Here is a 114,050-nt window from a genome sequence, read left to right on the forward strand (position 1 = left end):
CATTGGATAATTTGAAGTATTAATTTGACACCTAGTGTCTTATCGGCTTTGCTGAAGTATATTGGTACCCAGTACCTCATCGAATTTATCCAAAGTAATAATGTGACACCCAGTGTCTCATCGACTCAAAGTCGAAGTAATCCCTGAACTCTTCCAATCTTATAACATGTCATCTATATCCGACTCAGCCTGATACAATTAATAGGGTTTCAATTTTACAATTCAATAACAATCAATATCAAATATCAATATCAAAATGTCATATACTCACCTCAATCACTTACTATAAATATTAAATCAAAATACAACAATTAATACCTAGATTCAGATTATATAAATACAAACTATAATTCCCGAGCTACTCTTCATTAACTTTATCTTTTCCTTTCTTAATAGAGATCTCTGACACAACGTTAGCTTCGAAAATTAAACAATTAAAAATCATCATTTCAACACAATTTCACATTGAATATTTCAATTTTTATTCAATTTTTGTCTAAATTCCAATTTAGTCCTTAAAATGATACTAACTTTATTTCTTCAAAATTAGTTCCATATTTTCATTCAATTTCCACTTTAAACTAAATTCAATTCTCTAAATTCACTTAAATCCCTAAAATTTTGAAATTTCTCAATTTAGTCCCTATAACTCAAAACTTATACTTTATTTTACAATTCAATCCCTTTTTCATTTCTAACTTAAAATTCTATCAATTTAACCCCAAATACTTAAATTATCCAACATGAACATCATCTAAAAATTCAATATATTTTTTAAATTTCAACATAAATTAAGTAGTATTTAACTCTAGGATTCTAAAAACATAAAATTACAAGAAAATAGACTAAATTGACTTATCAATTAACCTTTGAACCTTAAAACCCTAATTTTCTCATTCTTTTCTTTCTCTTTTTCTTTTCTCCATTTTTCTCCTCTGTTTCGTTTTCTATTCTGTTTGTTCTTTCTTCTTCTTTTGTTTCTTTCATTTCATTTATTTTATATTTTAATATAGTAATATTAATATATTTACTTAAATAATAAGTAAGTTTATTATTATTTACACACATGGATTTATATTTTACCATACACTTGTTATATAAGGATTAATTACTTATTTAATCCTTCACTTTTTCTTTAATTAATAATTAAACTTTCATACTTTATTTAATTTAATCCTTATACCTAATTACCCTAATTCAAGCTAATTCACCTAGCTAAAACCTAATTAACCACACAATTAATTTCGTAAATATTTTTAAAAAATATTTACGAGTCCGTTTTACAAAAACGGAGACTCGAAAATACACTTTCCGATACCTGTGATTATTGGGTCATTACATACCCCTTAATGGGCCTACAGAATGCGAAGAATTAATTGCCGGGCTCGTTTTGGTAGATACCTTGAGAAATAAAAAATAATAATAAAATTATAGCCAATGATCTCTCATCTTAATGGTAAGATTAAGGACGTGAAAACTTTAATAAATTAGGTTTGAGCCCCTCTAAATATAAATAATGTATTGGTTCTCAATCCATATTAGTTCTGATTTATGTCGCACCATACTTGGCAATGGCGAAGCTAAAGGGGGCTGGTAGGGGGCCCCCTAAAATGGAAAAAATTTCATTTAGACTTATTTATAATTAATAAAATTTTAAATTAGTAATGGTAAAATTTCACTTTCCTCAAAAAGATAAAAATTTGATTTAATCTTTTAAAAATTATAAGGATATATTGTTCAAAAAATTATAAAGGCATAGGCTATGAAAATTATGAATTTGTATTTTACTATCGTAAAAATATACAGTTTAATTCGATCTCCAAATTTTTTTCTAGATATATTTGAGTATGGTTTAAATTGAACGTGTTCTAAATATATTTTTATAATTGTAATGTGATTACACTTGTAATTTCAAATAACATATAGTTATATCAAACTATAATATAATTTATAATTAAATTTGATAATTAATATATTTTATAATTAAGTAGATTTTTGTTTTAATTATAAATTATAAAATAAAAAGATCAAAGATAACAGAAATAAATAAAAATAATGGCTAATTAATAAGAGATAAAGTTCTCATATTATTTAAAATTCATTCCATAAATAAACTTTAGATGGTAAAATTTAAAAGTGAATATTTTTCAAAATTTAAGGGTAGATGGATTTTTTATAGGTTTTTTTGATAGAATGAATCAACAAAAATAAAGATGGAGGTCCCAGAATGAGAGAAAACGGTATTTTCTTGTTTTTGAGAAAAATAAAATGGAAGCTGAATAAGGAACCCCCTCAGTTTAGGGTCTAGGGTTTCCTTTGATTATATCGGGTCATTTTTATTTTATTATAATTTTATAATAAATTGTCCCCCTATCTTGTCGAAGAACAGTTATAAAGTGACTCTTCAGAAACAAGCTTGAAACTTTATTGAACAAATTTTGTTGTTCGATAGTGTGGAATAGAAGTTAAGAATTGTAATGCAGAATACTATAAATTGTATTTCCCATAAGATTTTCTTTTTTTTTTTGTAAATTAGTGGACTTAGAGAAAATTATTTGATATTAGTTTCAATCTTAAACTAGCGAGTTGTTCGGAGGCTGAGATCTTAAATCAATAAGCTGTGTGAAGCTGTGATCTTAAATAAACTAACTCAAATAATTGAAGGTTGTGACTTTAAATCATCTAATCTCTATAATATGAGCCGAGAATGTAAGTCATCGAGCTATTTTGGAGGTTGTGATATTAAACAGACAAGCCTTAAGATTACAGTTAAGAGCTTGAGCTCCCGCTAATTGTTTTAGAGGCTGCAGTGTTGACTCTGCGAACCTGAGATTACAGCTGGGAGCTTGAGCTCACGCTAATTTTTTTGGAGGCTGCGGTATTGAACCTGCGAGCCTTTATACGATAGTTGAGAGCTTTTAACTCTCGCTAACTGTTTGGAGGACAATTGAGAGTTTTTAACTCTCGTTAACTGTTCGGAGGACAATTGGGAGCTTTTAACTCACCGCACCATTGTTGATACAATGAATCAACAGAAGTAAAGATGGAGGTCTCAAAATGAGAGAAAACGATATTCTCTTATTTTTGAGAAAAATAAAATGGAAGCTAAAGAATGAGGGGCATTCACTTTGAGGTCTAGGGTTTCCTTTTATTATATTAGGTTGGACCTTAGATTGATCTTTTTTATTTTATTATAATTATATAACAGGTTTAAATACTTTTCCTAGAAAGTATGACATTATTTTATTTATTTTTAATTAATGTCATATTTTTATTTGAATTTCTAATATATTTGATAAATTATATCATATATATATATTTACACAACTTAAAAAAATGCCTCCAAACTCCTTTTTTTTTTTTTTTACTTTATTATTAAAACAAATAATATATATAGGATGGAAAAAGTGTAGAAAATGAAAGGAAAATTGTCCAGTAGAGTCACTTTGCCAGTAGTGGTGGGCGTGCTATTTGAATGATCCAATAATGCCGCAGCAATTTTGGCCACGCACCACTCACAACTGATGCTACCGTACCAAGCTCTCCTTGCTTGGCCTTTTTTGGTTCAAATTCTAACATACGAGAGGTTGTGGCATTTTCAGTAAGAGTAGGTCACTTGAGCTGGCACATTTCTTGTTATGGGGTGGATATTTTTGTTAAGGAGATAATTGATAACCCAAATAAAATAGAATAAAATCATATAAAATCAAATCAATGAATCAAAATAAGGTGGGCTCTCAATTTTCAATCACTAATCACCTATAATGTAATGTTACATTGGCATAATCACGTACTTCTAATATACTTTTTAATTAAAAATAATAATGGCCTTTAAAATTGTGTCTTATTATGGTAGTACCATGTACCTGGACCATCACCATGCTAGTTAGGATGATGAACCACCGTACTTCCTGTCAGTTTTGCCACAAGCATGGTAACACACGTTTTTGTTTTGGATGTAACTTAACCAACCAAATTTGATGACACCATGCCAAAAAGCAATAGAATTAATAAAGGTTAATTCATGTAAGTTTAAAGGTTAATTATCAATATTTACATTATTTATTTTAAGTAAATGAAGATATTTTGCATAAAAATAAATATATAATAATATCGTGCCTTGGTGGGCCTTATTTGCATTCTACTCCTCTGAGAGGGAGAGGAGCCTCGAGCCGCAAAAAAAGATATAAAAAATGGTGATTGGTGTAGGGCCACTCGCCCGTGCATTTTCATTAGATTGGGGCCGAGACAAGTTTTTGTGCTTTCGTCTCTACTTGTGTATTTTATAGAGTTTGATATTTAAGTTTGGTAAAATTTTGTGACAGATTAAACAATATTTAAATAAGTAGTCGATTCGTACCATTATAATAAGAGGTGATATATAGCAATAATTTTGGCTTTAATAACTATAATATTAACTATTCCTTTTCCGTCTATATATTATCAAATTATCGTTTAAAATACTTGAAAATACTATGATATAAGATATTGAAAATTAATAATAATAATAATAAAACGGTTCACATTGTTACGGAGGTATAAAGATGTTGAAATGACAGTGGTTCACATGATAAGAGTCCAGAGAGTAACTAACCTTGATGATAGGATTATAATTTAGATAACTATTGTGATAAAAAAAATAGGTATCAAGTTGAGAAAAAGAGTTTAATTTAAATACCAATTTATGGATTATATTTTAATAAATAAGAATTAATTTTATAGTAATATTATAATATAAATGGTAAATTGTCAAAATAGTTATTTTTGTTTATCTTAGGTTATATTTTAGTCGCTTATGTTTGAAATGTTATGTTTTAGTAACTTACGTTGACATGTTGTAATATTTTAGTCACTGAGCGTTAATTGCTATTACCGGTGTAACAATACGTTGACTTGGCACGTTAAATCATCATTTCAAATAAAAATTTTAGGTTAAATTATACAATTGATCTCTATTTTTTTTTCTTTTGAGTAATTTATTTTTTTACATTAAAAGAGATGGAGAAAGGAGAAAAATAGAGGGAGAAGCAGAAAAGAATGGAAAATAAAGAAAAAAAGGGAAAAGTTAAAAAAACATAAAAGAAAAAAAATTGCTCAAAACGAAAAAATATGGAGACTAATTGTATAATTTAACGTGACACCTCAACTTGCCATTACACCATTAACGGCAATAATGAATCAGTGGCTAAAACGTTACAACACATTAACATAAAAAACTAAAAAGTTACATTTCAAACATAAATTATTAAAATAATATATCCAGATGAGTATGATACAAAAACTGATGATCAATAAAAGACCATCAAAGCAAAGTCATCTCTGGAGCAGTCGAGTTTTTTGCCATTTCCATGGCACGTAAGAGACACTATCTTCTTTTCTTTTGTTCCAGTAAAATAGTCTAACCCACCACGAGATTGGATGAAACTTAATACGGACGAATCCTCTGTAAGAAACTAGGGGAAGACGGGTGTGGATGCTATTATCCGAGACCATGATGAAAATTGGGTAGTAGAATCGTTCGCCATATATCCCTTGCGCCACAAGTGCCGAAGTCGAGTTGTGGGCTACTAGAGATGGACTCCATTTGACGGTTGTAATTAGCTTTATTTCCAATGTTCAGAACTCTAATACCTGCTTTAATTGATGATTTGTAGAATACTTCTAACTACTAATCAGAGTTCATCGATTAGGCATGGCCTCAGAGAAAGAAATAGCAGCAGTGATGCCTTAGGAAGTCATTTCGTACCTTTGACCACTTTGACGGGTGCTTTTATCAAAGGTTTTGTTCTTGTTTGAATGGAAGCTCCTACTAGTACTATTCCGCCAAAAAAGAAACCGATGATGCGAAGGTAGCCACCTCATAATGGAAAGGGATTGGTTTGGTCACATTTTCCTACCACTTGTCATCGTTTTGTCATTCTCGTGAGAAAAGGCACTGCATTAATACACCCATAGTTTAAAGCTACCAGCTTGATCAGCCAAAGTAATTTATCAAGGTAACTTAAAGAACTCAAGTCAAAAATATTTTATTTTTTCGAGGCCCCGAATGTGTCGCGCTCTCCCACAGCGGCCAAAATGGTTTCCTCATCAGCTTCCACATGCACATTCACATGCACATGAAATGCAATTCCTCGCTTATTCGGCCATTAAGGAGAGTTTCTTTCGAAATTTGCTATTCCTGGGAGAAATAGATAAGATCAGAGCCATTGAGCCAACATACTGATGTCATGACAGATCCTTAATTTTACGTTTTCATTTTGGCACTTTCCACTCTTCATTAATCCCATAAGAGAGTAACTTTTAATCAACATTGCTTCTTTGATAGCCTTTCTATATATTACCTTTACTCTCACCACCTTTTCAAAACCCTCTACCTTATCTAATTCCATCAAGCTTCAGATTCTTTCTCCATTATACCTTGAGAGAAAAAGGAAATGGAAGGCAAAGAAGAGGATGTTAGGCTGGGAGCAAACAAGTTCTCAGAAAGGCAACCTATAGGGACAACAGCACAGACAGACAAGGACTACAATGAGCCACCACCAGCTCCACTTTTCGAACATGGTGAGCTCTACTCATGGTCTTTTTGGAGAGCTGGGATTGCTGAGTTTGTGGCAACTTTCTTGTTCCTTTACATCACCGTCTTGACCGTCATGGGTGTTAATAGGGCACCTTCTAAGTGTGCCAGTGTTGGTATCCAAGGCATTGCTTGGGCCTTCGGTGGCATGATCTTTGCCCTTGTTTACTGCACCGCTGGTATCTCAGGTTAGTTTTTACATCATCTATCTCTCATCTCTAGGCTTGGATGTATGAATATTTGACTAAAAATAATAAACATTGAACTTGTTTGACCCAAAAGGCAAACATGGAGAAACATAATGGGAATGCATGGACTGAATACTTGATTTTTGGACCAAAAAAAAAAAGAGGTCAAAATATCGTTTGTTGGGTTTTACTATTTTGACATAGATTTGTACTATATTTATTTCAATTGAAATTTCCTTAAACCTTGTTGTGTGCTGAGAAAAATAATGAAAAGACTAGAAAATGTTTGGGTTATTGCTTCACTCTCGGTTTTTGCTCTGTTTCATCTCCTTTATATGTTCAGTTGGGTCATAAAATGGAGGTTAGGTTTCATTAGGTCCCCAAAAAATTGGAAAATATTAAGTTTCAGAAGTCTATTTCTCTCCCTTGTCTAGTGCCTAGGACAGTCATAGAACTGCTAATGACTTCTATAAAAAAGACTGTTGGAAATTTCAGGTAATTTTATTAACTTTTTTTTTTGTTTTTTTGCTTTTCATGTTCATGCATTGAGTAGGTGGACACATAAACCCAGCTGTGACATTTGGTCTGTTATTGGCAAGGAAGCTTTCTCTGACCAGAGCCATCTTTTATATGGTAATGCAATGCCTGGGCGCAATATGTGGTGCTGGGGTGGTGAAAGGATTCCAGCCATCAAGATATGAGGTGTAGGGTGGTGGAGCCAATGTTGTGAACCATGGATACACCAAAGGGGACGGCCTTGGAGCTGAGATTGTTGGTACATTTGTTCTCGTTTACACTGTTTTCTCAGCAACCGACGCCAAGAGAAATGCCAGAGACTCTCATGTCCCTGTAAGTACTATTTCTCCTTCAAAACGATGTGTGTACTTCCTTTGCGTTTAAGTATTTAGGTAATGCATATGCATCGAAACTCTCACCATAAACCATGTGTACGTACTTCCTTTGACTCATTCATATCCGATATATCAGTGTTCCTTCAGCTTGGACAAGCCATTGAATTTGGAGAACTATTTGGTACCAAGAAGGCCGCTTGTTGTTGACATCTTTTGATCTACTTTTTCATGTTTTCTATATGACATTGCAGATATTGGCCCCATTGCCAGTTGGGTTTGCAGTGTTCTTGGTTCATTTGGCAACCATCCCCGTCACAGGAACAGGCATTAACCCTGCCAGGAGCCTTGGAGCAGCCATCATCTACAATAGGGACCATGCTTGGAATGACCATGTAGGTTTAAAAACTATTATAACTATATATATATTGTTGTTGTTTCTTTGTTCATATGCTTGACATAATGGCTTGCATTTTTCACCCTTTTTGACAGTGGATCTTTTGGGTTGGACCATTCATTGGGGCTGCACTTGCTGCGCTTTATCACCAAATAGTCATTCGAGCCATCCCGTTCAAGAGTAGAGCATGAAATCTGGGTTTTGTTCTTTATCTACTACTTTGTGTGTAAAGTGATCTTATTTCCGTACAAAAAATTTCCGCTGCAAGAGCGTAATAGGTTACTTGCTAAGAACTTAAAAGAATATTATAATAAAATATTTGTATCTTCATTACATTTTATTATACTAATTTATGTTGCATGATTTTGCACTCAAGTGATGCCCTTTTTCCTTGATAAACTTATATATGACACGATTTTTTAAAAAAATGGCATAAATTTTGAATCAAAATTATTTTAAATATTGCCAATATCATTAAGCCATCATGAACCCCCTGCAGCTCTGCCCGAAAAGCTGTACAAATCCTAATTTGTATTAATATCAGATGAAGCTCTTTCGGATACTGCTTCCTTCGCTCCATTGGTGTTCAACTTAATCCAATTAGAAGCAGGAGCAGCCCGGCCAACACTCTTCGTCCTTCTTCTGACTTGTCCGTCTTTCGGAAGGGTATTGTGGCCTACGTTCCTCGCTCAGCTCGTGCTTTGGGCAATAACGTTTAACTGTATCATAGGTGTCATTTCGAAACATCATTTTGGTCAATATCATTCATAAATGAGGAAAATGTTAATCAATGCTACTCATTTTGGTCAATATGATATTCATAAAAGACAATAACTAATTAATGCATTCTTTGTTTTTCTTACACTCTATGTAAATACATTTACCTTTATTCACGTGGTTATTGATTGTATTGGTCGATATGTAGCGTTTTAGTCCTAAATTGGTATCAAGTTGTCTGTTCTAATCAAGATTTTGGTGAATTTCAACAAATTCGATGTATTCCGACCCGTTTCAGTCAATACATCAATATATGCTGATTGGTACAAATTTATAATATTTTAAGTCACTTTTAAATTTTTACTTGATCATTTTAATTTTTTATAATTACATTTAAAATTAGAAGTTACTAAATTAAATATTAACTTATATTTACATATAAATATTTTATATGAGTGTAAATGAGATATTTTTTTATGTATCTTTAATATATTTTTTATCAAAATAATATATAAATTATTAAGAAACTAAAATTATATTAGAAATATATTTGTGAGAAATATTTAAGTATATCTATAATTTACTGAGAAACTAAAATTAAATAATAAATATATGTGTGAAAAATTTTTAAAAATACGGATAAACTTAAAATGATATATCAAAACATACAAATATTAGTACATACCAATATTAAAATAAAAATAACATATCTATTGATATAATACTATCTACATGGATTACAACTCATGCCTCTAAGAAAAAACATCAACTTAATTGGAAACTTAATGCATTATTGTTTTTCTTCATTGTAGAAACATACCTTTAATGGAAATTAAATACTTGTAGATCATGCCTATAGTCAGTTAGGTGACCAGAAATCATAATAAAACTCATGATTTACATATGGTTTAAATTCGAGTTTTACTATAAACATTTATATATATTTATATATATTAATTTCTACTTTAAACTTTATTTTAAATTTATTTTAATCTAAATCCTAATATATTATTAATTTAATTTGTAATAATTTTATTCAAAATATAATTTTAAAATTATATTAATAGTAATTATAGTTCCCATATATTATTTGTCTGTTTGTTTTTTTTGGTTACAATGTAGGAAGTTAAACTTCAAAGCTTAATCAGAAAGCCATATTTATGTTGCTTAACACTTAACTCGCAACATAGCATTCTGCACTATTGAAGGCGGGTGAGTAAAAACATAAAATCCAACTGCACAAACCCCTAATCCATTTAATCATAACATCAACAACTTTATTCGTCGTTTTTGGCATATGACAGTATTTTTATTTGTCAATTTCTCTTTATCCAATTACAAATCTCCAGCTCCAAATTTAGTAACCCTACCTTATTAGTGCCAAATATTAAATCCATCGCTATTTTACTACCACTCTTGATCAACAGTCTACATAAATATATTACTTATAATTATAACATATATGCAACAGGAATAGCAAGGTAGGAGATGTTACTTGTTTGCTATAAATAATTAAAATAAAAAGTTAAAAATAAAAATAAAAATTATTAATTAAGTTTTAATTTGATTGGTATCGACATTATTATTAGAGCAATAAGGCGAGAATTTGAATATGTTGAAATTGATTAATTCTCTTATTTAATGGTGAAAAAGAATCATGAATAATTCTAAATATTATATAAAAATAAAATAAAATTATAATTTATAGAGAAATTAAAACAAAATATTAATATTTTCTAAACATAAAATAATAATAAATTTTCGAACACAAAACCCGGATCCAATTTGGCCAGCAAAAAGAAAGAAAAAAGGCAAGTATTGGTGAGGTTAGCGTTGGTCGTTGCATCTACCTACCCAATACGGCCGTCATAACTCTGCATCAGGTGACTCACAATTTCCCAAATTAAATGTTTTTCAAATTAAGTTGAAGCCTATTTGGCCTTACCGCCTTAATCTCCCTTTCAACCTTTTTTTTTTTTTTTTTTTTGGTTTCTTTGTTCTTTTGTGTGTGTGGATAAAATTCACATATAACTGAATTTCGACAATACCCCAATATTTAAATGCCATGGAATTCTACATGTTAGATGTTGCTATTGTTGGCTTCAAAATTTTTTAGATCACTTTAATCAGTCATGAGAATTATTATTAAATATATTCTTTTTTTTTCATGTTCATTTTAAGATTTATAATTAAAATTTATAATTATTTATTTCAACGATATCGTATCTAAAATTTAAACTACATTTTTTTTAAAATGTAATATAAAATATTACCATTATACCTTTAGTATAAACATTATCATTCTTTTTTCTCAAATTCCATTTAATTCTTAAACTAAAAATGCAGCTCTTAATAAAATATGGGTCCGCATGTGTTGACTTTGATAATGAATGACAATACATCTAATGTAAAAACATTAATTAGTATGAATAATATTATTCAAGAATATGTAGAAAGATAACATTTCATATATGAGTTTTTTTTTAAAGTACAAATAATATTTTTGGGTTATATATGAACTTAAAATAAAATAAATTTGAATTAAACTTATGAATGATGAGACACAAATTTAAAATATTTTTAAAAGATTGTGATAAAATTAAATTAAATTTACAAAAAATTGCAAACATTCGAATTATGCTTCTCTTTTAAAGCAAGAAGGTTTTCCAAATTCTTCTAAATCCCATTGCACACGTAATCTATTTTTTTTTTCAAGGAATGAGATTTGCCATAATGTTATTACTTGCCTTAAGAATATTTTAAGGCCACCTATTAAATTAGAAAACCCATTGAAAACGCTTCAAAATCTTCCAACCACTCCAACCAAACCTTTACCACACCAACTTCAATTTCAATTCAATTATTTATTTATTTTTTTAAAAATATTTTGTATTTATTATGTTAATTTTAATTTAATTAGGAAATAATTGTAGATATATACAGCACTTTAATCAATGCCATAAACGACACTTATTTATATTAGCTTTACATTAATTAGGAAACAAATGTACGTATATACATATCAGCCCCTTAATTTAAATAGATGTTAACAACATTCTTACGTCATGCACTGACAATATTATATATGTAAATAAAATTTGAAAAGGAATTAAAGCATGGGTTGACCAAGTCATGTAAATTTTGCTATTTTAGCTTCAAGGCTTCCTCTACGTATATATAAGGATTTTTTAATTTATTTTAATTAATTACTGAGGCTTAATTTAATATTATTTCTTAATAATGTTTTTACTATTTATTTTAAGAATTTTGTTGAAGTAAATATTAAGCATTATTAATAGTGTATTCTTAGAGTTATAAACAACACTAAACAAAATCAATTTTTTTTGGATCAAAAGCGTTTTTGAACCCAAAAGCAAAAACAGTTTTTTTTAACTTTTGCTTTTGACAAAAACACTTTTAGGAACAGAAAACAATTTTAACCTTTATAAAGCATATTATATGCTATTTATATGGGATATGTAATTATTTTTCTATTGAAATTTATTTTAAATATATAATATTATTTATTTAAAATTTTATTGGTTATATTTTAATTTTTAAAATATATTTTATATATTCAATTAAATTTTATAGATAATTAATATTAATTGCTTAAAATATTTAAAATTTATATTTCATATATTAAAATATTAACAACAAATTATTATAAATTAATTTTATATTCTTATTAAAATATAATAATATTAACTAATTTGAACATTATTTAAATATATATTTATTACTTTATAACACATGTCTAAAATAAAATTTTATTTCTCAAAAGCACTACTCAAATTTACTTTTCCACAACACTTTTTAAAATCAATTCTCAAAAATAATGTTAAACTAGTCCTCACTCAAGTAATTGTTATATATTTGTAACCTAAGAAAAGAATTTGCTTAATATTTTATGGTTGTATCATGCATGTTGTGTATAACTACCAACATTTTAAGTCAATATAATAAAATATATTAACTTATTTCTTAATAAATTTTAATAGAATCATTAAATAATTTATTGGCTTAAATGCAAAAAAATGTGTAACAATCCTAGTTGCTTGTGGGCAATTCTATTGCTCACACAAGTTGACATTAAATAGAAGTTACTTATCCGGGTTAAACCTATAATACATTTAACTCGAAAACCTGCAACGGATGTTAGGTATCGTAATAACATGTAAATCCCTGATCAAATGCGTGTATAACCCTAATGACATGTCATATGAATCCTAAATTTTTACTAAGTTCACTTAGGTACTAATTTTGTATAAATGTCAATATCAAATCCTATAAACCTTGTATTATTTCCATACAACCAATATTTACAAGGATTTACAATTCAATCCAATACAATATATTTGTGCCAAATTCCTAATTCTACTTAATTCTAGCAAGTATATATATACATTAATTCAAGTATAATTCATACATAATTAAAATAGAATAGTAAATTCCATATGAACTTACCTGGTCAAAACACCAAACAAGTTGAATCCTCAGGGACTAATCGATAATTTTAGTTTTTCCTTGATTATCTCCGTTTTGATCCAATTATTGATCTATACAATTGTTCCATTCAATTCATTAAATACTAAACATTTATACATTGTGCCATGACATGAATGAATTTATACAATCTTATTTTTTGATACCCCTAAAGTTTAGTGTTTTATTCAATTTAGTCACTGAAATAACCATAATTTTCAAAATTTCACAACAAATTTTCATTTTATTCACTTTAGACCTTATGTACAAAACTAACAATTAAACTTTACAATTTAGTCATTTTTTCATAATCCAAGCTTAAAATTTGCGAGATTATCTTTCAAATAAGAGTTCGCATGTATCTTTCAAATAAAAGTTCGCATGAACTATCTTTCAAGTAAGAGTCCGCATGGACTATCTTTCAGATAAGAGTCCCCAAGAACTAATTGATGAGTATGAATCCTCAAGTTTAAGTTCGCCACTGTATTATCTCGTGAATCTAAGTCCACCAAAAATGAGTTCGCATACAATACTCCGCGCACGTGGGCCCACATGTGTGAGCTTGTATAAGCGTGTCCATTAATTAGAGACTTGTAGGTAGGAATCCACAACTATGAATTCGTATATATGGATCTGCATGTATGAAATAAATATATATACGCAAGTGGAATCATCCTATAAGATATATTAATGCACGTACGATGAAAATAAAGAACTGTGTCAATGTATAAAATGTGTCAATTTGAAAGTTGTGTTAGGGAATGGTGTCAATAGTACACCATGATGACACAAAGTCTACTCTCGTACAAGTGACTTCAAACAAAAGACCAGACCATTGAAGTCATATGATAATATCAAGATCAAGTATGTTATTTTAATAACTTATGAGGTCCATTCAGACTTACCTAGCTTATTGTGATGCTTCTCGTGTACAATGGACTATACGAGAAGCTGGAGAGGGACTAAGCCAGAATTTTTTTAGCTAACATGAGCTTTTTTTTCTAAGTTGTAGCATACATATAACGGGGATATTGGTAGGCTAAGCCTTAGGATCATGGATTAGTCTAATTGGAATTTAAGAACAGTGTATTAATTTAGCACAGGTCGAAGGTTATAAAGAAAATAAAAAAATATATTTTAGTAACCATCGTTGAATTATGTACTAATGCTTTCATCACGAAATTAATGGGAATTGTAGCATTTTTTGTTTGACTAGTTGACTTGTCGAACATTTGGGATGTTATACCACAACATCATTCTAAACTTTTGAAATCTTTGCAATTTGATCCTCATTTGATCCGAGGTCAACCTCAGAGCTTACACAAGCTCGAATATGACTTAGTAAATGTTTTAAATTTTGATGAATGTTTGAATTAATGGAATTAAATTGTTTTTTAGTTAGAATGGATCGATTAAAGTCTGTAACTGTTTCATATCTCAACTATAGCATTTTGTAGCTCTGACCCGATAATAGAGTCGGGCGAAGTGTGTTATAGGGTAGTTAAATCAAGTTTCTGTGACCTCAAATCTATAAAAATTACAAGAGAAATGACCTAATTACCTTGAATAATTTTTGGTCAAAATTTGAGAAAGCGTGGAAGGTTTTCTCTTTTGTTCATCTATGAAAGACAATCATTTGGAGAAGACTATAGTGGAATTTTCCACTATCTCAACTTTATATACCTTGATTAATTAAGGTTAATCTAACTTAATTACTTTAATTTGGTTTTAATTTAGAGTCTAATTGCTATTTTGGAATTTAGTTTAATTTCCATTTAGGTCTTCATGCGTTTTGTCAATTAAAAACTCTATAGCAATTGGGCTTTGCAATTTAATCTCTGTACCTAAATTAAATAATTAATAGACAAAATTGATGGGCCAAACTTTAATATTCTTTTATACCAACTCTGTAAATATTTAATATTTACGGTTCCGATTTATAGAAATGGGATTCTGAAACCGCCTTTTTCAGTACCATTGAAAATCGGGCTATTACATGGCAATGGTGGCAATGAGAAACCACTTAATGGGAAGTGGAAACCCAACAACAGATCGAAGAGGCTAGTGAAATGCTTCCTTTGTGATGGCCCTTATGTGGTAAAGGACTGTCTAAAAAAGTTTGCGCTTTTTGCCATCGAATAGGACGATGAGACTTGGTTTGATTGTGCATTCTATCGAAGCCAAGTGGGTCAGATAAAATGAGACGAAGTCATTGAAATGCCTTATATTGTGGTCAGCATAGGATGCGAGACTATCCAAAGTGATCCAAGATGTCTGCAATCAAGAAAGAGAATGAAGCGGAGCCTGTTGAGAGTGAGACTTTAAAGCTTGGGTCAATGATACTCAATTCTACAAAGGCGAGCAGGGACTGCAAGTAGAAATGTTTTTTTTTTAGTTAAAATTGATTTTCAACCTTTTTAAAAGAGTCAAATTTGACCATAAACATTTCAAAAAAAGTCAAATAGATGTTTTTTAATGAAAAATATTGACTAAAAAGTCAATTTTAATTTTTTAATAGAAATATTGTTTTGCAATCAATATGAACACTTTATATTTTTTTTTTGAATTTTGAATTTTTGTAAAATTTTAAATTATTCGTTGACATGGAATATAAGATATATTGTGATGTCGAATAAAAAACATGTTATGTGGGTTACTATACCAACGTTATTAAAAATAATTTAATTGTAATTTTGTTAATAAAAGTGATTTTTTAAAATGAATAATCAAATTTAATAAAAATTAAATTAACAAAAAATGTAAAAGTTAAAAAGCAAAATTCTGCATTATGACAATAATTTATAAATGTAATCATAAAAGACGAAGTGCAATGAATTCTATCACTAGCCGACATGTCAATATGTCTTTTTCACATATTAATTTTCACCATGTGGCTTTAAATACTAAATTTTATTTATTTACTTTTGCTGAAGATTTTGGACGTCATTTAATTTCATAATATGAAAACTTCCTCACCTAAAACCTCAAAGTCAATTTTGTTTGCCAAACACGCAAAGAAAGGAATAATCATTTTAGTATTTTAGGTTTTGTTCCCGAATTATAATTTGATTGAGTTTGATTATATGTATGTATTATCATCAAACATAGAATCCAGTCCAATATTTAAGGATGGATTTTAAATATTATTAAATTGAATAACATGACAATATATAATAATATTCTTTCTTCACATTGCAATCTATTAGTCTATATGGCGAAGAAAATCTAGGAATAAATTTATAAATTTCTTAACCATAAATATCAAAATTATATATAAATTTTGATTTAATGTGCCATGTCATGTATAAATTTTAATTTTGTATGATTTTATATATGAAATTTTGATTTAATTCAATTTTCATAAATCACTAACAACATTATTGAATTAACACTGTTTTAGATTGATATGTTACATACACAAACAATTATATTAATTCAATGTGAAATTAAATATATGCATTCATTTATTTAAACACGTATAATTGAATCAAAATCAAAATTATATATATATATATATATATATATATATGAATCATAATTCAAATTTCATGTATAAAATTACATAGTAGACAAAAATTCATATACAAATTTAATATTTATCTCAGTTTTTTATAACTAAAACATCTTAGTTTAATTATTAATATTTAAGAGGTGTTAAAAATATTTTAATTTAATTAATAGGCTAAAAACTTGAATTGAATTATTACTTTTGGGAGGGTCACAATTAAAACTTATCCATTTATTAAGGGAGCGAATGTCCTCCTCTAAGCTATATATTAAGAGTTCATATTTGATACACTGGTAGTATGTAAGTTCATACACTATTAGTGGACTATACTATGTATGATTGATCTTGAAAAACTTAAAACTGACTTGAACCAATGTGTCGGTCATTTATGGAATACAAGTTTAAAATTTGCAATTATCTAAAATCGAATTGAATTCTATTTTTATTTTATAAAAATTAATTTTAATATTTGTGATATAAAATAAATATTTCATATTTAAATATTTTGTATTTAAAATAGGAAAAATAAATTTAAATTTATTTAAAAATTGTTATTTTCTAGAAATATTTAAGAAAAATGCTTTGAAATTTTTCAAATAATATTCAAATGCTATAAAATAAATCTTATTTTATCAGAATAAGCTTAAAATTTAAAACAAAAATTTAATATGAAAAAAAAACCGAATTTATTCGAACCAAATTAAAATGGACGATTAAAAAATTTAAAATATCCAATTAAACCGAACCAATATCACCCTCATTATTAAGTGACTATGATACCTTTGGATGCACCAAATAGACATACTAAAAAAATCAAATTGAAAAGAATTTCAATCCCTGGACTTAATTCAACTTTATATCTAATGAAAATTGGGCGTAACAACTAGATATCAAAGCCTAGGAAAAAAAAATTGACGTTATATTCTTCTAAAGGGAAAAGATAGGCGAAATTCTTGGTCTGTAGGCCACCAATCTTTGATCTAAAAATAACTAATTATATATCTTGGGTGGTGGCGACTGGCAACCCACCTTTCGACTTAATTTGAACCATAGTTACGTTATCAACCAACATTGCATGGAACAAAAAGTACAACTCTACTTACCTTTTCATACATATGTTGATAATGTTTTAATAATTTTATTTAATCAATAGAAAATTTAAATTTTAATGGAAAATTTTCCAGTATTGTTTTTGAATGGTAGAGGTTTCTTAAAAACAATTACTGATTTGGAAATTGACTAATGTGCATTTGATCTTGCATAAATTTTTTTAAAGAAAATAAAACCTTGGGTGTTTCGGAAGTAAATATATTAATTAGGGCGCGCAGAAAGCGGTTGAGCAGTGAGCAACCATAATCTCAAAATTCAAATTAAACTATTAATCATTTATGGAGTTTCTTTTCAAATACTAACAAGAAAAGGGTGTATCAGTCACTTCAGTATAAATCTGCGTGTTCCGTCATTCTGACCCGCCATAACCTTAGGCCTATTCTCGTAATTTAAAGTTCAACCGCCACATTTAAAACACAACGTTCCCTTCCCTTCTCTCCTCCCCCCCCCCCCCCACCCTTAAAAGAGCAGAAGGGAAAACAGCACAGCTACAAAGAGAAAAACAAAAAATGGCTCCACCGAAAGCAGGGAAAACCTTTCCATCGATAACGGAATGCGATGGATTGAAGTATGAATCGATCGCCGCCGATCTGGATGGCACGCTTTTAATCTCACGAAGCTCTTTCCCCTACTTCATGCTTATTGCCGTCGAAGCGGGAAGCCTCCTTCGAGGTCTTATCCTTCTTCTTTCTCTGCCTCTGGTCATCATATCTTATCTCTTCATTTCCGAAGCTATTGGTATTCAAATCCTCATTTTCATCTCCTTCGCTGGACTCAAGATCCGCGACATCGAGCTGGTATCTCGCGCTGTTCTTCCCAGGTATCACCAGCAAAAGAGATCCGAACCTTTTCCTTTTTTAAAATATTGTCCGACTTCATTCTTGCTAAGCTTTTAGAAGCGTTTTAAGCTTATCTTGCTGAGTTATTTTATTTTTCATAGATTCTATGCTGCAAATGTAAGGAAGGAAAGTTTCGAGGTATTTGACAGATGCAAGAGGAAAGTAGTGGTAACGGCGAATCCGACGTTCATGGTGGAGCCGTTTGTGAAGGATTTTCTCGGCGGAGATAAAGTTTTAGGCACAGAGATTGAAGTGAACCCTAAAACAAAGAAGGCGACGGGATTTGTGAAGAATCCCGGGGTTTTAGTAGGGAAGTTTAAGAGATTAGCCATTTTGAAGGAGTTTGGTGATGAATCGCCTGATCTTGGAATCGGAGACCGTGAATCTGATCATGATTTCATGTCAATTTGCAAGGTTAGTTTTCTTACTAGAAGTAGCCTTACTTTTCTCGTCTTTCTACGACCTACGATCATCTATTCTATGTTGATCGATATTCTTCATTTATATTAAGCTTTGATTCATAGGTTTTCTCTTTGTTTCTTTCACTTTTTTTCTCGAGAGAGGAATTAATAATCGAGGGACATTCTGAATTATGAAATTAAAGCGACGTAAGTTCAGAAAAATCTTTAAACGGTAATATATACAGGGTAGAGTTAAAACGTGATAATCTTGCAAAACATATTTATTTATATCATTAAAGTCATGGTCGGTGTAAACTTGATTAACTTGAATTGTTTTGTTGCTGTAATTAATTTGTAATATTTCCATCACTCTAATTAGCCTAAACAACATAGATTTTGTCTATTTACATATGTATCTATCAATAATTTATCTAATTATTATATAAGAACATTTATGTTATTATTTAAAATTTTGATATAGTTACAATTTAATTATAAAATTACTAAATTTTTTATAAAATAATAAATATTATTTTAAATATATTTTTTATCTTTTATATAAAATTTTAAAATATAATATTTCAACTTAAAATTTTATTATTTCAATCAAAATTATATTTAATTTTTCTAAATTTGTTGAATAGATTTTAACCCACATAGTAATTAAGCCAAAATCTAGTTAACATAAATTTGTTTGAAACATTTTTTTTCAAAATTTAAATTAACATTCATAAATTTATGGAGTATACAAATAATGAAGTCTAATTTTATTAAAAGTTTAACTCAGACTGTCATTATAATTATTTTTTATCCAAAAAGTTAAGATTCATAATTAATTTTTATCCAAACAGATAAGGTTAGGTTAAAGTATTAATTTTTGGATTGGACCCACAATTTTAACATCGCTCAACAGCCCACCAACACAAAGAGGTGCAGGTCTACCTCATAAATGTGTACTTTTTTGGGTGGCATAGTTTCATTTATTGATCCTATCTCGTAACTCGTTTAATCTAAAATTTGTTATTTATTGATAAATTAGTCTCTAAGAAGGTCTAGTCCTACTTTTAGTGTCTGTATTATTTTGGACATTTTAAATTTATTTATTTTTCCTTTTAATCTCATGTTTTTCTTTAATAATTGAAGTCCACGTATAAAAAGAATTGTTAAATTAAATAAAATAATATTTAAAATTAATAACATAATTAATATTACACATGTGGAATATCAAATAAAATAAAGTAAATAAAATATTAAATTTAGGATTTTAACATTTCTTGTAGTTGTCAGTGGCGAATCTAGAAGGGCTATCATAGGTCTTGGCCTTCTAAAATGTAAAATTATTATTTAAGTCTTTAAATTTTTTAAAATTTTAAATTAGTAAAAGTAAAATTATATTTTGGCCCTTAAAATTATAAAAATTTAATTTAATCTGTTAAAATTATAAATATATAGACTATAAAAATTTAAAATTTTATTTGGTCCCTTAAAAGATTATTATGGCTTTACTGGTTGTTATAAGATCTTTTTAACATTACTTTAGAGAATATACTGAAAGTCAATACTTTTAGGATAAATTATAAAAATAGTTATTTTTGTTTGTCTCAGATTACATTTAATTACTTATTTATAAAATGTTACATTTTAGTCACTTGCGTTATCGTTTTGTTACAAAGTGGTCATTCTACTGTTAAATACTGTTACCTCCCTAACGATAGTCTTACATGGCAATTCAATTTGCTTGGATGTTCAGTTGCTGTTAGGGAGGTAACCGAATTTAGTGATAGAGTGACCACTTCGTAATAAAATGAAAGTAAGTGACTAAAACGTAATATTTCAAACATCAGTAATTAAAATATAATATGATGCAAACAAACGTGACTATTTTTATAGTTTATCAATACTTTTATTTTTTATAGGGCTTTTATGTAATTTTACATAATTATGAAAAGGTATAATAATTTTTGGCCTTCCAATTTTATAAAAAGTAATTTTAATTTTCTGTTTAATTTTAACTTTTTAACTTGTATTTTTGTTAAATCACGCCAAAATAGATAGAAAAATTAAGATTTTTAACTTTCTGAAATGGCATCATGCGGATTGCTGTATGGATGACACGTCAAGATTTAATTAATTTTTAAAATTTTAAAATATTAAAAATAATATTATTTTAATAATTTTAATGATTTTTAATTTTTTAAAAATAATTTTGTAAATTTTTAAAAATAATTAAATGCTAATGTGTCATCTACGTGACATGACAATCTACGTATACGTCACATCAGTAAAGTTAAAAATGTTAATTTTTGATTATTTTGAGTAATTTGATAAAAGATGCAAATTTAAATGCTAAAAAATGAAAAATTAAAAGAACTAAAATGATACTTTTTATAAAATTAGAGGTCTAAATAAATCATTATACCTTATAAAAATACCACGTAATCTAATTTAATAGTATCCTCTGGATGTTATGAATTGAACTTTGAAATTCAACATGAAAGCAACTGATAAGCAAGTGATAAAATTATTATAAATTTGAAATAGTCACTTAAATACGGACGTATATAGAAAAACAAATTGTAGGATATTGCAATTCATTTCTACATGTTATCTACCGTCGATGGATTTATAGTATTCTTTTTGTACTATAAACTAAATACGTGTATGAAAATTTGGGATGTGAACAGGAGGGGTACATGGTGCACCCTAGCAAATCAGCATCACCAGTACCGCTTGATCGCCTAAAGAGCCGCATTATCTTCCACGATGGTCGCTTTGTCCAACGTCCGGATCCACTCAATGCCTGGCTAACCTACCTTTGGCTGCCATTTGGCTTCATCCTCTCCATTATTCGTGTCTACTTCAATCTACCTTTACCCGAGCGTATCGTACGCTACACTTACGAGATGCTCGGCATTCACCTCGTGATCCGCGGAAAGCGACCTCCCCCACCATCTGCGGGGACCCCAGGCAACCTCTACGTCTGCAATCACCGCACAGCTCTTGACCCGATTGTGATCGCCATCGCACTTGGACGCAAAGTCTCGTGTGTCACATACAGCGTAAGCCGTCTCTCGAGGTTCCTATCTCCAATCCCAGCCATTGCTTTAACTCGTGATCGTGCGGCCGATGCTGCCCGAATTTCAGAACTGTTGCAAAAAGGTGATCTAGTAGTTTGTCCGGAGGGGACCACGTGTCGTGAGCAATTCTTGTTGAGGTTCAGTGCTTTGTTCGCAGAAATGAGCGATAGGATCGTCCCCGTTGCCGTCAATTGCAAGCAGAGCATGTTCTACGGGACGACCGTGAGAGGGGTCAAATTCTGGGACCCTTATTTCTTCTTCATGAATCCAAGGCCAACATACGAGGTCACGTTCCTTGATCGATTGCCGGAAGAGATGACAGTGAAGGCCGGAGGGAAATCGGCGATCGAGGTAGCGAATCACGTGCAGAAGGTGTTGGGTGATGTCCTGGGGTTTGAATGCACTGGATTGACTAGGAAAGATAAATACATGTTGCTTGGAGGAAACGATGGTAAGGTAGAATCGATGTACAATGGCAAGAAATAAGTTGGGTTTGTCGCATTTCAGGAGAGTTTCTCAAAACATATGGATTTAGAAAGTGACATTAGGAGGCTTAATTAGTTTGGTATTTTTCTAAAGTGGATGTGTGGGGAGCACTAATTTGCTTTGAGCATATTATGAAATGAGAGGTCTTTGAGGGATTCGTCATTTATGTCATATTTGTTAAAATGTATAATTGCTTCGACTTTTGCGTATTACTTTCATGCAAACTTTGCTATTGTTTGATGGGTTATATTTACCATTTCCATAATGAAATGATGTTGTATTAGTATGACTAAAATTTAATTTGCAGGCAGGGCAGGTGTTTCGAATAAGCTAATTTTGCATGTTAGAAAAGTTGAGTCAGTCTTTTCTATGAGTTGTTTCTGCGCTTATTGCCCTGTCCCTTGTCTTATGCGAAAGTGCACCTTTTTTCACTTTTTTTTTTTTAAATTCCCTTTATTTTTTTTCAAGGATGGTTCTTTTGATTTCCTTCTTTATTTTTCCTTTCTCAACGAGATCTATGCTTTAGTGTGTGTTTTCTTTCAAGAACTCAAATTAAGTGGATTTTCGTTTGTTGATTTAAAATGTAACTAGTTACTAATTAGATTATTAATTTTAATTCGATTAATTTAATTAATTTAATTAAATAAATTATTGAAAATAAATAAAATTAATTGAACCTACAATTCATAATTCAATTAATTTAATCTCTTATTCTAAATCAATATCTTAATCCGATTTGATTTTGAAAAAATGTTGATGATAAGTGTGATGCCTAGACCACTTTAATTGTATAGATAGTAAAGAAAGCGGCTTTCTTGATTGTTTAAAGTTATACGTATTTTCAACTTTTTTATTTATTGTTTTTATGCTATAATCAAAATTATTATACTTGAAGTTTCAACTTGTTATTAGGTAAATTCACACACTGCCATGAGCGTTGAATCTGTCATTGATATCACCTTAAGCATAGATTATTATTTAACGATGAAATACTTGTATAATCAGTTTCCTTTTACGCGTAAATATCAGGTTTTTATGTTGCTTGGTACTATTGGTTTGTTTTCCCTTTCGATTTTGCGCTTTTTGGGTGCCTTTGTTTGATCCATGGAGTCTGATCAATCTAGCTTTTTGAGTAGTTGTAAGTTGATTGATTGTGCTAGGCCATGTGGCCCTTTTGCATGTAAGTCAGCTATTTTTTGGACTTGAGTGACGAATGTATCTATGTTTATACTTTTGCATTATATTTTTCTTCGTAATTAAAATATTAATCAAAATAATGTATTTTTTTCCGAACAAATTTAGGTAACTACTCGGTTCAACGTCTGAGAATACCTCTATATATGTATCATCTAGTAAATAAAAATTATAATAAGGTCAGTCAATTTTAATCAAAACATTATTTTATTTTTAAGATCAGTCAATTAATTGAATCGGTTTAATGAAAAATGGAAATTTTGTTAAATATGATATGATGCAAAAAAAGAAGAGAACAATTCATTCCACAAATGGATTTTCTAAAATAAAAAAGTAGTTAATTAAAATTTGCTAGCACTTCAATATTAGTTCAGGTCCTTTTCCGGCGTGCCTTTGTCCCAACTTATAATCTTTTAGCGACAAGGACGGTGGCGGCGCTTCTCGTTAACCGCGGTTGTGATTTCCCCCTTCTCATTTCCAAAAACATTCATTTTAAAACAATTTATTTACCGTCTATGCCACACAAATCTCACCGTAATATCGAAGTGCATGGAGGGGTATTTTCAGGATCCTATTGCTTCTTCATCTTTCAGTGGATTAATATCTCACGTGTCACACTTTCGACCCTCCTTTGCTTCGTTATATTAAACCACCGAGATTTTTCCCGCTTTGAAAGAAAATTATTAATAATAAATAAAAATAAAGCATTCACAACAAAATTTCTATCGAAGAAAAAAGAATCTTTTGTTTATCCGTTCAAGCGTCCAAGGACGTTTGGACAAAGAGCTAAAAACACTGTATCGGTTATAGATTTTTTGAGCTTTCGTTTACAGCTGAATGGTATAATTAGCTTTTAAGCCTCACACTCTTTCGCTGTAAAACTTGTGCTTCTGCAATGGCTATGAGCGGTTTGGTTTCCAACCGAAATTTCGGTCATTTTATCGGTTCAGGTATTGTTTTACTACCTTAATTGGAGATGATTCCAATTGTTGTTTGAGCTTAATGTTCACTGCATTTTTTATTTTTCTCGAGGATTGAATACTTGCATGTTCTTTTTCCCTGGTTTATCGCCTCGTGGTTTAATTTCTTTTCTTAGAAGTTATCAATTTTGTATCGATACGTCTTTGGATTTGAATTTCATTTTGAGGTGGATAACAGTAGCTTGGAGCCTTAGCTACCGTGGAATCTGATTAAATTTGATTGCATGAAGTATGTATCTTGATTTTTCTATTCCGAAGTTCAAATGTGAAGTCGATAATTGATAAATGATGTTGCTTTGATTTCTTTTTCCCGCTGAATTTAGTGGTTTACTTGGTAAACAGTTTGAATTTTGATTGATTGATGATGAAGCTACAGTTTCTGTCTTCTCATCTTTTCGGTTTCCATTCTTTTTCTGCAAATAATTAGAAGATTGTTTTGCCAAACTGGATAATACTTACAATGGGGGTTTCAATTGGTTTACAGTTTCGATGGATATGAGGTTGCTGTGGACTGTGAGTAACAGTTATTGACTGGTCATAAACTTTGGGGAATCCGCCTTGTCTGCGTAGTCCCATGATTCCCCTTTATCTATATTAAAAGTGTATTAAATGCAATGGTTCTACTTTGAATTTTAAATACTGTATTTAATGGATATTCCTTATTAGCTTCATTCTCCATTTAATGTCAATTACTATGCTGAATTGGCACACAAATCAAGTGTCTTTTACATCTGGAATATCTCTGTAATTTGGTAGCTCTGGCTGAGTGTTGTAAACTATGACAATGGCAGGTATACTGTGTCGAGGGGAGCAAGCCATCTTGCTTCACAGGGGAGAAAGATCATCTGTAGCTGTTGTGCATGGGAACATTGTGAAACCTATATCAGTTTCTCCGAATGGAAGGCAATTTATTTTGTTGTCACTGCACCATAGTGATAAGTCTCACAGAGTTTATCCTCAACACAGAAGCAAAGGAAGTTTTGCATGCTGTTCTTTCTCAAGTTCCTCGCCTGGAGGTTGGCTTGAGGCAGGTGACAAGGACAAAATAGTAGAAAACAGGACTTCTGCTTTCTATAAATCTGAGGAGTATGACATAACTGAAGCAAAGTTGGACTCTTTGCCGTCTCCTGATGAAACCAATGAAGCTATTCTAGTTGAACGAGATATCCCTTGGTGGCAGAGTTTTCCAAAGCGCTGGGTTATTGTACTCCTCTGTTTTGCAGCATTTCTGTTATGCAACATGGACCGTGTTAGTAACTCTCTTATAAACTATACCACCACTATACATCTCTATATGCTTGCTGACTGAGCTGTGTGTTATATATTCGTTTTGCAGGTCAACATGAGCATTGCTATACTCCCTATGTCAAAAGAGTTTAACTGGAATAGTGCAACAGTTGGTTTGATTCAGTCCTCTTTTTTCTGGGGCTATCTGCTCACTCAGGTGTGGTTCAACTACTTTAAAATATGCAGAATTATTTAGTTTCTATTTAGGAACTGCATTATATTGGCATGCTTTAACCTCTATGTGGTTTTCATTCAGTGTTCGTTGATGCCAGATATTCTTCTAATCTTTTTAATATGGTCTTTTCTTTTGACACATAGATTCTTGGAGGCATATGGGCAGACAAAATAGGTGGAAAGCTAGTCCTGGGTTTTGGTGTTGTCTGGTGGTCAGTAGCTACAATTTTGACGCCAATCGCTGCGAAAATTGGACTTCCATTTTTACTTATTATGCGTGCTTTTATGGGAATTGGCGAGGTTGGCCCTGCTTTGCTTGTTGGTTTCTAATATTTATCCTGTGCTGACTTGTGGTTGATCACCAATTACCTCCAAAATTCACATGCTGAGTGAAGCAGCCTTTTTGTTTCTGTTCTAATTGGCTAAGAAGTTAGAAATTTTTTACTAATGTTAATCAACTTGTAAGTTCGAAGTAGGTGAAAGAATGATAGGAAAAGAAAAATAGTTCATCAGGTTTAATGGATTAGAGACTTTTACTAATATAACTCCGTAACATTATTCACTTAGTCAATAGTTCCTAACTTCCCAGAACAAAAACGCAAGAATTCTCATCTGTTTGATCTATTTTATTTGCAGGGTGTGGCTATGCCAGCAATGAACAACCTACTTTCTAAGTGGATTCCAGTGTCAGAAAGAAGTAGATCACTTGCACTTGTATACAGTGGCATGTATCTTGGTTCTGTTACTGGGCTGGCTTTCTCCCCCATCTTAATCCACAAATTCGGGTGGCCATCTGTTTTCTACTCATTTGGCTCCCTTGGAAGCATCTGGTTTGCTTTATGGCTCAGAAAAGTAAGGCCCTAATTCCTTTAGCCTTATTCAAAATATATTTAAAGAATCAACATAAAAATATCTCCTCTGGAACTAATCATTTGTAAGTGATTAGGCTGCATGATGCTTGAAATGAGCTTAAAACAAACCGTACCTGTTCATACCTTATTCCTATGAGACATGTTAGAAGTCCAGCCATTTCTGCTCCCATTATTACAGAAAGTTTTTGACTGCCAAGCTTACTTTTTTACTATAAATCAGACACTCTAAACAACTAGTTTGGGATATTCTGTGCATAAAAAGGGGAAGTGATTGAATTAATGTACAGTCATTTAGATGTCACTCCTTAATACTCACTTTGAACTTCTTTGTACAACTTGTGGTTGTTGGTTCTCAGGCATATAGCTCCCCAGAGGAAGACCCGGAACTTAGAAAAGAAGAAAAGAAACTAATCATGGGAGGCAGCCTATCAAAGGAACCTGTTAAGGTCATTCCATGGCGGTTAATCTTATCAAAAGCTCCTGTTTGGGCTCTTATAATCTCTCACTTCTGCCATAATTGGGGAACTTTTATTCTCTTGACATGGATGCCTACTTACTACAATCAGGTATTTGAAACATGTTCAATGAACAATGTCAACCTTACAATTGGCATCGAGTAAAGTCTACAAAACATGCTTTTCATTTGCTAAATTTTCACTTGCAATTGCAATCTTTTATCTGAATATCAGATATTAGCCGTGGCATATGTTTCTGAAGAGACTTGGCATCTCTCATCAGCACTTATTGCCTTGCTGGGTATGAGGCATGAAGTGTGTATGGCTCACAGTTCAGGTGCAGGCTGTATTGCTGTTCCAGCCCATGCCTTTCCATGAATACATCCTTACCTGCCAAAATTCATGTTTGGTGTGCTGTGGATTAGATTTGCTGATCATTAATTTTTAATTTTTTGCTACTTTTTCCTAGCTATCTTACCTTTAGCCTTTTACAAATCTAATCTAGCAGCCAGAAAATGATAGCTAACTTTGTGGTTGTTCTTATAGGTTTTAAAGTTCAATCTCACTGAATCTGGACTCCTCTGTGTTTTGCCTTGGTTGACTATGGCTGCCTTTGCAAATATAGGAGGGTGGATTGCAGACACACTCGTTAGCAGAGGTCTTTCCATAACAGCAGTGAGGAAGGCAAGGATTAGTTCTTCTTTGATTCTTGAAGTTTGATTATTTCAAAGGATTATTAAATGCTTGAATGTACCAATTTGTAGTATTTGATTGATAACTTTGGTTATAACCCTTCTGCGTCTTAGTTAAATTCAATCTCCTTGTCAACTTGTACCATCTTAGAAATTCTTATAAACTTCAAAAGTTAACTTGATTTATCGAGGGAACAAAATCACACCTAGAAGTCAGCGGTTATACAGTAGAAGTCTCACATGGCATTTAGACCTGACCTAAGGAAATTTAGTAGTTCAGTCAGAAAGTTGATGAAGTGATTGTCAGACTACTTGATACATGCCCCTTAATGTAATCATGTTATAACTAGTTAATTTTGCAGATCATGCAATCGATAGGCTTTCTGGGGCCAGCCTTCTTCCTTACACAGCTAAGCTATGTCAGAACTCCTGCTATGGCAGTGCTGTGCATGGCATGTAGTCAGGTATCTTTTTTTTTTTTTTTTCAGTTTAACCTCATATTTGAATTTGGGCATTACCATCTTCATTTTTATTCCACCACAGCTATGAGATACTTATCCAGATAAACTTTCTTTTTATATAAAAAACAGTGTGTGCAGGAAACTCCTGTATTAGACTGGCCATACAAGCCGGCTTAGGTGTTTGGGTTCTATTGAGGTTCTTAATTTATCAAATCTGGCAGAGATAGTGATCCATAATTTTATTTTCTCGACAGGGATCAGATGCATTTTCTCAGTCTGGTCTTTATTCCAATCACCAAGACATTGGCCCACGCTATGCTGTGAGTTTCTTATAATAGAATATAATTTATAACTAAAAGGAGATGTCATTTATTATAATGATATCCCAGTACTTTTCTGCTCATACTGTACTTTTGTAAAAATGTGAAAGATGGAAGCAATCTTCCCAAACACTTAGGGCGATACATGATAAAATCAGTTCGACATGTCTGCAAGTGCTAGAACCAATAATAGCATATCGATATGATAATCCTCAAATAAACATAACTAGTAAGGCTTTTTTCTATTTTGGAAGAGTAATTCTCTGTGGTTTTTATTTAAACAATTCCCTTAATCATCAGTGTTCAAAAATGGCAATTTTTTTCTCCTTTTCTGGAAGTAACTTGTTTAGGTCGATCACAGGGAGTTCTATTAGGACTGTCTAACACTGCTGGAGTGCTGGCTGGCGTTTTTGGTACAGCTGCTACTGGCTACATACTCCAACGAGGTTCGAATTAGCCTCATGTTGATTTTATTCTCCTATATGTCACATCAAGTTTATTTTATTCACATCTACAAACATATCCTCCGCAGGCTCATGGGATGATGTGTTTAAGGTGTCGGTTGCATTGTACATCATAGGCACATTAGTCTGGAACTTATTTTCAACCGGAGAGAAGATACTCGACTAGGAACATGCTATACCTGGAACAACTGCATCCTACATAACCAAGCAAGACACAACTTTCGGAAGCGATAGAAAAAGGAATGCGAAGGTGAGTGAAAAATCCATGATCAAACAGCCTTTTATACCATCTTATAAGCCTCTTGTGCAGTTCAAAAAAACACTTAGTTGGCCGGAGAAATGCTTATTTAAAGGCTAAATTCCTTTGTTTTTTTCTCAGTTCATTTTTGTTTCGAGTGTATTGACTTTATTGCTAATATTTTGTTCCGACCCATGAAACCATATCTTTGCCCATAAAATGTTGAGTCACAAATAATGTGTACAATTCGCATGCCCGAGTTAAACTAAATATTTCACCCTGTGCTGTATACTTCCCTAACATGGTGGGCCATACATTACATGTCTAATTGTAGGAGAGATAAGGGGTCCTTAATGCTGTAATTTGAAGTTGGGTGCATACATTTATAGTTGTATGCCTTCATTTGGAACGGGTAGTATTCGTAGGGGACTTTTTGGGCCAGATTTCAAGGGAAAATGTGGGTCTATTCTGGCCTACAAAGAGCTAATACTTCCACCCCATTTCATATCAGAGTCCGAAAGTGTAAAAGACTTAAAAATCAAAATAAAAGTGATAAAATTAAATGGGATATTTTTGTTATTTTATTTAATAATGAAACTAAGCTTATCATTTAAAAACCCTTTTGGAAGGAAGACAAATTGAGCGAATGGAGATGTTCATATTATCCTAACTTGAGACAACAGAAAGAACAAAATAATCAGATCCCAATATGTATTCAAAGTAAATTAACTTAATTCATTGAATGATTGAATTCATGTCACGTCCAATTCCATTACAAGCAAACAAGAAGATTTATGAAACAATTTTATAAAATAAATTCAAAAGATTCCCTACAAGAAAAGCAAAGAAGTATACATATATATATATATATTAAATTGTAAATTAAAAATACCTCTCCTTCCTTTCTATCTTATAAAAGGATCTTCCATGATTTATGTACCCAACTTCCTTGCTTGTTCAATATCCGTGAAGAATGCAACTCTGAGTGGCCCCCGCTCCATCTGATCATCAGTCTCATCACCATGCCTTAAATATTTGCACTAAAATTCACAATTTACCTTGCGTTTTCTCTTCACTCATAATCTTTTCAACAATTGCCCCCAAATCTCTTCCATGCACGTTAACTTTAAGCCCATATTTCATAAACAACGTCAGTGACATTTTCTGCTCCACCTTATGGCCAGCCACCAACGTCAGCTTATGTCTCAGCAGTGCCGCAGCCGCCACTGACTTCATTTGTAGATAAGCCAAACCTTTCCCTAAACATATTCTTGGCCCTGCATTGAACGCCACGAATTTATAAGAGTCATGCTTTATAAATTCCTTTCCGTCCGCTGACAACCACCTTTGAGGACGAAACTCGAGGCAATCGTCACCCCATGTTGACCTCATTCTCCCTACTGAATATATTGAATACGTCACCGACGACCCCGCCGGAACAAAAGTCCCATCCGGCAGCACGTCATCGGCCACCACGTGCTTTGAATCCTCCGGCACCGAAGGGAATAGCCTTAGGGTTTCTGATAATGCTGCCTTCAAATATATCAGTCGGTCAAGTTCTTCGAACCCTAAGGGCTCGTCAAGCCACGTTGACGTGTCAATGCCACGTGTCTCGATTAAGACGGTGCAGATTTCCCTTAGGATGTTGTCTTCAACTGTTGGATGTTGAGAGATGAGCCAAAAGAACCAGCTGAGAGCAACCGCTGATGTGTCACGTCCAGCTAGGATGAAATTGAGTGCCACGTGTTGGAGAAACTCGTCCGAGTAGGATTCCTTTTTCTTCATGAATCTCGACAGCAAATCGTCGTGTGGGTTCCCATCTTTTTGCTGACTCAGTAATTCTTGCTTACGTGTATTGATGACGTTGGATAGATATTCATCCATGTGGTCTAAGCTTCGGCTCAGACTCACTTCTAAGCCAAGCCGGAGCCATCTCTTTAGCTTCCACAAAACCTCTGGCAAAATAAACCTTTGAAGAGAGGCCTCGGTGGCTCGGTCGAAAGCTGAAGCGAAGCCGTTTTCGGGTAAACCTTGGGCGCATGTTTGTGGATCTTTACCAAAAGCTAAGCCGCAAATGTTATCAAAGGTGAGCCTAAGCAATACGTCTTGTAGATCAACCGGCTGGCCTTGGCTTTGAGCTTTCTCAAGAATGGGGCAGAAGCGTAGATTGATGGCTCGACTAACCCAACGAGCCATGGCTTGGCGGAGAGTCCTGGTGGTGAATTCCAGCGCGGCGGTCCTCCTTTGGAAGAGCCACGTGTCACCGTCGGAGTTGAAGATGCCTTGACCGAGAAGATCATGGAACACGGCTTGCCACGTGGGACCTTTGGGATAATTGTCGAAACGAGACTTGAGGATGTGCTCCAAATTCCTGGGATCGCACGTGACCGTCACGAGACCTTGTTTTCGAGCCAAGAAGGGGATGGCACAAATGCAGGTCTGGTACGTACCGCCGCAAGCGCGGAGGTTGTCGGAGATCCAGTCATGCATGCGGTCACAGTTCTCGATTAAGCCCGGAAGGCTGCCCAATAGAGGCCAGACACGTGGACCTCGTAACGACCGTGAGATGAACGTGAACCACAGCAGGTAAGCTGTGATAGCCGCCAAAAGGAGCAATGCAGTCGATATATCCATATACCTCTTAACTACAACAAAACAACTCGCTCCTACCTCAAATTTTCTCTAGAAAAAAAATGGTTCTAAGAAAAGTTGAAAACAATAACTTACCTAAAATATGGGTTTTTTTCAAAAAGAAATGTGGAAACACGAAGCACTGAAAGAGATAGTTTTACGTAAAAGAAATGAAGGTTCTGCTTTGTTTTTTTTATTTTTTACGTACATGAAAGCTGCTTCATCAAGAAAAAAAAAAGGAGGATTAAAGATCTGAAAAACAGAGAAAAAAATGAAGAAGAAGAAGAAGAAGAAGAAGGTGATTGTGCAAAAATGGAGTATAGAAAGAGGATTTATAGGTGAAATTATAAAGAAAGGCAATTATTAAGGACAGACTGTTCCTTTGAATTGCACCATCAAATCTCTTGTTTTCCCTTTCTTTTTAATTTCTTTCTCTTTAGTGTCTAACTATCAGATGCACCACCATAAATGCGCTGAGAGGTCGTTGAAACCTCTTAAAGCCTTTTTTTTCCTTAAAAAAAGAAAAAGAAAAAAGAAAAGAGTCCTAACCATTACTTGGTGTAGCAAAGCCCAAAATTAACTCTCATCTTATTCTTTGTTTTTCCTATTTCTCTTTCCTCTACGAATTTTCACCTAATTTTTGCAGGGAAAGAAAGAGGGTCTTTAATTCAAGCATTGAATGAAGAGAATTAAATGAGTTTAGTTGAGAAAGTAAAAAAGAAGAAGACTACAATGTCAATGAAGCAATAAAAAGATGAAACAAGTGACGCAAAGATAAACAGTGTGTATTTTCTTGGTCCCTTTTAGGGTTTAATAGAAAAGGATGGAATGGGAGATGTAAATTATGAAAATGGGGTTTAGTCATGTGAGCTTTGGTTAGTGTTGGATGAGCAACCCACCAGCCACCACCACCTTCAATTCATAGCTCCTTGCCTGCTGCTGCTGCACCTGTATCTCTATACTTTTACTATATGCCCCCTCCCCCACCTCACCCTCTCTTTTTTTTTTTTTTTCCTGCTATGTATATGATCCTGCAAAATAAAATTCTTGAAATTCGATTCCATGGATCATAAAAAGTTTGACCTTTGCTTTCTTTAAATGCTTTTTCTATGTTAAAAAAAGGTGTGCCCAACCCATTTGCCTCTCTCATCTCACAGCACAATATATCCTGCTAAAATGAGAAACAAAAAAGAAAAAAAGTCAAATGCATAAATGAGAACGCATTTCTGAGACTCAGAGAGCACAGGTGGTTCAGCAGCACCATTATGTATATAATAACTTTGATTTCTAATTGTTATGTTTGATTTTTTTTAATTTAAAAATTATGACAGAAGGATCTTTCACATAAACTAGCTAGTAGAAGGTTTAATTTTGCATTAAGTATTTGCTATACTTATACTAAATTACGTAATTGAAATAGGTCGGTCGTGGACAATAATCAATGCCAAAATTGAGGTTGACTTCCACTCTATTTAAACATGTAGGTTGTTCTTATTTAATTACATTTTTAAAGTTTAATTAATTAATTAATTACTTTGATTAGAGTTATTGATAGAAGTTGTAAATTATGTAAGATGTGGTGCATATATACAATTTTGGTCTTCCCGGTTGAGATTAACTCTCAAGTATTTCGATTTACTTAGGAAAATGAAAAATTATGTTATCAATATTTAAGGTGAATTTGAATTTAAATAAATATTTCATAATATAATTGACATTTTAAGATCATGATTCATATATAAATGTATATTCAAAATTTAATATTTACAAGTTACAACAACCACTTCAAATTTAAAAGGAACACTAGAATATATTTTTATCAAAATATATTGATTCATATAGGGATGTGGTTGTAAGTAGCTTAGGAAGGAAGAAATTAGAAACTTGTTTGTTTTTTCTTGTGGAAGTCAATCATAGTTGGCTCATTTTGCAACACTGATATAAAACAAAACAAATAACATAACGTGTAAGAACGGAACCGGTCGAACGTAGGTCTAATCTAGGTGGTGCATGCATTAGATCACGCTCTCAACTTTAACTTTCATTTTCAACCACTTACCAATTTAATAAACCCACATATATATGTGTGAGTAAGTATCTTTTTTTCTATTATTTTCAACTATTCGGCAAGTTGATCAATTGATGAAGAGGATGGGGTCAACCGTGAAGTAAATATGGAATACCATGCATGTGATTCATTCACTTTTCTGTGGGCATATATTTAAGGAAATGGTGAGTAGATCAGGAAAAAAAATGGTTTCATCATTTATTTGAATATTGAATATATCTACATAAAAGATTTTAGGTCATCATCCCACAAGTATTCTAACAAATGTCAGAGATTCAGAACTGGTTGGAATTTACTTTTTATTGTTATTTTTGGTTAGACCATTTTGAGCTGTTAAGATAAACGATTAAAAAGAAGATGAGGATGAGGCTGCTTACGAGCACCTCACCATGAATATTTAAGAACAATGCATGCTAACTTTTATACATTTAGGTGGACGGCAATCCATATATAGTTGGGGTTAGTTACTAGGCAAATATTGGTCAATTTTCTCTTTCTAAATTCTGCTACCTTAGATCTTTATCTAAGTTTACTCCTACTTATTTGATTAATTGTACTATAATAATTACTATAGTTGATATGTTATTTCCATTTTATTTTATTTGTGATTGGGTTTAGTTCTTGCCTAGAGTCATTTACTTTAGTTCCTTGAATGCTTTCTTTGTTTTGAGTAAGTTAATTCCCCTAAAAGACATCAGCACATGCTCGAAAAGTAAATTATGAATGCGTCCAGATGGAACCTATTGATGCATAACCGATAGATAGCAAAAATGGGTGTCGGCAGTTCATTTCCATGTGAGATTCATTGATTATTCACAACCAGATTGGAAATCCAAAATCAAAGGTTTTCATAAATGCTTGGGGGCTTAAGAACCTTATGACAACCATAACCACAAGTCGAGCAATGTTGAAAACAAGAATCTGCATCTTAAATTTCTAAATGAATGTTCATTAAGATATTTGTAGAAACCTAACAAGATACAGTTATCGACTAAGACACTAAACAGTATTCCCCTGCAAGAGCCTTTACAAGTTCAGACTACCATGGATAATGGACTATGATTGTCGGTTCTTTCATATATTCTGTGTCCATTACGTTAGGTTAACAAGCTTATGATTAACATACAACAGATCCCAACGCCATAATAAACAAGAATTATCATCTTCCAATTTCCTGATGATCCTCTGTAATCAGTTGACAAGGAAAAATTTGATGATGAAGCATCAATCATCTTCTGTATAAGTATTTTGATAAAGGGAACTTAAGGCTCCTTGCGACCTGTATACAGTTGGGAATACAATATGGTTTATATATACACAGACAGTATAATCACATACGTAAAGGGAGTGAACAACCAAACAATGATAAAGAAAATTCACGAAAATTACAAGATAGATGTTGAAGACATTACCTTACAATGATAAAGAAAATTCACGAAAATTACAAGATAGATGTTGAAGACATTACCTTCAAAGCTAAATCTTCACTTACTGCAGTACGATATCGAGTTGACCCCTCCAATGGACAGCTTCCTCCTTTAATAATAAAATTAGCATTGCATAGGCTGGACAGTTGCAATAGTACATCAGACATGAGTCCTCTACTACCTCCCTCAACTGTTAGCTCATGACTTTCTTCTTCATCAAGGGAATCTTCTGCTAAAGATGTTATACACTGAAATATGGCTAATAACCTCTCCAATGGAAATGTTCCAGGCCCTTTCATAAGCAATTCCTGCTCTGCCATTTCCTTTTGATCCATTGATTTTTCAGATGCCCTATACAAAAAGCATTCTGTCAAGATTTACTTTATATTTATAAGTAAAAAAAGATGCATACAAAAAGCTTAATGAGATTATTAGTTCTTAGACAACATGGAGCATCTAAGAAAGATATTTAGAAATCAAAGCAATTTTGAATCATCAGGTTATAAAAGATCACTTATATGTACTAACAATTAAGAGCCGGACCAGCACCAATAAAAGGAAATTTCTATACAAAATTAGATGCAGCTCATATAACATAATGCCATTTCATTTAATTAGCTGTGCAAACATGACTAAATCAGTTAATACTATACCATATATTCAAGAGAAAGATTATAGCAGGCTCTTGGACTGTACTTGAAGTTTTTCCAGTAAGCACAACTGCAGTTTCCACATAAGAGGCATATAAAACAGAAAAGCATGTCCAATGGAAGAGTTAAAGAAACTCATTCCAGAAGAATGAAGGAGCTCTAATTGACAGCTATATGCCATTACCATATTCCCAATATAGTCAATTGTAGCTCCATGGCCTAGAAGTATATTCGTAAAACAAAAGTTATTGTTGTGCTTACTTCCTCTTTCGTTTGCGACTATCAGAAACCCCAGTTGAATCAAATAATGATGCATCAAGAGTAGCAGGGTTTCTTGAAGCAAGGAACGCTGAAATAAGAAGATACTTTGCAGAAGTAGACATGTGAAAATCTATCTTATCAAAGTCTTCTCGAATTCCCAGCATCCTTGAACTGTTAGTTTTCTTTGTCTCCTCGTTGGTTTCAGCTTTGAGAAGTGGCTGAGATCGAACCTGGAATGTTTCATTCAAAGCAGAGGCAATGTGTGGCCGAATATGACTAAACAACCTTCTCTTCATTTCTTCATTGGGTGCAACTTCCTTGTCACTTAAGGGTTCAGAATACTTTTTAAATAATGAAGAAAATGCTGCAGCCAATTCATCTACTTGTCTGGTAACTCTACAGAAAGGCCTTAGCACGACACTGTGTGACATAAAAGAAGAAAGAGATTCATTAGTTGACACACACAAAAGAAGCGTTCGTTGGCTTCTGGTCTTGGTACTTAGTACTTACTCAAGAAAGGAGGCATACAATCTGCTGTTGGTTTGATTTGCCATAAAAATATGACGAAGATCACCTTCTGTGTAGTCAGGAAAATAAAGAGGGATTGGCTCCACATAACCAATATTTAAGTAATATGTATCGGGTGAGGTATTGCTAATAAAGATCAAACCGACCTCGGGCATCTTTAAAATATCATTAAGGTTGAATAAAAAGGGTAATATAGTAGAACTTTTATCCCAATCTCGAATGCGCTCCAAATTATCAAAAACCAAGTAAACCATTGTTCCATCAGGCCGTCCACTCATCTTAGAACTCACTTTCCCTGAATTCCCCTTGAGATTAGTAAGCACGTTCTCCAATGCTTCACGAAGATAATTAACAAAATCAGATGGCCTCTCACAACGTTTTACGCTAGAATAACTATGACCTGAGTCCTTCCTATGAAACAACAACTGGTTCAAGATGGACTCAAACAAGATCCTTGGACTGTAACATGTAATGCAACTGGAATAGATGAAAGGGCGATTTAGATGCCTGAAAACCTGGAGAGTAACACTGGTTTTCCCTGTAGAAGGGCCACCATAGACCAAAATAGGAAACATGGGGGAATTCAAGGGACCCAAAAGGCGTAAAAGCTCTAGAATTTGAGAACGTCGACCGGGGAAAGAAGACAAGAGATCCTCCAACCTAAGGGGTTGCTGTCTGAATCCAAGGTCATTGATTGTCGGTTTGTAGGATTCAGGGAGGTTTGTTGATTCAATGGCAGTGTTGGAAGCAGAGTAAGATCTAGTTGCTCTTCGTGTAACCTGTGGGCTTTCCTCCGTAGCCATTGATTTGCATTTAAAGAAACAATTCACTGATAACATTAAAAAAAAAAAAACCATTTTAAGAAATCAGACTGAAAACAGTACTTGCTACGTAAGAATGATAAATAAAAAAAGCAGTAGCAGAGAAATCGCAGTTCAACACTAAAAGGAAATCAAATAAACGCTTCATTCTGTACCGATAAAGAAGTGGAAATCGGGACAATTTTAAGAAGATAGAGAAAACAAATATCCAGCCAAACAAAAGAAAGTATTACTTAGTTTTTTCTCTAATCAGTCATCAATGTATTCCTTTTTGTTTTTTAATTCTACTTGTTGTCGACAACCAAACAAATGGAGAGATACAGAAGCAGAAAAAAGAAATAGAAACAGAGAAATACCTGATTAAGAGAATCAAATTTGCCAAATGGAAGAGAAGCGACCAAACTCAATAATCCGTGGGGAATTTAGAACCCTAAAATGAGTGAGTTTGGGATTTTGGTGCTGGGAAGAATAAAAGATATTGTGAAAAATAACTTTTCCCGCCACAACTGCCACTGAGGGTTAAAGAGAAGTTGCTTAAATTTGGTGAGGACAAGGTCAGACAGGCCAGCCCATGTCAGGCCCATTTAGTGATGTAATGGCTCAAATTACACCTGCCCAAAAGATAGAACTGGATCTTGGCATCTTGCTACAAGTATTTTGAAAATTTACCCCAAACCCAATTTAAATGTTCATATTATTACTTAAAAGTTAATAAATTAATTAATACTAGAAATACTATTACATGTGTATGTTTGTGAAAATCATAAATTTAAAACATAAATATTTGTTTAAAATCACATAAATAAGTAATAAAACGTATTGTTTGAAACTAATTAATAATAACATATTAAATATGTATATTATTAAAATGAAAAAATTAGATTAATTTTTTTATTGTGGTATTGTTGTCAATCTTGAGTCAATACCGAGTTAACTTATAGCACCAACTCAGTCAAATATATTATTAATGTAATATATACAACTGATGAAAGTGATGAAGTATGCATAACAAAATTAAAATGTATAAAATATAAATAAAAAGCTTTAGTTGAATTATGAATTAAAGGTTTTAGTAATACAATTAGCGTGGGTTCAAATCCTACCATATGCATATTTTTATTTTTTTAAGTGAAAAGACTAAAATACCCTCAAATAATATTACTTATTTTAATTACAAAAGGCATCTTCTTAATTTCCTAATTAAGTTGATGAACCGTTAAGAGTGACATCAACTTAATAAGACACTTAAATAATAATATAGATTTATCATATAATCTAACAATTTTAGATAATGTCATATTGGATTACTAAATAATATGTTGTACTAGTTTAGTCATGGCTAAGCAAAAAAGACAAAAAAAATCGGCTTAAATCGAGGTATTTGGATGATTTATGAAATGTAAATTTAAAAAAATACGATTACCCCCGATACAATTGGATCCTTTTTTATTTAATATATAATTAATTTTAATTTTATGTTATAAAAATAACTATTTTATATTTAAAATAGATAAAATAGTTTAAAAGTTCTTGAAATTTTATTATTTTTATAAATATTTATGAAAAACTTAATTTTTATTAAATAATATTAAAAACCATAAAACAAAGCTCATTTTATCAAAATAAGTCTTAAAAATCGAAATAAGAATTTAATATGTAAAAATTGAAAACCGAACCGACCTGAACCGAATTACGATGAATGGTTCAAAAATTTTAAAGAACCTGACCAAACTGAACCAATATCATCCCTACAGTTTAGAGAAATCCAAATTTGATTTTTTTTATTCAAATCCGAACAATACAAACTAGAATCCATATTTAAAATTTCATATACTATTTTTAAAAGGCAGAATTGCAAAAAAAGCCCTCAACCTTTGTGGGCTTTTGGATATATACCCCTGACCTCTTTTTTTTTCCTAAAATCAGCCCCTAACGTAACGAATTTTTCAGACATCAAGCCAATTGAAACGGTAACCGTCAGTTGTCCGTTAGTCAACAGCCGTCAAAAAAGTTGGTCTACGTAGCGTTCCTGTTGACTGATGACGTGGCAAAAAATTAAACAAATTTAATAATCATAAAACAAAAAAAACCCTAAATCCCCAAACCCCCAAATTCGAAACTGTCTTCCCAATTTTTAAAATCTCTAAATTGAGAAATTCCCTAAATCCCTAACCTCTAAAATATTCTTAAATTCCTAACAATCTTCAAATCCCTAAATCTTGAAATACCTAAATCGTTAGCATTCTGAAATCTTCTTGAAATCCCTAAAATTTTTACGAATCAAATATTTGAATCCCTAAAACTATTAGGAATGAAAAAGCTTCAACAATCGTGAGAGTTTCCGCAACCTAAAATCGAAAGGTAGGTGCTTTCTTGTTTTGTTTGTTGGGAAAATAAATTCCATTTTTGGTCTGATTTGTTGGTTATTTGTGATTTACTATTGCAATTTTAGTGCGACAATATAGGGTTTGTTTTGTCGATTTTTTTGCGATAGTGGTCTCGATGTTATTGATAAAACTGCTGTAAAAATTGTAGATGGTTAATTGTGATTTATTATTGCAATTTCAGTGCCAAAACTATTAGGAACGAAATTGTGAAATCCTTTGGAACGAAATTGTGAAATCCTTTAGAACCAAATCGTGAAATCCTTAACATTAGTGTGTAATGTGATACATACGTGAATAAATGTTATAACTATATCTATGATCATGATACATCGGGTCAGGGTGTGAAAGTATGTGAAAGTATTTGAGTTACTTATGTTATATGAATTTAGATTAAGTATGATAAGAATGCTGAACGTGCATTATGTGTTTGTGTGTATTCGGCCAGATGGCAATATACCTAGAATATGGCCTCTTGAGAAATTGAATAATCGAAGTATAATTGCGTTTATTTGTTTGCATTGCTTAAAACTTACTAAGCTTATGAAAGCTTACTCCGTTGTTACATTCCTCTATTTTGTAGATTGTTGGCTCCAGTTATTTGCTCGGGTTGGAGTTCGCCGGAGATATTATCACATTGTCGAGCTCACGCTATTAGTGTAAGTAAATCCTAGTATTTCGAGTCTATGGCATGTATAGGGTTTTAATGTTGAGTATGTGATACTATAAGTTAGCCAAAGGTGGTGGCTTGTATTGATAAAGTGTTTTGGCCATGTGAATTGGCCTATGTTGGCTAGTGATGTTTTGGGCCTCGTAAGCCCATATATGGGACAAATTGCATGTGAAAAGAAAAGATTTAAATTGATTGAAATTTTTTGGCACTGTTTTTGTGTGATTGACTGAGTTTAAGTCAGGTAACACCTCGAACCTATTCCGGCGAGTGATACAGGAGAGGGGTGTTACATAAAATAACTCATATCAATAGTAAAAAGAAGAAACTTACTGCAAAAAATGGAAGATTTCTTTTAGATTTATCTAAGGTAGTTGACCTTTTAATGGAAGATTTCCCCTTTTTGTTTAGTTGGCTGTGCATCTTGTTGCAAAAAATTGACCATAATCATTGGTCAGACAAAATAAAATAAAAAATTTAAAATAAAAACTTTACTTAATATTTATAACTAGAAAACAACACTGTACCTGTTTCGAAGTTGTACAAGACCGCTTGTTATGGCCATGTTGGCCACATTGAGTACATGTCACGAGTAAACCTTTCCTAATCAAGTGACCAAACTTCAATTTTTTGGGTTCATCTTTGGCCATCCTCCTATTCTTTTTGGGCCTCCCAAGCATCTTCCTTTCAATAGGAGGTAGCATTGGCTGAATATCAGTTTTTTCCTAATCATGTGGCCCATTTATGGGCTGTATTGGAAAAAAGTAAGCTTTCTTATAGGTATCAATGTGATAATATTCATGCAGATATTCATCTGATTGAAGCCCTAAGTGATACATGGCAGCACATGCATGGGAACATGGAATCCCACTAATTTGCCAACTTCTACAACTACATATCCTTTGACTTAGATCCCCTGTATACTGATAACTTCCTTTCCTCAACTCACATCCATTTTCACCATTCCATATCAGTTGCCACTCTACACAGTCCTTCTTGTTGGCATCAAACTTAGCTTTCAGCAATGGACCATAATTTTGCTTCCATCCATTACATAACTTCCTTTTTTTTTTTTACTATTCTAGTCATCATCTTGGTCCTAATATCCTCAAGCATCTTGATAATGTTTTTGAACCTAGCTTCGACAATGCTTGAATTGAATGCTTCACACAAATTGTTGTCAACTATATCTGATTTACAAGTAGTCCCCCAAAATGCCCTAGTCCACATCTTTGGAAACTTTTTCATCAAATTATCGTAAGCATCCTTATCTTTCTTCTCCAGTGCTGAACATAGATCCTCCCACTCTCTCATGGTCGTGCACTTCACAATCTGCCAAAAATCACACTCATAAAATTTCCCTAATTTCCTCTCTGACCAATTTGCAAACACGTGCCTCGCATAATTCCTATGCTCCACCCTTGGCAGTATGTTAGAAATTGCAATCTCAAGGCCCTAATTCAAATTGATGAACGTGATAGATTGTTAGAAAATTTTAGTTAAATATAAATAACATATTAAAAAAATAATACCAAGCTTAAAATTGCATATTTACTAACCTTTTGTTGGTTATTGATAATTGTGTACCCATACCCATCTTCCAAACCCAAATTAGTTGATTGAAGACTGAGATTCTAGCCCCATGAATTAGTGCACTCCACTTCAACCATAGCCCACGCAATAGGAAACATTTGGTTGTTTGCGTCTCTTCCAACAGTTGTGAGAAATTCACTCTTAGCCTACACCCCGCTTTCTAGTCTCTTTTTAGTGCATCAAAGCACACATAATACCCCTTAAAATGTGGAAGGTAGTCTGCTATCACTAGAGCTAATCATGGGTCAGGCGGCCCGGCCCGAAGGCCCGCCCGAAAAATGGGAGGGTTTGGGTAAAAATATAGGCTCGAAAAATGGGCTTGAGCAAAAAAATGAGGCATGTTTAAAAAACGGGCGGGGCCTCGGGTAAGAGTTTTTTGGCCCGGGCCCGGCCCGAATTATATATTAATATTTTTATTTTTATTTTAAAAATATTTTAAATTTTAATATAACTATTTTTATTATATTGTTAATTTGTGTATTGTTTTAAGAATTGTTTTAGTATTATTTTATTTGTTTTAATATTTGTTTTATGTTTTTAAATATATTTGATTTATTATATTTTTAAATTTTTTATTTAATAAAATAAGAAAAAAAATTAATATGGGTTTGAAATGGTTCAGACTTAGTAATTTTATTTCGGGCCGGGCTTGGACAAAATTTTAGGCCTATATTTCGGGCCGAGCCGGGCCTAAAATTTTATCTTGGCCCGGCCCATGATCACCTCTAGCTGTCACCCTTTGAACAATCATTTTTATTGTGCTTCCTGGCATCTTTGACCTTAACTCATGAGCATAGTCCCATAGCAAGCCAAATTCCTCCTTATGATTTCCAGCCATTTTCTCATTCACTATTTTCTTTACTCTATAACAACAGTCAATGGTCACATTTACATGCATCTCAAAAGCACATCTTCTTTGAATTTCCCTTAGCTTGAACTTAGGATGATCTTTGATATTTACTTCAAAATGTTGGGCAATCATATCAATAGTCACTATTTTGATCTTAAAACTAACCGAACAATGGTGCTATCCTGAAACGTCTTTATTTACAAGCATTTCGTAACAGGACTGTAGCTAGCCCTAATTCTCCATGGACAGTTAGGGGAAGCAATGCACCTCATAACAAACCTTTTCGGTTCATTTTTAATAAACTTTAATTGTCTTCTACATTCTTTAGAGTACTTTCGAATTGCACTCTTAAACTGTTTGCCATCATTAAACAACATTCCCAGGCTAAATTTTAACTTATCATTGTATAAGGGAAACTTGCTCCTCCTTCTCTCACCATCTTCATGTTCTTCATCTTCATCGGACTCAACCAAGCTTCCGTGTTCATCTGAGTCCTATACCTCAGTCTGATTTCCATCCTCCTCTTCTCCATTATGTGCAGCAGCAACATTATCCAGTCCATCAGATGCTGCAAAATCACCAGCATATTCATCAACAACACTATCCACTCCATCTGATATTGCAAAATCACCAACACATTCATCAGCAACATTATCCACTCCATCTGATGTTGCAAAATCACCAGCATATTCATTAGCAGCAACTTCACTATCACTATCCTCTCCAACAGTAGACCCTAAACTAATATGTCCACCACTTTCTATACCAATATTCTACCTCAATACCAGTAGCAGACACACGGTCTCCATCAACTTGTACCTCTTTTACATCACCCTCCCCACCAGATTCTACCTTTTCTAGATCACCTTCACCATCAGATTCTACCCCTTCATCATCACCCTCCCCATGAACTTCTAACCCTTCAACATCACACTCCCCAGTAGTCAATAGAAAAATTTCATCTACAATTATAGGGTTATCAACCTCATGTTCAACATATAACTCAATCTCCTTAAACTTGACCCAAAATTCCAACATAGCTATGGTGGAAGTATCATTGTAAATTACCCTTAGACTATTTTGTAACCCTACTGTACCAGGCTCATGAAAATAATTAACATGACAGTGCTAAACCCTAACCCAATTTTGACTATTTTACATAATTCAAAATAAGATATTGTGTCTGAGTCCTCTTTAAGCCTAATCACTTTCCCACCTACATATCTAAGCCTAATCACTTTCCCACCTACATATCTAACATATGGGTCCTTTACAAAGTGCCCACCAACATGCAAAAGAATATAATATTCATTATCTGATGACATCTACAAAAAACAGTAACATATTGTAAGCAAAAAAACATTAAAAAAAATAAAGTAGTAACAGAAGTATACAATTTTAACATCTTTTCTGAGCAAAAACAATTTGTTTTGAATGAACAAACATTTTTCTAAGCAAAAAACAAAAAAAAAAACAATAAAACAAAGCTCACTACCTATATCGGGACCACTTCTTTGACTACTATACAAAACAGTAACACATGTCTACAATTTTAACATCTTTTTGATTGGGTAACAGAAATCAACATCATCGAGACCACTGTCGCATAAAAAATAGACAAAACAAACCAATAGTTTTGGCATTGAAATTGCAACAATAAATCACAATTAACCATCTACAATTTTTACAACAATTTTATCAACAACATTGGGACCACTATCGTATAAAAAATCGACAAAACAAACCCTACATTGTCGCACTAAAATTGCAATAGTAAATCACAAATAACCAACAAATCAAACAAAAATTGGAATTTATTTTCCCAATAAACCAAATAAGAAAGCACCTACCTTTCGATTTGGGTTGCGGACACTTTCATGATTGTTGAAGCTTTTTCGTTCCTAATAATTTTAGGGATTCAAAGATTTGATTCGTAAAAATTTTAGGGATTTCAAGAAGATTTCAGTAAGCTAATGATTTAGGTATTTCAAGATTTAGGGATTTGAAGATTGTTAGGGATTCAATGAAGATTTTAGAGGTTAAGGATTTAGGGAATTTCACGATTTGAGGATTTTAGAAATTAGAAAGACAATTTTGAATTTGGGGGTTTGAGGATTTAGGGTTTTTTTTTGTTTTATGGTTATTAAATTTGTTTAATTTTTTGCCATGTCATTAGTCAACAGGAACGCTACGTAGACCAAATTTTTTGACCGGCTGTTGACTAACGGACAGCTGACGGTTACCGTTTCAATTGGGTTGATGTCTGAAAAATCCGTTACGTTGGGAGCCTATTTCAGAAAAAATGGTATAGGGGTATATATCCAAAAGTCCCCAAAGTTGAGGGTTTTTTTTTTACAATTACGCCTTTTTAAAATCTTTTATTAAGTTGGAGTTACAGGTCAACCACGTACCAAGTTAATTGAAAAATGATTAATAAAATCATGCTTTTATAAGTTAAATTATATTATTATAAGTGTACCTTTTTTCATATTTTAATATAAAATCAATTAAAAATAGTATTTACGTCTTGAATTTTAAAAATTCAAATTTATTATTTTGACTAAAATTTCATTTGATATTTATATAAAATTTTAAGAAATATTTTTTACCTAAATTAAGTTATTACACCGATTAAACCTAGTTAATTTATTTTGGGGCGTGCATTGAGCTGACCTAACCTAATTCGACCAAACCCAAGTACAGGAAACTTCTCTTTGTACAGGACATGTATTGAGTGCAATAGTAAATGTTCAACCATTAAAAACATTATTATTAGAAAGAGTAATCTTAAAAGAAATTAGTGTCTGAATTGAAGCATACCTTGATTTAAGAGAAAAGAATTCAGGTTTTGAATTTGACAATATAATTAAATGGGAAATACAATACAACTGAACAACATTATTAATGAAGGTATGCAATTATTGGCACTATAAATAGTACCACAATACTAATCATGGATGAAAAATCGAATATTATCTTCTTTTGCTTATTTATTAGAAACACATCAGAAAATGAAAATCTATAGAAGTGTAGCTTTTTTACTAGCATTTTTTTTTTTGGGTCTAATTTTTACTAGCTTTCATGGCAGGTAAAATGAGGGGGGTCCTCAAGCGGGGGCGTATTGCCAACTTTCTAATATGAGATTAGCAGATAATAATTCCAGTGGTAACTAACGTGAGAAGCGAGACCTAACATAGCTTTTCTAATCGCAGACAATGGTAACAATATAAACATAAATTGCATACTCTTTCAACATGCAGCAGCTATGTAGCTTATCATGAGAGATTAAGACAAATAAGTTAATCAAACATCAAACCAACACATTAACACCCAAACAATCTCCATCTCACTTCTCTCTTACTATGCTTTTTTTTATCATCATCATCACAAGTTTTAGCTGTCGCTAGGGAAGGTGCCCCTCACAAAAGAACCTCGACGGTGGCCACCAACGATGACTTCTTTAAGACGATATATGGAATCGAGCACCCTACCAGTCTTCTGTCAAAAACCCAAAAGATGAAAAAGCAAGGTCAATAATATCCCAAAGGCACGGTCAAGTCAATCACAGATGAGAGAAAGAGAAGAGGGAAGAAGCAAAGAGAAAGAAAATTAAGAAGCACACTCAATATGCACAAATACTATAACAGTTTAGCTCTAAGACAGCCGCCTACAACAAACAGCTATTCCAACATCCAAGAATTCAATTTTAGAATAAACAGTTAACAAGTCTCATAAACTTCGATATTGTAGAATAAACAGTTGGCAAGCATATCTTTTCTAAACCAATTAATATTAACATACAGCAAAGAACAGATAAAATAGTAGGATCTTATTTTCTTTCTTTTCTTTTGTTACTCACTATCTCGTCTACCCAAGCAATAGGCTTTCCTTCTACAAAAGGTTACACAACCAAGGGTGAAGCTAGAAATTTTTTTAGGAGGGTCGGAATTGAATTATAAAATTTTTAAGATTCAAATGTAATTTTACAGCGTATTAATTTATAATTTCATTAATTTTGAAGGGACTAAATAGAATTTTTTTCAAATTTAAGGGGGGCCAAAGTGCAATTTTACCACAAACTAATTTGCAATTTATTATTTTTAGAGGGACTAAAATAAAATTTTTCATTTTTAGGGGGAGCCAATGCCCCTGCCATCCCCCTTAGCTTTGCCTCTGTACACAACCATCTATTTGGAGGCTCTTCACAAAGTAAATACTTGACAGCTATGTAATTCAGGCTCAAGTGTGAGTGTTGGCTGCAGGTACATACCCGAAACAGGTATATTTAATATTTTCTAAGTTTGTCCATGTATTTCATGGGTCTTAAAAAGGTCATATCCTCGTAACCAAGTTCGGGTATTTATTTGACACAAATACAAAGGAAAGTAAAAATATACATCAATTAGCAATCAATAAATCTACCTCATTGTTGATGCTGAGCTGCCACTTAAGCTGCAATGCCTGCCACCTCTCTTGTTGCCAACGCTGCCCAAGAATCACAAGGCCCATCACAGCTGCAGCAATGAAAACGGACCAAAATGCATTTGTCTCTTTTGCATGAACATACAATGAAACTGCTCTTCTCTTCCACCAAGCTTCGCATGGGAGGTCAGAGGCATCACATTTATCATCTTGAGGCTTTGGGGATTGAGGGATATCTGAAGGAAAACCTAAGCCTTGCTCAGAAGCTTCAATAAGTTCAGAAACAGTGGCATCCTCACCAAAGGTGGTTGTTCCACCAAGTGCTTCCTCGCTATGGAAAGAACCAAATGTCGCAGCACTATACAAACTCTGGTCCTTGTCAATCAAATCCAGTCCTTGCAGTGTTGTTCCTTCATCAAACTCTGTACCATGTTTTTTATCAAAAAATTGCATACCTGAAAATTCTTCATGCACATTCAACCCTCTCAAAGACCAATCTTCTTCTTCTTCCTTTGTCCTAGATCTACCACCTTCTTCTACAATACCTAATTCATGGACCACGTCCTTGCCTACACGTTCACTACTATTCTCGGGTTCCAACGGCAAATTCTCATGCTCGCTAGGGGGGAAGACAAAGTGACCAGACATGAATAAAGCATGAGAAGTTTCTGCTTCCCCTACTTCATATGAATCACCCTTGTTATCATCCTTTGTTTCAACTTCTTTTGGACCAGGAGCGGCAGCATATGCAGATGCAGTTAGGGACACAACTTCCCATTCATTCCCACGTGGGATATTTTCCTCTTTTTCACCATTATCATCCATTCTCAAGATTTAATGCTTCCTAGAGTTCATAGGCATCATATTAGTTACTTTAACAAACAATGAAAACAAAAATAAAGGATTCCATAAACTTGTTTTCCTTATTGACAAAGAGAGCGGGAGCTTAGAGGAAGATAATGGTAAAAGCAGTCAACCATGAAATAGCAACCGAATAAAACTATAAAACCACAAATTAACAAAATTAAAAGAACTCAAAGCAATTTCATGTTTATCAACATGAACATACCAAGTTTGACAGAGAAATATTATGAAAATAACATTTTAAGTGATCTATTTTCCTCAATCAAAGAGAATACAAAGTACTTGCCAAATTTATCTTTCCCTCACACAAGAAAATTTAGTGAAACCACCATGGCAGGCCAATTTTTTTAATAAATTATTAATAATAATCGCATCCGTGAAATTTTCCAACAAGCAGGTCAATCGATTCAGGAAAACATCAATACCATGTTATATATACTTATTAAATAAACCTTAACAGTTCCAGGATTTTTTTTCCATATGCCTGTTAAAAGAAAACCATTAAATAAGTTCCACCAAATCCATATCAAGTTCCAACCAACAATTCAAATCAATATAACCAAAATCGACTTACTTAATGAATCATGTAGATATCCAACTATACATGAGAAATTAATCAAAGGAAAAAGAGATCAGAAAACCGTATCAACCGTAGCATAGCCATGAGATGATTACAAGAAATGATTAAACAGAAAAAGTATAAAAAATTTAAAATAAAAAACAACAAGAAGAGAAGACTAGTCACCGTCAATAGATAATAGAAAGATAATCAGATCAATAATTAACAGTTCTGATTTTGTCAAATTTAAAAGGATAAAAGAGAAAAAAAAGAAGAAGAAGAAGGAAGACGAAAACTTAAAAGACTTGAGAGCAAAACTTACAGGGAGAGATCTAAAAGGTAGGAGCACCAGATCAATCGGAGACAGAAACGATGAATTAACTGTTTCGAGAAGTGAATATGGGAATCTGGGTGAACTTTTATAGATCTCGAGAGTCTTTGTAAAGGGAAATTAAAAGGATTATGAAACCGGAGGAAAAGGTAACTGCTATAAAGTGGACAGGATAGGGTTACCGGCAGTAGTAGGTAAAATAACGTCGCCTAAGATAAATCTTCTCGTTATCCGTACAGAAGGGAAATGGTAGGAAGAAGTGATGTAGTTTGCGTGCAGAGTTGAACTTCGTTCATTGCGTGCGCATAGTCGCATACACGATACAAAGCCACAGCCCCCAGTCCCTAGATAGAAAATGGCATCTACATAACTTTTTCATAAAAATTTATCTCTAATTTTATCAAAAAAAGTTATTTAATTTATATCTTTATCAAATCAATAGAAAAATTAAGTTTATTAATTTTGCTAATATAATATATATATATATGAATGGTTATATAAATGACACGATAGCATTTAATTACTTTTTAAAATTTAAAAATATTATTAAAAATAATTGTTATCAAATTTATAAATTTATAAATAATTTTAATTTTTAAAATAGTTTGTATATATATTTTCTTGAATTTTGAAAATTCACATGTATACAACGTTAATAAAGTTAAAAATATTAATTTTTCATTTATTTTGAAATAATTTGATAAAAATACAAGTTTAAAAACTAAAAATACAAAATTAATTGAAGAACTAAAATAATTTTTTATAAAATTAGAAGACCATATAAATTATTATGCGTTCTAAAAAACTATTTACTTGTATTTACTTTTTTATGAATTCAATATTTTAATTATTATTATTTGTATATAAGTTATAAATTAATGTGGATATTGATTTCTGAAAATTTATTATCACAATTTATTTTATTTTTATAGATGAATTATTTTGATTCAAATAATAAATATTCAAATCTATTTTATTTTTACAAATAATGAATTTACATTTAGAAATCAGACTATCTTATTTACTTTACTTTTTAAAATTTTATTTTAAAATAATGTACTTACTACATGTTGATATTAGTGAAGGCATATCAAGCGATTAATTTGATTAATTAAAATTCATATAATAATTCTAGTATTTAATACATATATTCAATTTTCAAAATAAATTTTAAGCTTAAGCTTTAGGAAATGTGATTTTAAGTACATACCCTGAATGGGCAACAAACTGGCGCATTGTTTGACTATGGAAGGTTTAAGAAGGGAGAGGATTACTTATCTATTAGGAAGAGTGCCGAATTTTGTAGCATAAGCAGTTGAAAATGACCGTTGGGGTTGAACGCAGTTGAGAAACCCTAAGCGACGGTGGAATGGCGAGTTGATATAGACAATCGCTGAGGAGTTGATGGGGGGTCGTAAAGAAATCGGAGAGCTTTGGTGAGGTGGATCTGAGGCTTGGTATTCGGTTTTCTCGTCGGGGATCGGTTCATGTCCCAAAGCAAAGTTTTAGTTCTTAGCAAAGAAGAGGACTTTGGGAAAAGTGGCTCAGGTGCTTTCAATGTAGGTCTTTTCAATATCGAGGGATCAAGATACTATGCCTGGGATAATGTTAGGTATTTGTTTTAGACAACAAGTTTAGTCTGTTTTTAAGGGTCGATCTTTTTAGTTTCCATTTGTTATGAGTTTTAAACAGTGGTTTATTTTCGTATTATATAAATTTCAGTATGTATTTTTTCTCTCTTTTATGTGATTTTGGCTTATAGTTAAAATTTTTTTTAACAAAAAATACTTAATAAAAAAAACTTTTTTTATGGAGTTGATATCATAATAAATTTGTTTACTTTTAGCAACAAAACTCTACCTAACATGTATTTTAATTGTAGGAATTATCATCACATCAAAGAAATATGTCTTAAAGATAGTGGTGATGAATTGATGCGTCGACGATGAAGAAAGTCAACGGTAAAATTGACAAATGTAAAAATAATCAATATTCACGATTCTTGAGGATTACCAAGTGAAAAATCCTCAATTAACTTGAGTGCTAAAAATTTTAACGGCGTATTAATTATTGCAATTTATAATTGAACCAACAATGATTCATTATAATTTGACTATCTATTAATATGAATTATTTTTTATATTAAAATATAACTTAATTAAAATTTTTATATTTAATTATAAATCTTGTTTTTCAAGAAAAAAATGAAAACAAAAATCAATTAAATGAGAGGGAATCATTATTTTCGTCATTTTCCTTTTCCCCATTACTTTCCGAATACCCTCAGTGGTCTAGTTTTCCTTTTCCATCTTTGCTGAATCTGTTTTTGCTTCTTTTTCAACCTCCAACATGCAAATATTGCAAGGCTAACGAATTAGCCCTTACACGGACATGTCTAACTTGCTGGGCAAAGACAAGAAGTATCAACCAATTCTCTCCCACTTACAAACCAAATGACAACTCCCAAGTATAAAAGCTATGCATCATCTCCTTCTCTTATTGCTATTTTTGCTAAATTTCCTTACAGTTCCCGTTATTACTCAATGTTTCTCATTGACGAAAAAGCAGAGAGCATCCAAGAATCCAAAATTTCTGATGTCTCAAAAACTCACCTTTTCATTGCAGGATTAAATCCAATTACGTTGTTTCCTGCACAGTGCCCAACTCTGCAAAACGCATTAAAACATCAACTCATTCGAGCCGTTTTCAGTTTACATAGATATAATTTAATAGATTAGGGTTTTCAAAAAAATTACCTGGCTGCCAAAGTTGAGATGGTCGAGGGTGAGGATTCAATGGTAGAAGATTCTATTGTTGAGATCAGATGCAGTACTGCCTTTCTTTTATCTAATATCTCTATGGTAGAATATTTTGCAAGTGTTACTGCTGTACCTACTCTTTTAGCCATTCTTAATGCTTCATCTCATTTCGAGTTTTTTACTCCAATATTATAAAAAAAAAAATTATACACGAAAATGAGTTGTCAGCTAGATTAATTACGAAAATTGTATACTTTTTAAGATCGTGCCTATCTGACAGGCACAACTCATTATTTTATTAATAATTTTTTTGTTTTAAAAAATTATTATTATATTATTTTTAATATTTATATCAATATATAGATAAAAATACGGGTTTTACACGGATAAAAATACTCGAAACGGTTCGAGCCTGTCAGACAGGCACAACACCCTGCACATTTCATTTTACAAAAAATTGGTCTTATATCACTTTTGGTCCCTCTACTAGGCCTAAAATTAAATTTCTATTTTTATACTTGAATTTCTACAATAATATTTGGTCCTATTTTTTATAATTTTTTCAAATAATTAATATTGTAATTTGTTAAAGTTTTTGACGTGTTTTTTAAAATGATATGTTAAGTTAGAATAAGTTTTAAATAATAAAATTTCTAACAAAATTGTATTAAAATTTTTGTTAATTACTTTGATAAAATTTTTATTAGTTTAACAAAACAATGATATGTTAAGTTGGAATAAGTTTTAAATAATAAAATTTCTAACAAAATTGTATTAAAATATTTGTTAATTACTCGATAAAATTTTTGACGTGTTTTTTAAACAAAATATTAGTTTAACAAAACAATGATATGTTAAGTTGGAATACATTTTTGTTTGAAATTTTATTATTTAAAACTTATTACGTTTAACATATCATTGTTCGTTAAACTAAACACGTCAAAAATTTTATCGAGTAATTAACAATATAAATTATTTAGAAAAAAATTATAAAAAATAGGACCAAATATTATTGTAGAAATTCAAGTATAAAAATAGAATTTTAATTTTAGGCCTAGTAGAGGGACCAAAAGTGATATAAGACTAATTTTTTGTAAAATGCAAAGAAAGAAAAGAGAAATGTGCAGGGTGTTGTGCCTTCCTGTCAGGCACGACTAGTCTTGCCTACCTGACAGGCTTGATCCATTTCGGGTATTTTTTATCCGTGTAAAATTCGTATTTTTATCCATATATTAATATAAATATTAAAAATAATATAATAATAAATTTTTAAAATAAAAAAAATTAATAATAAAATAACGGGTTGTGCCTGTCAGGTAAGCATGACCCCAAAAAGTATACCATTTTCATAATTAATTTGACTGACAATCTATTTTCGTGTATAAATTTTTTTTTTATAATACTGGGTTAAAAAAACCCTCTCATTTCAATAGCTGCTATAATGGCATGGTTGATTGTTGGTTGTTGCTTAGTGGTTTTTGGACTAGAAGGTGCTAGTCACCGTCTTATCAGCTCATTCAATTGGCTTGGAATTTTATGGAAGGTTTATTTCCATCATAATGTGTCCCATTGTCGTTATACGGAATCCTGTATATATACAAATTCCATCCCAAATTAAGCAGCCTTTATTTCATATCAGATCGTCTCTATTAATGTGAATCTTCCTTTTGCTGCTATTGTTAAGAGAGTGAAAACTTGTATAATTTTTGCAGACTTCGTATATTGATTATTGATCGTCTCTATTAATGGGTGACTTGCTTTGTAGGAACATTGGCATTTGTTCGGTGCTGCACTCGGAACTATGAGTGGTAATGGATGGCTTAGACATCGCGTGGCAGCAAGGATTAACCAATTGATAGTGAAAAGTGATAGCTTGGAAACTGTTAATATGATTCAAAAGCTTAACAGCGACAACTGCTAGTTAGACGATGGACTGTCAGACTCCAGCATATTCCTCGCACAGCAGCAGCTGATATTATGACGATGTCTCTAAAAGATGCTTTTGTAGGCCTGCAATTTCTTGAGGAGTCCACAGATATGATTCAATCGGCTATTCTTCATGTTGCAGAACTAAATTTTTAGTTTTATAGGTCAATTGACTAGTCCGTACTAAGTTCTCTTCTTTTATAAAAAAAATAAAAATAAGATATTTATAAAATTATTTCAGTAATTTTGTTTTTTCTTTTAAATGTAAAGTACTCCTCCATAAACAATTGCAAAGTTATTTTTGGTAATTCGTAATATTTTATGGGCTCGTAGATATGGAGATAGGCCCAATAATCTGTCCAAGAGGTCTACATAATAGGCAAATTTAACTGAAGCGACATAAAAAAGCACCTGCCTGCTCTGGCTTCATTTGAATGTTTAATTTCAGTGAAATGAGTTTAGTGTTTTTTTCTCATGTTATACTATCGTTATAGTATCTAATTTTTACCGTCAATATTATTTTTACACTAATTACAAGTAAACACACCCTCTATTCAAAGAGACCCTTAAAATCAATGAGATTGTTGGTAGAGAGAGGAGAGTAATCTTCTTTTGTAGATTGATTCGGTTTATTTTTGTAGTTTAATCCATCACTTCTAAATTTAATCGATTGATATAAATCTTACTTAAACTAACCGAATCGATTTCATGTTAATCAAAATAACTTATTTAATTTCAAAGAATTTAATCTCTATACTTTTATTTCATGGAATTTAACTTTTTATTTTTCAGATTTTACAATTCAAGTCTAATTAAAAACACTGTTAATTTTCTTTTATTAAATTCAAGTTAATTACAAAATTATTTTTTAATTACATGACTATCAGTGAGTATTTTTAATTTAAAAATATTATAAAAATTAATAAAAATTAAAATATAAAAACTAAAATTTTAATTTTTAAAATTACACTAACTTATTACATATTTTAACCTAAAATCAACCATTTGCAGTTTTGCACCGACTTTTGTTGAAAGGTGGGTTTTGTTTGTTTTACTTTAACTTCACTCCACTATTGTTCATGGTCCACAATTGTGGTCCCCCCAAATTACAAGACGCCAAAGTGGAAAAATCTAACGACTAATTGCCATATAAATCAGCTTAGAGTTGGAACCAAATCTAAAACATCAAAAAGAAAGAACGCGCTTCACACTAGATTCCTTCTTGTTTTAAGTATGTTTTATCAATTAATAACTAACAAATTAAAATTCATATAAATATATAACAATGAATAACACACAAATCATCTTGTTTTGAAGTTTTGACTAACAAAAGTCGTCTTTAAGTCCAAAGTAGAATAAACATGGAAATAGATAGGATAACAAATAATTTCAACAAAAATGTGTATTTGCTGTAGTTGCTTCCCCGTATTACTAAAATTTAGGCTTAGTTTAAGAATGTTTTTAAAAGTATGTTTAGGATAAAAACATTCCTAAATAAATTATTTTAGAAAGAAAAACATTTTTAAGTTAAATATTAATTCAAAAACATTTTTTTAGAAGTTAAAAATTTTAACTTTTTCTCAATAAAATATTTTTGAGAAGCATTCTTAAATTAAGTCTTAATTAATACGAATTTTATTTTAAATGTATGTACGTTTTAGCATTTAAAAATACTTTAAAATCAATTGAATTTACCTTGAAATTAATATACTTTACTAAATAATTTGTCATAACATCTATTTCTATAATTCTTCTTCTTATTTCAGATATGTATTAACGTCAACGTTAAGCCTCTTTTCAAGGGACCCATAGGGATTGGGGAAACATAGCATCAACCGTAACTTAGAAGACTACAACCTTGTTCTATCCAAACCTTGCTTGAACTCCATAAATTATCTATTTTGTTATAAATAGGGGCCTTCATATATAAAAATACAGCAATCGTTTTCTTTCTTGGGTGTATTAAGGAGCCTCCAAAAGGAAAAATTACATATTGGGTTAATGGTACCCCTGGTCTTCTTCGTAAAGCGACTAAACAAGCTGGGCCGGTCTTTTTCATCCTCACCCTTCCGTCGAAGCCGAATGGATGTGAAAACTAATTGATTACACGTCTCTTTACTTGGCAAAGGAAATTTCATCCCAATAATTTGAAATGAAATTATGTGAACCATTGCTAATATTGAAATTTAATTTTTAAAATTAAATATAATTCTAACCTTATTTCATTCTAACCTTATTTGATCACAGATATATGACTAACTGAGCCTTGCTAAAATTTTAATACTCGATAAATATGAAAGGAATTTTCGTGATGGATGAAACTAATGATCTTATGGGTTTTATCATGAAAATATAGGGTTATATTATACACATAGTACATAAATAGGGATAAATATTAAAATTATATATGAATTTTGATTCAAATTGATTTTGTGCAATTTTATACATGAAATATTGATTTGACCTCATTTTTACAAATCATCAACAACATCCTTAAATTAACATCATTTTACGTTAATTTATTACATACACAGATAATAACATTAATCTGATATGAAAATCAACGGTGAAGTTAAAAAATTACCTTTGAGGGGATAGAGATCAACCATGAATTTTGGGAGCAAAATGCAATTTTATAATTATACTAATTTATAATTTTATAAATTTTAAAGGAATTAAAAGGCATTTTTACCATTTTAAGAGGACAAAGGACAGCACCACAAAGTCTGGAATGACTACAATGTGTAGAACTCTTACCAATTAGAAATTTACATAAGTTATATCAAGCTAATTCTTTATTACAAAAATATTAAATTATCATATGGATTCAAGTGCAAAGTCAAGTATTTTTTTAGGGATTGAAATTAAATTATATATTTTATAAAAGTTAAAATGTAATTTCATTATTGTATTGGCATATACCTTTATAATTTACAAAAAAACTAAACGAAATTTTCTATTTTTAAAAATAAAACTATAATTTTATCATTTATTTACTTAAACTTTTATAAATATTCAAAACTAAAAGCACGATTTTTTGTTTTAGGCCTTGCCTGTTCCTCTCTCCTTCGCGCTCGTGTTGAATCCAAACAATAACAAGTTAATAACATCATCAAACACATTATTACTCTTAATAATAATAAAATTAAAGATTTGATATGGATGGGATGCAGCGGGAGCAAAGGGGACTGACTATGGAAAATTTCTCTTTTAACACCGTTATAATATGTAAAATTTTAAATTAATGACGATAATTTTATACTTTTAACTTCTTAAAATGATAAAATTTAATTTAATATTTTAAAATTATAAAATTATATTTTATTATTTTTAAAATATAAACTTAATTTCAAAACCCTAAAAAGTTTTTTAACTTCGCCCGTAATGAAATGCTGATATTGTACAATTTAAAAAAAAAAGAATATTCCACTAGCTTATGTCAAAATGGAGGAAAGAAAATTGTTGCTCAATCTATGAATAGGACCAAAAGTTTAAAGTTTAAATATATTATATTCCAGTATTTTATAACGTTATTAATCATTAATTTTGTTATCGTATATTTACTTTTAGTTGTTAAATAAAAGTTTTTAATGATATTTTAATAAAAATATATTAAATCAGAAAGATTGAGATTTATATATTTTATTGATGCATATAATCATGGCAACAAGAATTAATATATACTCATCAGAGAAACAAGGTAAGAGTAAAAAATTTATATTAGGAGACTCAAAATTAAAATATAATTTATATCGATTATATACATTTTGGGATAAAAGAAAATTTTATTATTATAATTAACAATATTAGCAAATATAAAATTATAAACCTCAATGGATATAATTATAATCAAATAAAAGAGAATCTCTCAATTTCTCACTATTCACCCTTAATTAAAGATGTTCATCTTATAATTCACGTCATAAATTTGAATAGAAAAGTTATATGCTTATGGATTATGGTGTGTGTGAATACGGATTTTTTATTATTTAAATAATACAAAAAATAAAAGTAATAACTGAAATGACATGCTCATGAGATTATTTACTAAAATTGTATGTTTGCTATAGTATTTTATTTATGTCATTTGACATATTGGCAACACCGGACTGAAATGTGATAACTTAAAATATTTTGGTTTGGCCCAGTCCAGCCCAGCCCATGAACACCTCTACCTGCTAGTGTAGCGGCATCAAACCTTAAATAGAGTTAATTGCCTTATAAACCCTCATTGTTTATTATTTTCTTTTTTAATCTCCTTCAACTTACTATATTGTGCTAGACCACTCATCATATAATATTAGCCTTCTATCTATGTTTTCATCGGTTCTTAAGCATTGAAAATAATCAAATTATTTCCTGCAATGTAGTTGCCAGGTTCAACAATATACAATCTAACACTATATTATATGATGAGTAGTCAAACACAATGTAGTGAGTTGAAGGGGAATCAAAAGAAAACATTAAACAATGAGGGTTTACAAGGGAATTAGCCATATTTAAGGGGCACCATTTAACACTTTTTTCAACCACCACTGAAAATAGAAAATTTGCATATTATGTCCCTTAATATTTTACGTCATCACATTTTAGTCCGATGTCGCTAATATGTCAAGCGGCAACGGCAAAACACTATAACAAGCATACCATTTTGGTAAATAATCTCATGGGCATGCCATTTCAGTTATTAATTTTATTTTTTGTATTATTTAGATAAAAAAAAGGCTTACTTTTATCAATAGTACGTGAGTTGTAAAAAAAATCAACTTGCGTTGGATCCGCCTCTTATGGACTAACCGGCAGAATTTCTAAATTTGGTAAATGTCTTTGTGGGTTGTCTGTTAGTCCAATGTAAAAGTGCTCATGGGTCGAGTTAGGATCGGGTCTAAGCATGATATTAACATATTTTATGATTGTTAACCCTGATTCGAAATTTGGGTCTTAAATTTTATCCAGATCTATTCATATTTGCAAAAAACTAACCCAATGCCATTTTAAGCTCGCCTATATTATTTTTATTTTTTAAAATATTTATATTATATTATTTTAATATTTAATAATTGTATACATATTTTATTTATTAAATTATTTTATTTACTCATCTTAACAATATTTTAATGTTTACATTAAAGTTGTATTATATATTTAGTATGAGTTTATTTTTTTAACGTGTTCTAAATTATATAATATATAAAAATAATATAATATAAAATATTATAAATTTAAAACGGGCCGGGCTGAGCTTAGGCATTGAATGTTCAAGATTGAATCCAAGCCATATTTTAAATTAACTTAATTTTTTTATCTAAACCTATTTTTTAGACATAATATTTTTATCTAAACCTTCTTAAATTTTAAACGGGTCTTTGAACCTGGATAAATAACCTAACCGACAAATAGGTGTAGTCGAATTTCAGGATTGGTATTCGTAGCTCCATCCATAATTTTATCAGCCTTCCAGCACAACAAAATCAAAGCTTTGAATATACGGTATGTAAAGAACTTTTGACCCGTGGTCTTCCCAAAAGAGATAAAAAACCTTTTTTAATAGTCTGCCGGCTGCTGCTCGATCGAAGAGTCGCAGCCTCATCAGCTGAAGGCCTAAATACCAATAGCCACCCACTAATTGACGTCACATGATCCATACATCATACATCCATTTACCAGAATCCACAATTTCTGATTGCTTTTCTGTCCCTTTCGGTATCATATTGAATCATGCAAACTCATATATCCCTTCATGTACAACGTGCATGCAGCCTCATTTTCCTTCTGTGCCACTCCCGGCCCATTGGTTTCTTATATACTCTCATCAATCCCCACTTTCTTATTTAAAAAAAAAATCATTTCTTTTTTCGGATAGAGTCCCGTCATATTAATTATCATTAATTAGCGAAAGTAACTATTTGTAAATCTATACTACATGTAAAGCTCAATTAGTTAAAGAAATCGTTTTTGAATCTATATTATATATAAAATTCTTGACTAAATTAGTGTTATGAGTCACCGCACATCAACTCAATTAAAAAAATTAAAAATATCATTTATTTACAATATAATTTTTAATAATTTATATAAAATCATCAAAATAATTTACTAAAACATACAATATTCCGAAAGGATATTGTTGTCTTAATTTTAAATATATTTATTTTATGAAAAAGCTTCTTTTTAATATAATCTAGTTTATGTATTAAGTGTCAAATGACTTGTGTTTAAGTTAAGGTTAAAGTTGATATTAAATTTCAAGTTTAAATTTATTAAAGATCAGTAAAACAAGTTCGAGTCCTTGAGTCGTTATTGTTGAGAGCATTTTATCTGAATATCACTCTTAGCCCGAATATGATAGATTTTAATTTGCAAAATTGATAAAGACATCAACTATACCAATTTTTTTTGGCTTTTTAATATAGTAAAATTAGAAATTATTTAATACACGGCGAAAAAAAATTTTAAACTCAAAAGTCGGATCTAATACATACATTTATATTTATATTTATATTTATATATATATATGTGGAACATTAATGTTAAAAAATAAAAATTCGAAGGAATACGTAAACTCAGTTTGGAACTATTACTTATGGAGTATGTACTGGAAATTGATGAAAGAAAAAGGATTATTGGAAGTTGATTTCATTTAGGCAATTCAAGTTTGCTTGTCTAAGCTAAAAAGTCCATGTGATTTTTAGTTAAGAAAAAAAATATTCTTTCATGTGTTTGGTACTAAAATCAATGCATCTCAAATTCCATAAAAAAAAAAAAGATAAAGAAAAATGAAAATCAATGCATCTAGACATAGTTCTGGTCTGCTAATATCTTATTCAATTAATAAAATTATATGCAGTACTGTAATAATTTGGCATTTGGCAATTGGCAATTGGCAGTGCCCTTCAGAAATAGTTAATTATTTTATTAAAAAAATTGCACATAATTAGGCATCAATTTAATCATAGTCAGTCGGCATCTCTATCTTTTTGATTTTTGAATATACGACGAGCGAATTAGGATAATTTAAAATTTACATAATATATTAAGGAATAGGTAATTATATATCCACCAATGCATAAAATTTCATAATTCAGATCAATAAAAATTCATGGGGTTCACTCATTATACACTGTTTGGAAGCCTCTATAAGAACGGGTCCCTGTCTTTGCTTTAGACCATTCACAATTTAATAAAAAGATATTGCAATTTTGCAACTCGCGCACTCTGCGTCTCGCAATTCACTTCTGTGTTTAGTGTAGCCAGGATTTTCAAAAAACCTCCATTAATGGCTGCACTAAGGAGCTTCCTTAGGAAAAGATGTTTAACATGCAACGAGCTGATGATGACAAGGAGGCTGATCTCCACCGAACCCATAATTGATTCCTCTTCTTTTGTTCAAAGACTCAGAGATCTTCCCAAGGATCTCCCTGGTACTAAAATTAAGAGGGAGGTTTCGCAGGTAGTCTCTCTACCTCTCATTAACTTTTGTTTGCAATTAATTAATTGGTTATTTAATTTTCTTTTCACTCTTTGCCTTTCCAAGGTTGTTTTATCGTTAAAAGATTAGTATTATCCCAGCATCTCATAATCTGAGTAGGTTGTTAGATGCTTAATTATTTTTTAATTTCTTTTTATTAAATCTTCTTCTCTTTTGGGTTTTCCCTTTTGGTCTGTTCTTGACGAATATCTTTTTCCTTTTAAAGTTTAAACAGATCGTTTAGCAAGTTTCACGTGTACAACATGGTTTACTTCACTGAATTGCCTTTTAGCTGAAGATAATCCCTTGTATCTGTTGCATTTGCTTTACATTTCTAAATATCTATTTATTTGGTTGTAAAATTAGCTGCTCTGCTATAAACTTCTGTCTTATTGCCATTAAACATGTAAAATAAAAAATAAAGAAGCAAAGTATTTTTTTTTCATTTCAACACCAAAAATAATGTAAAAGGTAAAAGGATTATCTTGTTGGGGGGGGGGAGATGGAAGTTTAAGGATTGGTAAGCTACGATTGCCATTTAACTGTCAAAAGTAATTAATTTTTATGTATAGTAAAATGAACATGGAGTAAACTTTGGTTAAAAAAAAACATTTAACAGCGAAAACTCTGCATAATCTGCTAGGTAATTAGGCTTTGCAATGAAGAAGATAAAACTAAAAGAAAATGATAAGATGTTCAGTGATGATTATCTTAAGATTCTGCAAAAATATACTCTCTAATCAGTATGTGGAGGGTCATGACCAGAGCATGCTCAATTGATAAAGAGAGTAATTTTGCAATGTTGTCTCCCTTTTAATCTTTTAAAATTTTGAATTTCTTGTCTTTTTATCTAAGAATTGGTTCTTCATGTTTCAGCTAATTGGAAGAACACCCCTTGTCTTTCTTAATAAAGTAACCGAAGGCTGCGGAGCGTATATCGCTGTGAAACAGGAGATGATGCAACCCACTTCTAGCATTAAAGACAGGTATTAGTTTCTTCCAAGCCCTTCATTTGTGGCATTCATAATTATTGTGGTTAAGTACTAGTTTGAAGTTTTAGAGATGTAGGACATGTGATTTAAGGCCAAATCGAAACTAATTCAAAACTTCTATGTCAACAGACCAGCATTTGCCATGATCAATGATGCAGAAAAGAAAAACTTAATCTCTCCTGGAAAGGTTCGTTGACTTGTTGATGCAAACTGTGAAATTCTATACGATTTGAACTTTGGAGTTGAGTGGCTTTAATTTCTACCCCCTAACACATTTTTTGACTTTATGTCAGACAACTCTCATAGAGCCGACATCCGGTAACATGGGGATAAGTATGGCATTCATGGCAGCCATGAAAGGTTATAAAATGGTTCTAACCATGCCTTCTTACACAAGCATAGAGAGAAGGGTCACCATGAGAGCATTTGGAGCTGATTTAATTCTCACGGATCCCACGAAAGGGATGGGTGGAACAGTGAAAAAGGCTTATGACCTCTTGGAGTCCACACCGAATGCTTTCATGTTGCAACAATTTTCAAATCCTGCCAACACTCAGGTCCACTCTTAAATCATCTTTCTCTTCTGCTTTATTACAATTTTAAGAATTATGCTTGGGTTAGCTTTTCTAAACCTTGATGGTTTGAACAATGAATTTTGCTGATAATTTATTACTATATTACATATAAGTTTGTCTGGTTCTTTGGACCGACACTGCAACCTTTGTCAACTCTGTCATTTTAACTCTTGCGTTCCAAATATAGATAAATTACTTAATCGAGTTATTTCGAACTGGAAAAATAGGTGCATTTTGAAACAACAGGCCCTGAGATATGGGAGGATACTCTTGGTAAAGTTGACATCTTCGTAATGGGAATAGGGAGTGGTGGTACTGTTTCTGGTGTTGGACAGTACCTCAAATCCCAAAATCCTAATGTTCAGGTAATTAACTGCTATGTCTTTCCTACCTTACTCTTTGTAATAACCATAACCTTTGTTCATTGTGTTTCATTTCATTGCTGATGATTTCTTTTTTAATGTTAGATATACGGAGTGGAGCCTGCTGAAAGTAATGTATTAAATGGTGGCAAACCAGGTAAACTTGCTGTTAATATTATTTCTACTATTCTTGAAATTTCTAATTCTTTTATCTTTTATCAACTCTGTAAACTGATGAAGTAAACAATTACCCCGGAAACGGTATATAGTAAAGATAATGACTTCATTTAACATAAGTCTTTGTCATAGAAGTTGCATTCTTTTCTTATATTATTAATCAAAACAGGTCCTCATCATATTACTGGTAACGGAGTTGGGTTCAAGCCAGACATATTGGACATGGATGTAATGGAGAAAGTTCTCGAGGTAAACAAAAACCCATGTTTCTTTTCCTAGGAGGAATACATTTTAGGAAATGGGGAGGGAGGGGTGGCAGAATAAGGATCTAGCATCTTTTGTTGAATATCTAGTTCTTCGAGGCTTATGTTGGGATATATCTTATGGCAGGTTAGCAGTGAAGATGCAGTAAAGATGGCAAGGGAATTGGCATTGAAAGAGGGGCTTATGGTAATAACCTAAAATCATGTCTTGATTCGCTTTTGTAGAGGCTTCTGTTTATACATCATGATATCACAATCTTGTTCATGATTTCACTTGAGATGAACAGGGTTGGTTTGTCTTTACTACTGTCAGTATCGGTAATCTACTACATGATTCACTGTAACTCTTTTTTCTTTTTTTCATTTAGTACTGTTTGCTAGCTTAAAGGAAAAGGAAAGAATTTTCTTAGAAGCACTGTAAATCGATCTTAACGAGTGATAAACCGGAATTATTTCTTTCAAACTAATATTGAATTTTGTGGAACGCAGGTTGGAATATCATCGGGGGCCAACACTGTTGCAGCACTCAGACTTGCAAGAATGCCTGAGAACAAAGGCAAATTGATTGTGGTAAGCACTTTCTTACAATCTCATATGAAGAGAATACATAATTACCAAAATTATCTGTTATATAGTATTGTTCTTTGTACAATATTCATGTGATCTTTACTACAACGTAAGCGTGCTTTGAATAGCAATTATTCTATTGTCTAGGCAATTCTAAGTCGATAATCAAAGGCTTTAGCTTTGAGAGTATATGATGAAATTTTGATACAAGTTCTCACCTAGTTTTCTTTTTTTTGTTCCGAAAAAAAAAATCAGACTGTTCATCCAAGTTTTGGAGAGCGTTACTTGTCATCGGTCCTGTTCCAAGAACTAAGGAATGAAGCTGAAAACATGCAGCCAGTTGCAGTCGACTAAATGCCTTTTCAGGGGACATGTTAGGAAGCTCCCTCGGGAAACAAAAGCCCTGTCTGTTAATACCAAATGTTTCCACCGAAACATTGGTATCCATTGTTATTATGAATCCGCTGTGCACCCATTTGTTTTAGTTTCAATGTTTAACGGTCTGAAATGAAATCAGTAATAATTGGAATTTGCATTGAAGCAGACTCTTTTATCCATGACTAAATTCTAAATATTCATTTTAAACAAATCCATAAGCAAACTAAAGACATTGGACCCAATCATAAATTACAAACTTCTCCAGGAAACAACGCTGTTGGTACGAAGACATGATATCGTCTGAATATAACTTTTTAAGGATATTATCAGTTGTGTCTTATTATCACTTTAAACCCCTTTTGACCTTCACATAATCTTCTAAAAACCAGATCCAAAGTTTCTGTATGAATCGTCAATGACTAATATCAGTAAACCAATCCATTATTGTAGTCGATCAAAATCGCCAAAAACTAATTCAAATCCTTCGTTGTTAAGGAAATGTGTCATATGGTAGTAGCAATAAACCTTACAACGGTGAGGAACTTGAAGAACATCCAAGATAATGGATGGGTTATGGAGACTGAAATATACCTTCACATCACAGCCACTTAGAACTTTTCCTGGATAAAAGATGTTCATAAATTTGGCTGTTTCAAAGTCCCCCACTTTGTTTAGACTTTAGACCCAAGAAAAAGGGCCTCCGAATGGACTTGCTTTCTTTTTAAGAATGAAGCCATGTTTTGACTGCTACAAGTGTCTCAACGAACAGTGCAAAAAAAAAAAGTCTTATTATTTGGATTGGATTGATGATCACTATTTTAGAAAGAGTTTAGAATTGTTTTTTTCTTTAAATACAAATGGTGACTAAAACATTAAGTTTTTAAATATGATAATTTGCATTGCAATCCACATGTATTTCTTGTTAATTTTTTTAAATTTTATAAATTTATATATTTTTTTTGAATTTTGATTCTTTTAATTTTTGATTTTTTTAAATTTTAAATTATTTGTTGACATTACATATAAAACAAATAATGTCATCTTAAGTGTGAAGTACACTTGGATTGCCACTTGCCATGCTAGTTAGCACGACCAGGGGTGAAGTCAGAAAACTTTTTGGGAGACCGAAATCAAATTGTATATTTTTACGATAGTAAAAATGCAATTTCATCATTTTAATAGCCTATATCTTTATAGTTTTTAAAGGATTAAATTAAATTTTTATCATTTTGAGGAGCCAAAGTATAATTTTATCATTTCTAATTTAAAATTTTATAAATTATAAAAGATCTAAATAAATTTTTTTTATTTTAGGGGGCCAAGGCCCTTGCCTGCACTCCTGGCTTTGCTACTAGGCACAACAAGATCATTAAATAATAATATTTTAATCAAAATTTTTGTTAAAAAATGATTTGACCATTTTCTAAATGCTAATAGTCAAATTTAGCTCAAAAATTAAACTTTAATGACAAATTTTGCCACTAATATTTACATGTTTTGTCAAAATAACCCTAATTATATTTTTGAGTCTTTTTTTGGCCGTTAACCTTAGGTTTTTTTTCAAACTGCTTTTCAAACAGATTTAATTAAAGTACCATTATAAAAATTAATGTGGATGATGTGGAATATTTTAATGACATGTAATTTATTACTTAGGTAACCCGATAAGATAATTACATGTGAAAATAATAAAATAAATAAATCATACATGAAATTAAAAATAACTCTTAATTTAAAGAAAATAAACCTAATTATCTAAAAAGGTTTTAAAATGAATGCATACATTTGTTTACAAAGAGGTTTCAAAAAGATAATTAATAAATCAAACCGAAAATACTAAATATGTGCATTAATTTAAACTTTTTGTAGATAATTACGCTTATTTTTTAAATTAAGAGTTTTTTAACTTTATAAATTATTTATTTATTTTATTATTTTCACATGTAATTATTTTATTGGGTTATCTAAGTAATAAATCACAACTCATTAAATGTATGAAATTCTACGTCATCCGTTAACTTTTAAGCTGTCTCAAATCATTAAAAGAACAATTTGGAAAAAATAATAAAGGTTGATGATAAAAAAATACTAAAAATTAAATTAAGATCATTTTAACAAAATATGTAAATATTATTGGCCAAATTTATTATTAAGCCAAAATTAAAAATCAATTTAACAAAAATATAAACGGATTGAATTTGACCTTAACATTTTAGAAAATCATCACCAATCCAAATTGGTTCGCTTCGTATTTTTTTTGTATTTCACTAATTTATGTGTAAAATATTTATTTTTATATTTAAAAATATAGAAATCAAAACATAATTGTAAAATTCAATTCATATAATAACGATTGTTTTTTACGAACAGAATTGCTTTTCAGTTTTCTTGATATTATTCATTGATCTCTTCCTTTTATAACGAATTAATAAATTTAAAGTGACTCGAGAACATAAGCCGACCTTAGCTCAGTTGGTAGAGCGGAGGACTGTAGTTGTGAAAGCTGTTATCCTTAGGTCGCTGGTTCGAATCCGGCAGGTCGGATTATTTTCCTTCTTTTACTTGTCAGTTCCTATCCGAGATCAATTTAATTCTCTCCATTATCAATTTTATCAAATAAATGAAGTCCGAATTTTACTAGGTAAAGTTAGTTTTAATTTTTCTACTAAAAATTGTTTTAAATATTCATGTATTATGTGGCTGAAAAATTCAATCCTGTAATTTTCTTTCAACCACACAATAGTATATATATTTGGAGATAACTGGATTTTTTAATGGGCTGAATTGGATAATAAATTAATTAATTAGGTACAAATTATAATGATTAAATAAATTTAAAACAATTTTTAATAGAAAATTAGAATAAACTTTACATAATACTCATAGTGGACAAGTTAAAATCCTGAAAATAATATAACACATGATATATATTATTAACAAAGCAATCCATCAAACACAAAAATAGCGTCGCATAACCTCAGTATTCAGACAAACCATAGCAACTACTTATTTACTTCAATGGATCAATATATGAATTCGGCTACGCAGTTCGTGGTGCAAACTTCACTTCTAAGCCAAAATGTGAAAGTTATTCATTAAGGAGTCTTTGAAAAGACTTAAAAAACCTGAAATGGTAAACAGGGCGCACCTCATCAGTATAACGAGCCGCATCAGACTGTGTTTTTCAGAAATACATCTGACGAAGCATTTTTGTCAAGTGATGCGCGAGTTTCGGGTGCTAAATTTGACAAAAAGTAGTAAAAATGATTTAAAGGTGATAATTGAAGGGAAGAAATACCTCGCAGCTCAGTTCTGCATTTAGTGTAGCAGAGTTTCTTCAAAACTTCCATTAATGGCTGCTCTAATGAGCTTCCTTACGAAAAGATGTTTAACATACAACGAGCTGATGATGACAAGGAGGCTGGTGTCCACCGAACCCATCATTGATTCTCCTTCTTTTGCTCAAAGACTTGGAGATCTTCCTACAGATCTTCTTGATACTAAAATTAAGAGCGAAGTTTACCAGGTAGTCTCATTCAGAATTGTTTGCAATTAATTATTTTTGTTTTTTCCCCCTTCCTTTTGGTTTTTGACCTTTTCAAGGTTGTTTTTACCTTAAAGATTAGCGTATTCCCAATATCCCATGATCTGAGAAGGTTGTTGGATGCTTAATTATTTTTAATTTCTTTTTATGCAATCTTCTTCTCTTTTGGGTTTTCCCATTTGTTTTGTTCTAAACAATTCTTAAAAATGGATTTTTTTTTTCTTTTTAAACAGATCGTTTAGCAAGTTTGTCGTGTAGAACATAGTTACTTCACTGAATTGCCTTTTAAAGTTTAAACAATTCCTATATCTGTTGGTTTTGCTTTGCATTCCAAATATTTATTTACTTGAAGTAGTGAATTAGTAGCTCTGCTAACAAAATTCTGTCTTATTTCCTTTAAAAATGTAAAAAATCCAAGTACCATCATCTTTTTTTTTTTTTCATTTCAAAGTGAAACATAATGTAAAAAGTGCAAGGATTATCTTGGTGAAGACATTCAATGAAGTGAGCATGCATGGGGTAAATTGGAAGTTCAAGGATGGCTAAGCAGTGATTAACAGTCAAAAGTCTGTATAATCTGCTAATTAATTAGGCTTTGCAAAAAAGAAATAAAACTAAAAGAAAATGATAAGATGTTCAGTGACGATTATCTTAAGATTCTGCCAAAAATCGGTATGTGGATGGTCAACACCAGAGCATGCTTAATTCATAAGAGGAATAGTCGTCTCCCTGTTTATCTCTTAAAAATTTGAAATTCTTGTTTAAATGAAGTTCATTCTTTATATGAGAATTGGTTCTTACATGTTTCAGTTAATTGGAAGAACACCTCTTGTTTTTCTTAATAAAGTAACTGAAGGCTGTGGTGCATACATAGCTGTGAAGCAGGAGATGATGATGCCCACTGCTAGCATTAAAGACAGGTACTAGTTGCTTCCGAGCCCTTCATGGCATTTGGAACTTTATGATTTAGTATTAGTTTGAAGTTTTAGAGAAGTAGAGTTTGTGATACAAGGCCAAATCGAAACTAATACACACTTCTATATCAACAGACCAGCATTCTCCATGATTACCGATGCAGAAAAGAAAAACTTAATTTCTCCCGGAAAGGTTCGGCTTTTGCCGAAGGGCATCATTAAATTGTTGATGGAAACTGTGAATTCCTATATGATTTGAACTTTGATGTTGAGTGGCTTTAATTTCTACCCCCTAATACATTTTTCAACTTTATGTTAGACAACTCTGATAGAGCCGACATCAGGTAACATGGGGATAAGTATGGCATTCATGGCAGCCACGAAAGGTTATAAGATGGTTCTAACTATGCCTTCTTACACAAGCTTGGAGAGAAGAGTCACCATGAGAGCATTTGGAGCTGGTTTGGTTCTCACAGATCCCACGAAAGGGATGGAAGGAACTGTGAAGAAGGCTAATGAACTTTTGGAGTCCACACCGAATGCTTTCATGTTGCAACAATTCTCAAATCCTGCCAACACTCAGGTACACTCTTATATCATATTTTAATTCTGCTTCACTAAGAATTATACTTGGGTTAGCTTTTCTAAACCATATGCTGATAATTACTAGATATAAGTTTGTCTAGTTCTTTGGACTGACACTGCAACCTTGGTCAACTCTGTGTTTAACTCTTGCTTTCCAAATATAGATAAATTACTTAATCGAGTTATTTCGAACTGGAAAAATAGGCGCATTTTGAAACAACAGGCCCTAAGATATGGGAAGATACTCTTGGTAAAGTTGACATCTTTGTAACGGGAATAGGGAGTGGTGGTACTGTTTCTGGTGTCGGACAGTACCTCAAATCCCAAAATCCTAATGTTAAGGTAAATTAATTACTATTTCCTTCCAAGTTCAAAATTTGTAACAACAATAACCTTGTTTTATTGTGTTTCATTTAATTACTGATGTACGATTTTTTTTAAATGATAGATATATGGAGTGGAGCCTGCTGAAAGTAATGTACTGAATGGTGGCAAACCAGGTAAACTTTGTGCTATATTATTTCTACAATGATTGAAATTTCAGAATTATTTAAGTTAGAGCAATGTCAAGCGGTTATGTGTTGCCAGTTTTTCTATTTCTTTTATCAACCCGGTAAACTGATTAAGTAAGGAATTACCCGGGAAACTGGAGATAGTAAAGATAATGACTTCATTTAACACGAGTCTTTGTCATGGAAGTTGCATTTTCTTATCAATCACAACAGGTCCTCATCATATTACTGGTAATGGAGTAGGGTTCAAGCCAGATATATTAGACATGGATGTAATGGAAAAAGTTCTTGAGGTAAACGATACCCTTTTTCTTTCATTAGTCTGAGAAATATACTTCTGAAAATGGGGAGGAAGGGGTGTCAAATAAGAACCTAGTATCTTTTGCTGAATTTCTAGTCCTTTTGGGTTTATGCTTGGATATCCTATGACAGGTCAGCAGTGAAGATGCAGTAAATATGGCAAGGGAATTGGCACTAAAAGAGGGGCTTCTGGTAATAACCTAAAATCATGTTTTGATTCGCTTTTGTCGATGCTTCTGTTTATAGATCATAACATTACATTCTATTTCACTTGAGATAAACAGAGCTTGTTTGTGTTTACTACTGTCAGTAATATGCTAAACGACTAACTATAAGTAATATTAACTTTTGCTGACCATTTAGTATTGTTTGTTGGCTTCTAGGAATGTGAACGTACTTTTTAGAAGAATCTTCACAAATCGATCTTAAGGACTGATAACTCGAAATTATTCTTTTCGTCTCGTATCAACTTTTGTGGAATGTAGGTTGGAATATCATCCGGGGCCAACGCTATTGCAGCACTCAGACTTGCAAGAATGCCTGAGAACAAAGGCAAATTGATTGTGGTAAGCACTTCCTCACAAGCTTATATATAATTACCAACATTATTCAAGATGCCAGTAGTGTTAGCATGTTTTGAATAGCAATTCTAAGTCGATAATCAAAGGCTTTAGCTTTGGGATTGAGACAAGTTCTTACCTAGTGTTCCTTTTTTGGTTCTGTAAAAAAATAAAATTCAGACAGTTCTTCCAAGTTTTGGGGAGCGATACTTGTCGTCAGTCCTGTTCCAAGAACTAAGGAAGGAAGCTGAAAACTTGCAACCGGTTGCAGTTGACTAAATGCTTTTTCAGGGTACATGTTAGGAAGCTCCCTTGGGAAAACAAAAGCTCTATCTGTTAATACCAAATGTTTCAACTGAAACATTGGCATCTATTCTTATTATGAATCTGCTGTGAACCCATTTTTTCAGTTTCCATGTTTAACTCTGTTTGAAATGAAATCAATAATAATTGGACGTGCACTGTTTTAATCCATGAATAAAACTCTAAATATATTCATTAATGTTTGGAAGCCACAATCTAAACAAATACTAGTTCAAAATATATCCATAAGGAAACAAGAAACACATTCGACACAAAGATTCTTCATAAAAACTTCTCCAGGAAACAATGTCTGGATGTAACCTTTTAAGGATGTCATATATTGTGCCTTCACGTTGCAAGCAAAACATGGGTTACCTTAATTGTTCCATCCCGACCATGAACGTGTGTCTTGAAGATCAAATCTTGGTCTAGACAAGCAATGTATCTGTAGACTGTAAACGTACCACCAACAATGCATTTATATTTCAATCACAAATATTTTCCCTACCACCTTTAATTGCAAGTATAATACAACATTCAACATGTTAAGCACTTCTAACGCTTTTTTCGATTTAATTTCATCTAAAGGAAAAAAATATTACGTAAACTATAATAACTGTCGGTAATCACTCAAATTTTAAAAATTACATAATAATCACTATTGTTTTTAAATTGTTATTAACATATCAAATAAATTTAATAATATAAATTCAAATCTTCAATGCACTTTAATTTTTATTGTCCTTTTTAATTTATCAAATAATTAAAAATTCCCAATAACTCAAAACAATATCAATTCATCACCCCAAATTCGAATTCGATTAGGTCTATTCTACGATTCATTTTATTGTTAAAATATTTAAAATAATTTTATATTTTAATATTTGTATATTTATATAATTAAATTTAAATGATTTTAAAATCTTACAAGTTTCCACCCCTAGGTTGAGACTTATTTAATATGTAATTTTAAAACTTAAAATTTTAAAAATCACTTATTTATCTATGTATTTTCTATTTAATTTTTAAAACTTTCCATTTATAATTATAAAATAAAAGAATTAATTACACGTAGAAGTGATAAAAATATAATTTTATCTCAAATTAAATATATATAATTAAATTAAAATTAAAATATTTAATATGTATTTGTAAGAAAAATACTAATAAAAACAAAAATAAAAGACAAAACACAAACAAAATATAATTATCATTTGTAGCAATTTTTAAATAAAAATAAACATACAACAAATGAGGCCTTAATGATAAGGTACTCGAGGTTGCAAGAACTTTGAAATAATATATTTGAGTCTAATTCTATGAAAATTATGTGTGAGTTCTTTATACATATTATTTTAATATGTCTTAGTGGATTCTGTATAAATTTATTCGATATAGGTTTTAATTTGTCCCACCATGTGTGGATTTTGTATAAATTTATTCTAATATATCGAACTTTATAAAGATTAATTATAATTATAATTATTTAAATGTATTTTTTATAATTGTAATTGTGATTGTACTTGTAACTTTTTAAAAAATACATATTGTAGAGCTCAAATTTTGTCCGGGCCCAATAAGCAGAGCCCAAAATACCAATCATCCAATTAGCACCCTACTAAACCGACCACTATACTAAACCGACCACTAACTCCACCACCCACTTGCCACTAACTCTACCACCCCACTTGCCTGCAAAAAGAAAAAGGAACCAGTTGTAAAATTTGGCTATAAAAGCCATTCAAAACTATTGTAAAATGGTTTTTTTTTGTGATTAATCAAAGATTAAAACAACAGAGGTGTTTTTTTTGTCTATTCTCGTTTTAAGTTCTTTGTTTGTTCATTTTTTTCCTTTGAATTTTATTTTGTTTTTTATACGAAAGTAAAAATAAATGGAAGAAGCTTACCTATTTTAAAATTACGAAAAAGTTTTTTGAGGTCAATTTGATGTCTTGATGGCAACGACGACTACTCGTGGGGGACCGATGGCCGGATTTAGAAGGGAGGGAAAGAGCGTTATTATTATTATTATTATTATTATTATTATTATTATTATTATTATTATATATTTATTACCATTATTTATTTTTTATTATTATTAGTAACATATTGTTTTTTATTATTTTATTATTTTATTTTATTATTATCATGGTTCTATATCAACTAGTTTTGTATTGTTATTACTACTATTATTATATTTTCATTCTATTTATTTATTTACCTAAAACCTTATATTCCTTTATTTTATTTTATCATTTATTTATATCTTCTTATATAATATTTTTCCTATATTATTATTATTATTATTTTTATTATTATTATTAATATATTATTATTATTGTCTTCTATTTTGTTGTTGTTATTATTATTTTAATCGTTATTACTATGTTTATAGTTCTTTGTTAGCATTATTACATTATTACTATTATTATCGTTAATTAATTCTATATTTTCATTACCTCATATATTTTCTTTTTATATTTGCTATGATTATTATTACTATTATACTTACATACTTTCATCATCCTTATATATATATATATATATATTATTTTATTTTCTATTTTTACCATTAATATTATTATTAACATATTATTTTTTATTAATGTATTATTATTATTTGCGTTATTAACTATGTTATTTTATTATCAATTTTTGATTGTCTATGTTAGTTTTAAAATTGGTCCATCTTGTAGTTTTCATGAATTGTTTTTAGTATTTGTATTTTGTAATTTATTAGCGCGACATTTTATTCACAAATTATTGTTTAAAATAAAAATGCATTTCGTTTAATTATTTCTTTTTATTCAAAAGTTTTCAAAATAAGGCAATACTCGGTATTTAGCATCTTCGAGAAGATTGTGCCCTAACTTACTGGGTTCTAATTTTCCTCGTTGAATCTAAGTAACCAGGTACCCTTTTTCAATCAAAACGTATAAGTTTCAAATAAAAGCTTATTCTCAGGAATTCGAGGTGTTGTGTCCTAACTCACTAGATATGACATTTTGTATCCCGAGATAAGGGTTTCTAAAAAATAAGAAAATATTTCTTGTTTGGAAATTCGAGAAGTCGTGCCCAATCGTGCTGAGTTTCGATTTTTTCGTTCAACCGAATAACTGAATATCCTTTTGAAATTTCTTCCATATTCTCTTAAATTAAAACGAGACAATATTTTGTGTTTGGAAATTCGAGAAATCGTGCCCAATCGTGCTGGGTTTCGACTTACCATTTGACCAGATAGCCAAATATCCTTTTGAAATTTCAAATGCACGAGTTTTGGAAATTATAAGATGATCTTGTATCGAGGGTTTGAAATGTTGTGTCCTATCGTGCTTGATATGATATTTTATTCATTCTAAGCGAGAGAATCTCAATATCCAAATCAAGTTATCCAAACGTTTTAAAGGAATTGTATTGTAAAATCTTTTTCAAATTTTCAACATTAGGACTTTAATTGATCAATACGGTACAAATTTTGGGCGTTGCGAGGGTGCTAATCCTTCCTCATGCGTAACTGACTCCTGAATCCGTTTTTTAGTTTTTTCGTAGACCAAAAATATTATTTTAAAAAACCGAAATGCTTTTTTAAAATGATTGATCACAAGGTGACTCGATCACACCTAAATAAAAAGGATTGGTGGTGACTCCATTTTCGTTTTAAAGTCGACCTCCGTTTTTCAAAATAAAAATGGTTCAAGCAGATATATTAATTGAACATGATATATTATATCGGCAAATAGTTATGATTATATTAGAATATAATGTTACATTCAAAAATTACTAGAGTACAATGAAATTTATAATTTAATTTAATAATAATTAAAATATTTTTATAATAAATTATATATTTTAATTATTTTAATTAATATTTATTAAATATAAATATTTAAAATAACAAAAAATAGCATAAATAAGTAATCAATAAAGATAAATTTGTCATTTTATTTTATAAATAAACCTTTGGTGGAAATTAAAGTGCTTTTATCAAATATTAAAAGAATCTAAATTTAATTGCGTAAGTTTAAGGTAACCTGAATCGAGTGATTGATGAATTTACCAAATGAGTGACTACGCGTTCATACCAAATTCTAAGAGAATTTGAATACTTTTTCAATTAAAGTAACCTAAAGTTATAATTTGATTGCGTAAGTTTGAGGCAACCCCAAACAAGTAGTTGATAAATTTACTAAAAAAGTGGCTACGTGTTTATATTAAATCTTAAGAGAATTTGAATATTTTTTCAATTAAAGCAACTTGAGATTAAAATTTGATTGCGTAAGTTTGAGGCAACCTAAATCGAGTGATGATTGATAAATTTACTAAAAGACGGACTATGTGTTAATATTAAATCCTAAGAGAATTTAAATACTTTTTCAGTTAGAGTAACCGGTTAAAATTTGATTTCGTAAGTTTGAGATAACCTGAATTGAGGGGTTGATAAATTTATTAAAAAAATGACTACATGTTCATATTAAATCTTAAGAGAATTTGAATACTTTTTCAATTAAAGTGATATAAGGTTAAAATCAAGTTGCGTAAATTTGAGGTAACCTGAATCAAGTGATTGATAAATTTACTAATAAGTGACTACATGTTTATATCAAACCTTAAGAGAATCTGAATAATTTTCCATTTAAAACAACTTAAAAGTTAAAATTTGATTGTGAAATAACTCAAATTGAGTGATTGATAAATTTATTAAAAGAACAATTATGTGTTTGAAATGATCGTCATTCTAATCATTATATTGTAAAAAAAACATTAAATTAAGTAAATTAACTTTTTTCTGGTAAATATAAAAAAATTAGCCAAAACTAGTTATACTAAACTTAATCTTCAATAGCTAAAATTCTCATGACACGATAAATATTGTCTTTAAGTAAATTCATCGCATATATTGGTGCATCCACATGAGTAAAATAACTTTAGCTCCATGAATTTTGTCATCAAGTATATATTGAAATGTTGGGTCTGGTAAAACTATTTTATGCACGAAGAAAGGAGAGAGAACTATTTTATGTACTAACTACAGAGAAAGAAAAAAGAATCAAAACGTAGTGGCCACGTGTAAGGCATTTATTGGCTGAATACTTTATGAGATTACTAATTTAGTATTTGTTGAGAGTGAAGTCAAATTTCGCGTGTAATTTTGAGCTTTGTAGGGGGGTATATCCGGTAACTAAAACCTAAAATCATTAAAACGCGGGGTTAAATTTACATATTGTACCCTTTTCCGTAAATTTCTAACCGTAGGCAAATCACCAGGTCCTAGTGGACCTCACCTATAGCCAGCAATAAGCACCGAAGGCAAAACGCAAATCAGAGAGCATAAATGAAAGGCAAAACGCAATAGGTCCCTTCATCCCTCATTTTACTAAGAATAGGGGAGAAAAGGAAAAAAGGAAATCTGCAAAAAAGAAAAAACGAAAATTTCTTTTAAACCTCCAGAGGGAAAAAGAATTTGCAAAATTGCGTGAAAACTGAGAGAGGACGAGATCAGTTGTGAGAGGGCAGAGAGTCGAATCATCGAATTTTTTTTAAAATTTTTAATTTTCGTTTCCGTCAAATTCGTGTTCTCACTTAACTCATCAAGATCTACCTTTCAATTAGACCGAAAATTCCGGATTTCTAGAGAGAGAAACAAAAACAAATTTCAACTATTTCCTTTTTGTTTTTAGTTAATTTTTTTATTGTTAATTTTCTTTTGAACGTTGGGATCGGAGGGAAAAAGGGGTTTTATTAAAATTAATAAAGTTTTTTTTGGAGGGATTTGAGTTGTGATATTGGTAGGTTTTTTTTTTCTTGAATTTTTGTGGTAATAATTTGGTTTTTGCGGGGAACTATAGTTAAAAAAATTGGAGTTATTTTTTATGCAATCTGGTGGTGGTGGCGGAGGTGGGCCCAGCCGGAACCCTGGGGTGGGTCCGGTAGGGCGGACCGCGTCCACATCGTCTGCAGCTTCGCCCTCTTCCTCGTCATCGGCCGTTTCAGCCCCTCACTTCGGATATGATTCGGTGCAGCAGCAACAGCAGCAACAACAACAACAGCAGCAGCAGCAAATAGCGTCTAGGCAGGTATAGGGTTTACGAAATTTCAGTCAATGTAATAGACATTTGGTTGAATTAACCCGTGATTTTAGGAACTCAGTATCTTTTCGCGAGGGGCTGTGATGAATTGGTGAGTGTGGCGGGTATTGGGAATTTTAATTTGGTATAATAGAAGCAATTTCAGATGTAATTGCGGTAGTACACAAAGTCGATTAGTTAATTATCAGTAATTAATTTTTTTTTTTTTGGGGGGTGGGTTCAGAGAAGGTTTTATTTAGTAGTATTAAGCTCTTGAGTTCCAAGTGTCAAGGGGTTCAACCGTACTCCGCTCTTAGGTCTTTCGAAGAGGAACAAAAGCCTTTGAATTCAAACTTTGGGGCAGAATTTCTTTTGTATACCCCTATATTTAAGTGCACCTGAAAATTTTCTATCTTTCCGTTTGAGAAAACTGATAAAAGAATATATGATTCTTTGTTTGAAGTATCTAGTTTACTCAACCCTCTCTCCACACTACATTCGGCTACCGCAAAAAGAAGAAGAAAGAGAGTACTAGATAGTGATATGGAGCTTTTCTTTAAGCTCTCCAATCAATTAGGATCTATGTGACCATCATGAATCCATCTCATTTGTGTTTAGATAACCTGATAGAATCTCCTGATGTGCATAGTTATTCATCAGGAATTTTGTTATTTCCATGGGTTATTCAGTGGTCATATAGGATATTCCCAAAACTGAATTTTATGCCGTTCCATGGATTACCTTTTTGGTCTGTATTAAATGTCCATGGCCCTAACTCCTAGATGCTTTAGTCATAGCAGGTAGCCTGCTGAGACTACTATTCTTTCTTCTTTACCTTTTTAGTTTTTAAGGATGTCATACCCTAATTAAAGCATGGGTGGTTTGTCCTTGCACTCTTGTTTATATGGTGAACTTACCTAGTGGCTCCACATTCCATGATATGCTTACCACTATGACTTTGTTACCCTGTCATAGGATGTGAAGTTTACTTTTGAACAACATACTGTGATATTGTTCGATTCCTTTCGTTTCCTCAATGCAATTGGATGCTAGTTTAAGATTAAGCATTTGTTTGAGAAGTTCATGCTTTATCTTTTTGCGTTAAAATTTGTTCTTGCAGTCATTACAACAACAACTATTTAGAAAACCTGAAGGAAATGAAGCCATCCTAGCATATCAAGCCCGTGGTCTTCAAGGTATGATGGGTGGGAACAATGTTCCTTCATCTCCAGGCTCCATGCAACCGTCTCAACAGTCCAGGAAGTTTTTTGACCTGGCTCAACCGCATGCTTCTGCTCAGGACAGCCAGCAAAGGAGTCAAGGTGTGGATCAACAAATGTTGAACCCTGTTCAGCAAGCATATTATCAGTATGCTTACCAGGCTGCTCAGCATCAAAAGACACTTTTAGCACAGCAGCAGGCTAAGATGGCAATGTTGGGCTCTGCATCTCTTAAGGATCAGGACACGCGAATTGGAAACTTGAAAATGCAGGAACTTATTTCCATGCAAGTAGCTAAGCAGGTTCAGGCATCATCCTCTAAGAACACATCCGAGCAGCTTGATTGTGTTGAAAAGCAGATAGAGCAAGGACCAGAGTCAGCTTCTGAGCAAAGAAATGAACTCAAGGCACCTGCCCAGGCTACAGTTGGTGGAAAATCAATGCCTGGAAATGTTTTGAGGACAATGCAGGCACAAGCTCAGCAAACCGTTCAAAACTCAGGAAACAATCAACTCGTTATGGCTGCACAGTTGCAGGCATGGGCACGTGAGCGTAATATTGATTTGTCACAGCCTGCAAATGCCAACTTGATGGCACAGCTCATTCCACTCATGCAGTCAAGGATGGCTGCCCAGAAAAAGACAAATGAAAGCAATATGGCACCTGTGCCTGTGTCCAAGCCGCAAGTCTCTTCTCCATCAGTTCTAAGTGAGAGTTCTCCCTGTGGTAATTCATCTAATGATATATCTGCCCAGTCTGGTCCTGCAAAAACCAGGCCGACAGTTATACCTAGCCCTTTTTGCTCAACTTCCAGTGGTGGGGCAGTTGGTGATGCTAAGAACATACCAATGCAGCAGTTAGCTATTAATGGCCGTGATAACCAATTGCCTCCCAGACAGACAGTAGTGCACGGGAATGGGATGCCTCCTATGCATCCTCCACAATCATCTGCAAATATTAACCAGAGCATTGATCCATCTTTTCCAGCAAAAACTTCATTAGGTGGCACAGAAACACTGCAAATGCAGAATATCAAACAGTTAAGTCGACCTTCTCCACAGCCTGCTGCTCCTAATAATGTGGGGTCAGTTAACAACACACCATCGCAAGGGGGAGCAGCTAGCAAGATGGCACAGCAACGTTTTGGTTTCACTAAACAACAACTTCATGTTCTCAAAGCACAAATACTAGCATTTAGGCGCCTGAAGGTATACTAACACCTCTCTCCCCACCCTATCATTGCCTCTCTGACCATTTATATGTTTCACCTTTGTACCAATTGCTTGGAGTTCACTAATAAAAATTGAATGGATTATGCTGATTTTGGTGGTCATTGACAGAAAGGAGAAGGTACACTTCCACAAGAACTTCTTCAAGCCATTATACCCCCAGCACTTGAGCAGCAGCAGCTGCAGTTTCCTCCGCTAGGTGGAAATAATCAGGACAGAAATGGTGGAAAGAGTATAGAAGATAAAGGGAAGCATTTGGAATCTAATGAAAAGGTTTTGCAGGCTGGGCCATCTACTGATGGACAGAATGTTATTAAAGAGGAAGCTTATGCAGGAGATGAAAAAGCAACTGCATCAACAGCTGATATGCAAGGTGTGTCAGCCACTGCCAAGGATTTTTCATCCGCGTTACCTGCCGCAAAAGAAGAGCAGAAAAGTTCTGTCTTTCCTGCCAAGTCTGACCAAGAAGTGGAACCTGTTCTTCCAAAAATTCCAGTTAGAAATGATTCTAGTGTGGAGAGAGGAAAGTCTGTCGCACCACAAGTTGCTGCATCTGATGGAGGGCAAATTAAGAAACCTGTGGAAGCAAACTCAGCGCCCCAGAAAGATCTTGGCCCTGCCAGAAAGTATCATGGACCACTATTTGATTTTCCCTTTTTCACTAGGAAGCATGACTCTTACGGCTCAGCAATGCCTAACAATAATAATAATCTAACACTGGCATATGATTTCAAAGATCTTCTCTTTGAGGAAGGGATGGAAGTCCTTAGCAAGAAACGATCAGAAAATTTAAGGAAGATTGGTGGCTTACTAGCAGTAAACTTGGAAAGGAAAAGGATTAGGCCAGATCTTGTTCTGCGACTGCAGATTGAAGAAAGAAAGCTTCGACTTGTAGATCTGCAGGCACGTTTAAGAGATGAAGTTGATCAGCAGCAACAAGAGATAATGGCGATGCCTGACAGACCATACAGAAAATTTGTCCGCCTGTGTGAACGTCAGCGTATGGAGTTGGCCAGACAAGTACAAGCCACGCAGAAGGCCTTGAGAGAGAAACAATTGAAATCCATCTTTCAGTGGCGTAAGAAGCTCTTGGAGGCTCACTGGGCCATCCGTGATGCAAGAACTGCTCGCAATAGGGGAGTTGCTAAGTACCATGAAAGAATGTTACGGGAGTTTTCAAAGAGAAAAGATGATGACAGGAACAAGAGGATGGAGGCCTTGAAGAATAATGATGTTGAAAGGTACAGAGAGATGTTGATTGAGCAGCAGACAAACATCCCTGGTGATGCTGCAGAGAGATATGAAGTTCTTTCATCATTCCTGACGCAGACTGAAGAGTATCTTCATAAACTGGGAAGTAAGATAACTGCAGCCAAGAATCAGCAAGAAGTGGAGGAGGCAGCAAATGCTGCTGCTGTTGCTGCACGGTTGCAGGCAGGATATCTTGAACCCTCCCTCTCTTGTAGCCCCTCTGTTTGTTTTTTTAGGATTTTTCCCCTTCCGAGTTCCTTTAAAATGTTTGGACTGAGTTATGAGCTAATAGAATATTACACATACTTCCCCTATCTGTATGTTTAGGTAGATTCCAGTTCACTTATTTTCTCATTTTCTACTTCTTGACAAAAGGGTCTATCAGAAGAAGAAGTTAGGGCTGCAGCAGCTTGTGCTGGAGAGGAAGTAATGATAAGAAATCGGTTTATGGAAATGAATGCACCCAGGGATGGTTCATCTGTTAGCAAGTAAGTTATTTTTTTAATTCTATTACAGTACATTTCATTTTTGATAAGACAGAAGGGGGGCTTCAGTCATTAAAGCATGAGTGGGATGGGATGTAAATTTTGTGACAGTTAGATGGGGCTTATGCATTAACTTCTCTCATGTTCTTTAGTTCAATAACTATCATATCATATGGTCTATTTAGATTTAGCATTTATTTTTGGTTTATCCTTAGGACATGTTTTTTTTTCTTCTCAAAGGCCACTGAATTTCTGGCAATATTAGTTATTTGTCATTTCTTGTGCTCATCGATAGGTACTATAATCTTGCTCATGCCGTGAATGAAAGAGTCATAAGGCAACCATCAATGCTACGAGCTGGAACATTACGAGATTATCAGCTTGTAGGTTGCTTGTTATATTTAAAATCTTGAGTTTCTCTCCCATCTTGTTGGTTTTTGTCCCGTTCAATTTGCTACTATTTAATCTAGCTAGCTAATATTTTCATTTCATCTGTGTATTTTATTTTGTAGGTTGGTTTACAATGGATGCTTTCTTTGTATAATAATAAACTAAATGGTATCTTAGCTGATGAGATGGGCCTTGGAAAGACTGTTCAGGTATTTTGATTTTAAAAAATTGTAGTTATAGCAACACTGCAGTTTCATATGTTATTTGGGAGTTGGAGAAGGTGTTAGGATTAATTAGAGTTGCATTTGTATTTTTGGTAGATGCTTATATTATACAGTAGGGCTGTTGTTAACTTCTTAGGTTTTTCCTTATTGTGCAGGTTATGTCATTGATTGCTTATTTAATGGAATGCAAAGGAAACTATGGTCCACATCTTATAATTGTTCCAAATGCTGTTCTGGTAAATTGGAAGGTTAGTGTTTTTATCTTTTTGCTTTATGTTGATAGGTTTGACATTTTCCCAATATCGTTAAACAGAACTAACTGAATCCTATTTTGCAGAGTGAGCTGCATAATTGGCTGCCATCTGTGTCATGCATATATTATGTTGGAGGAAAAGATCAGCGTTCAAAATTATTTTCTCAAGTAAGAAATATAAGTTTGTGTTGTTCTTTCAAGGGTCGAATTTTGTTTAAACTTTCTTTTGGTTTGCGTGTTTCATAGGAGGTTCTGGCAATGAAATTTAATGTCCTCGTGACAACTTATGAATTCATCATGTATGATCGATCAAAACTTTCTAAAATCGATTGGAAGTACATTATAATTGATGAAGCACAGCGAATGAAAGATAGAGAATCTGTTTTAGCTCGTGATCTTGATAGATACCGCTGCCAGAGGCGGTTACTTCTTACTGGGACACCCTTACAGGTTAGTTAAGGCCCCTCTTTGATATGTTTGGAAATTGAAAATTTTACACACTTGCATATACATGCAGGCTCTTCAGGCTCACTTTATTATGTATGTTTGTGTCTGTTTCTATGATTTTTTATTTGATGAGTTGAACATTAAGGTTCTTTTATGCCACAGAATGACTTGAAAGAACTCTGGTCACTGTTAAATCTTCTCCTTCCTGAAGTGTTTGATAATCGCAAGGCATTTCATGATTGGTTTTCACAACCATTTCAAAAGGAAGGCCCTACGCATAATGCAGAGGATGATTGGCTTGAGACGGAGAAGAAGGTTATCATCATCCACCGACTTCATCAAATCCTGGAGCCTTTTATGCTTAGACGTCGTGTTGAAGATGTGGAAGGTTCCCTCCCTCCAAAGGTTTGCTGTTGTTGCAGTTCTATTTTAATAATCACTTATCATACTGCTGTTTGTAATGATGTTATTTCGTTATCATACTGCTATTTGTAATGGTGTTATTTCATTGGCTGATTGCAGGTTTCAATAGTTTTAAAATGCAGAATGTCAGCTTTTCAGAGTGCCATTTATGATTGGATAAAGTCAACTGGAACACTTCGAGCTGATCCTGAAGATGAGAAGATCAGGGTTTCAAAAAATCCACTATACCAGGCAAGGGTGTACAAAACTTTAAATAACCGGTGTATGGAGCTTCGGAAGACTTGCAATCATCCTTTGCTTAATTACCCCTATTTCAATGACTTATCCAAAAATTTCCTTGTGAGGTCTTGTGGAAAATTGTGGATCCTAGACAGGATCCTAATAAAACTGCAAAGAACTGGGCATCGTGTATTACTCTTTAGTACGATGACAAAGCTTCTGGATATCTTGGAGGAATACTTGCAGTGGAGGAGGCTTGTCTACAGACGTATTGATGGAACAACTAGCTTGGAAGATCGTGAATCAGCTATTGTTGACTTCAATGGCCCTGACTCTGAATGCTTCATATTCTTACTAAGTATTCGTGCAGCTGGACGTGGTCTAAATCTTCAATCTGCTGACACTGTTGTTATATATGATCCTGATCCAAATCCTAAAAATGAGGAACAGGCAGTCGCTAGAGCCCACCGAATTGGACAAACAAGGGAAGTCAAAGTCATTTACATGGAAGCAGTTGTTGACAAAATCTCTAGTCAGCAGAAGGAGGATGAACTAAGGAATGGAGGTCCAGTTGATTTTGAGGATGATTTTGCAGGTAAGGATAGATATATGGGATCTATTGAGAGCCTCATAAGGAATAACATTCAGCAGTATAAAATTGACATGGCTGATGAAGTAATCAATGCCGGACGTTTTGACCAGAGAACGACTCATGAAGAGAGACGTATGACTTTAGAAACATTATTGCATGATGAGGAGAGGTATCAAGAAACTGTCCATGATGTTCCTTCTTTGCACCAGGTAAATCGCATGATAGCAAGAAGTGAAGAAGAAGTTGAGTTGTTTGATCAAATGGATGAAGAACTGGATTGGACAGATGAGATGACTTGCCATGAAGAGGTACCTAAGTGGCTTCGAGCCAGTACAAAAGAAGTGAATGCTACTGTGGCTACTTTATCAAAAAAGCCGTCCAAGAACATTTTATTTACTGCTGGTGTTGTTGGTGTCTCAAATGGAATGGAGTCAGAGAGAAAAAGGGGGCGACCCAAGGGGAAAAAGCATCCAAACTATAAGGAAATAGATGATGACAATGGGGAATACTCTGAAGCAAGTTCTGATGAGAGAAATGGTTATTCTGTACATGATGAAGAGGGAGAAACTGGAGAATTTGAAGATGAAGAATTTAGTGGTGCTGTTGGTGCACCCCCTCTAAATAAGGACCAGTCTGAAGAAGATGGCCCACTAGGTGATAATGGAAATGAGTATGCCCAGGCTTCAGAACACATTAGAAACAATCGCATACTTGAAGAAGGTGGTTCTTCAGGATCATCATTGGACAGTCGAAGGCCAATGCAGATGGTGTCTCCTGTTTCTCCTCAGAAATTTGGATCTCTCTCCGCGTTAGATGCTAGACCAGGTTCTGTTGCAAAAAAACTGGTATGCTTCGTTTCCTATAATGATTTGTAATTATGGCATTTGTTGATTTCTGCTACTCTGACAGTATGTTAATTTTGGCAGCATGATGAACTTGAGGAAGGTGAAATTGCTTTATCTGGAGATTCTCACATGGACCACCAGCTATCTGAAAGTTGGATTCATGATCGTGAAGAAGGTGAAGATGAACAAGTTGTCCAACCCAAGATAAAACGAAAGCGTAGTATTCGGGTTCGACCCCGTCTTACCGTGGAAAGGGCAGAGGAGAAATCTGTCATTGAAGTGCCTCATCTCCTACATGGAGAATCATCTTTGTTGCCTTCACAGCTGGACCAAAAGTACCAATCACAACTAAGGATTGATACTGAGACAAAACCAACTCGTGAGCGGAATGCTTTCAGGCTTGATCCAAATGATTCATCTTCTAAAACGAGGAGGAACTTGCCTCCAAGAAAAATAGCTAATACAACTAAGTTGCATGCATCACCGAAATCTGGTAGAGTGAACATGGCCTCTCCTGCAGAAAATGCTTGTGAACCCACCAGAGAAAGTTGGGACGGTAAACTGGTTAATACAAGTGGATCGTCAAATTTTGGTGTGAAGATGTCTGATGGCATCCAAAGAAAGGTATACTTGAACTGACTACAATGCTAGTGTCTGGAATGTGATCTGTTTTTTACCTTAAAGTTTTAACTGTCTCTCGATTCCTTTGAGTGATAAGTTGCTGTTGCTTGTAGTAGGCTCTGATCAGTTGCTATAGCTATGATCCTCCTTAATAATATGTTCTATCATTTGTCCCACCTGGTTGTTTGCCGTGTCCATCTGTGTTTGAGCTTTTTAGAATCAGTTTTCATTTTATTTGGTCTTGAGGTCATTGAAAATTTTCAAGGTTGCATATGTGGAGTAATTAGACGCTTGTATGTCAAAATATCTTCCCTTTAAACTTTTATGAAATGGTTCACCTTTGACTTGATACTCTATTTAATTGCTCATGTACTGCATGCTATCTTGTGATATTTGTTAATCAATTAATTGACTAGAAAATTCTCATATTTCCAGTGCAAAAATGTGATTAGCAAGCTTCGGAGGAGAATAGATAAGGAGGGCCAACAGATTATACCACTTTTAACAGATTTGTGGAAGAGGATTGAAAATTCAGGCTACATGGGTGGAAGTGGAAGTAATCATTTGGATTTGCGGAAGATTGATCAGCGTGTTGACAGATTAGAGTACAGTGGAGTTACAGAGCTTGTTTTTGATGTGCAGTTAGTATTAAAAAGTGCAATGCAATTTTATGGGTTTTCACATGAGGTATGATTTCTAATTAACTTTGGCCTTCAGTATCTTTGCATGTTAGAACACAAACTTGCCTTTGCGTGATTTTTGCCATGGATAGTCTTTCTGGAAGCAATTACTTTGGAAGCTTTTCAAAGAGATTTTTATGTTTGTGCGCTTGAAGCTTTTATCACTATGCAAAATTTTCCAATCTCCTTACTACCAATTGAACTCGTATCTGTTTCTGTAATGCTCTCATTAATGTCCTGATCTGTATACTTACTATGGAAATGTAATTGGGATTTGCAGGTCAGATCTGAAGCCAGGAAAGTACATGATCTGTTTTTTGACTTGTTGAAGATTGTATTTCCAGATAACGATTTCCACGAAGCTAGAAATGCTCTTTCTTTCTCTAGCCCAGTATCTACCTCGAGCTCTGGTCCTTCTGCAAGACAGGTAGCAGTTAGCAAGAGGCAGAAGCCAATAAATGAGGTGGAATCTGATCCAGACCTAACTCAAAAGACATTGCAACGTGGATTCCCTCATGCTGGTGAGGAAACAAGGGTTAGAGTGCACATGCCCCAAAAGGAATCGAGACTTGGGAAAGGAAGTGGTATTATCAAGGAACATCAGCAGGATGATTCTCCTCTAACTCATCCAGGGGAGCTGGTTATTTGCAAGAAAAAGAGGAAAGAAAGGGAAAAGTCTATAGCAAAGCCTAGGAGTGGATCAGTTGGCCCTGTTTCTCCCCCGAGTATAGGCCACAACATGAGGAGTCAGGGTCCAGGATCAGTCTCCAAGGATGCAAGTCTTACCCAACAGAGTAGCCATCAGCAAGGTTTGCCCAATCAGCCTGGTCATCCCTCAAAAGGTTGTGGTGGGAGTGTTGGTTGGGCCAATCCCGTGAAGAAATTGAGAACAGACGCAGGTAAAAGGAGACCAAGCCTTCTATGACATTCTAGAGTATCTCAGGTAATGAAAAAATATTTTGTTGCCATTGACTCCAAGCACTGAGTTGTATTTTATGGCTCATCACGGCCTGTACAATTGCAATTAGATCATACCATTAAAGTAGTGTAGGTTCATTGAGCCCTCGTTGTATATCGGTCTTTTTCTTAGGTTCAATCAATGCAATAGTTTTCGTATCTGCACCTTGCAGGTATTATTGTCTATGTGATAGCTGACACCTTTTTTAAGTGCCCTTGTTGCAATACCTATTAGAGAAAAGTGGTAACAGGTACCAATGGAGAGGCAAAGATCTATTCACGTGAAAGATGAAGCGTTAGCAGCACAGGCTCCATGAGTTGGATTTAACCCTTTTCCTTGTAGTTCAGATGCTGAAACTTATCTTAAGCAGCCCGTAATGAAGACGTGCCCAAGAAGGTTATCTGTTGAAATTGAGATTTATTTAACTTGATTTATTCTGTTACAAGTTCAGACTCCAAATTTCAGTATTTATGATGTCCATTCTTATTTCAAGCTCCGATTCCCCTCCCCCCCCTCCCCCTCTTTTTTTTACAGAAATATTGGTCCCTGTTAGAAATTGTACCGATCAAAGCCATTTTGGTGTTACTAATATATAAGCCCTTTTATGAGTGATCAATCCTCTACTCTTTGAAGAAGTAATTTAATTCAACAAGTTGATGCGACTTTGTGTAGTATTTGCATAAAAACCAGGTGGTTCAGTGAGTTACTCTGTTTTGGACTGCCGATCATAAAATAAATTGTACATGTCATAGATGCCGAAGGTGTTCAGTTATTGGTCACTGTTACATACATGAAAGGACGAAGGTTCGCACTAATGAATCGATTAAATTACACATTTATTCATGATAAACTAACTTTTGTTATTAAATATCATTGAAAATGGTTGAAATTAGTAACATTTTTACTTTATTTGATATAGTAATTTGAAAATTATTAAAAATGTTTGTGAACCAATTAATTTTATAATTGTTTTTAGATTTTAATTAACACGATCGTATAGAGATCAAACGTTGTAATGTTCACTTAGTGATAGCATTCTTAGGAATTATATTCTATTCAAATCTCAACATATGTTCACTTAGTAAGAACATTCTTAGCAGTTATATTCTATTCAAATCTCAACATAGGAAAATACCAAATGTCACTTTAGTGCTTGTACTACGTGTAAGTTGTGGATTTAGTTTTTGTACTTTAATTTTATCTTTTTTTAGTCCTTATACTTTCTTAAATTTGAAATGAGTCCTAATCAAAACTATAGCTGTTAAATTCTGCTACTTCCAAATCTTGTGCAAGAAACATTTTATCAAATATATAAATCATGTTGACTTCATATTTTCACATGTTACTCACAAAAAAAGTCACATAAATTAGTTACTAGATTTAATGGTTATTGTTTAAATCATGATTGAAATTTCAAAATTCAAAAAATATAGAAAGTAAAAATGAGCAAATCGGAGAGCAAATAATCCATGAAGTACGAGACTAATAGCAAAATTTGACTAAACAAATTTAATTGCTTCCACTTAGGATAAGACTAAAATTTCAAAACGCAAAAATTACATGCACTAATAATCAAAGTAAAGTATAGCAACTAAATCCACAACTCATGTATAATACATGAACTAAAAGCAAAATTCAACTTTTCAAAAAACACGATTCTTTAACTTTAAACACTAACAGCGGAAATTTTTAACCCATAAACAGAGATAAAATTTTGCCACATGTCCAACATACAACAAAATGTCAGCCTGCTTGCGGTGATAATGATGAGAAGACTAAATTTATAACACCCCTTACTCGACCCGATTGTCAGGTAAAGATATTGGGATGTCATATTTATTGCCAAAACAACTATAATAAACATATCAATTAACCATCCATAATGCATGTATAATATGATTTACTAACTTAACTGAGCTTAAAACAAACTTTCGAAAGCTTTCTAAGTGACCAAAAATTGATCCAGGACCAAAGGGTAAAGTCCAAGCCATCAAGAGCTCATCGAGACTATACGATTTTTCACATCGCGACCTCAAGGTATTTTTCATCGCGCCGTGATTCTCTGACTTGAGCTCATCACGACTTCAACAACCCGACAACGTGGCCTCAATCTCGCACCCCAAAAACCTGCACGCCTATAATTGCATACATGGTTCATAGTAATCCTAATAACCAACAAGCCATTCAAGGATACAAAATTTCAACCTTGAATTTTCAATTCAATTTCAAATCATTCCAATTCCATTTACAAAATCAACAAAATGAATCAAGGCATCAATGCTTCCATCAAATTCATCCATAATACATCCAACATATTCCTAATGTATATGCCAAACTAATACCCAAAATTAATTTGAAAGGTACGCGTTAAGCTCACAAGAGCTTAATAAACATATCAAGAATTAAACAATATATTTAAAATTTATTCACACATACATACACATATATATAAACGTGTTTATATAATACTATCATTAATCTTTATCATCATGCACAATTTTGTTTCAATAAAAATTATAATATGGCATCAATTCAACAAAATACAAGCCACTTATCATTGCCACTTTAATGTTCCCTTACCTTTTTAACTCAATTATCCGATTGTAAACTTAATAAAACATAATAGGATGTACGAAAATGTCAATAAGATACATTGAAGTGCCACTAACACTTGCACCGTAATGTTACTATCGTTTGCGTACTTAATCACTTTCCTAATGACATGCCATTTATATCTTACTAGTTCTTTATATTTAATCTATTGCGTTGTTGCCACTGTTATTGCTAGTTCTTCATTGTTATTGTGGTGTTGAAATGTGATTTTCAAAAATCCTTTTATAGTAAGTGATTTTGAAAAGTGTGATAAAAAGTCCCATGAAAAAATGTAATTTGTTAACTTTTAATATTCTCAATTACTATCAGAACTTGTGGTTAAAAGTTAAAATGCATGTTAAATATAATATATTTATTTCAACTTACAGAACATTATTTTAAGGGGCATAATTAGGAGGGTTGGCAAGGGCTTGGTCCCTCTAAAATGAAAAAATTTTCATTTAAGCCCTTTAAAATTTTAAAATTTTTAAAATTTTAAACTAGTAAAAGTAAAATTATTGGATGTCTAAAAAAGATAAAAATTAAATTTAATACTTATAGACTATTAAAATGGTAAAATTACATTTTACTATAATAAAAATACAATTTAATTTCAACCCCTAAAAAAATTTTCTCCAAAAAAACATCCATAACAATGGTCACTAATATGCATGCAAAACTCAAGTACTTAGAAAAGTATTATGTATTTGTGAAAAGCATGCAGATGGAAGCTACTGCTGAAATTTGTTGTGCACTCTTCGGATCATAATATGGAGGGAAAAATGAGAAAGTTAAGATGCTATATGGAAAGAGTCAAAGGATGGCCATTGCTTCTATTCTGCTGAAAGAACCCATCTTTTGAATACATTTCACCATTTTGAAAATTGGAGTATTTTATTCTTATTTCTGTTGAATGTTGTATCCAAAATTCTTTTAAAGGTCTCTTTCATTACATGACCAAAAAAAGACACAAAAGTTAACGCATTGTGTATGCATTTCTAATATAAGATGTTTCTAAATTCTACCCAGAAATTCAAAGCCAATGTTCGACCCAAAAGTGAAAAAACCTCGTACAAGTTGTCAACAAACAAAGTTTTAACATACCTTAGCTTGATGTTTTGCTTATTACCACCTAATTGTCCACTTTAGAATTACCACTGCTTCAAAATAAAAAATAAAAAAACCGACTGAAATTCCGGAACCATGTGATGGTTCACGTTTGAAGTTGAGAATCGGTGCCCAAATACTGACTAGCTCTGTAATTAGTCACCCTTCGTTAGGATCCTCCCAAATTATCCGACCTGATAAAATAAACCCATTTGCTTTCCTCCGGCAACGACGCTGCGTGTACCATCCTCTCAACCCGTTTATTCATTATCTCCTTCTCCCCCACCGCAATTCTCGCATTTAGAAACGGCATTGTACACTTTTCCTTGGCGAAGCCCATGCATTTTTCTTTAGCGGCAACCAAACAAGCTTCTAATTCAATATCTTCGCAGCGCTCTCTTTCCTTTAAGTCCATTGATTTCCAACCAATCAAGGACTGCCACCAAGGGGGTTTGCACTTGTTGGAAGCAGTGATGGCGCACCCAATTCGTGCACCTTCCTCGCATTGAGATATGATTTTGGATTCGCAGGATTTGTAAGCGGCGGCCCAAGAAGGAAGGTCTTTGAAGGCAAGGATGTATGGACTAGATGATGGGTCGTCGGAAGTTCCGGCCGGGATTGGACCACGGAGTAATAGGAGGGGGCGGTCGAATTTTATAGTCGTTGAAGAAGTGAAATATTCCTCCAAATTTTGGGGTAATGAAGGGTCCATGCCTCAAGTGATACCAAAATATTTAAGGAAAGAAAAAAAACAATACCAAAACTGTAAAGTCAAATCTTTTGAAGTTCATCTGAGCTGGATGGGAATAAACTCCTTTCATAAAATATAATTCAGTTGATTTAAGCTTTGATTTTCAAGCTCCAATAAACTTATTTATAAAGCAACAACCCCAAATTAATTGTCCTGTTTATAAAACTTTTATATTAATCAAAATTAATAAATTATTATAAAAATTAAGGTAATTTTTTTTCTTTAAGTTGGTTGTTTTAAATTTTTTAAATAATTTGAACAAATAAAGATAATTAATTACCATGCAAATATCTTTTATCAATTGTATGATAAGATTAAATTACTTTAATTTTTCTAAACATATCAATTTACTTAATATTAATATTAAAAGAGACTGAAAAATATTTTTACCTAAAATTAAAAAAAATTCAATTACTTCAAAATAAAAGGGGCAAACTTCATAAATTTAATGGTTTAAATTTAAAACAATATCATCAATAGTTTTTTTTATGGTATTCGTCATTACTGATCTGCTACTCGATTACCCGAATGGGACTGACCTATAACCTACAGAGTTTGCATGGGAGTTCACATCCTCTCATGAACTCGTACAGGATAGGTTCACACCTTCATGCAAGCGAACCTCCACTTTGAGAGTATGTGTTAATTCTACAATAAGGTATGAGTTGATATGTATGAGAATCTACCTAAGACATCATATTCATGAGTAAGAATTGTATAATAGAAATAGAGAATTCAACGCCCTTTAAACAACAGACACACAAAAACACTTTCACTTCTCAAGGCAAATGATCAACTAAACAACTTTGAAAAATGCTTATTTCATATTTCTTTTAAAAATGTAAAAGCAAACGAAAAAAAAAAAATCAAGAAAGTTCACCACAAAAAAAATTAAAAAGCGGGTAAACTATCAAAATAGTCACTTTTATTTGTCTCATGTTACATTTTAATCATTTATATTTAAAATGTTACGTTTTAGTCACTTATATTATTGTGTTGTAATTTAGCATTAATTGTCGTTAACGGTGTAACGGTAAGCTGACATGGTACGTTAAACCATCAATTCAAAAGAAAATTTGAGGATAAATTATACAATTGAACCCTATATTTTTTTTACTAAAACAAATTATTTGATTCAATTAAGTTGTTTATCAAAATGGTTATAAACTTAATATTTGCATTTGATGCAATTCTTGTCTAAATTAAAATATATTAAAATTATTTGATGTTTTGTATAAATTTAATTTAATGATTGATATTATATATAAATTTAAATCATTTTATGTTATATGCAATTTCCCATATTAAACATAAATAAGAATGTGTTTATGGAATCTATTGAATTTTTATCTATGAAATTTATTTATATTAAATTTTTTAGAAACCCAATCTTATAAATATGGGTTTTTACCGAATAATATAAAAATAATAATTAATTATGAAAAAGGTATGAAAAATAGATTAATTACGAAAATAAGCATTTGTTACAGTATTCTGACGGTGTCGCCTAACACATTGGCGGCATCAGACTGAAATGTGATGATCAAAAATATCCAGGAACCTAATATGTAAATTTATCATTTTAATTGATGGCTGCAAAAAATTAGGCTTTAAGGTGTTGCCTCACAACATTAAAAAAGGTAAATTTCTCCACAAACCCTTATTGTTTATTATTTTCTTTTATTCTCCTTTAACACCAAAAATAGAGAGGTCTCTTATCAATTAGTCCAAAAAGCATTTTTGTAAAAAAGTCGATTCTAACTGGAAATAAATTTTATTTATTTTCAAAAATATTTTTGTTCAAATTATATCGACATAATAGTTAACGGTATTCATATTAGTTTTCTTTCACTCACATTATATTTGAAAACTATAAATTTAAATAATAATTATAAGTTATAAAAATAAGATTTTTCTAAAGCTTTTATAATTATAATTATAATTTTATATCATGTTTGTAAATCAAATTGATAATAAAATTATAATTATTGGTGTTAAAAGGAATAAAAGAAAGTAACTATAAAAATATTTTTTGGTAGAAATTTTTTTTTGGACTAATTGGTAAGAAACCTTTCTATTTTTGGTGTTAAAGGAAAATAAAAGAAAATAATAAACAAGAGGGTTTATGAATCAATTTAACCTTTTAATATACAATGCCGCCACACTGTTAAGCAACACTCCTAAAGCCTTTTTTCAACTACCAATTATAATGATAAATTTACATATCAGGTCTCTGAATATTTCAAGTTATCACATTTTATTCTAGTGCCACTAATATATTATGCGGCACTGCTAGAACACTGTAACAAATGCCTGTTTTAATACTTAATCTATTTTTATACCTTTTTCGTAATTAATTTTTATATTATTTAAGTAAAAAACCTATAAATATTCATAATTATAATAAAAATCTAATTAGCATAGAATACACTTAAAATTTTAATTTATTTCACAATTTAACTTATCAACTTTTTATTTATTAGTAAAAATATTTATTTAAAAAATAAATTTTGAAACAAATTCAAAAAATAAAATTGGTCTCAAAATCTATTAAAACAAATAGGATAAAAAAATCCATTTAGCATGAATTATAATGAAATCAAAACACTTTTTACTTAGAAAAATTAAATCGTGAAACAAATTCAAAAATTAAAATTAGTCTCAAAATCTATTAAAAACAAAAAGTTATCGTATTTAACATAATTATACACAATTAATAAAGTTAATTTCATTGAAAAGAAAATATAGGATTTATTTATTTATTTATTTTAAATTTATAAAATAAACTTGCATGTGTGTTCATATAACACTTAAATATTTTAGTAATATTTTGCAAAAATAAGTAAAAGCTGAACATTTTAAGTTTTTAACAATATCTTCAACTTTTAAATATGTTTTTATTTTCAACCAATTATCGACCGCATGCATGCTAGTTTAGCGGGATGGAAAACCTTTCTACTTTTACTTGTTGGTTGTCTGACGACTTTTTTTTTTTTAAAGTGACCCCTAAATTTTTACTATTTTCGAAATTAACTTAGATGCAAAATCACTCACAAAAATATCTAAAATCTACAATGCACCTTGATGTCACTTATCTCATCGCTGGCACCACCTTCCATCATGCCCTAATAATTGTCTCATTTAATAAAAGATAATTTTTTAATATCGATTCTATATTTGTCGGCACTCGTATATATATATCTTTAAAAAATATAGATATTTCATGATTAAAAAAAGAAAAATAAATTATATTTTAATAGATATAGATGTTGAAGTGGTCGGCATCAATTTAAAATTTTAAAAAAAATTAATTTTTTTATATTGACATTCTCTTTGACAACACAAGTGGGATTTAAAAAAAAAATTTACCGACATGCTTTGGTTACTGAGCCGGATGAAAATAAGTGAGAAATTCGAAAGCAAGTGAAGCGATGGAAGTATATAAGAAACAAATAGAAGAATAAAAGGAGAAGCAACAATAAAAAACTATTTTTAATGTTGATGTTCAAGTGTTTTGTTTGAACATCAATGTTTCCCTTTCAACGAGTAAATTTAATGCGATTTTGATTTTTCTTTCTCATATTTGATTAAACGTCATTTAATGCACAACAGTAATTTGCATTAAAAAGAAAAAGAAAAAAATATAAATTTAAAAAAAAATAGAAAATTATTATGAATATTTTGTAGGACTAAATTTCTGCCCGAGCCTAATCAAATCAGTTCAAGTTAAACACCCCACTAAACCGACTACTAACTCCATCACCTTACTAAACCATCCACTACCTCCATCACCCCCACACCCTACTAAACCGTCCACTAACTCCATCACCCTACTTGTTATAAGTTGTAAAATTTGGCTATAAAAGCCATGAAAAAACTATTGTATGAGGGGGATTTGGAGAGGATTTTTAGAGGATTTTTGGGGGAATTTTTTAGAGAATACACATACGAAATCAAAGAGAATACAAATCAGATTTTTAAGATAACTTTTTATATTATTCAATTTTATTTACTTTGGCGTTCACATTTTTTCTTTACACAAACGAAAGAAGGGAAAAGAGAGGGAGTTTACCTCTGATTTTATTTCCTTTCTGATTTGGCCCCAAAGTTTCATTTTTAATTCAATTTAACCCCTTTTTTATTTTTGTTATTTTACAGTTAAATTAATTAATTTGAGCTTTATTCTCATTATTTTTATATTTGTTTTTTTATTATTTTCTATTAATTTAATTAATTTGAGTTATGTTTCATATTATTATATTATTTATTTATTATTATATATTTATTATGTAAATATATATATTTTTAAGCGAAGTTAATTATTTTAAATATAAACTTCTATTATACATAGACTTATTATATATTTTTTATACCATTGTTTATTATCGGTTACCATTTTTATATCAAATTATTATTATTTACTATTTCTCACTATTACTAATTTAACATTGTTATTCCAATTTTTTTTACTATTATCCCCATATTTAATGTTATCGTCAATATATTTTTTATTATTATTATCATGTTTTTAATATTATTATTAATACTATTAGCACAATGTTTATTACATTATTGTATTTATTATTACTATTGTTTTATTAATTATTTCTATTAATTACTATTATTATTATTTTTATTATTTATATATGGTTAGCATTATTCTCATATTATTATTTTCATGTTGTCTATTATCATCATTTTTAAAAAATCTATTTCTTTAATTCATTTATCCATTGATCTTCTCTCAAAATTTTTCAAAATAAAGGTAATGTTTGATATTTAAAGAATTCGAAAAACCGTGCCCTAACGTACTGGGTTTCGCTTTTTTTGTTTGTCTTGAATATTCGAATATCCTCTTACCAGTTCACTCTCAAAAATTTTCAAAATAAATGCAATGTTCAGTATTTAAAGAATTCGAATATCCTCTTAAAGCTAAAACGCACGTTTTAAAGGCAAGCTCACAATTGAGGGTAAAAAATGTTGTGTCCTAACGTACTGGATGTAATGTTTTACCTTGAGGTGAGATGGTCTTTAATACACATTTGACTTACCTAAATGTTTTAAAAGCCAATAAAAGGAAGATCACGTTTTGAACTCTGTCCAAATCTTTAATTTTCGACATTAAGACACTAAATAATCAATCAAGTACCAATTTTGGGCGTGTCGAGGGTGCTAATCCTTCCTCGTACGTAACTGACTCTCGAACCAGTTTTCTATTTTCGCAGACCAAAATCATCGTTTTGAAAATTTTATTTATTTATTGAAAACGTCCGTGTTTTGAGGTGATCCAATCACACCCTATTAAAAACGATTGGTGGCGACTCCCAACTTTTCGTTTTCAAAAGTCGATTTCCCGTTTTCAAAAAAATGGTTTCGAAAGCTTGGCGACTCCACTGGGGACATCAGAGAGTCGAGCTGTAAATTGATTGTTTTCTGTATTCTTGTCAAAAATTGGAAATTTGGTTTTTAAATCTACGATCCTCTCATTACATTTTTTGTGTCTTTATCAGTTTTTATCATGTGGGTTTTACTTTATTTGTCGAGTCTTTTGATATATTCTTGCATCATATTGCATAACCGTTGTGGTCGCACCTTTTAATTGGGAGTGAGGAACTATGCCTTCGTGAGGTTTTCACCTTCGCATGGGCTAGGGGATCGCTTTCGGGATACATCCATACCTATGTCTTCGTGAGGTTTTCACCTCCGCATGGCCATAGGGAAATGTATCCCCCTGAACCGAACTTGGTCCATATGAGCCTATAATGGGTGAGGATTGAGGAATCTGCTGGTTCAGGTACCCCTTTCTTTAGAACTGAACCACATATAGTAAACCCTAGGAGCCTACCCTAGTTAGGGCTACGCCAAACCTTAGTTGTAATACCCTGAAAATTTTTACAGTAAGATATTATCCTTGATATAGTAAAATAAGGAAATAAAGTGACATAAAGGGAAATTTTGAGTTATGTCAATATTAAGAAGTATATTATGATATATTAATTCAAGAAAGGACTAAATTGTAAAAGTGAGAAAAGTTTTGTTGCACAAGAGTAAATACTCAAAATTTAAGGGTTAAAGTGTAAATATGAAAAGTTGAAGGACCAATAGTGTAAATATTTTAAGAGTGGAATGATCTAGAAACTAAGGAAAATGGATGAATTAGGACCAAATTGAATAGGTGAAGAACTATGAGGGACTAAATTGTAATTTTATCAAAATTAAATGATGACTCAAGGATGGAATTTTAAAAGATAATAAAGGGCAAAATGGTCAATTGGAAAGAGAGAAATTTAGAAAGTAATGATGATGTTGATGATATTTTATGATTATTTAATTAGATATATATTATTTTAATGAGATATTTTATTATTATTTTATTATTAATTATTTACTATAAAAGGAAGGAAAGATGAAGAATTTCCATCATCTTTCCATGCATGCAATAACGTTAGAAGAGAAGGAAAAGAAAGAAATTTTCTTTTCTTTACAATTTGGTCCTTCCACCAAAAATTCACCATTTCCACCTAGAAATCAAAAGAATTTCCATTGCTACTAAGAGAGAGAAATGTTAAGGAGGCCATGGGGAGTTAGAATATCAAGTTGGATTCAAGAAATAGAAGCTGGAGGAGAGAAAATCAAGTTAAAGATTAGTATCAATAGAACAAGGTAAGTCTATCAAGATTTCAATATGTTTTTAAGTTTGTTATTATTGATAAAACATGGAAATGATGTTATAGTAGAGTTTTCTTACATAAGGTCTTATGTTCTTGATATGTTAGTGAAGAGAAAATAAGGAAAGTGATGAGAAATGGTGTAGAAAAGAAAATAAGGATGTTATAACATGGTAATTAATATCTTGTACTAAAACAAGATTGGATAAAGAAGAGACTAAATTTGAAAAATCACCATAAATTGTATAAATCGAATTAGAAGATGAAAAAAATATTAAATTAAATATCATTGAGTCTAGTTTCTCATATAAGAAATGGTGTAAGCAATAGATTTGTAAATTTTGATATATAATGAATTTTGTGAGACAAGGTCGAATGAATTGGGTTCCCTGTTCGACTTTGAAAAATTATAAAAAATTGAATAAAAATAATTAGGGACTTAAATTTATATGTCCAGAATTCTGAATGAGTCTATTTTAATAGAAACAAACAAGAACATCATTTGAATTCTGTATAAAGAGATAATTTATTTTAGTGAAGAAGGGTCACAACTATCGATGACAATGAGAATAGGGATAACTTTAAAGAATAAAATGTACTTATTGAATGAACCAAAAATTCTGAAAATTTTATGGTAAGAAGATATATGAGTCTAGTTTCAGGAAAAACTATCGGATCTTAATTTAGAGTTCTAGAGCTCCAGATATAAATAATTTAGTGACTATGACATAGATGGATGACTTGAATATTCATAAAAGTAAATAATAAAAATTATGGATAATGTTACTTACAAGTGTGTTATCTACATTAAGGATGTGGAATGGAGAGGAGGAGTAGGAAAAATATGTATGAATATTCATCTAGCATGGCTAATTTGCATATTTTAGGCTCAGGGACTAAATTGAATAAAAATAAAACTTTATGGGCAATTTTGTAAAAATGTCAAAAATGACCAAATTGCATGAAATGGATTATTTTATTATTTAAATTACAAAATTGAATGAAATTATTAATTTAGTTCAAGATCGGGGGAAAACATGTTTTAGGGATTAAATTGAAAAGTGTTGAAATTATGGAAATTTCTGATATTTTATAGAATTCATGGACTGTGATCGATATGTCTGATAATAATAGCTGGAAATAAGGATTAAATTGAAAGAATTTTATTTTCTTGACCCTAAGGATGAAATCGTCATTAATTAAAAGTTTAGGGGCAAAATGGTAATTTTTGCCTGGAGCATTAATTAAATGTATTAGAATATGAAATGAATGAAAATGATGATCAAATTTATTTATAAAGATCCGGACGACACAAATACGAGACTTGATCATGGAAAAGAAAATATATCAGAATAATGAAATCATAAACACGAACAATCAATGAGGTAAGTTCGCGTAACTTGAATTATATTCTTAAATGCTTGAAATGCATGTTTTTGATATGAATATGATTTGAATGTTCATTATATGAAAATTGATGAAACATTGATATATTTGATAAAATGGGAAGAAATCCGGTTGAATGAAAGGAAAATTCGATGGATCTCGAAAAGGAATTGACGGTAAAAGGATCTAGCAGGACGGGTGATCCTATCTGATATAGCCCTCCTAAAGAATATGTGTAAAATGGATTTAGCCCGGACGGGTAATCCGAATTAGGGTCTCAATTTAATTTGGGTGGTAATTCAGATCCAAGCTCATTAGAGTAATTGTCGTTGCAGGGATTTAGCTTTGGACCGGTAATCCCGACAATACTCTATGAGTTTATATTACTGAGGATTTAGCTTTGACCGGTAATCCCTTTGTAAGGATGAGGTTCATGGAGTGTGCTCTCGATATGAAATGTGTAAGACCATGGTTGAAAGATACCATGGCAACCTGATAAGAAATGTGTAAGACCATGGTTGAAAGATACCATGGCAGCCTGATATGAAATGTGTAAGACCATGGTTGAAAGATACCATGGCAACATGACGGAAAATAAATAAGACCATGGTTGAAAGATACCATGGCACATGGCAGCGTGACATGAAATGAATAAGACCATGGTTGAAAGATACCATGGCAACATGACAAAAAAATGTGTAAGACCATGGTTGAAAGATACCATGGCAACATGACAGGAAATAAATAAGACCATGGTTGAAAGATACCATAGCAGCGTGACATGAAATGAATAAGACCATGGTTGAAAGATACCATGGCAACATGACAAAAAAATGAGTAAGACCATAGTTGAAAGACACTATGGCATCATGTCAAAGATAAATAAGACCATGGATGGGAGACGCTATGACATCATTGAACAATTGATATTCGTGTAATATGTATCGGATGACGAATGGTTATATGAAATAATTATAAAGATAGATAAACGAAATAAGTATAAGTACATGGAATATAATTTATGTTAAGTTTGATATAAACTATTAGGAATAAATATACATAAAATATATGGAAATGATAGAGCATGAAATATTGATCTAATGAAATGAGTGATATATGCTTATGAAGAAAGCAGTAAGAGCATGATATGTTTCATGACATGTACATATATGATTATCTTTGATATGTTGATACAAGGAAATTATGTAAGTTGAGACTATTATTAAACTCAAGTGCGATATGTCGAGAAAATAGATATATCAATGTTGAATTTATATCGATATGTGCAAGTATACTAACAATGTCATTGTTTGATGCTTATACAAGTGTCAAAACTGTTGATTGAATGGTAATATATTTATTTATATGATGCATTGAATCGGTAAGTATTTAAATTTTTTTTAGTGATCTGTAAATGGTAGTAATGCTCAAACCACATTCGGCGGCGGATACGGGTTAGGGGTGTTACATTTAGTGGTATCAGAGCTACGGTTTAGTCGGTTCTCAGACCAAACGTAGTATATGTGAAGTCTAAAAACACATGTCATTATAAATGTGATAGTATGATATCTCCCAACTCTGATGAGATTTGTTTTACTTATAAAATGATATGCTTTCTAACCCAAGATAATTCTGATAATGCTAAAAACGATACTCAGGTATATGAGTAAAAAGCTGATTAGAATGAATTGGAATTCATAAAGGTATGAAGAAATACATGTTGATGATGAATGTTATGTGTATTATTAAAAGTAAATTATATTGCTACACGAAATATTGTGCTGATGACTAAATTACAAAATATATAAAGTCGTATATGAAGTACATGATAAGGATTATTAGTAAATTATGGATGAATAAGAGAATTTCAAAAAAATATTACATGTATTAAAGGTAGAGAAGACATAAATAAACGGATAGGATTAAATTATAAAGCACGTAATAGTATTATGCGAAAGGTGTAAAAGTGATATGCGTGCATGAAATAATTTGCCCAAGTAGACAAGATTAGAATTACCAGGATATTAAGGGACCTCAGCATGTTCTTTGATTTTCTAGCACGTTAGTGCTCTCTGATTATTAGCACATTCAACACATTCGTACTCTCTGTATAGCACTTCAGTGTTCTCTGTTTAATAGTGCATAATAATGCACCTCTATATAAGTCTCGTATATCCGAAGTATTCTATCTAGTCTACTGGGCCTCTGCTAAGTAAAAAGTAAACAATTTTCGTTATGAGGAAAATGATTATCTCTGAGTAAAAATGTTAGTTATGATGAAGCAGAACTCGTAAAAGTACGGATAAATGTTTTATAGTACTTGAGAATGATAAATGTTATATGAGTAAATACATGGAAATTAAATTATGAGGCTTTACGATCTATACTACTTTACTAATACAGTTATATGCAATGAAATGCATAATATTTATATTGATTAAGTTCAGAAGCGGAAAGTGAAAATCTCAATGGTTGAACAATTGATAATGCAGTCGGAAGTGAGAATGAGTTAATAAGTAAAGATGGGTTCGAATAAAGATATCGATTTTTCTTAAACTAGTTAAGATATCAAATGTCCTTTGTTAAAGAAAGAAGTTATTTATGGGAAAATTGATTTATTTAAATATGGGTATCTTATATATCTTGATATTTTCGAGACATATGGAGCTGTTCATGTTTAGATGCTATAATCAATATATGAAAAGGTTGGATAAATATGCTAATAGACGAAATTATCGCAAGTCTAATTGATTCACAAGTGGTACTACTCTATCTTTCTTTGGTTTTCCAAGCCAATATATGTGATAGAACACTTGATAATAAGATTCATATGATATTATTTTCTATTTACATTGGTAGAAGCTCGAAAGGCAAATGTGAAATATTGTATTGAAAATAAATTGTGAAATGAAAGGATAGAGAATGGATATAAATGATAAAGCGGGCAAATATGTACAAAAAGAAACTATAGAACTATAGAAATAATGAAATTCATGATCAAAAGAAAACAAGGAAATTTCGAGGACGAAATTTATTTTAAGGGAGAGAAATGTAATACCACGAAAATTTTTACGAAGAAGATATTATCCTTGATATAGTAAAATAAGGAAATAAAGTGACATAAAGGGAAATTTTGAGTTATGTCAATATTAAGAAGTATATTATGATATATTAATTCAAGAAAGGACTAAATTGTAAAAGTGAGAAAAGTTTTGTTGCACAAGAGTAAATACTCAAAATTTAAGGGGTTAAAGTGTAAATATGAAAAAGTTGAAGGACCAATAGTGTAAATATTTTAAGAGTGGAATGATCTAGAAACTAAGGAAAATGGATGAATTAGGACCAAATTGAATAGGTCAAGAACTATGAGGGACTAAATTGCAATTTTACCAAAATTAAATGATGACTCAAGGATGAAATTTTAAAAGATAATAAAGGGCAAAATGGTCAATTGGAAGAGAGAGAAATCTAGAAAGTAATGATGATGTTGATGATATTTTATGATTATTTAATTAGATATATATTATTTTAATGAGATATTTTATTATTATTTTATTATTAATTATTTAGTATAAAAGGAAGGAAAGATGAAGAATTTCCATCATCTTTCCATGCATGCAGCCAACGTTAGAAGAGAAGGAAAAGAAAGAAATTTTCTTTTCTTTACAATTTGTTTTTAAGTTTGTTATTATTGATAAAACATGAAAATGATGTTATAGTAGAGTTTTCTTACATAAGGTCTTATGTTCTTGATATGTTAGTGAAGAGAAAATAAGAGAAAGTGATGAGAAATGGTGTAGAAAAAGAAAATAAGGATGTTATAACATGGTAATTAATATCTTGTACTAAAACAGATTGGACAATGACGAGAGACTAAATTTGAAAAATCACCATAAATTGTATAAATCGAATTAGAAGATGAAAAAATATTAAATTAAATATCATTGAGTCTAGTTTCTCATATAAGAAACAGTGTAAGCAATAGATTTGTAAATTTTGATATATAATGAATTTTGTGAGACAAGGTCGAATGAATTGGGGTTCCCTGTTCGACTTTGAAAAATTATAAAAAATTGAATAAAAATAATTAGGGACTTAAATTTATATGTCTAGAATTCTGAATGAGTCTATTTTAATAGAAACAAACAAGAACATCATTTGAATTCTGTATAAAGAGATAATTTATTTTTAGTGAAGAAGGGTCACAATCAGACAATGAGAATAGGGATAACTTTAAAGAATAAAGCTGTACTTATTGAATGAACCAAAATTCTGAAAATTTTATGGTAAGAAGATATATGAGTCTAGTTTCAGGAAAAACTATCGGATCTTAATTTAGAGTTCTAGAGCTCCAGATATAAATAATTTAGTGACTATGACATAGATGGATGACTTGAATATTCATAAAAGTAAATAATAAAAATTATGGATAATGTTACTTACAAGTGTGTTATCTACATTAAGGATGTGGAATGGAGAGGAGGAGGAGGAAAAATATGTATGAATATTCATCTAGCATGGCTAATTTGCATATTTTAGGCTTAGGGACTAAATTGAATAAAAATAAAACTTTATGGGCAATTTTGTAAAAATGTCAAAAATGACCAAATTGCATGAAATGGATTATTTTATTATTTAAATTACAAAATTGAATGAAATTATTAATTTAGTTCAAGATCGGGGGAAAACATGTTTTAGGGATTAAATTGAAAAGTGTTGAAATTATGGAAAATTCTGATATTTTATAGAATTCATGGACTATTATCGATATGTATGATAATAATAGCTGGAAATAAGGATTAAATTGCAAGAATTTTATTTTCTTGACCCTAAGGATGAAATCGTCATTAATTAAAAGTTTAGGGGCAAAATGGTAATTTTTGCCTGGAGCATTAATTAAATGTATTAGAATATGAAATGAATGAAAATGATGATCAAATTTATTTATAAAGATCCGGACGACACAAATACGAGACTTGATCATGGAAAGAAAATATATCGAATAATGAAATCATAAACACGAACAATCAATGAGGTAAGTTCGTGTAACTTGAATTATATTCTTAAATGCTTGAAATGCATGTTTTTGATATGAATATGATTTGAATGTTCATTATATGAAAATTGATGAAACATTGATATATTTGATAAAATGGGAAGAAATCCCGGTTGAATGAAAGGAAAATTCGATGGATCTCGAAAAGGAATTGACGGTAAAAAGGATCTAGCAGGACGGGTGATCCTATCTGATATAGCCCTCCTAAAGAATATGTGTAAAATGGATTTAGCGGACGGTAATCCGAATTAGGTCTCAATTTATTTGGGTGGTAATTCAGATCAAGCTCATTAGAGTAATTGTCGTTGCGAGGATTTAGCACGGGTGGTAATCCCGACAATACTCTATGAGTTTATATTACTGAGGATTTAGCTTTGGTGGTAATCCCTTTGTAAGGATGAGGTTCATGGAGTGTGCTCTCGATATGAAATGTGTAAGACCATGGTTGAAAGATACCATGGCAACTCGATAAGAAATGTGTAAGACCATGGTTGAAAGATACCATGGCGACTGATATGAAATGTGTAAGACCATGGTTGAAAGATACCATGGCGACTGATATGAAATGTGTAAGACCATGGTTGAAAGATACCATGGCAACATGACGGAAATAAATAAGACCATGGTTGAAAGATACCATGGCACATGGCGGCGTGACATGAAATGAATAAGACCATGGTTGAAAGATACCATGGCAACATGACAAAAAAATGTGTAAGACCATGGTTGAAAGATACCATGGCAACATGACGGAAATAAATAAGACCATGGTTGAAAGATACCATGGGCGTGACATGAAATGAATAAGACCATGGTTGAAAGATACCATGGCAACATGACAAAAAAATGAGTAAGACCATAGTTGAAAGACACTATGGCATCATGTCAAAGATAAATAAGACCATGGATGGGAGACGCTATGACATCTGTTGAACAATTGATATTCAGGTAATATGTATCAGATGACGAATGGTTATATGAAATAATTATAAAGATAGATAAACGAAATAAGTATAAGTACATGGAATATAATTTATGTTAAGTTTGATATAAACTATTACCTAGGAATAAATATACATAAAATATATGGAAATGATAGAGCATGAAATATTGATCTAATGAAATGAGTGATATATGCTTATGAAGAAAGCAGTAAGAGCATGATATGTTTCATGACATGTACATATATGATTATCTTTGATATGTTGATACAAGGAAATTATGTAAGTTGAGACTATTATTAAACTCAAGTGCGATATGTCGAGAAAATAGATATATCAATGTTGAATTTATATCGATATGTGCAAGTATACTAACAATGTCATTGTTTGATGCTTATACAAGTGTCAAACTGTTGATTGAATGATAATATATTTATTTATATGATGCATTGAATCGGTAAGTATTTAAATTTTTTTTAGTGATCTGTAAATGGTAGTAATGCTCTGAAACCCTGTTCTGGCAGCGGATACGGGTTAGGGGTGTTACATTAGTGGTTACCCATATAGGTGTTCTAGGTTGTTTATTTCTCATGTACTAACGTGTTTCATTTTGTTTATGTTTGCATCACATTGCATAGCATTTTCATCATAAAAAGGAGGCGTCGATTCACGGTTCGGTTACTAATAGAAAGTTTTGCCATGGAGAGTGAATTCCTTGATAAAGTGGAGGATAATGTGGTTATCCGGAAATGGTCAGAGAGCAGACGATCAAAAAAGGGCGGTAGAGTTGGAGAAGGCACTACACCAGCATCGTAGCCGCAACTCGGTAATGGAATTTAGCGTCAAGCCATATATGTAATCCACTTTATGTAAAAGATTTTGTTTTTCAGTAAAGTTTTCTAAATGGAATTGAATCAGAGTCGACGTCTTCTTTTGCATTTATCTCATGCATTTGCATTACATCACATCATGTGCATTAATTAAAAAAGGAACTCTATTAACTAGAGGTTATTTCTAGTTACCTTGGAACATTGCTATTACACTCGAAGAAAGACAAAAGTCATGGATCAGAGGTTGGAAAAATTAGAACAGATGCAAAAGGAAATACAAGAGCAGCTGTATTTACAGATGCAGGAATAGTTCACCAGGATCCAACAAGAGATAAGGGATCAGATGCTGGAATCTCAGATAAGCATGCTAGAATCTCAGAACAACATGATAAGTCAGTTGACAGCTGTTTAGGGGAGGGTCTGACAAAGGAAAAGGCCCAATGGTTGATATTAGGAATGACAACGAAGACTCTGCTTGTCCTACAAGCTTTGCCCCAATGAACATGCAAGCCCAGCCACCAAGGGTGTCTGTTAGCGTTAAACCCCTGTATCAAACCGGCACTTCAGCACCGGTAAATTTCTCAATAGGTTCAATTTCATACCCTGGAGACCATCCTATAACCCTCGATGTCCCCGACTTTGACGATGCAGCAGAAGAGGAAAAAGCAAAAGCTGAGTTCTCAAAACAGTTTGAAGATCGATGCAAATGGTTGAAGGAGAAGTTCAAAGCATTGGAAAGCGCTGATTACCAATGCGGAGTGGATGCTAAGGAGTTGAGTTTGGTCCCAGATTTGGTACTCCCTTTAAAGTTCAAGATGACAAGGTTCAAAAGATACAAAGGGATCAGCTGTCCCGAGGCCCATATTACAATGTTCTGTCGAAGAATGACAGGATATGTCAACAACGACCAATTGTTGATTCACTATTTTCAAGATAGTTTGACTGGGGCCACGACTAAATTGTACAATCAATTGAGTCGGGCTCAAGTCAAATCATAAAGGACTTAGCACAGGCCTTCATGAAGTAGTATGGTCATATAATGGATATAGCGCCCGACAGGATTACACTCCAGAATATGGAGAAGAAATTAAGCGAAAGTTTTCGACAGTAAAGCTCAAAGGTGGAGGAAGGTCGCTACACAAGTCCAACCACCGTTGCTAGAAAAAACAACCATGCACTTCATCAATACCTTGAAGGCACCTTTCATCAATCACACATTGGGGAGCGCAACTAAGAGCTTCGCAGATATAGTGATGTCTGGTGAAATGATTGAGAATGCAATAAGGTGCGAAAAATAGAGGCTAGAGAAAGCACGAGGGGGTCAGCTCCGAAGAAGAGAGAAAACGAAGTGAGTAATGTGAGCTCAGGATATTCAAAGCCTTTCATTGTTAATCAATCGAGAACGGTAGTCACAGGCCAGCAAGTTGTACGAAGGCAGGAGCCCAGCACAAAGAGAAATACGGAGATGATACAGTTTACCCCTATCCCAGTGGCATATAAGGAGCTATACAAAAGATTATTTGATGCACATGTTGTAGCACCGTTCTACTCAAAACCCGTGCAACCTCCATACCCTAAGTGGTACAATGAAAACGCCCAATGCGAATACCACGCGAGAATCATGGGGTAGTCGATAGAAAATTGCATCCCTTTTAAGAAGTTAATCGAAAGGCTCGTTGAAATGGGTATTGTGAAGTTCGACAACAGGTGTGGCGTAGAAAATCTATTACCCAACCATGCTGATGAGGGGGTAAACGCAATAATCAATGATGTGGAGAAAAGAATTTGACAGGCATTCACCTTTGCATACTTGGGAGTGTTTTAAACGATGGGACGGTGGAAGAGATCCCTGTAATTTTTTAGGACTAATCTAGAGTCATATTCAAAACACACTTGTTGCTTTAAGCCTAGAGGCAATAAGAATCCTTTTGTGAAATAGGCTTATGTCTAGCGTCTTTATTTTAATGAAATACATTTTTTTGTTTCTTATTTCAAACATCTGTTCTTTACTATTTATTCATGATCATACCACACGAGTAAATATTCTTGGTTTCTCTTGTTCTTCAAATTTTATTTCATCCTTATAACAGGTCTCCAGATATTAATGATATGAGTGACACTGTTGCTAACTTAGAATCTCCTGATCTGTTGATGAAGGTGAACAAGATGAGAAGCAAACCTCATGTTGAAAAGAATCAGTGAAACCCATAATCTTCATCTATATGGGGCATGTGTGCCGTTAGGCTAATTTCGCCAAAAGCCTCTGACGAGTATAGATTTTTTTTGTGGTCGTCGATTATGTTGTCAAGTGGACAGAAGCTGCCTCATATATTAATGATGCGAGGTCAATAGCCAGCATTTTCTATGTTAGTATGGAGTACCGAAAGGGACCATATCTGACGATGTACCAAATTTAAATAGCAGTATAATATTTGAAGCATCTGGGTTGTTCAATATTAAATACCATATCGCCTGAAAATGAACGGTGAAAAAAAAAATCATGGGAGCTTCTATTAGAACCTCTACCGGGACAACGTTTTTCGTTGATTTATGGAATGAATGCAATTTTGGCAAGGTCTCTTCTTCACGCGTTTCGTCAGAGTTGAGTAAATCCAATTCCGATGATCAAGTGAACCTGATTGAAAAAGGAGGTCGAAAATTATCCGTTACGGTCAAATGATACGAAGTGATGACGGAAAGATTATTCTAGAAAATTTCATCAAGGAAACTTAGTTTTGAGAAGAATCATTCCCATACAAAAGGATCTCAGTGAAAATGGATGTCAAATTGGGAATGACCTTATCCCTGGTAGGCATTGATGTTGATTAAGATAAATTGCAAGAACTTACCTGACCCTGTGAACTTGGATTTAATCAAAGAATACTTCACTTTCAAAAAAAAAAGAAGAGAAAAAAGAAAGAGAAAAAAAAAGGAAAAAGAAGAGAAAAACAAAAAAGAGAAAGAAAAGAAAAGCAAAGGAGAGGCCAAGGTGAAAACCCGCCAATGGCACTTTGAGACCAAAGGGGATTTGAGTTGAAAACCCAGAAAAGGCGGCTCGAATTTGGGTTAAAAGTGGGGAATACAATAGTCTTACTATGCTTGAGTTAACAATGAGGAAGTATGCTACATCTTGAGGCATTGATAAAGTACTTTGGATCACCTAAATACATGTTGAGCTCAAATGGTCATCAAGAAGTTTGTACAGAGAAGCTTAGGCTGCAATATCTAGGCACTTAATTTTCTATCTTACCCATGTTTACTATCCTTGGTTGCCTTATTCTTTTCGAGATACGCCCCAATCATTTTTATTTTATTACCTTGAATATCTCCGATTACTTTAATTGTTGCCAGCTATGCTCTTAATTAATTTCATTCTTATCCCTTGCCATGATCTATTTCAAATATTTCGCATTAAAATATAGAATAAAATATTTCCATAAAGGAGATTCTGCTTATGACTCTAGAAGTTTCTAAATAATACGGGAACGAGAGGAATTAGATTATATTCCCTCGAGTTGCAGTAGGAGAGTTTGAAGATGGTGCAAGCCTTATATCCCATGAAGTACAGTGGATTGGACCTTGAAATTATAGTGGGGCAAACCAGTTGAAGAAAATGGATTGTTTCTATGAGTTTTTTGTCGGAAAGTAGCAGCTGAACAAGAAAGACTTATGTCAGTGAAGCGATAGCCTTAACAGACAGCGAGTTATGGTGGCCTAAGCATTAAAATGGGATTATATTCATGACATTTTGCATTCATACAAATGTCATTCATAATACATTTAGTTAAGGGCATTTGATTCATGTTGATCATAGTATCCTAATCATTTAGCATAAGCATAAACCACAGGAAATCACTTCTACAGATAGAGTCCCCAGTGAACAATGTAGCAAGATTGATTAAAATTACAGATTTCGGCAAGCCTTATCCCACTGAGCAGGAGTGGAACAGGCTAAATATAGCAGATCTCATCCCACTGGCATGAGTGGAATAGATCAAATTTTGACAGATCTTATCTTCGCTGAGCAGAAGCGGAGTAGATCAAATTTTGGCGAATCTTATCTCCATGTATCAGCATTGGAGTAGATTTTAGCCACAAGCATTATCTTCACTGAGCAGGAGTGGAGCAGGCTAAATACTAGATCTTATCTTCGCTGAGCAAGAGCGGAGTAGATCAAATTTTGGTGAATCTTATCTCCATGTATTGGCAATGGAGCAGATTTCAGCCATTAGCCTTATCTTCACTGAGCAGGAGTGGAGCAGGCTAAACATACCAGATCTTATCTTCACTGAGCAGGAGTGAAGCAGATCAAATTTTGGCAAGTCTTATCTCCATGTATCGGCAATGGAGCAGAGTTCAGCCACTAGCCTTATCTTCACTGAGCAGGAGTGGAGCAGGCTAAATACTAGATCTTATTTTCACTGAGCAGGAGCGGAGTAGATCAAATTTTGGTAAATCTTATCTCCATGTATCGGCAATGGAGCAGATTTCAGCCACCAGCCTTATCTTCACTGAGCAGGAGTGGAGCAGACTATATACTAGATCTTATCTTCGCTAAGCAGGAGCAAAGCAGATCAAATTTTGATGAATCTTATCTCCATGTATCAGCATTACAATTGTATGCATCAAATCAATAAGTTATAAATACTCTCCATTACAATTGGTTTTTAGTCAAGAGCTAAATATTTCTTATCTTTAAATTTTTGTATATACGTATATGTTCCAATTATTCTTCCACAACGCATAAAGATGAGTGAATGCTCAAAAAAAGTTCTAATATATATTAATTTTAAGTCTCATTATATTATTAGATGTCTTAAATGTATTGTAGATTTAATTACGACATGATTTGTGTTTACTATTTTGATTTGATAGTTTTACTGATATTAGGGGGAGAAAAATAATAACTAAATGAAATTACTACTTATAATAAATTATCATTATATGGATCCTTATAGAGAGTAATTTGAACCGAAGTTCAAAAGTATAACTCATTTTATTACTAGTTAACTATGAGATGTATTTACAAACTTAATGAGAATAACCAAGCATTATATACAATTTAATATTTTGAATTAAAGTCCCAGTAGGACAATCAGAATAAATGATAGATTGATTGGTTTCAAAAATAAAAATTCTTCTTGATAGTTATATAATGGAGGCAGGTGCTTCAGAAGAGACCCAAAACAAAACTAAAACTTTAGAAGAAATTCAGGTACCTAAAACTGAAAATTAAAATAATGAATAAATAAATCTCAATACATTATGTCAATTCGAAAAAATGTCGAACCGATAATAAAAATGATTGACATTGATTTTGCATGCAATATTATTATTGAAATAATGAAATAAAATGAGAATTTTAAATAAATCTATTGAAAAATATAAATATGAAATAGATTGGTTAAAATAGAAAGACACAACTTAAGTATAATTATATTAATGAATTTTTAGACTAGTAGTCCAAATATTTAAAGGTATAAAGTCGGTGAGGATGCAAATAAAGTAGTTTTGCAAAAGTGAAACAAAAATATAATGTTTTTGCTAAGTCTAGGCATTGATTATAAAAAGATACACTATTATTTTGTGTTGGATGCAATAACCTTTAGATATATTATTAAGCAGTCAATTTATAAAAGATTTAACTTGTATCTAATGATTGTTGTTACAACGTTTTATGAATCACTATATAATAAAGTTTACATTAAAATTCTTAAAAGATTTAAAATGTTAGAAGCATATTAGAATTTTCAGAAATTATTCATTTATATGAATTGAAATAATTTGAACATGTGGTAATTTTGACTTAGTGAATAGTAATTGAACGAGAACTATAAAACGATCCAAATTACCTATTTGTGTTTTTATAAAAGAATCATGATTAAAATTTGTTATGATTGTTATTGAAACTCCTGAAGAGATTAAAATATGTTTCCCCTAGATTTTTCTTCACTCATGACTTTCAAAATAATGGTGATATAAATGCTTAACAAATACATTTAAATAGTCATTTGAAAATCTGGTATTCAACATTGAATACGTGGAATATGAGTAAGTATGTGACGTTTTCATGAGGGAGAGTAAAAATTTACTGCGTTGTATTCTTTTTTCTTAACCGATATTTTATCCCATTAGATTTTTCTGGTAAGATTTTTAATGAGCAACATATTATATATTATATATATATATGTACTCTTTTTCCTTCACTAGGTTTTTTTTCCTTAACAAATACATTCAGATAGTCATTTGAAAATCTAGTATTCAAGATTGAATACATAGAATATGAGAAAGTATGTGATATTTTCATGAAGATGAGTAAATATATATGATATTTTCATGAGGGGGAGTAAATATGTGCTGTACTCTTTTTCCCTTAACCGATGTTTTGTCCCATTAGGTTTTCCTAGTAAGATTTTAATGAGGCAACATATTATATATATTATAGATATGTGTACTCTTTTTCATTCACTACGATTTTTTTTCCATATAATTTTTATCCTAGTATGATTTAACGAGACACATTATCTACAAATAGACATCCAATGAGGAGTGTTATGAATATTTTAAGTGAATGTCTATCAAGATTTAGATAAGTTTTGATATACTTTAAATTCTAATAGTAATTAGAAGTAGAGTTCTATTTCATTTATACTTTTATATTTATAATTATAAATTTTAAAAAAGCATTGTAAATTATTCTAATCGATCAATAAAATACGCTCTCTATTTGCTCTCTCATTCTCTTTGTTCTTTATCCTCTGTTGTTCATTTTATAACAGAAACATTAAAATAAATTGCATGAAAAA

At 32.0% G+C, this 114,050-nt stretch overlaps 10 protein-coding genes, 2 long non-coding RNA genes and 1 other non-coding gene across 18 annotated transcripts; 8 read left to right on the forward strand and 5 right to left on the reverse strand.

The window, feature by feature from the left end:
* Positions 1–6,167: 6,167 nt before the first annotated feature.
* On the forward strand, positions 6,168–8,340 carry LOC108470414 (aquaporin PIP1-2). The gene is given in 5 exon segments (XM_017771709.2): positions 6,168–6,762; positions 7,316–7,611; positions 7,865–8,005; positions 8,103–8,121; positions 8,124–8,340. Coding segments are annotated over 5 exon segments (852 nt in total). The 5' UTR covers positions 6,168–6,434; the 3' UTR covers positions 8,192–8,340.
* A 9,789-nt stretch (positions 8,341–18,129) lies between these two features.
* LOC108474034 (probable glycerol-3-phosphate acyltransferase 8) lies at positions 18,130–22,925 on the forward strand. Its single transcript, XM_017775909.2, has 3 exons — positions 18,130–18,647; positions 18,768–19,080; positions 21,752–22,925. The coding sequence occupies exons 1-3, from the start codon at positions 18,337–18,339 to the stop codon at positions 22,628–22,630; spliced, it is 1,503 nt and encodes a 500-aa protein (XP_017631398.2). The 5' UTR covers positions 18,130–18,336; the 3' UTR covers positions 22,631–22,925.
* A 1,510-nt stretch (positions 22,926–24,435) lies between these two features.
* LOC108473625 (ascorbate transporter, chloroplastic-like) lies at positions 24,436–29,987 on the forward strand. Its single transcript, XM_017775299.2, has 11 exons — positions 24,436–24,774; positions 25,596–26,053; positions 26,141–26,248; positions 26,410–26,565; positions 26,902–27,117; positions 27,494–27,703; positions 28,139–28,276; positions 28,647–28,748; positions 29,000–29,065; positions 29,427–29,511; positions 29,598–29,987. Exons 1-11 carry the CDS (start codon positions 24,720–24,722, stop codon positions 29,693–29,695), a joined length of 1,692 nt encoding a protein of 563 aa, XP_017630788.1. The 5' UTR covers positions 24,436–24,719; the 3' UTR covers positions 29,696–29,987.
* A 492-nt stretch (positions 29,988–30,479) lies between these two features.
* Positions 30,480–33,660, reverse strand: LOC108473626 (cytochrome P450 86A8-like). The gene has a single exon (XM_017775300.2). It carries the CDS (start codon positions 32,399–32,401, stop codon positions 30,815–30,817), a length of 1,587 nt encoding a protein of 528 aa, XP_017630789.1. The 5' UTR covers positions 32,402–33,660; the 3' UTR covers positions 30,480–30,814.
* A 1,728-nt stretch (positions 33,661–35,388) lies between these two features.
* Positions 35,389–38,659, reverse strand: LOC108471224 (origin of replication complex subunit 5). The gene is made up of 5 exons (XM_017772843.2): positions 38,510–38,659; positions 37,315–38,161; positions 36,805–37,224; positions 35,935–36,244; positions 35,389–35,745 (listed from the first exon to the last, which is right to left on the reverse strand). The coding sequence occupies exons 2-5, from the start codon at positions 38,133–38,135 to the stop codon at positions 35,695–35,697; spliced, it is 1,602 nt and encodes a 533-aa protein (XP_017628332.1). The 5' UTR covers positions 38,136–38,161; positions 38,510–38,659; the 3' UTR covers positions 35,389–35,694.
* An 8,189-nt stretch (positions 38,660–46,848) lies between these two features.
* On the reverse strand, positions 46,849–50,001 carry LOC108473993 (ATG8-interacting protein 1). Of its 2 annotated transcripts, none has more exons than XM_017775838.2 (3): positions 49,818–50,001; positions 48,073–48,916; positions 46,849–47,148 (listed from the first exon to the last, which is right to left on the reverse strand). In XM_017775838.2, exons 2-3 carry the CDS (start codon positions 48,895–48,897, stop codon positions 47,044–47,046), a joined length of 930 nt encoding a protein of 309 aa, XP_017631327.1. In that variant the 5' UTR covers positions 48,898–48,916; positions 49,818–50,001; the 3' UTR covers positions 46,849–47,043. The 2 variants fall into 2 exon arrangements, with proteins under 2 accessions (XP_017631327.1, XP_017631328.1); XM_017775839.2 differs by having other exon boundaries at positions 46,849–47,145; positions 49,818–49,978.
* A 2,325-nt stretch (positions 50,002–52,326) lies between these two features.
* On the reverse strand, positions 52,327–52,743 carry LOC128283522 (uncharacterized). The gene is made up of 2 exons (XR_008273882.1): positions 52,583–52,743; positions 52,327–52,492 (listed from the first exon to the last, which is right to left on the reverse strand). It is a non-coding gene; the product is annotated as an uncharacterized LOC128283522 (long non-coding RNA).
* Positions 52,744–54,182: 1,439 nt separating this feature from the next.
* On the forward strand, positions 54,183–54,743 carry LOC128283418 (uncharacterized). Its single transcript, XR_008273758.1, has 2 exons — positions 54,183–54,239; positions 54,351–54,743. It is a non-coding gene; the product is annotated as an uncharacterized LOC128283418 (long non-coding RNA).
* A 6,761-nt stretch (positions 54,744–61,504) lies between these two features.
* Positions 61,505–65,455, forward strand: LOC108473707 (bifunctional L-3-cyanoalanine synthase/cysteine synthase 1, mitochondrial). The gene is made up of 10 exons (XM_017775424.2): positions 61,505–61,961; positions 62,856–62,965; positions 63,101–63,158; positions 63,265–63,528; positions 63,774–63,911; positions 64,014–64,065; positions 64,255–64,334; positions 64,476–64,535; positions 64,838–64,918; positions 65,171–65,455. Exons 1-10 carry the CDS (start codon positions 61,788–61,790, stop codon positions 65,267–65,269), a joined length of 1,116 nt encoding a protein of 371 aa, XP_017630913.1. The 5' UTR covers positions 61,505–61,787; the 3' UTR covers positions 65,270–65,455.
* Positions 65,456–67,750: 2,295 nt separating this feature from the next.
* Positions 67,751–67,837, forward strand: TRNAY-GUA (transfer RNA tyrosine (anticodon GUA)). The gene is given in 2 exon segments: positions 67,751–67,787; positions 67,802–67,837. It is a non-coding gene; the product is annotated as a tRNA-Tyr (tRNA).
* A 402-nt stretch (positions 67,838–68,239) lies between these two features.
* On the forward strand, positions 68,240–72,191 carry LOC108473708 (bifunctional L-3-cyanoalanine synthase/cysteine synthase 1, mitochondrial-like). Of its 5 annotated transcripts, none has more exons than XM_017775425.2 (10): positions 68,240–68,819; positions 69,648–69,757; positions 69,887–69,944; positions 70,071–70,334; positions 70,541–70,678; positions 70,785–70,836; positions 71,062–71,141; positions 71,281–71,340; positions 71,634–71,714; positions 71,889–72,191. In XM_017775425.2, the coding sequence occupies exons 1-10, from the start codon at positions 68,646–68,648 to the stop codon at positions 71,985–71,987; spliced, it is 1,116 nt and encodes a 371-aa protein (XP_017630914.1). In that variant the 5' UTR covers positions 68,240–68,645; the 3' UTR covers positions 71,988–72,191. The 5 variants fall into 5 exon arrangements, with proteins under 5 accessions (XP_017630914.1, XP_052877766.1, XP_052877768.1 ...); XM_053021806.1 differs by having other exon boundaries at positions 71,092–71,141; XM_053021808.1 differs by lacking the exon at positions 71,889–72,191 and having other exon boundaries at positions 71,532–71,657.
* Positions 72,192–77,201: 5,010 nt separating this feature from the next.
* LOC108473363 (ATP-dependent helicase BRM-like) lies at positions 77,202–88,071 on the forward strand. The gene is made up of 14 exons (XM_017774875.2): positions 77,202–78,085; positions 79,197–80,504; positions 80,637–81,959; positions 82,152–82,264; positions 82,557–82,644; positions 82,774–82,860; positions 83,031–83,123; positions 83,213–83,296; positions 83,375–83,578; positions 83,738–83,980; positions 84,098–85,654; positions 85,736–86,278; positions 86,711–86,962; positions 87,236–88,071. Exons 1-14 carry the CDS (start codon positions 77,882–77,884, stop codon positions 87,878–87,880), a joined length of 6,744 nt encoding a protein of 2,247 aa, XP_017630364.1. The 5' UTR covers positions 77,202–77,881; the 3' UTR covers positions 87,881–88,071.
* Positions 88,072–91,427: 3,356 nt separating this feature from the next.
* LOC108471453 (uncharacterized) lies at positions 91,428–92,324 on the reverse strand. The gene has a single exon (XM_017773069.2). It carries the CDS (start codon positions 92,322–92,324, stop codon positions 91,782–91,784), a length of 543 nt encoding a protein of 180 aa, XP_017628558.1. The 3' UTR covers positions 91,428–91,781.
* Positions 92,325–114,050: the final 21,726 nt, after the last annotated feature.

The sequence above is a fragment of the Gossypium arboreum genome, chromosome 11, assembly GCF_025698485.1.
Source record: "Gossypium arboreum isolate Shixiya-1 chromosome 11, ASM2569848v2, whole genome shotgun sequence".
Taxonomy (NCBI): domain Eukaryota; kingdom Viridiplantae; phylum Streptophyta; class Magnoliopsida; order Malvales; family Malvaceae; genus Gossypium; species Gossypium arboreum.

What these genes read in the sequence shown, in the direction of transcription:
- LOC108474034 (XM_017775909.2), top strand. Translation starts at nt 18,337, where the DNA reads ATGGCTCCACCGAAAGCAGGGAAAACCTTTCCATCGATAACGGAATGC. An exon ending in TCTCGCGCTGTTCTTCCCAG is followed by an intron (nt 18,648 to 18,767) that starts GTATCACCAGCA and finishes TATTTTTCATAG; the next exon opens with ATTCTATGCTGCAAATGTAA. An exon ending in ATTTCATGTCAATTTGCAAG is followed by an intron (nt 19,081 to 21,751) that starts GTTAGTTTTCTT and finishes GGATGTGAACAG; the next exon opens with GAGGGGTACATGGTGCACCC.
- LOC108473625 (XM_017775299.2), top strand. Translation starts at nt 24,720, where the DNA reads ATGGCTATGAGCGGTTTGGTTTCCAACCGAAATTTCGGTCATTTTATC. An exon ending in GGGGCTATCTGCTCACTCAG is followed by an intron (nt 26,249 to 26,409) that starts GTGTGGTTCAAC and finishes TTTGACACATAG; the next exon opens with ATTCTTGGAGGCATATGGGC. An exon ending in TGCCTACTTACTACAATCAG is followed by an intron (nt 27,704 to 28,138) that starts GTATTTGAAACA and finishes TTGTTCTTATAG; the next exon opens with GTTTTAAAGTTCAATCTCAC.
- LOC108473626 (XM_017775300.2), bottom strand. Translation starts at nt 32,401, where the DNA reads ATGGATATATCGACTGCATTGCTCCTTTTGGCGGCTATCACAGCTTAC.
- LOC108471224 (XM_017772843.2), bottom strand. Translation starts at nt 38,135, where the DNA reads ATGGCTACGGAGGAAAGCCCACAGGTTACACGAAGAGCAACTAGATCT. An exon ending in AGTCGCAAACGAAAGAGGAA is followed by an intron (nt 36,245 to 36,804) that starts GTAAGCACAACA and finishes CTTTTTGTATAG; the next exon opens with GGCATCTGAAAAATCAATGG. An exon ending in GTGAAGATTTAGCTTTGAAG is followed by an intron (nt 35,746 to 35,934) that starts GTAATGTCTTCA and finishes AACTGTATACAG; the next exon opens with GTCGCAAGGAGCCTTAAGTT.
- LOC108473993 (XM_017775838.2), bottom strand. Translation starts at nt 48,897, where the DNA reads ATGGATGATAATGGTGAAAAAGAGGAAAATATCCCACGTGGGAATGAA. An exon ending in AGCTCAGCATCAACAATGAG is followed by an intron (nt 47,149 to 48,072) that starts GTAGATTTATTG and finishes GGTTTTTGACAG; the next exon opens with AAGACTGGTAGGGTGCTCGA.
- LOC108473707 (XM_017775424.2), top strand. Translation starts at nt 61,788, where the DNA reads ATGGCTGCACTAAGGAGCTTCCTTAGGAAAAGATGTTTAACATGCAAC. An exon ending in TTAAGAGGGAGGTTTCGCAG is followed by an intron (nt 61,962 to 62,855) that starts GTAGTCTCTCTA and finishes TTCATGTTTCAG; the next exon opens with CTAATTGGAAGAACACCCCT. An exon ending in TAATGGAGAAAGTTCTCGAG is followed by an intron (nt 64,335 to 64,475) that starts GTAAACAAAAAC and finishes ATCTTATGGCAG; the next exon opens with GTTAGCAGTGAAGATGCAGT.
- LOC108473708 (XM_017775425.2), top strand. Translation starts at nt 68,646, where the DNA reads ATGGCTGCTCTAATGAGCTTCCTTACGAAAAGATGTTTAACATACAAC. An exon ending in ACTGAATGGTGGCAAACCAG is followed by an intron (nt 70,837 to 71,061) that starts GTAAACTTTGTG and finishes CAATCACAACAG; the next exon opens with GTCCTCATCATATTACTGGT. An exon ending in ACAAAGGCAAATTGATTGTG is followed by an intron (nt 71,715 to 71,888) that starts GTAAGCACTTCC and finishes AATAAAATTCAG; the next exon opens with ACAGTTCTTCCAAGTTTTGG.
- LOC108473363 (XM_017774875.2), top strand. Translation starts at nt 77,882, where the DNA reads ATGCAATCTGGTGGTGGTGGCGGAGGTGGGCCCAGCCGGAACCCTGGG. An exon ending in AGCAAATAGCGTCTAGGCAG is followed by an intron (nt 78,086 to 79,196) that starts GTATAGGGTTTA and finishes TTGTTCTTGCAG; the next exon opens with TCATTACAACAACAACTATT. An exon ending in CTGTTGCTGCACGGTTGCAG is followed by an intron (nt 81,960 to 82,151) that starts GCAGGATATCTT and finishes TCTTGACAAAAG; the next exon opens with GGTCTATCAGAAGAAGAAGT.
- LOC108471453 (XM_017773069.2), bottom strand. Translation starts at nt 92,324, where the DNA reads ATGGACCCTTCATTACCCCAAAATTTGGAGGAATATTTCACTTCTTCA.